Consider the following 144179-nt stretch of genomic DNA (forward strand, 5'->3'; position numbering starts at 1 on the left):
TAGCCGTGTGTTCACTACGTGTTTATTTGCACATAGAGCGGGGAAGTGAGATCGGATCACAAGTGGCCACTCAAGACGCATGTGGAGACGCATTCTAATGACAGGTGTGAACAGACGTACTTAAAGCTGTCCACTTGTGTCCGGATCACTCAGGACGCATTTGAATGGTCTGAACAGGGCTTTTCTTTAGGGTACTCCTGGGAGAATTGGCTGACCTGTCTATTATTTCAGGAATATTTACGTCGAAAAGACTTCCTCAAAGGATACGTCAGTGTTTCCTCGCTCTCAGCTCCTTCAGAAGCCTCCCCTCTCCTCAATCATCTCTTAGTTGCATCTCTGGGTCACGGGAAGAGAGAGGACACGAGGAAGCATGAATTAGAATAATGACAAACATCCTACGTCTACTAGTGTCAGTAGGATGGGTACCAGAGAGGTCTGTCTCACTTTATGTCACGCTTTTCGTAAATGAAACACTAATTTGCGTTTCTTTTTTTGCAACTTTTCAAAAGTTTGTTTGACAATTGAAGGGAGACAAAGCTGTTGATTTCCTGTGGGTGGTTTTAAACTGGTCTGAACCAATGTGGGGAACTCATTTGTTATACAGTTCACTGAGTCACAGTGAGTGGGTTGGAGAGTCGGAGAGAGTTGTCAGCGGCAATTGCACAATTGTAATAAACCTAGATTTGGTTGCTGATACAACACACGTTAACTACATCCGTCCAGTTGAACTGTAAATATGTATTGACTGTCTCATGAAAACATATGAATCCTGCTCTTAAACGCTGCACAAACAGTTCAAAAGAAGACTCTCTCCTCTGAACTATCCGGACAGGTTTTGTGTCCAAAAAGAAGTAGGTCGGCAGCAAACCGGTACGATGATTCACCGCAGTGATCCGACATCGTTAAGCCGCCAAAATCTTGTTCTTTTATTGCATTTATATGGTGAGTATGTGTCTGTCTCCGTCTGCATCTGTATGAATGCAACGACTGACGCTGTGCGTGTTAATGATTGGCCTGATCATGACTGCAGGAGGCTAATAAACCCATTTAAAATAAACGGCAAAGAGAGGTTCATTCAGAGCCAACAAACACACACACATACACACACAGACACACACACACACACACACACACACACACACAATGAGGTTTTTATGACTTTGTTCATGCACTTTATTCTGTAAGATCTTTATTTATTAACCTAGTTTGATCTCAGTGTTCTTTCTGTTTGAACTGCAAATGAACGATCCAACTTTTTGTTTTTGTTAACAGAAGGTCAGGGACTTTTTAAGAGTAATTTACATTTAAAATGAGCTAGTTATTATTATCATTATTAATAATAATAATATTAGTAGTAGTATTACTAGGACCTCTGCTGCCTCTGCCTCTTCACTGGTGGGATTCCTTCAGTCGTCCCCCTCCCTCATCCTCTGTTATAGTGCTCCCTCTTGTGGAGGACATCTTAACTTGCAAGTGTATTGTGTCAGACTACACCAATGGTTCCCAACCTGGGGGTCCCGACACGCACTAGGGGCCGCCAAAGCTTCACGGGGGGGGACGCAAGGCCTTATTGATTTTAAGGGGTGCGAGACAACTTTTCTTAAAAATATACAGTTGGCCTATATCTCAGTATTTCATTTGTTTCTGTGAGGAAAACTAAATGAAATAATTATTTTTAAAGTTTGTATTATTATTTATTATATAAACGGGATAAGGGCACAGGGAAGACCTGAATACAAGTTATATTCACAGAGCCTTCCTTCTCTGTTGAACAGCCTCGTCTTGCATTAGAAAAGTATGCAATTACACTGACTTTTTCAAAAAAGAAGCCTATTAAGTATGTAGGATTGTTATAATTTCAAAAGACAGAGACAGGCAGAGAATTGTATTAATATAATTATTAATTATTATTAATATTCACAGGAAATAATCATCATTCAAATTGCTTGTTTTACACAAACTTCCTGCAGTTATTGCGTTCACTCTCTGGGTTGATTGTACAGTTTATCAGTTGTTCTGTGCTGTTATTGTTATGCATCGAATATAATATGACAAAAACCATAAAATATGTCACTTAGTAAGTTTACTAAATTATAGAAAAGGGGCCCTCAAGGTAAAACACTGACAGTGATCCACTGGGATAACATTCAGCTCAGAACATGGTATTATTAATGCAATAAAGAGTAAAATATTAATGCCGCCATCATATAATGAACAATAATCAACTTTTCTTTTTTAATTCTCGTTAAATTCCTCTTATAATTTCAAAGTTAAAACATATTATCACACATTTTATCACGCATATTCTATCTGCTAGCTCCAGTGCTTCATTAAATATACGTTTATTTCAACAAATCTGTAACTCACTGATATAAAATCCTTCCTGTTTGTTTATTCGTCCGAGAGGAATTAAAATGTCAGAATGTCATCATTTTATCCTGTTAGATATTTGTGTGAAAAACGTGTTTTGTGAGGTCGAAGTGACCTCCGACCACCAAAATCTAATCAGTTCCTCCTCGAGTCCAGGTGGACGTTTGTGCCACATTTGAAGAAATTCCCTCCAGGTGTTCCTGAGATATTGTGTTCACGAGAAAGGAGGTATGAAAACATTAAAAAAAACATATTTCATTCACATTGTAAAATAAATAAATCTGCTTCTATTTATTTTTGCAAGACTCTTGACCTCTTCCAGATAAACCACTGGATTCTGTATATGACAGAGCATCACCATAACATGACAAACAACACAGAGACAGCAGGCATTAAATTGCACCAAAAACATTGTTTTATTCTATAAAAGAAGAAGGGAGGAAGGGGGAAATAATCACAACTGTACAGGGACAAACTGACTTTTAAACACTATGAGTCACAGTATCAAAAAGCTCACGTTTTCCTCACTGATCTTTACACATTTGTTCTGTACAAATACAAAAAAGAACAAAAAGAAAAAAAAAATATTATTAATAATTGTATTATTATAATGATAACTGCATTGCACTGAGTAAATATAGTACTGGCCCATAAGTTACTGCATTCAATAGAAAATACCTAAAATTTCTGATTTTGCAGAGGTGAGTCGAGGCACACAGACGGACACAGTCAGTGACGTCACCCTCAGACGTGAACAAGGTCTCAGTGGGGGTTTCACTGTCTGTACGCAGATGACCAGTTCTGCTTTTACACATGAACAGAATATTTAGAAGAATATCGAGGGAAACCAAGCTTCGCACAAAACGCAAAAAAAAAACAACAGGAAGCAGGAAAAACACGAACACATGCATCAGTCTCCCTGCGACGACGAAAAGACTTCGTCGTCAGCAGAATCTGAGGTGGAATAACTGACACTGGAGGGTTCAGTGTCTCCGTGTAGAAAATACTATCTGCTATAACGATCACCAGAGCTGATCAGTGTGCTTGTAAAGCGATGGGCCATTATCGTTTTTTAGTTCATAATGGCACATACGTGTGCTACGTGGGGTAAATGTTCCTAGAAATAAAAGGATCCATCTAATAAACATTCTCTGTCAAACTTTTACTCCTTCAATTAATGAGCATATTTTAATTGTGGAAACGGGGTTGTTTCCTTTTTTTCTCGTAATAGAACAAGATGTACAACAGGTTGGATATGTTTTATATATCTACTACTTTTGTTACTTTTCAACATAATTAAGCTGCTGTGAGTCTGGAGATGTAAAACCGACAACCGCCGGAAAACATGTTGGCATGTGTTAAATGTAGACGTTTCTGAACCATAAATACGTCTCATATCAGCCTCATATCACGCTTGCAGAAATGCACAATATCACGTGGTTAACGTTGTGAAACGATTGGTTAGGTTTAGGCAACAAAACTACTCGGTTATAGTTAGAAAAAAGATCATGGTTTGTATAACAATAACAACGTAAGTGGCGTAATTAAATACCAACCGCCCTTAGCGGACTTTCTTACGATCATGTCTAGAAGGTAACCCACGAGTTGGGGAACTCTCGAATAGTTAAGTTAAGGGAAGGTCATCAGACAGCAAGTCTCGGGTTACCTTCTAGACACGACCCTTTCTTAAGTAACGTTACACAGCAAGCGTAAAGTCAGCGTTTACTTTTAGTTTCACACGGGACACAAACAGCAGCCTCCTGGGTGTGATACTCGTTATCATACGATTGTGTCTAGAAGGTAACACGGATGATGGTTAAGCCTATATTATGCTTTGAGTGTCTGCGAGTACGTGAGGGCGTACGCCTAGACTCTCTGCGGATGTCAGTGTACCGGAAACTTGTTGTGACCGCACGGACCTGTATGCACAGCCACTGCGCTACAAGTGATGGCCTAGCAATCTACTGCGCATCCGAGCGGACAGTAACAGAACTACTGCGTTGTCCCTGTAAGCGTCCGTTTGGGAGCATAATGAAGGCTTAAGGCATTGACCTCAAATGGTTACGGTTAGGATAGGTCGTCGGACAGCAAGTTTTCGCAATTTGTGGGTTACCTTATAGACACAACCTTATTATACGATGTTACTTTCAATAACGGTAGCTCGATATGCTACGTCACCTGCTGCAAAAACGTCCACATTCAACGTATCCGTGGTTCGCAGAAACCAACAGCGCCAACATTTTTTCCTGGCAACTGAGCTGAAAACCAACAATCAAATCCAAAATAACCACTGTTATGACTGCTTTTAGTGATATTTTAAATGAGGTCCAGTGCAGAAACATCAAGCTCTGTTATGATAATAATAATAATAATAAATGGATCCTTATTTAATAATTTTCAATGTGGGTTTTTTTCCCCCTCAGGTCATCAATGTTGTGGGAAGCCCACAGTCTCACACACACCGACATGCTCACCAACGTCACTATAAGAAAACAAGAAGGCTACTCTCCATGCAACAAGTGTGCACAACACAAGTGGGACCAATTGTTTTTTTTTTTGTTTTTAAGAAACTACGAAACAAATGTCTTATTAGATTTGAAAAGAAAACAACACATGATGAAACACATTTCATCAAACCAACAGAGGAAGAAGAAAAGAAACAAGATTTTTTTCACATTATCTAGTCAGTGTTAAAAATAGAAATTCACCCGTTACATTTACTCTGCACTTTTTGATTATATACAGTTATGTACATGGATTTATCTTAATTATTTGTCATTGTCCTTAATGTCTTTATCAACAGTTTACAAAAGAAAGAAAATTGCAATCAAATGCATATACTCTTCTAGAAAGATGTGCTTAGTAACTATGTTTGTTTTTTCAGTTGAAGCAGAGGGTGGCGGGGGGGTGTGAAGAGAAACGGGAACTTTGCGTTACTCTGCACTGCAAAAAAAGAACAAAATCCCTCCAAACAAGTGCCTGAATTCAAACCAGATTCAGTGACTTTGTGGATATTTTTTTGCAGTGAGAGTAAGAGTTTGTGGCATGCACTCAGCTCACAGGAAGCCTGCTCGTCCATCTCACTTCTGATACTGTGAAAGGTCAGGTGTTTAACATTTAGCTCTCGCTTACTAGCGTTTGAAATGACAACAACAACAGTAACTCCGAGCGGCCGACGAGAACAGCGCCGCAAAAAGCAAAATTAGCTTGTAAAGTATCAGGATCGTGATAAGCGTGTTAGATTGATCACGTACTCGGCCCCTTGATTAAGACGTCACTTCCTCTGAGGTGGCTTTGTTCGGCGATCGACGGCACAGGCTTCTACGCAACCGGAGGTTCTTGTTACGACTACCAGCTACTGCTGAGTTCAGAAGAGCTGCTTTGGAGCGAGGTCTGCGTTATGTTGCATAATAATCAAGTTCAGCCCAGAATAGGAGCTGAAAAACAGCCCACTTTAAGACATGGACACATGTGGAGTTAGAGGGGTTCAATTCTCTTCCAACTGCTGTTAAAGGATGAACAGTTTGATATGAGGGGAGGTGCGTCAGGAAGGTTTAAGACAACAAAACAACTGTTAGACTTTATAGGGAATTAGTTTTTTGAGGCATTAAATCATCTGAAACTCAGTTGAAAGAGAACTGCCCCCCCCTGGTAGAAATGCTAGTGAGGAGAGCGCTTAGTTTCCCCGTGGTTTAAATCGCAGACACTCCGGACCCTGATGGCCCGACACAGTGCCTGGTTTCTCCCAGAACCGCTGACACGCCATGTCGGCTCCTTGTTGTGAGGTCATGAAACCAGCGTTTGACATTGTTGGGGTGTTTCAGGGAGGCGTTCACGATGCTTTCTGCTGTTTTTGTTCAAAATATTTGTGTTTGAAAGGAGACAGTCACTTCAGCGATTTCCATAATCAACTATCCTTAACTTGATTTTTCTCTTCTGCAATCATCAAACTATCTAGAAGCTTTAAATCTGCTCTCTCTGGAGCGCCCTCTTCAGGTTTTGTGCCCAAAAAAAAGGCAATCCAGCAGATTTCCTGCCTGATCACACACCGAGGCACTTCGTCAGCTAAACCATTGTTTTCCTATGGTACGTGTGTTTTTCAGATACGCCTTACAAGTTCGAATATTCTTAACTTTTCAGCGTGGATTTGCATCGCTCGTCAGTATCACACTAGGCCCAGGCAGCCAATCACATCAAGCAAGAGGCGGGCTTTACCACTTCCTTCCTGTTTCCCGGTAGATGCCGTAGGAACACGGCAAATGCAGACGAAAGGTTGATAATAGCTGTATTTAATTACGATGAACTATATAAATAAATCAATAGCACAACAACGGCTGCTTGGATCCATTTTTTTTTTCCCCGATGTTTTGTTCGACGCTTTTGATTTTGAAGCGATCGCGCCTATAGCGACATGCCTCGGTGTGATTGCGTCCTAACTGCTGTTCACAATGTAAAATACTGAGTAGAAGCCTGCAAACACTGTGACAGGCTTCCCCAGTAGCAACAGGCTGTTTACACGGCACTTTTGTCTCCAAATAAAAAATGTGAATTTTAAAGGTCCAACACGTAGCACCTTTAACTGCTTGGTTTGGTTTCAAGTAATGGAACGTCCTCTCCACAGAAAGCAATGCGGATAAACAAGCCAACGCTGCAAAGAACAGGTCCTCATGAACAAACAGAGTCTTAATTAAAGCGGCGTGTCAGCGGTTCTGGTTTCGCCCTTACAGATTGACTTCAGTTATTAAGGCTCAACGGGCAAGAGGTAAAAGAACAACAAGTGCCCGGAACACACACTCGTAAAAATCTTAAATTCTGATTATGTGTTTGTCTCAAAACATGCACACTCACCATCAGACACACACACACACACACACACACACACACACACACACGAACAACGCACGCAAAACACACACACTCAGAAAAGCTCCCCTATTCCCTGCGCGAGAGTTTTACTTGTAATCTCAAACTATTTGTGTCTCCTCGGTCTTTTACAGCCTCAACAACAACAACAACAACAAAAAGAATCTGGATTAGTTTTTTCTTAGAAAGGATGCCATTCTGTTAAGAGTGCCAAACCTGGCGAAGAAGAAGAAGGGAAAAGAAAAGACAGAACTGAAGGCCGTATATCAGAAGACGACAGCAACAACGACGCATTAAAAAGCAAATACTGTTATCGAAGAACAATCAGGGAGGTGTGTGCGGGGGAGAACACGCAAATGACAATAATTTGATTGATACAATGAAAACAAATGTTTATAAAGTTCACAGTCTTGTAGCTCCCTGTACCAGGAGAGGGTGGGGTTGATAGGGGTGGGGACAAATAAATCTACTTTTAGATCCTCAGACAGATGTTTGCCGAAAAGAGGAAACATCTGTTTGACGTCACTTCAGCTGCTGTGTACTGATATGCACACAGAAGGGAAGCCTTTACTTTCAACATCCATTATAGTTTAGTTTGTGATTAAAACTTGATAGAATCAAACTGGTTGTTTTAGACCCTTTTCAAACAAACAGTACCAGGAACTATAAGAACATCTTTTGCACATTTCCACTGCTTCTGGAAAACCCGGCAAAGAAGTCCAATTGCGTATTTGTTTGAGTGATGAAACAAAACCAGAATCATTGTGTTGGTTTTGTTATTTATTACTGCAACACCCCGATAGTTCCTGGGCCATTAGACAAGCAGGGACTTTTTGGGGGGGCTCAGCAACTCTGTGCCAAGGAATTGAATTTTAATACTTTTTTGGTACCAACCGAAATGTGTCCACAGCACCGATCAAATATCAGACTTTTTGTAGTCTTATTTACCTGTTCTTTGATCAGATAGCTCCTGATTTAGATCAATAATTTTGCCATAGTTCCTCAAGTCCAAAATAGAAAGAAAGGTAAAGTTCCTGGAAAAGTTCCCGTGCTGACAAGGGACTGTTTGAGGCATTTTTTGGGAGTCACATAAGCTCCCAACTCTGGATATGTACAGAATGAATATTGTCTGGGCAGCTGAAGTGACATCCCCTTCAAAAACAACACACATATGTCACTCCTCCTCTTCCTCCTCCTCCTCCTCCTCCTCTCCTTTGGATGGATGGATGTGATGAATGGATGGACGTCCCTTCAGTCCATCCTTCTGTCTGAGGAGGAGACGTCTCGTGTGACGGGTGGAGTTAGTTGGAGGATGGTGGGGAGGGGACTGTTTATGAGTTGGATGGACGGTGATGATGGTGATGATGACGAGCCTCCACTGTGCACACACACACACAAATGCACAGACGCATTCCTGATATTCCTGTGATTTCAAGATGAAGAGGAGGAGGAGGAGGAGGAGGAGGAAGGAGGTACAGTGTCTTTTTCTATCAGCTGATTCCAATCCAGATGTGGGGCAGGGAGGGGGCACTGGTACAAGATGTGCTGTGAGGGACTTTGTCAAGGGGTGAGAGGTTGGTTTGTAGGGGAGCTGTGGGGGGGTGTTCGGAGGTCAGAGTTCACATCATGACATGGCGGCGGCGGTGCAGGGAGAGGTGGTCGGACCGGGAGAAGGAGCGGTCGCACTCAGTGCAGCGGAAAGGTTTGATTCCGGTGTGCTTGCGGAAATGTCGAGTCAGCTCGTCGGAGCGGGCGAAGCGCCAGGTGCAGCCCTCCCAGGTGCAGTGGTAGGGCTTCTCTCCTGGAGGAGGCAAGGACACAAGGAGAGGAGTTAGGGGAGAGGAAAGGAAGTTGGGATACTTGAGGAAACAAAAATGCATGAATGATTTAATGATGGAGTGAGCTGCTACTTTGAACCGGGATATGTTTCGTCGTGTTGTTGGTCTCACCTGTGTGTATCCTCCGGTGGGCTTTGAGGTGGGAGCTCTTGGTGTAAACTTTTTTACAGCCTTCATAGTCACACATGTGGATCCGCCTCCTCTTGATGTCTGGCGAATCTGGATCGACGGGCTCTAAGTCCATAACCGACCTGAGAGAGAAGAGAGGAAACGGACTGAGTGATGCTGATCACTGATAAAGACCTTCTCTTTGACCTTTTGGAAACTCACATTTTAATACTTTAATGTAAATGGACAATGAGCGCCACGTCAGATGATAAATAACAACAAATCACAGTACAGGAATTAGTTATAGATGTTATTAATTATTAATAACTACATTGAGAAACTGTACTTTGTACATTATGTACTTTGTGAGTATTGTGAGCATGGACATGTTTTTATTTAAGTTTAACATTTTGATACTGTTATTGGTCTTAAAACTCGGCTCTAGTAAGAATGTAAGTGTAGGGAAAAAGGAAAACATGTTTTCTATCCAAACTGTAATCTTAACTTTATCTTAACTTAAGTTTTTATTTTTTTACCATTTATTAGATTTTCAAGAAGCATAAACGTACATAACTATATCAGTGTACAAATATACACAAGACAAAGAAAAACATTTAATTAAATAATAATTAGTGAAAAAACTAAACAAATAAATTAAAAATTAATTAATTAAAATTAAAATAATGTTTCTAATCTATGTTTAAGTTAATTGTGTTAATATGTAAATAAGATGCCTTTTTGTTTAATTAATTTTACATTGCACTTCTTCATCCATGGGCCATCATTGTGTCATTGTACTCCATACCATGTTAATATGGACTTGATTTTTACTACAACATTCATATATTTGAGGATTGGAATAAACAACAACATAAAATACATGTAACCAGGTGTATTTTTTGGAGCACCTTCACATGACTTTATTGTGCAATGACGTGTTTCATCATTGCACAATAGAACAAACCCGTCTCTCATCATTTGAAAGTGACGTTGGGGCCGCTGGAGGGCGTCAGAGAGTCACGTTCAACACAGCTGCACAACAACAGCTTCCACTTCAGCTTTACTCTAGTCGCTCTCTCTCTCGTTTATTCCTTCATATCTTTCCTTTTTTATTCCCCTCGTTCCTCGTACCAACAGAAGAGAGAATCTAAACTAAATCCATCCTCTCTTTTCTCTTTATTTCATTCACCCTCTTACATACATTTATATTCTGTTGTCTGTTCTGAGATATTCAGATTTTATTATATTTTTTGATATTCATTTCATGATGTAAATAAAGTTGGTTTGACTACAAAGAGAAAAGCCTGTGTGTCTCTCCCTAGCCATTTTACAAGGAGGTGTGACGGCATTACGAAACCATGTTTACACCCGAGTCCTGGGACGGCCCTGCCCAGCAACACACGCACACACACACACACACACACACACACACACACACACACACACAATCTTCCTCACAAAAAACAAATACACACTCGTACACTTTGTTTCTATTAAACATTCTCTCTCTCTTTCTGTGTCACACACACACACAAACACACACACACACATAGAGTAGATTAGAGCACTAAACTAACCGTCGACGTCCACACCCTGAATTTCAGTTACAGTCTGGCGGCCTCGCCTACAAGGTGTGGCAGGAGCTCTGTCCTGATTTACTAATAAACACACCGGACACACACACACACACTCACAGCATTGCGTCCTACAAGCAACAACCTTTAAAATGTCCATACTTTACTAGAGAGGACCGAATGTCCTCAGCACACGCACACACACACACGCTTGTCTCCCTGTGATACAGCCAGGGTGTCTCCAGTGTGCTCTGCAGCTTCAGAGGGTTACATAAGGTTATATAAGAGTCCAGTCATGGCAGCGCTGCAGTAATGTAATTAGACTGCAGGGGAGGGAGGTGATCCTCACAAAGACCGCATTTCCCATAAACCCTGCTGTGCATTAGTGCCTCTCTCTCTCTCTCGCGCGCGCTGGCACAGTTCTAACTTCACGCAGGTTTATGAGCTTTATGTCCTGTCAACAGTTGTACACATGTCTGATTTATAAAGCTAAGTTTGCACTACACGACTTTAATCACAGTACTGTTCACAAAACACAACTTGCTGTCTTGTAATCGGGAGTGTTTAAGTCGTTTTGGTTTCCACACTACACGACTGATCGGCGACAGGAGGTCACACACAATCTTTCACCAGGAGGAATCTACGATGAGATCAACAAACTACGCTTTGTTATGAAAACACACGCGAGAGGTGACACAGGTTCACAACAGTTCACACATAGCGCTCGAGCGCCGATGTGCAATCGCTCAGACAATGTGGATTTGCCTCGGAAAAGCAGGTTTAAAGTCATGTAGCGTGAACTAGGCATAGCGTATCCAAGTTCAACTCTGGTGTTTTCTTACAAACAAACAACGTTGTCTGAATAGCTCAACATGTTTTGGAAACACTTCTTCTCCGCTTTCTTTCCGTGAGTGAGAGGACAAATTTGACACCAGTCTCCATCCTACCATTTGACACCATGTCTGTGCGTTACTCACAGGATGCGGGTAGCTTAGCATAACGCTCACTATTTAACATGTTATAACTGAGACACATTTTACCACAAACAATGGACTCACCCGGCGTCGAGGCTCTGCGCGCTGAGGGAGGCCGATCCAGACTCCGTACCGCTCTCTGCATCGCTGTCGCTCTGATACTCCACCGGAGACGTTGAACCGGGCTTAATGCGAACTGCAGAGAGGACAGGAAAGATAAGACAGATGGGAGATGATGGGATGGAGAGAGATTGAGGAAGGGTGATGGAGAGAAAAGAGATGAATGAAATTAGGAAATGGAAGAAGCAGAAGTGAGAGAATAGAGGAAGAAGAGCATGGGAGGAAACAGAAGAAAACAGCAGGAGGTTAATAAGTTCTAAACACAGAGATGGCTGGATTCCAGCAACTTAGCAAGACAAAACCTCGCTACGAGAGTGTAGTTAGGTGTGGTCTGCAGAACTGATGGCTCACATACTGGAACTCTGCATGTCTCCTCGTTTCGACATCTTTCCCAGAAAGTCTTACCACGTTAAAGTGTTTACTTTAAAAGGTCTGACCAGTCTTTCTTTCTCTCCCATTATTTCAACAACATTTTTTTTTACAATGTCAAAGGAGGAGAAAAACCAGATGTGAACAGATGTTAATGGAAAATATTCTGCTAATTCTAATTAGCAATTAACTGAAAGAGAAATCTCTGGAGGCCTCAGAAGCCTCTGTTTTTAGAAATACTAACACATTCACCGAGGAAGATTAGAAGTTGTCTTTTCAATCATTGAGAGGATTTGCTCCCAAGATATCAGCTAATATGCAGAGGGAACATGGCCTGTTGTCTCCGGAAAAGTCAGTGTGAGGTTACCCCTAGAAGAAGATCACACAACTTGATATTCAAAGCTGCTATAATCAAAAGTTTTATTATAAGAGCAATGGATGGAATGACTGCTATGTGAAAGAGGGACCCGAACCCGGGACCGTCTTGCTGTGAGGCGAAAGCAATAACCGCCCGGTGGCTTATTAAAAACCGAAAAAGTAAAACAGACGTTGTACGACTTGGTGCTATGAGTAGCTGTAGAGACCCTGCTATACATCATATGATGTCGTCATGTACTGTATAATATTGATTATTATATTGTGTCGTTTACATTCCTGACATAGCGTCTGTAATGATCTACATGAAAAGATATGATGGTTATGGTTTTCATTAACAGTTATTGATCAAAGGAAATGATGTGAACATTATCCACATTGATTTATTTAGTTAGATATATTGTGATATGTCTGTAAAGATGATCTACTCTGTGGTCAGATGATCTGTGTCTGGATCAGGACAGCAGCACTAATTAATTTAGTCTGCTGGTACATTACCCCCTCTCTGTCTCTCTCTCTTTCAGTCAGTCTCTCTCCTCCATCACTCACTCTTCTCTTTCCCCTCAATTCACAATTTCACAACTTCACATGCTGCTGCTTATCAGAAACAATATTACCAAAGCTGAACAATTTGTGCATTAAAGAAATGGGCGTGTGATGGTTAATTATTGGGTCTGAAAACACATAATGACATGAAAAAGTAGCCCCCCCGGTCTATGTGCAGGAATGTGGCAGCCATGCTGTTCAAAGTCCATGCAGCCCGGAGAGAGAGAGCGAGGAGGGGTGGGGCGGCTGGAGGGGTGACGCAAGGAATTTGGGTGGAGTAACTGTGTGTGTGTGTGTGTGTGTTGGTATGGAGAGGGTCACACACCAAAAGAAGTGTTCTTTGTCTCTGGAGACAATTAAGTCACCCCCCCCCTCCACCGCTGCAGCCTTCCTTTTTCAAACGCTAAACAGCCCATCTCCTCTCCTCTCGACCCCTGCACCCCCCCTCCTCCTCCTCCTCATCCTTCCTCACCCCTGCAGCATACACTCAACGCACCCCCCACCTCTCCACCTCACCCAGTCTCACTCCCTTCCTCCGTGTGTCTACCTATTCCTTTTCCTCCCACACAGCACCACATGAACAGCGAATGTCAGCCGCCTCCTGCTTGTTCGCTTCGCAGGTGCAGGAGAAGAAACAGAGAACATCACAAGTCCCCCCCCTCCTTTCCTCCTCTCTCACATCTTCACTATTTGTTTCTGTTTGTTCTTTTCGGTGTCGTACAGCGCTCCTTCCGGGCTATGAAATGCACCAACAAAGACGAATTTCAATACCGGAATACGAGAATCCACCTGGCCCTCCCTACTCACAAGATTACATGATATTAGATGACATTAGTTTCAGGGACACTTCAATGAGCCCTCAGAGGAAACTGAGTGAACGATAACCGGTGCTAACTGTTTATTTGTGAGATCATGTTCTTGTCCCATCTGATTGGTTTCTTTTGGCATAAAGCATACAGACTAAATAAAGGATAACTCGTCACTACTTTCTGAGATGTGGGAACGCGGCAACACGAATAAAAAGAAGTCAGACGGGGCGGGAAAATGCTAAATCTTACCAAGTATATTTGTCTAATTACTAGTAAGATGTCAGTGAGATATGGAGACGTGTTTTTAGACAATGCATCTTGAATATCTTAAGTGAAAAAATACACCCTAATTCTGTGAAATGTAGCTCAAAAGTTTTCCCAGATAATTTCAAGATCTCTTGTTATATATTTTTATTTCAAGAAATCTTTCCAAGTGATTTTTTTACTTGTTGTAGAGGCAAACCGTAAAATCATTACTCAAACTGTCCGTTGTAAACATCCATCCCAGTTTACAGACCAACTTCCTGTTTTCTACCAACATTTTATGGGCACTCTTACTTCTAGTTTCACCCCCAAATAAAGTGCTTTTGATATCCTCCATAAACTACTGGCTTGTTTACAACCACTACTTGGCTGTATAGCGACGTTACAAAGTTATGAGATAAAATAAAGCCCCAGCTGTAAACCAGAGTCGACATCTTTAAAGAGCAACACAGCAGTAGTTGAGAATCTTATGTTTTTGTTGACCTCAAGCACTGACGTGTTCCTCCGTCCAGGGTGTGTCTGTGAGCATTGTTGGGTGTGGTTACAGGTGTAACACGGTAAAACAAGCTGCTTTTCAGGCCGGTAATGAGTCACTCTCCAACCAACAGATTACTGCTGCTGACATTTACAGACACTGAAACAAGCAAAGTCTCCAAACACAGCTTTAAAAGTCTCAGTGAAATGGTGTAAATGTACTCTGTTAATGTGATGTAATCTCCTCGGGGAAGAGGAGAGCACTACAGACTGCTCTATACTCTCTCTATGGACGTCTATTGTACAGGAGGACACAATGAAATGAACAGCTGTATAACTTAAAGTAATTCCATACGATAAACCTGGAACAGGCAGCGGCTTTTGTAAGATTTCACAGACCAGCGTCTTGTGCAACTCTACTTTGCACATGATATTTTATCCTCCCACACATCTGGTGGGGAACAACATAATATGCCTTGAACATGCTTTCCGCTTGCGGTTCCATTCATACTACAATTGAGGGTCCACGTTTCTCCATTCCAGTTGGTAGTGGTAATGCACCATAACGCTGTCTGCTAGGAGTGTAACGCCATTTCACTCTTTGTTTTCCTTTAAAGACGAATTATATAAATGTTGTTAACGGCGCATCTCCTCGCACAACCTCTCTTCTTCTTGGCAAACCAGCTAGAGGTGCATACGCCAACGATTGGACCGGAGCAGGCTGGTTTCATACACCATTTCGTAGCTATGCCGATGAAAAGTAAATGCACTGTAATTCGTATACATCCCACACAACCAATATGTGTGTAATTCACGTAATAATCTCGTGTGAAACCAGAAGTCAATGTTGATGTTTTTGTCACCTAACTTCCATTCCAAAGTCAAAAATGTAAATTATAACAACACTGTGAACTCCCAGCATGTACTGAATGCTGATGACAGTGTGAGAGCACCTTCAGGCCAGTTTGCGTACTGGAGACGTTTCCGAGAGTCGCTGCCTCCCTCGTCTACATTCCTGAGTCGAGGCCGTACTGGTTTGGATTAGAAACCAAGGTGAACTAAACCAACTTCACAGACTGGCTTCACCGCAGTTTGTCATTGGGGTGCAGGCCTGTTTTACCAGCTTGCCTGAGCAAATGTGGAGCTTCCACTCATGTTTACCCAGGGATGGATTACACATCCTTTAACCTCTCTTGCTGCTTAACGTGAATCGACTGGATCGGCGTGTTTAAGCGCGCTCCTGATTAACGGCTGACATGATGACACCACTTCTTTCACAAGGGCTCTTCAGTATTGATCAGCTTTTCACACACTGGTTAATCTCAGTGTCAGAGAAGGTCGGGACGTTTTGAGGAGCACATGCTCAGGTACAAGTTAAAAAATGACAGATTATTAGTTACTCAGCAACCCTGTTAGTCTGCTTACTCAGAGAAAGAACACTGTGAGCTCCCGTTTACATTTATGAGACATCTAGAAACTTGGGTGAATCAGCTGTTGACACAGGAACTTTTCCACATTTAGGTTCATCTGGCACATATAAAGAGCTTCCAGGATGACAAAGACAGACGGCGAACATATCACTAACCACACACACCACACACCATCTCCCTGGATAGACGCACTGTACTCCTCTGAGACCGAGAGCTCTCCGCAAATGACAGAGTGGGCAAAAGTGACAGAGCCGTAGAAGAACAAAGGCGGGTGTGGTCTTCCTTTCACCAAGATGCACTCTGTGTACGATGTAAGATGGCTCTGTTATGCACATGTTTTGGTTTCGTTAGGAGGTATCTCTCTTTTGGAAAACGGTGTGCTCCTTTGTGGCAAATGTCTTGTATTATGTAGTGCCGTGCACCCCTACTGTATCGCTCCTGAATGTCCTTTAAATCTATCACAACGTATCTGACTCGTATCTGAGTCCTTCACATACTCTTACAAAATCACAGTGGTTGTCTATTTATTTTGTTGCAAGTATGGCAAGTTCAGTAGCTAGGATGCATGGTGCTAAAGAGAAAACTCTAGGAGACTCTCAGGAGATTTATTTGGGGGTTGCGCGGTGGGAGTCGCCATTTGTTGTTTGTTTATCTATTTATTAATTAATTAATTAATTTTATTATTATTTTTTTATTTTATTTTTTGGGGGGGTTCTATTATTATTATTATTATTATTATTATTATTATGTTGTTGTGTTATTAATATTATTATTTATTCTTTATATCGATTTATTTTTTTTAAATTGAGGTTTTGTTTTAAATTGTGATTTTATTTTGCTAATAATTTCCTATACATATCTTTAAAATCAATACAATTTGATCACAAAAAGAAAATGCCTTCCTTTTCCTAACTGATATTGCTTTGCAAACGCCCTGTGCAATACACCTTCCCAGGTTATTATACTTGTAGTACGAGTAGGATTAATAGTAGCAGCAGAAGCAGCACTAGAAGCAAAACATGTGATGTGCATCTGACACATGAGAGGCACCATTGTGCAGCACGTCGAGGACGTGAGACGCAATATATAACATAAAGTTAGATAACTCCACAGTCTGATCATGTCATATTTCCGTTGTAATAGTACAGTAGAATAAGTTACCACTGTCGTCTGTTATGGTTTCTTAATGGAAGTTACTGGAAGTGACCACTCACCAGATCCTTCTGAGCGCCCGTCGCTGCCTATGAGCGGCACTGTGATGGCTGCCGTGGCGACGCTGTCAGTAGCCATGGTGGTGTAGACGACGGGCAGCGACTGCACCACCACAGGGATGGTCTGGAGCTGGCCCACCTTGCTGGGCATGTTGACCGAGGGGATTGTGTGGATGACGTGGAGGATCTGCTGGCCCCCGGCACCCTGAGTGGCCAGGATGGAGCCTGGAGAGAGGACCTAGAGGGGGCAAGAGGAGGGGCGGACATGAACCCTCTGTGTTCGACAGCTTCAGTGTAACAATGGAGGAGGTGTGGATTAGTAGTTACCATGGAGCCTATCGACTGTAATGCAGAGGGGAGGGTTGTAGCTGTCAAGGTGGTTGTGGTCAAGATTTGGCTGGGTGCCGGGTTGGTTGTGGTGCACGTCGTATACACGGGGAGCGGAGAGGAGCGGGGCTTGTTGAGCGACAGGTCAACGGGTTCCGTCTGGTCCTCGGCAGGGCACGGCTGGGGCGAAGAGGGCTCCGTCTTGCAAACAGGCTCCGTCTTCACCTTCAGGTCTGTCGGCTGTGAGCAGTCGTCACCGACATTTGCCTGCTGGAGTCACACGGAGGAAAATAAGAGAAGTTTAGAAAGCTGATTGTACAGGAAAAGAAAAAATACGATCCTCTGATACTCTAATCAACCAACTGCTTGGTAACTCCACTGAGTCAGCTCATGTCCTCAACTCAATCCGACTCTCTATTGTTAAAGAACAGCATTCGATTGGCAAACGGATGTATTAATTAGACTAATCACAGTTAAGTGAAGCATGCCAAATGCTGACACATGCTGCTTTATTGTTTGAAAAGCCAGCAGGAGCCACACAATCCACCAAAACACCATCCACCAGTGCTGCAAGATTGAGCCGGAGATGCACCGACAAAGGAAAGACGGCAGCAAAGGTTTATAAAAACTCCTGCCTCTGCCTGATACCCTGTCACCAGGCTGTTGCATGGCAGTGGCAACGGACGCACATATATTATATTATTATATTACGGAGGAGTTCCATTCATTTTCTGCACAAACAACTCTCAGTACCATCAGCTATAGGAAATATCTGGTTCTTTAGATAAACGTGCATAAAAACACTCAAGAAGAGAAGTCAACTACAACTCCCAGGATGCATTGTAGCGCTTACACTTCTGCTGCATGTGCTGATAATGACCAGGGGAAACTAAAGATTACACTTTGTCCGATCACACATTTGCTAACAATTACAAAAACAAAGCATTTTGAATTTGCCTCCCTAAACTGGAGTTTTCTCTATATCAACAGCTGCTGATGCTCATGGGTATTGTAGTATTTAGAGCCATGACGACTCAGAAACACAGCAACAATCATATTGTTAAATCATCCATGAGACTCCTGAGTTTCTCAAGCCTGTTCGCACATAAGAAAGGAGTACGCCATGTATCCTGTACTGACTGCAATGTAAACGCATCCATGTATAAATGCTATAAGAGTTAGTGACGTAGTATAAAAACCGAGAAAGGTGGGCGGGTGAGGAGGTGGATCGGTCCAACACACACGGGGCTTTTAACCAGGACACCGGAGTTCGAGACCGTTGTTTTGTTTTGTAAGTTACGTTGGTGACGATTGTCACGTTAATTTATTCACGTTTGTGACGTGTTTTCTGCAGTTGTGTTACGTTGTTTCCATACGGATTTTACTAAGTTTACGTACTTATTTTAAACCCAACCATGATGTTTTCCCTTACCCTAACTGTTTTTTGCTTGAACCTAAGTTAGTGGTAACCTTGCCTAACCTAAACCTAACTTAGGGACATTTGCAAGAAGTACAAATGACACGCAAAAAAGGCTAAAATGCATACTCATGACACAGAATGTCCGTGTAACGTCGTGGCATTTATAAGCCTTCCCATGAGACCAGGTTCCTCTATTGAGAAATATTAAGGATACCATTAAAAGATGAGAATTTCCAGAGAGGAACCGTGCTCCTGAAACCAGCTCAACCTGACACATACTGTATATCTTTGCCCTGAAGCTCTCTGAACTCGTTTTTCTGACTATGTCTGCTTTGAGGAACTGCTTCACTCCGGATCGATGCTTTCATTTAACTTGCATCAGGCTTTTTCATATCACGCCCTAGTTTCGTCAGAGCCCCGCTCGCCTCTACAGCCACCCAGGGCTCAGCTGCTATGTAGCTCCAACGCACTGGGAACAATGGCTGCTGTGTGGGACTCTGGGGGGAGGTGGAGGAGACAGTGAGAGAAAGTGAGAGAGAGAGAGAGAGAGAGAAGGGCTGGACGGGTATAGAGAGAGACTGGTACTGATTAAGAGAGAGAGAGAGAGGAGAAAGGGAGCAGCAGCGAGCCTCCAGTCCAGGAGTTGGCCTCCGTCCAGTTCTCTCTGGGTGAGGAGGAGAAGGGTGGAGGCTCAGCTACGCCCTTTTATCGGGTCACACAGTTCAAAGGTTGGTGAACGCCATCCTGCAGACAGCTATGATTACACATGCAAATAACCACCGTTAAGAGGAGCATAACGGAGGTTTTGCATGTTTTAGTGCGGGTCACTACACCAGTATGTTTTCACAATCATTTTTGGCATTCCAGACGACCGTTGGTGTCTTTGCACATTTTGTTGGAGTGAAGAAAAGAAAGAAACTCGCATGTCAGTGAAAAACTGACCACCTTTTTTTTGTCAAGGTTTCGTTATTCTGGCATGTAATACAGGCACAAGGAGGGATGTTCATTATCTCTATTTGAACAGAACAGAAAACAAACATAGATACAACCTGCACCAAACTTGGTTGGAGGAATTTAAGGAGCTCGATAATCGGGAAAATGGGAAAGCAAAGGAGAGGAGATGAGGGAGGAGAGAGGAAGAAAAAAAGAGGATAAGCAAGCAAAAAGGGAAGCAGCAGCGGCCGTAACGTGATTATAGAGAGAGAGACAGACACGGAAAAAAGAAAACTGAAAAGAAAATGAAGTGTGAAAGAAGTGAGGGAGTGGATGAGGCAGAGAAGAGAGAGAAAAGAGACGAGAGTGGGTGGGAAAGGCCTAGCGTTGCCATGGAAACTGGGTGCTATCAGCTGACTCCATGTTTTCCACTCGTTCCCCACCCACCACCAACTCCCTTCCCTTCCCCTCCCAGTCTGTTCATCTTTCCATCATTTCGCCACCTCTCTCTCTCTCTCTCTCTCTCTCTCATGACCACACCTCTTTTCACCTTTCTCTCTCTCACTCCCCCGCCTTCCCCTCCAGCATCTCTCGCTCTTTACACCAACCACACCCTTGTTTCTTCCCACCTCACCCTCTCATCCCTCATTTCCACCCACTCCCTCCCGTATTTTTCCATTCTGTTCTCTTTCTTTCCTCCCCTCTTTGCTCCTCTTTTCACGGTTGCTCAGATTAAACCCACAACTCTCTGCAAAATCCCCAAAAGAAGAAAAAAACCTCGCTGGACTCCTGCAAACTCTGTGATGTGAGCGGCAGAATGAGAAAGAAAGAAATGATGGAAGACGGAAAGAGAGAAACTTTCTGATCAGCTTTAAAATGAGGATGTATAGCAGCTCATTACCCAGAGGACACTCTGTTGATTAGCTGACAATGTCCCCTCTATATCACCAATAAAGACCACCAATCCTCACCAATCTGGATTTGAATACCAACACAAAGACCCTCTGTCTGTTGTCTCCGTTTCCACACAAAGGCAAGAACTTCACTTGAAAGTACATCGTCACCTTTCACTCGCAATTTCACAGCAAAAATTTGCATTTGAGACAAAAGAGCCATAAAATAACTGTCCCTGAAACAATCACAACGATCTGCCGGGGCACCTTAAAACAATAAACTCAACGTGTCTGGATGTAACATGAAAAACAAAAAACGCTCGCTGAGCTCGACGTGTTGCAGTGGAGCTCACTACAGTGCTCTGTTTCCCCCCCCTGCTCCTCTCAGTTCAACTACTCCGCCATAAAATGGGTCACCCAGTCTTCGCCTTGCAATTAATTCATGTGATCTCTAACTTGAATGGAAGCGGGTAGCAGCTGTGACTGCAGTGGAGAGAAAGATGGATGTGTAATATGTCCAGTGGACTTTAATCGTGCTGTTCTCACACACATAGATAAAAGTGATTTAATACAGCTCTGCTATCAGTAACCTTATGTGGCCCCTTCACATGGTACAGTATCATTATGGAACAATATATCCAGAGCGAATGAAGCTGGAGCGTTTCATCATTTCATCAGAGCTGCTTTTTTTATTTTGTCCTCCCTGTTTTTCTCCCAATTCTGTCGTGTCAGGCTACATCCTCACTTATACATTTTTGTTTTAAAACGCACAGCTTTTGCTACGTTAACAGCTAGCATCCACACTACTACGGCATTCTCAAGCCCCTAAAACAGAGACATTTGAAAATGCTGTTGACGCCGTTTTAAGATGAAAAACTCCAGGGTTGTGTTTTAGTCTGGACGGACAGTCGATGTCTAAAAGGTAACCCGCAAATTGCAAAATCTGATCTGAGATCTGCAAAAACTCTCACGAGACTCGCTGTCCGATGACGTATCCTAACCATAACTATTTGAGATCAATGCCTAACATAATATATTCGATGCAACCAACTGTGCTGCTTCCTGTTTTACACCAGCACGCGCATGCCCAGTGTACATGAACGCTCATTTGATATGCGTTTTCAGACGTGGTAGTATGGACTGAGATGAATTCTGAAATGGCCCTAAAACGCTCATCTGGACGAAGATTGTTTTCGTTTTAAAACGCCGTTTTGCCAGTGCAACGGCAATGCATACTCATGATAGGAAAGAAGTCTATCGCCTATTTTAGTGGGTTTTCACCTGTTTAAAAATCTGCATATACGTGCTAGTTTTGTTGAGAAAAGGGCAGAGAGGTAATGACCTTAACACAGACCATCAGTGAATGTCATAATCACACTTAAAATGTCTCTTTGACAGTTGATACAATAGATTACTTATTACTTTATCTGTACAAACCACAGCAACCAAGTTCAGTCTTAGTTTATGGGCTGTAGTTCTGCTTCCCAATAAGTCCCTCCTCCTGAGGTCGGACTTTCTAATGACCCAGGAACTATCAGGTAGAGTCTGCAGGGTCGAACTTCAACTACTGGTCCAACACAAGCTTTGCTCACTGCTACACATCTACAGCATCATTCAGAAGGCAAAGAAGCACCGCTGTGAGTATCAAGATTAGGAATAAGTCTGAGTAAAGCCGATTCTCTCCACTATTAGTAGCCTCTTTACGTCTCCTTTCTTTTCATTCAAACATCACACAGTCAAAAACATCACCCCTTTAATCCATCAGATACTCCTAATCTTCACGGTTCTTCAGATACCATGAAATGCAAACAGGTGCATGCAAAACTGACTTTTAGTTCCTGAGTATTTGGGCCAAAAGTGAGTCCCCATATGGAGCCAACAGACTTGGTAACACTACCCCAAAGCTGCTGCACCTACACTGGCCTTTGGTGGAGAATACGATCTGAGTAAAAACAGTGAATTCCACCGAAGCCTTAGCCTTAGGCTTTCAGTCCGTGTCACTGTTGTTGTTTATTTCAACAGGAAGAAATCAATAGGTCCCCAGGTGACGCAAACAATACTGTGACTGTACATGTTAAAGGTGAAGGGAGGATGGAAGAAGAGATGAAGAGAGAGGCACCTTTTGGTATTGATTTGCTGGGAGTGTGTGTGTGTCAATGTCATCCGTGATCAACACTATTAATTCAGATTATTTGGGGGGTGTGAACATGTGTGCTGGATTTGAATGTGCATGTACTTTCTGTAACGATATCCTACATGAAGGAGGATATGGAAGATATGATAAAGCAAAAACAACAGCTGGGGGAGATATCAACCGACAGGCACGCAGCCCCGCCCAGCACACACACACACACACACACACGCACACACACAGCTCCACCCCGTTACAGCCTGACCCACCTCAGGAAACCCCGACGGCCCCCATCCTGCAGCCTCCTCCTCCCTATCTGTCTCTCTGGTCCACCCACCTGTTAGCAGGCTGATCCCAGCACAGCTCACTGCGTCCGTTAACCACGCTAACACGTGCTAATGTTACCTAATAGCAGTTGTTGACTCTCCGGGTGCTTAGCAACTCGTTGTCCCCACCCGTCCACACAGGATGGCCTCGATCCAACCTTGAAGCTAACTTGAGTATTAATTACAGCAGCTCAGTGCACATACAAGAACTTCAGCTTACCCCCCAATTAAAAGAGAAATCCACCTTCAGTTGTTCAACATGATATTATTACAGCACTGCGGTTAAGAGGTTAACTAGAACACTCCCAAAAAATAAGACAACCTGTGTAGGAAATAGGGGAACAGATGATTCCTATTAAGGTCTAATTATTCTTCTGTAGCAAACAGCATATTGTCTCTGCACCTTGTAATTAATGCTACCACTGATTTTGAAGTATACAGCAGTAATAAGTATTGAAGAGTTGTATTTGATAAAGCATAACTTAGGAGCAGCATTAGTCCTGTGTACTGGCAAGAATCTGGCAATACGTATCATGATACAGGGGTAACGATTCAATATATTGCGATACTGTAAGCATGGCGATATACATACAGATTTTTTAAATGTAATTTTAGGAAAATCATAGCAAAAAGACCAGAAATATCAGTTTAGAATAGACAAAAATAACACATTTATACTGCATGCAAAAAACTTATGATCATAAAGTGGACATGTCTGTAAAGGGGAGACTCGTGGGTACCCATAGAACCCATTTTCCTCCACACATCTAGAAGTCAGAGGTCAAGGGACCCCCAGTTTTGCCTCGTGAAATTTTGCGTAACTTTAGAGCGTTATTCAGCCTCCTTCTTGAAACTAACTTCCCTCTAGCTTCATCCTCGGTACAACCTCCGAAAGATCAACAACACAACACAACACAACATAATATTGTGATACTCATGCGTATCGATATTTTCTTACACCCCTACAAACACAAACAGAGAAACACGTGGCACATTGTCAGTTAAAAGTGCCTAAGAGTCGTAGTTAAAGCTCATTATGAACAAAATTAAAGTAACTCGTTCCTCTTGCATTTTCTCATGTTAGGCTATGTGCTGTACAATGATCACTTTGCTTAAGGACAAAAGAAAAAGTACCGTATTAGAAACTTCCAATTTTAGGTAAATACTCAACCCAACATCACTTATCAACTTTTATGTCTGTTACCTAGCAACCAACACTACGTTTCTCATCCCGCCAGGCTAAACAACTTTATAACAATTGTTTTTCTCATTGAAATGGAGCAAAATACAACGGCGTGCACTTAACTTCAAGACAGAGGAGTTTGAGGTTTTAGTAAGAGAAATCTAAAGATGTTCTTTTTGGGAAATTTACAACAACGCTAACTTGGGAGATAAAAGAGAGAGAGTGGACTAAAATACCAGACGGTCGTATCCAGCATGCTTTCAGCTCTTATGTCCAAAGAGCAGAAGAAAAGTGGTGGAAAAGTTAAAGTTAGGTTAGTTAGGTTCTCCTAAAGTTAGGAGACTTTATTTCAGATTTGGTGAAGTCAGGATGCTCGTGTAAAAACACTTTTCCTATCTTAACTTAGGATAGGAACATTGACTTATGAACTGTTGATCTGTAGACAGGGGAATGTAGTAGAGCAAGCAGCTCTGCAACAAACACATATGGATGTTATTACTCTTCACCTTTGTTTTCACTTCCAAACAGGTACTTTACAAAGCTGGGCTAAACTGGACTTGTTTAAAACCTGTCTGTTTGTGTTGCAACACCCCATCCACCCATCCACCCATCCTCCCATCCACCCATCCACTAGCAGCGTCTCCACTCCTTGTGACACTACGCTGAAGATGTTATATCACGGAAGTGATAGCAGATACTACAGATACAGGTTGTAAATACAGGACTTTCCTGTAAGTGAAGACGTTGAAACATTTCAAATGCGTTTGATCGGCAGCTTCATAAAGCATGAATCAATTGTGTACTTTAAGAATGATGCCGTTGGCGTACCCAAGAACTTCACGCTTAATTTGTTTTATGATTAATTTCCTTCCTTATAAGAATGTGCCTCTACTTGTTGCATCCAGCTGTGAGATGAAGGTGTAGAACTAGAAAGAGAGCCTCACTTTAGTTCACAGGTCACAAGCTCATTCCTCGTCATGCACGACCTCAGTTGACGCCTCAGGATCACTCGTATATCAACAACGTCTGTAGCAGTTCCTGTAGAACGTGCGTCTCTTTAAAGTCACTTTTCAGCGCCCTCTTTTCAGGTAACAAACCGTTTCCTTTCCTCCCTTTTCAGATGTAATATCACACACTAAATGCAGGCTCTCAGCGCTCTGTGAATAAAACAAAAAAACACATTCAATGTCCCAGAAAATAAGCTTTTCAGTGAGGAAAGCCTTGGGTTGATAACCGAGCTATTCATTGGCACTCTAATAAAGATTACAAATTACAACTGCTCTCCTGAGTTAAATGCCCTGACGAAGATCTACAGTCGAAACATGCTGGCTTTTTTATTTGATTTAGTCAATATAATAAAGGCTTTTTAATATTTCCTTCCTCGATGCCACTTGTTCTAATATTTTGGAGTGCCTGGTTTGCTTTTAATCGCACACAAAATAAAGCCAATAGTGTGTAAAGAAAAGCTTTTAGTTGACTAAGATTTCTTTAGTCGATTAGTCGAAGAAAGTCATGAGCACATCTCTGGTAAACACCAGATTTAAAGTGGTGCTTTGGTGTGATGCTTTGTGGAGAAACTCAAGTTTCACAGATCTGTCGATTAAATCAACTAGTGGACGACAGCCCTACATTTCAGAGTACACTTCGTCAGTCAGTTCTGAATCAAAACACACACACGCACTGCAGGGTTGTGTCTACTTCCTGTCCCAATCAGAGCTGCTTGTTCTACTTCCTGGAAGCTCCACTCTGCAGGAAGTGGGCTGCCAACAATGACATCATCACGATGCACCAGCAGAGGGAGCTGCATCAGTCCAGTATCTGCACTGCATCCGTCTACCCCCCCATCCCCACAACATCTCCCTCTCTCTCTCTCTCTCTCTCTGCATCCCAAAATTGTGAATGTGCTGTCCTCTGAATGGATTGAATGCTCAACACACACGCACACACACACACACACACATACACACTCATGCTAAAGCCCTCCTGGCAAAAGCACAGCAAATAGGCCTCTAACCTCTCATGTCTCATGCTCTCACACACACACTCTCCGTGTGTGTACATGTGTGTGTGTGTACATGTGTGTGACTGTGTATGTGCTGTGGCCTGTCTTTGTGCATGAGTGCTCCTGTTTGCTGGAGGACAACTGGCTTGTTTATGTGCATACATCAGTGACACACACACACACACACACACACACACACACACATGCACAGAGAAATACACAATGAGGCCCTCTGTGCATGTGTGTGTGTGTGTGTGTGTGTGTGTGTTTGTGTGTGTAGAGAGAGAGAGAGAGAGATTACAGGGCTATTCACTGTGTTGTGCTGGCAGGTATTCAGTGTGTGTGTGTGTGTGTGCGTGTGTTCGCCTTTGGCTGAAGCAGCGAGTTAGAAAGAGAGAGAGAGAGAAAGAGAGAGAGAGAGAGAGAGAGAGAGAGGACGGGGGGCAGGGAGAGAGAGAGAGAGAGAGAGAGAGAGAGAGAGAGAGGTTTGGAAAGGTGGAGGAGGAAGAGGAGGAGTGAGGAGGGAGGGGGGAAGAGGAGGGGAGGGGTCAGGCTACACAGTCTTTTCGGCAACTCCCGCCAGAGCCGCGGTTGCCATGGTGACGGGGCGAGCGGAAGCAGAGCCTCCCTCGACATATCCTATTAGGGCGAGAGAGAGAGAGAGAGAGAGAGAGAGGTAGGGAGGAGGAAGAGAGTGTGAAAGAGTTTGAAAGAGAAAGTAGAAGAAGAAGAACGATGGTTGGAGGTAGAGAGATAAAGGTGTGCAAAACAAGAGTAAGAGATATTGAATAAAGACAGGAAGCCATAACGAGGCCGCGAGAATGACCTTTGACCTTGTTGTGACACGGCGACAAACACCAGTCAACTTGTATGAACCATCCACCCCGTTTAATCGTCTCCTCTTTCTTTTCGTCACCACCTGTCCTCTTCTCAACTTACAACCACCAAACTACCAAACTGCTCCGTGCTGCTCAGCGGCCAACGGAGGTATCTTTTAAAATAGTAATCAGATCACCACACATGTCCTCTCCTGAAGTCTCAGCTTCTTTCTCTCTGACGTAGGACTGTCAACCAGCCAAGAGTTCAGCATGGTCTCATGCTGTTGTGCTCTCATGCTGTGTGGGAGTTGTCATTGCCGCTGTATAGCCCCTTTCACACATGCACTGCAGCCCTGAAGTCATCTAGATATCATCTGGAGGAAGAGCTGTATGCGAGAACGCGAATGTCCGAATCATTCGGACCGGACATTAAACACACTTTACAAAATCTAAGTAAAGGCACGACAAACCAGCTCACGGTCGGCCGTCAGACAGTTTGAGCCCGTCGGTGAGCGTCTGTCGACCTACTTTTTGCTGTATATCCTGCACCGTCGGCTCTAGTCTGCCTGTGTCTGAGATTTTTTGGCCGATTCAGCATGTTGAATCAGCGGCAGAGCCCGTCGGTGAGCTACATCACTCTGATTGGCTGTTCAGGTTAAGCGAATCAGTGCACAAGAAGAGAAACAGAAGTGAGGAAAGCAAGCCAACGAGTAAAGTCAAGAGGAAAAACACAGAAGGCTCTTCTCATTTTTCATCTTCATTTTCATCTGATCATTCCAACACACGGATATTTTCACAGCAACATCTGGATTGAAGCTAAGTGGTGAGTGAGAGTGGTGTGTAAATGGTTGGCAAACGCCGCTTTGTTTCATGTAGGTATCATAACAACGGCTTGTATATCCGCCGTCCTCGGTCTTCCTGTTTCCCTTTTTTGAATGACGAATACAGACTACCGCCGCCTGCTGGTGTGGAAAGTTATCACATCTCACGTAGCCGCAAAACATATGTGACAGTCGGCTGTTGGCTGTAGTCTTTGCGGTGTGTTCAAATGCAACTCAATACAAAGACGACGTGAAGCGACGCAACAGTCGGCCTTCATCGCCGCTAATTTTTTGATGTCGGCTTGACCCAATGACCAAATTTCTAACTGTCGGTAAGGACCGACGCCGGAATCATCAGCTAATTCAAGGAACGTCAAGAGACTCGGTTGTTTACGACAAAAATGACTAACCGGCTATGTGACCGCAGTGTTTCGCCTAAACCAAACGGACGCTACGTTCAAAATCACATAAAGTTTCTTTTTACAAAAGGTGCAGCTGCCCTTACAAAGTACGTCCTGTTGCAAACAGTTGGGACGTACTACTTCGTCATAACATTGCACCTTTAACTCTGACCCTCTTGCTCCTACATCCGTTGTGCAGAAGATTGTGGGTCAGAACAGCCAGAACAGCATGCTGGCTTGCATACTGCAAAATGCAACCGGATGTAGTAGGACATCCTGGTATTTTTATCGCATACTGCATTTGACATATTGAGGTATGCTAAATATTTATCTGGCATACGAAATAGTAGTATGGGTCTTTCCAGTAGGTGTGAGGCCCCTCCCCACGTCTTGGTGACTCCTCCTGGCCGACCCCAGCAGGCAGTCAGCTGACATGGGAGGGTCGTTGGCTTGATTAAGCTCACCTGGGTCTTCCAGGCTATAAAAGCTGCTCCATGTGCTCACTGTCTGTCTCTACATTCCTACAGCCACCTCCACCCTGCAGCACCTTCTGTTGGTTCTGCACCTTCAACACTTTTATTTGTTGATCTACACACTTTATTGTTCATTTAAGTTATCCTTAGTTCTGGTTAAACACTCAACAGAAAAATAATCTAACTGAGAAAATAATAGGCGGAGTAATCGATAATGAAAACAACATCAGATGCCTACTGAGTGTCTTTATTTGGAAATGCACGCTTGACCGAGATTGAGGAATGAGACTCTGTTACCAGTCGAACCAGCACACATCTTGATGTTTGTTGTACATATTTCCTTAAGTATCGTCAGTGTTAATGTTTGTTAACAATGATGATGCAAACGATTTGAGTTAACACACCAAAGGTCGCATTAAGTGGGGACGTGAGGCGTTTAAGTGCTCGCCGGTTCCCGGCGGAGCGAATACCAGGAGGACCAGCTTCCTGGAGACTTTATCTTTGGACAGGAAACTCCACTCCCCTCTGTTCGACGCAGCCACAGAGGTGTGGTCAACACACACACACACACACACACACACACACACACCCTCTGCTTAATGATGCCTTACGCAATAGTACTCCACCCAGCCCCCACCCTTCACTAACCCAAACCACACCATGCCACAACACACACACACATATAAGGCTCTGACAAACCCCTCCCCCACCTCCCCCAACCCCTCACCGCCTCATGAGAACACATATATATATATGTTATATATAATATAACGTTTTTAAAATCAGCCAATCAGGAGTTTATTTTCTATCAGCGTTCGTGAGGTTGAATTACAGGTCACCGCTTCCTTCACACCCGATGCTTCAGCTTGATGATACACTTTCTGAACAGTCAGTTCTTCTATTCTGCTAAATACATGGCCAACTGAGACGATCAATAAAAGTGAAGAACTGAATCAATAGAAACCTTCAAAGCAGCATAATAAATCTATTTTTCATGCAATGTTTCTGCAGTGTAGAGACCCCAAATTGTGCATATAAAGTGTTAATATTCAACAACTGGGGTATCAGAGAACAGTGAAAACACATTTTCATTTTGTACTTTTAAAAAAAAAAAAAGACTTCCAAAAACTTGCAGTCAAAAATCAGAAACGAATAAATAACTGTGAGAACTTTAGATTCATATTTTACTAGAAATGTTACAGTTTTCTGTTTTTGTTGTCAGACTAAAACTATGACGAAGGAGTAAAACAAAAATGTTAATCTCTAAGATTAAAGTGATAAATTACAGAAAAAAAACTCACAAAAAACTTGAATATTCTCTGAGATTATAAAATCATAAAATTGTCTGAGACTCTGAACACTTGAGGTGCTATAAAAAGACATTGCATATGTATAAATTGATAAAGTAAAAGGCTTGATTTTTTGTCTGTATGTAGTCAAAGATGACCTCAAATCAAATACAAAAATCCAAGAATAAAGATTTTCCCTCACAATTTAATGGTATTTTCTTTTTCATTTATAAGGGTAACATGATTTATACTTCTTGTGAATATAATCCAATTAATTGTATTTTCATATATGTATATGTATAAAAATATGCATGACATGTCAGTATACTGTATATAGGTGCATTCACATCAGATGATTACAGCTGATACAGTGGCCGTAATATGTCGTCATAGAAAAATGAAAATGCACTTGTGGAGAGAATCTTGTTACTTGCTGACAGATCCAGGTAAAATTGGGCGTCGTCTGCATAATTGGGATTTTAATGTATGACAAATCATACTGGTATGTACAGATGCAAGTTACCGACGAACACAAAGTAGTTCATGTCACACTTGAAACGCTTGATCACTTTCTATAATTGTAAAATAAAAACAGATAAAGTTTGTATTATGTGTACTGAAGTTGTACTGAAACATAAATCCAGCCGTCATAGAGCCAGACGAGACCGATAATCGGTTTCTTAGTAATACTGGCGTCCCTCTTGAGAGCAGATTCATGGAAAGGGTCTGTTGTAAATGATGACTGAGCAGGTATTGCATCATGACCTTTGGAAGTCTGGGCAGGTATGAGGCAACTTTGATAAGTAAAGCTTTAGAAATGTCAAGATGTGGTGAGCACAAAACAAAAACAACAGGAGCATCAGCTGACCAACTGATATATCAATGGAAATGAATGTCAAAAAAGCAGTGAGAGCAAATCAAAATCACAGCTTTGCATCCACCTAGCTGCTGATTGGCTGACAAACAGCAGTCTCTAAATCCCTCTTTTTCCTGGCTCATTTCCTGCTCTGATTTCCTCATCTTTTGTCCAGAATTAGGCCGGTTAAGTGATACCAAAACTAACCAAACTTGACGTGAAAACTCTCAATCCGCTCATGAATATGACACCAACAAAGTGGAACTGAACATGATCCTCCTTTCATCGGCTAAAATGAGTCTTAGCGGGTGAAGTTCATTTAATTTATCAGCCTCTGCAAAGGTGACACGGAGGGCTCATTTCACTGTTACAAACTATTCATTTACAATTCAATTACTTCTTAAGACTCTGCACACATAATATAGCTATGGGCTTAGCCTATAACCTCAACCACCAACACCCAATCTTAATCCAATTTTAACCGAAATGAAGACAAACCACCACAGGGGACACTGGGAACTTGACCTGACCATGTGACCTGCTGGGAGCGCACTGTCTACATGATGTTGCTAAATTCTAACTTAAGAGATGCAAAGCGGAGGACGAAGAACAGCTGGTTTCCTGCCCTGCATGCGACTTCCCTCTTAATGTTACCTCCCAGAGCCAATCCCACATCCTCACACACCATCACAAAGGAAAATAGAAGTCTGGATTGGGGGGATTTCGAGGATTGTGGGTCCAATTTGACATGACGGGGACCCAAAGAGCCAAGAGTTCAAACTTCTGACCAAAACTCGCAGCTTCCAGGGAGGGAAAACTGTCAAAATGTGTCATAGAGGAATCAAAATATTCTCAATTTTTAATCCATAAAGGTTTCCAGTGGCCTCAGGACTTGTGAGGATTAGTTTCTCTGCTGCTCCAGGAGGTGAATGGAAGGAAATGTACTGCTCAAAGTGGATGAATGTACCTGAAGTATTCATCTAAAACAGCTCCAGACTAATTATATATAGTTTTATATTCTATAAAGTCACTTGCAATTTAAAAATCAAAATGTACTTTTGGATAATGTCACTCTACAAAGTGTCTGCTAAAGCGTTAGCAGGGAGCAGAGGAGTAAACAATCTTTTGATTTTGATGTATGTGTTCTCAAAACCTCAAATACTCCTTTGACCTTCTCAATTGATTGCAGCCTGTTTGCAGGAAAAAGCGTATGAATGACACGATAATGCGCAAAGCATCTAGCGTGCAATAAGAACGTCATTCTTGCTTTTGGCGTGTCATGTGTACGCCATTTAGTCTGTACTGAGTCCAATGTAAACGCATCCACGTAAATATGGGAGGTGGATGGGTCCAACAAACACAGGACTTTCAACCAGGAGACCCGTGTTTTGTTGGTGACGTTTTTTCCGTACTTGTGTTATGTTGTCCAACCATGAGGTTTTTCCAAAACCTAACTAAGTAATTTTGTTGCCTAAACCTAACTGCAGCTGTTACCGTAGTTTTGTTGCGCGGCGTACAAATGACACGTGAAAAGCTTAAAATGCGTCCTCATGACACGCAGAATGTAATGTTGTGCTATTTATACGCCTTCCCGTGAGATTGGGTTGCAGCTTGTGTGGTCATAGACAAAAAAAACATCTCTCCACTTGCCTGGCATTTCCACTAAAAAGGCTGTTAGCACTGTTTCCTAATGAAAACCAATGGTGGCAGTTAGCCTCAGTTAGCATCTCCTTTCTGCTAGATGTACAGAGCCAAGTGGGCCGGGGAAAAAAAACGTCGAAAGCAACACAGAGGAAGACAAAATGGATTCCTTATCTGACCGTCCACACCCTCTCCACCTCCTTCTCCACCTTCACATCGATCTCTCCATCTGCACTCTTTCCTCATCTCCTCGCCGCCAAATTGTTTCTTTTTTTCTCTCCCCATCTTCGCCTCCCTCTCGACAGTTTCCTCTCTTCATACCTCACCCATCCATCCTCCACCCCATCCAGCTGACAACACCCTTCCCTTCCTTCCTCAGTACGCAGGCCGGGTTAACGGCCGCCATGGCGTGCCTGTGACACCTTATCATTACCGCTCACGCCCTTTATTCAATACCCTCATGTGTCTCCGATTATAACAGGGTACAGGACCTACCTATAAAGCATGAAAAGGTGTAGCAACATGCCCGCGCTGCCAGGGCGACATGCAAAGTTTTTATTACATGTGATTATATTTAATTAGCATTCAGAAAGTCTAGCCATCAATAATCATTATGTCCTTAATCACAATGAAAACAGCAACCAGCCGGCACAAACAACACTCGTAAAAATGAGTTAGTCTCTTCTAATAGCCATGAAGGCGGCCAGGTAACCATGCATCTTCATCACTAAGTATATTTTTAATATGGCCTTTTGGTAGACAAGAAGTAGACCAAATAATGTCAACGCCTAATGATAGATCATATAAATTCCCAAAGGTATAATCCACATTAAAATGTTGACAAAGGTGTTCAGGACAAAAGGGCCGGAAACTCCCTTCATCCTCACAATCCTCAGAACAACAACTAGTTATGAATAGTTTCTGGTGCCGTTTAGTGTTTGTTTACATCAGTAATTATTCTAAACACTGCAGGAAAAACGCTATGAGCAGTGTGTGTCTGCCAAATAAATGTAATGTAATGTAAAAGACATATGGGAATTTCTGGCTCCAGACATTGCTGAATGATTAGAGTCCAAAATGCAGCTGCAAATGCTGCACATTACTCCTTCAACTCTATCTGGAAAATCATGACTACATGTGCCAAACACAGACTGAAACTATAACCAGTAAAGATACGACGGACATACAGTAGCAAATTACAGTATAGAGGAGGTTGACTGACACTTAAGTGGCACAAAGGAGAATAAGTTCATGTAGAAGTGGGGAGATAACTTCAAAGTCTTTTGCTATGATGTGTTTTATTTTGTCGCTTTGTCTGGCCGTGATTTAAAGGCTTGGACTTTGTCATGTTTATCTCAATGTATCCTCCGTATGATATATGGACGCACGTTTTCCTACAAATGTCCACCAACACATGACGAACATGTCAATTCCCGCTCGTCACATGCTTTACAGTCTTTTGAAAATAAACTTCCGATTATGTGGATTACATGCAAATTGATTTTGTGGCTTATATAAACAAATTACAGTGCATTATCTTATTTACACTACCCAGATCCTCTGAGACATGTAAATCTGAGAGAGTAAAAAGTCATATGTAAAAATAAAAAAGAGAAGTCGACTGAAAGACACGGCATTACAGGAAAAAGATGAATCTCTGCGCTCCAAATTAGCTTCATCTACTACCCGACATTCAGACTGAAGCAGTTTGATCCTGAGAAATAAAACCACTGGGGCATTAAGGCGACATTGTGCCGGGTAACCCTAACAGGAGTTTCTCTTTAAGAGGAGGTTTTCTCCTCAAAATGATTCACACAGTCTCTTGTCAGGGCGCTTTGGTGCTGCTCTGACCTCTGACCCCTTCATTGGAGCTTGCTCGGCCCATACTCTCCCTGAAAGTCACTCAGGATTAAAACAAACTAAAAGGTCAACTTTGCAAATGCAGAACCACAAATGTCAACACGCTGTGAGAGCAATTAAATGTGTTTTATGATTTTCTACATCTTTTCCTCCATCCGTCGGGACGACCTGAGCTCCAGACTCCTGACATCACGTCGACAGAGCAGAAACACTCCTCAACACTCCTCAACATCTTTACACACGCTGTTCCATAGAGTCGATATAGAGGGTTCGACGTTTTGCTCAAAGGCTCTCCAGCAGCATTTACTGAGGACAATGAGGGGGTTCCTCATTCACTTTCCCTTTCCAGAGATTTCCTCCTGGTGTGCTGACCCTGCTGTCAGAGGCCAGCTGCTGACGCTACCATTGTTCAAACATGAAAATCATAAAGGATCAATCATTTATCGAGCATAAATTCCAAACATTCTTTTGTTTTAGCTCCTCAGATCTGTTTCATTTCCTCTCTTGGAAATCGACAGAATAACAAAGCTGTGTTATTCTTACAGATTATATGAACCATTGATTAGTTAATGGGGAAAAACAGCTGACCAATTAACTGAATGCTTTTCTTTCTGATATGAAAACTCAGCAAACAAATCAAGTCAAGAAGTCTTCTTCCTGTTTTTCCTTTTTTGAATGATGAATACAGACACCCGCGGCTTTTTGGCCAAGATGAAAGCGACGTGAGGCGACGCAACAGACGTCCTTCTAGTTCTTTGATGTCGGTTTGGCATGTCTGGGGATGGGCACATTTGTTTTTCTTCCAAATAGGTTTGGCTACTTTGGAGGTTTGTTTACAGTCTGATCGTCTGACCTGTTTATTGCGTTTAGCCTTTGGCGATCTTGTCGTGTTCCCAGATCTCCGCAATTAAGGTGGCGAGTACGCTGTTATTATTACAGAAAGGTATGTCGTTTAATTGTGAGATTGGTGTGAAATTGAGGCCGTGGTTCTGATTTGACTCCCTTAAGTTGGAACACTAAGAGAAGTTAGAGTCGTATCGTTTGACAAATTAATATTCGGTTAATCCCATCGATAGAATGAACTCAACGTGATCAAACACACCTGATAGTGAGCGATGGGAGTCTGCGGCCACACCCGCCTGACTCTCATCCTCATCATCAATCAACAAATCAGCTCCACCCAACCTCCCCCTCCTCACCGTGCACTCCATCTCCTCCGGCTCTGGTTTGATCTGTACAGACGGCATGACTGTCTCCTCCTCTTCCTCCTCCTTCGTCTTCACAGACTGTGTCGCCACTTCCTCTCGCTCCTCCTCGCCTGCTTCCTCCTCCTGCTTCTCCTGCGGCGGCCGAGGCCTGGTCGCCGGCTCCTCCTCCTCCTCCTCCTTCTCCTCCTCTTCCCGGGCTCCCGGCGGCGGTGGCGATGACGACGGCGGCGGCGGTTGCTGCTGCTGCTGCTGCTGGGTCAGGGTGCTCTGTTTTGCCGGGCTCTTCTGCTTCTTCTGGGCGCCGACGGCACTCTTCTTCTGCTTAGGAGTCGACTGGCACTGAGGAGGAAGAGGAGAAGAGACAGAAGGTGAGAGGGATCTATGACAAGCAGAGGAAGAAGGTAGGGAAGGAGAGGAAAGGGGGCTGAGGAGGTGATAGTTGAGGAAGGGGGGGTGGGGAGAAATGGCAGAGAGAAAAACAGGGGAGGGAAGGGAAGGGTGAGAACAATGTAAAAAAAGAAAAAAGGCCAAAACTTCCAGGCCAGGGGGAGAGAGGGTGAAAGGAGGGGATTTGCTAAAGGATTTGAAGAAGGAATGAGGAGTAAAGTGAGAGAGAGAAGGAAGCATGAGAAGAGGAAGGGAAATGTGGAAAAGGGAGGAGAAGAGATAAGAAGGGAGGAAGACAGGTAGGAGAGGAAGTGAGACAGGAAATGGCATGCTAGAGTTTGGAGGAGGAGGAGGAGGGGAAGCATGGCTCCAAGCATTACCTCTGCTCTAAAAGCTGGCTAAAGAAAACCTCTTCTCAAAAATCTGCCAGAAGAGGGGGGTAACAACACACACACATATACACTCACACACACTCTGCTTAAAAAGAGATAGAAAATGAAAGGCAAAGAGAGAGAGAGAGAGAGAGAGAGAGGAGGCAGAGAGACAAAGGCCTAATCCTGAGGCTGCCAGTGAGGGAATGAGAGCGAAAGAGAAATAACAGACAGAGTAGGGAGGAGTAGCCGTGGACTGACCCCTCCCTCCCTTTCAGAGCAGGCAGGCGGACACACCCTTTTCTGGAAGCCGAGCGAGAGACACAGAAACAGAGCGAGAGAGAGAGAGAGAGAGAGAGAGAGAGAGAGAGGTGTGGGGAGTGCCGAGGCAGAGGGACTCGACACACACACACTTCTAGCAATGCACACACCCCTTCTTCTTCTTCTTCTTCTTCTTCTCTGTCTCCATTTTCTCTCCATGTCCACTTCTTCCTTTCTCTGACATCTAAATGTGCTACGACTCTATCTGAGAACAATGTTGAATGTTTCTAAAGATGTAAATCATCTAGAGCCTTCCTGGACTAAAGAAATTCTTCGATTTGTCGACTAACACTCAAGAGTTCCTCCATAAAGCATCGCTTTAGATCTGGTGTTTCAACGTATCCTTATACAAGGTTTCGTATGATATCTTACAAAAAGTTATTCTTCATTTTTCGTGCGTTTTCCTATGAATGTCCAGCATCAATTTCTTCTCCAGTCTTTTCAAAATAAACTTCACACGTCTTCACAGGAAACACCTTCCTTAGGTTTAGGCAACAAAAATACTTGTTTAGGTTTAGGTAAAGATTGTGGTTTGGCTTAAAATAACACCAAAAGTGTTACGTGATAAATAAATCAACATCGACTTCTGGTTTCACACATGGGTGTGTCTGGGTGAAAGTCTGGGTGAAAGTCTGGTGTGTTTTTCTGATCCACCTATCCACCCCGTCCTCCTCCCTACGCGCCATTTGTCACTCTTTCTTGATTAATTTTGTGGGATATATACGACTTATGGTGCATTACTTTTTGTAGGTGTAGCTCTGAACGGTGTATGACAACAGCCTGACCAGATATGTGCTCATAAGTTTCATGGAAATAAGTCATTCAGCATGAAAAACAACTAATCGACTTGTGAAATCTTAGGCAACTAAGACCAAAACGACAAAGAGTGGGTGGCACTAAATCATCTACTTGAGGGTTTCCACTGAATGCCAGCGTGGTTCTGTGCCGATACCAAAACAATACATACATTATGTTGATCTACAAATGCTTTTTTCCATTTAACAAAACAAGTCGAAGTTCCCAAAATGAGAACTGAATCGAAAAATTGCCAGTATTATGATCTAAATCATAGAAGAAGAACACGTAAAGGACAGAATGAATCACAGAGAGCTTTTTGGAGATGATTTAAATGATTAAGCAATTATGGAAATTACGCTAAACCACTCGATTAATTGGCAAATCAAAGTGATTTAAAGCCGCAGAAGTAGTTTCATGTTGTAATTTCAGTCTTCCGACAATATTGTCTTCAAAAAGCAGCAAGACAATTTTAATGTGATATTAAATCAAATCTATATTTTTCTCTGTACACCGACTGAGTCAGCCGACCCGACCCGCCGCCGGGTCGTGTCCCACGGTTTGAACACTGCTGACCTTCACTAGTGGAAGTTGTATAAGAGGATGACTTCCCTTCCGATGTTTCTCTCTTCCTCTTTAAGCTCAGCTGTTGCTGATGTGAATGCGGTTACAGACGCTGTTTCAGAGGAATTCTTTTGTTTTCTGAGTTGTGGTTTTAAAATCTGTGAGATCTACACGTCCACACTTGGCCTTGAATGTGATACATCTTGTCGGGTTGCCCAATTATGTGGCTCTGTTCACACTAAAGTATCGTCCGTCACACTCACCGATCCAGCGTGGCTCGATATTAATCATCGTGTGGAGGCAAGTTTCAGACAGGAAGTGATGGTGAAGTGACTTCACACCTTTCTCACAGAAAGACAGACGCTCAAATACAGAAAGAAGTTCTATACTTCCTGTCTGTATCGACAATCACGGGAAGATAAAAGTTCAGCATTCAGTAATAAAAAGCTTTTAGGCATTACAAGTTGAATTACTGTATTCTAGACTAATTGTACTTACTGTCCTGTAAACTTCACAAATTGGAAAGATTTTCTTTCTTTCTTTATCCTGAATCCAGTGCTGAGACAAATCCAGGTCAGTCTTAAAAAAACAGACAGAATCACTGGACTTTCCTGCAGGGAGGTTTTAATCTGTTCTTTAGTTGAGTTTAGTGTGTTTAGCTGAGCCGGTTACTGCAGGCAGACTGTTGCAGGCCGACATGTGACCCAGCTCCAGTGGATTCCACTGTGAGGTGTGGCCTCAGCCAATCAGTCTGGGTGTGGCTGCGAGCACTACCCCTCCCTCCCACACACACAGAGAGAGAGAGACAGGACACACACACACACACACACACAGAGAGAGAGAGAGAGAGAGAGAGGACACACACTGGTTTCTCAGTCCCATTGTGATGGGACAGAGCCCCCTCTGTGTCTCTAAACAAAGGTAAAGGCCACACCTTCCCCCCCACACACAGCCACGCTCTGAAAGTACACCAAACGGCCTCCATGAAACATTTCAGAGTATCTTAATACTTTACTTTCTATTTCTTTATCCAAAATGTGTCCAAACAGACCCTGTAACACCGCTGAGTTTAACAGCAGATGTATTTTTTTTACATCAGGTTTTGCAGCGCTGCTATTTCAACAATCACAGAAGAAATCCATGTGGTTTCTACACCGACAGCAGCAGGAAATGGACCACAATGCACTGCAGATAAAAGATTTTGGGTGTTTCATCATAAGTGACTTTGGGCTTGTTTTCCGGAAATGTTGCTTACAAATATTGGTAGTCGCAGGTTGCAGTTTTTGGGGGCTTGTTTCTAAAGTGTAGTTTAGTTATCTGGGCTCCTGTCTCTCTCCTCTATACCGGTCTAGATTGTCCTGTTGCAGGATCCATACACAACCCCCGCAACCGCCACCGCCACCACTCAGAGTGTTGTTGTAGTGAGGCAAATCTTCACGGGGTTGATGGAGTTTAGCTAACAATGCCCGGTACTAAGTTGGCGAAATATGGCAAAAAGTACAACAAAGACTGGGAAAAAGAGAGTGGATTTAAAGATTGGATCTGCCCTCATGTGGGGGACGATTCAAAGGCGGTTTGGCGTTTTTGTAAATGGGATATACGAGCACATCAAGCCGATCTAGTTGGGCAAGAAAGAACAAGGAAAATGTAAAGTTACAAGCTAAAAAAAAACATGAAACGTTCAACTTCTTTAAGTTTAGTTCAAAAGAAAAATGTAAAGTTACAAGCTAAAGATGGATGCAAAAAAAGAAATGCAACGTTCAACTTCTTTAAGTTTAATGTATGCAACTAATCAATGCATGCAATCATTGCATCATAAATATGAAGTGATCAAGTGGCTGCTTGTCTCTCTCATATTGTGGTACAGTAGGTAGGTGAGGTCGCTTGTTTTGGGCTTTTTTGGGGGGAGAGTTGCTTCCTTTGGCTGGGCTCCTGGGCTCGTTTCTACGGACCTGGTTGCTTGTTGCTCTCCCCAGATCTGGCAACACTGACTGCAGCTGCTCTTAGCATTCACACACCTCGAACCCGGCTGGAGGAGAAAACACACAATATCTGGAAGCCTCCTAATGTTCTAAGAATGGGTTTCCATCAGGGGTTTCACAGAACATTGCATCGGTCAGCTGTGGTTTTAGCACTGTGTCGTAGTAAAGCAGTGGCAATGCCTCCTGCGAGAAAGCAGTCGCGTTGTTACTGCAGTCAAGTCGTTGTTACTGCAGTCAAGTCGTTGTTACTGCAGTCAAGTCGTTGTTACTGCAGTCAAACAGAGGCTGCGTTCCAAAACACATACTTTTTACTTGTAGTACATCCTGCAGCTGCCCTTACAAAGTACATACTGTACATATAACTGGGACATAGCTTAGTCTTAAACATTGCGCCTTGAACTTTATCCCTCTTGCTCATATATCCGTCGCATCAGGCTGTCATCAGTCTGCGCTTTTTTGGTAGCTCAGTCGATGTGACGTATCTTCTACGACGATTGTGGGTCAGAATACCCAGAAAAGCAAACTGCATAATGCAACAGAAGGTAGTAGGACATCCTGGTATTTTTGGCTTACTGCATTTGACATATTGAGGTATACTAAAATCTTTTTCTGGCATACTTCTGGCATAGGTAATATGGGTATTAGAACACACTGTTTGATTCATTTTTATACTTGTATGTGTTGATTTCCTGTCGTTGTGGGCACTTTATCACTTTGGATAAAAGTGTCAGCTAAACAAATGTAATTGTATACCCAACTTCCTGTGTAGTTGTATATAGAGTTAAGAAGATGAAACGTGCAGGAAACAGGAAGTTATGCAACCCCCTACATGTAAATGATGTCTGCATGAGTGAAAGATGTTCAAGAAGTCTGGATTACGAGAATTAACGTTAATTAAACATCCAGAATCTGAAAGGTCCTCCGATAAATGTGTTCCAACATTGTTACAGTGAATTTACAACTTGTTCTTTCGTCCGTCGTCTTCTTTTTCTGTTCAGTTTTTCGGTGGTTTGTTCCTGCATGATGTTTTCAAACCGTTCCCCTCGGCCGGCCTTGTTATCACTTCTTCTCTTCTGTAACTGACCACTTCTTTCATGTGAAACCTGCCCTCTCTCTTCTGTGGATGTATAACATGAATATAAATGGCTCCCACCTCAACAATCAAACCATCCTGAATGAAATCAGAACGTCCTCGTCACCTTCTTCTAATCCCTCATCAAGTTGTAAATTGACCCGACAGAGAAAATGCAAACTATTGTTGGTCACAGGATGGAAACTCAGGAGCTGCTTCAGCTCACCTCACTGAGCCAAATCACATTCTGTCTTCCGCGTTTTCTCATCGCCAAGATTTTGGGGGGAGAATTTCCGATGATACGAAGCACCTCTTCTAGTTGCGAAAGCATCATTGTTAACATTTTTAGGTGAGTGTCAGACAGTCTTGAGGAGGGAGGATTTGTTTTTGTCTGCTGGAAAGAGCTGAAGGACAGCACAGCTGAAGGGCAGAACTCCAGCAGCGGCTTTAAGGAAACATTTCTACACCGTCACATACAAATGATCTCACATAAATCTTCATATGCAGCGACAATAAAAAACAGAATGTCTGATATTTTCTCTACATCGCAAGGCCTTAAATTCTGCGTATTTATCTTTTATAACTCGTGAGTATCTTATTTACAAAGTCCAAAGTAAATCTGTTGAAAAGGTTTTGGATTGGAGGAGCAGAGTGCTGCAGCCAGACCTGGATCCAATGGGATTTGCAAATAATTCCTTGTTTAAACCTAATGTGGAGCTAAAGCTAGGTGGAGTTCAGACAGAGCCACGTAAGCAGTAAATCACAGAAAAAAATAAAACACACTCAATTTTTTAAGTCGTCTGAACTTTCTGTAGCTGTGCTGCAGCGTAACAAACCACACCCATTCATCCTACCACCCCGAACAGAACCAAGCAAACACTGACAATCTTTGGCAAATCCCACTTGATCCACATCTGCTGGCGGACGAGGCAGTCAAGGGGAAGGACCGTGTGTGTGTGCGTGCGTGTGTGCGTGCGTGCGTGTGTGTGCGTGCGTGAGTATTTGTGTGTGTGTGTGTGTGGAGAAAGCAGCACTAATGAGTAGTGATAGTGGGAGACTGAGTGAGAGTGCATGTTGTATGTGTGTAAATGAGGAGTGACAAGAGTATGTGTGTGTGTTTGTGTGTGTGTGTGTGTGTGTGTGTGAGTGGGGGGGGGGGTCTCACTGTGGAGTTCCAGGAATAAAAAAGGGTGGGGTGGGTGTGACCCTGTCAGCCTCTGATCCCACCACAGGAAGTCAGGGTGGGGGTAGAGGGGGACGAGTAGGACTTGAAGACGGACAGACGGAGAGAGAGAAGACCTCTTCACTGAAACTGTGTCACTGCTGAGTCGACAAAAGAGCGAAACCTTTCTATGACCCCACCCACATTCATTCAAAAGCTGAATTACAACCTGATCAGATGAGGTTAGTTCTCTAGAAGCCACGGTGAACTATTCTTTTGCTTCCAAGTTCCAATAGAGTGTAAACTAGTCGCCTGTTTTGGATGGAAAATATAGCTGAAGCCCTAAAGGTGTGTTACTGCCATTGACTGTATATAAGAAGTGGACGTAGTCACCGTGACGTCACCCGTTGACTCAGAAAGTCAGACGAACCTCACCAACCCCAACCTCGACATCCAAGACGGAGCGCATCAGCAGTAAAGAAGCTGCAGCAAATACTGTTTATTAGCACTTATAGTCTTATTTGTGTCTCGTTAAATCAGTCATATGCACACAGTATACTGTCCGACTTCTATCTGTGGACATGTGTGCTACGGTGTTTGTGTGCACAAAATACCAGCTTGTGAAAACAGCAATAGCTAACCTGGCTGGAGCAAACCCCGTTAAGTGTTCCGACTGGTTGTACCGAAACACGGTCAACTCGGGTGTGATGTCATTCCCAATTCCCACCCCCGATTTCCGAGGTGTCTTCGGCTGCTGGCTGCGGTCGGGAGGCGATAACGTAACTCGTTGAGGAGCCCCACTGCTGAAGCCTGCGCTGAGCAGGAAAAGCCAACACTAGGATCAGCATTGATTCATGGAGAGACCTTTGTCTGGTCAGCTAACATTACTGCCAAGCAGCTGAAATATAGAGTGATATTGTGGTTTTAGCTGACGTCTGTCGTCTCACTGTTTTGAGCGCTGCTCATTCATGTCTATGTAGAGCGAGCAAGCGCAAGCTCGACGCTGACTTTCGTTGATTTCAAGGCCACAGGTGTCGCTGTTAAGCAGCATTTCTGAATCTTACAAATAGTCCCTTTAAACGTCATTTATTAAGCAAAATGACATTAACATTCGTTAGTTCCAGCTTCTGTTATGTGAGGAGTTGCTCCTTTTCTCTCTTTTATAGCATTGTTAATAGAATAAGGTTGGGTTTTGGACTGTTGTGATGATAATTCGTTCACAACTTTTGACATTTAATAATGGAAAGACAAAATATCAGTGAAATTAGTTGCAGACCTAAAAATCCCCATATATGAGGACTAGATGTGTCGTTCTGCTGCCGTCCACTAGAGGATCTGTCTCCGGGCTTCAAACAGGCCAATCTCAACATTTTTAAAAATCTATTTTTAACCGGCGAAGGCTGACTGAGCGTGAACTGAACACTCTGCTTCATCCTCATACGGTCCCACACATTCACACCCGCTCAGAACAACCAGTCTGTTACTGCCGGGCCGTAGGGAGCCGAGCAGAGCGGAGGAGTCGTGTCTTGTCTGGATTTGTCATTCACTTTGGTCTGGGATTCAAACGCTGTCACTGAAACAATGAATGGGATTTAAGACAATACGTTTAATTCATCTACTAGCTAAAGCAGAAACATTTAAATATCTTTTGATTGGTCATTTTTCTGATGTGGGACCGCAAAAGATGGAGACCTGACAGGAGAGGTTCTGGATGCACTTACTGCAAAAAATGACAAAGGAATACACTAATAAAAATAAAGGTGTGATCGTCTCTCCCTCTCACCTGTGGCTATGTGATTTAATGCAGTTTTTACACAGACAGAATGACAACACGTGTATCGTGCGATCAGATGTGTGATCACACAGACAGCTGGAAGCAACACAAAGTTGGATTCTGGCAATTGCTGCTTCATTACAATATAAGACTGTGTTTTCTAATTTTGTCTTATTTGGAGAGCGTTTTATATTCTCAGTAGCACAAGGCCAAAATAGAAAGAACTCCATGTGAGCAGGATGTCGTTTAACTTGATTTGGACCAAAACAAGAACACTGAATTACAAAGTTTTACATTTCATGTAAACATTTGTGACGTGTTCTTAGTGACATTTGTAGCATGTTTTCTGTACTTATGTTACGTTGTTTCTGTATTTTATTTTTTATTTTTAGTCCAACTGTGATGTTTTTTTCTCGAGACCTAACTTAGTGGATTTGTTGCCTAAACCTAACTGCGAACATTTCACATTAACATCGTGGCGTTAAATGGCACGCGAAAAGCCTGAAATGCGTTGTCATGACACACAGAAATTATGTGCTATTTACACGCCTTCCCATGAGATCGGGTTGGGAAGACAGATCGGGATGACGTCTTTTTGCTGCAACTTGGAACATGGGTTTTAAACGTCCCTCATTTACCTTCACCAAATGGGAACTGATCAGCAGACACAGTCCAGTTACTCTGCTAATCTCAGCCCGTTAAACCTCTGTTCTGTCCCTCTCTGTGATCACATATACTGTGTTTTATTAAAGCCAAATTCATCATTTTGTTGTTCTCATTCTCGGAAATGAAACAAGCATCAAATAGTGATTTAATAGCCTCTCATTAATACTAAAATCATTCATTTATGATCACGCCGTTGTCCGACAATATCAAGATACGTAAGTGAGCGCTGTGCTAATTGATCGGCTACACTGACATTTAAAATGAGACGTCAAAAGAAAGTTACAGGTGACTTTAGTGTTTTGCAAAATCTCTTAAAATGTTCCTGAAACACCAAGCCGGGGATTTAAGATGCATCCACTCTGGAGACCATTTTTTAAAAAGTTCAGTTTTTAGGTGACAAAAATGCTGCAGGTTGTTTATTAAACTGGCTTACTGTAGACGTACTTTTTAAGACCGTTACACACCGGAGGCATGACGGAAAAACGACGCGAAAATGCAAAATACTCACCTACGAATATTAAAGGTAAGAACAGAAGGAGTGGATCTGGTCTGCGCTGCTTTTGTCAAGGTTGAAAGGATTAATAAAGTTTGCCGTCTTGGTTCAGACTGCGGAACCTCCGTGTTGTTGTTTCATAAATACAGGCGCAACTCAACCCGTTCCACACAACAACGTGATTGGTTGATAACGTTATAAATTACGCCGCTTCTTCACTGCATAATATTCACCAACCCCCCGGTGTGTAAAGACTTAACATCTGGGATATTGTGATATTTTAATTTAATATTTTCTGACAGACATTTCTAAACATTTACACCAGGACTCTGTGGGGAAATAAAAACTCTTGCTGAGCTTATTTTTTACAGTGCCTGTGAGAGAGAGGGTGGGACAGAGACACTATCTGGGTCAGTGCTGCCTCTCTCCAACACCCCCGGCCCTGTGTGTGTGTGTGTGTGTGTGTGTGTGTGTGTTTTGGGCGGGGGGGAGGGTTGGGTTGCCCCAGTCAGCCACACTCTGTTTATGTCATCACAGGGTCCACACACACATATGTACACGGTTCACGTCTGGTTATGCCCACACCCATGAACGAACACGCAGCACTTTCCCAGAGCAGCTCCAGAAAGACCTATCAAAGGAAAACACACACACATATAAATGTGTTTCTGTCTAAACCCGACTCCTGTTAGACTCAGAGTGTCCTTTAATAGTATCGTTATTTAACTATGCAGCGGCTTCACTTGGGGTTCACTGTCGTTTGATGTAGCTGATGAGCGCACTGACAATCAGCACGAGAAGAGAAATAACAGAAATAATGTCCGCCTGCTCGTACCGCCGAGGGTTCAACCTCAGTTCATAGCGGCGTCTAAAATCCTCCCGACACGCTGTCGATAGCATTCAGATATAAAACGGTAATTTGTCAGGGCGGTGGATGCAAAAGCAGACAAGGCTCCGGTGCAGTCGTAGTGGGAGGTTATGCATCTTTATTGATTTTATGGCATCTTTGGGATTATTTGGACACGTTTCAGTAATAAAGGGACAAAGACGAGGTGCGGCCGGAGTCCCGGGTTGGTTACAGATTGACCAATGATGGGAGCGTTAGCATAAAAAGGTTTCCCAGGCAAGATGTTGACGCTTTGGTGGTGGTGGTGGTCAAAGATGGCACCCCATTAATTCCAAATATAAAGCTCGAGGCTGCAGCGATTTGAGTTTTCAGCACACATGAATGGCACAAAAATAATCCAATGATATGGCTTTTTGTGATTTTTAAAGTGGACATTTTCCTGCTTCTATTGGAAGGAGTGCTGCAGCCGTCAACCTCAGCTGCCGCTGTGTTTACATCGGAGGCAATGGAGGCGGCGGAATCAACTGCTCGCCATTTGAAAGCACCTCTAGATGCACTAAAACATTTCTTGCCGACAAACTCTACTGGAGCTGCCAAAGATATTTGAATATGATATCACAGTGTTTGTGTTTTGGGAAAACAAAAAATACCCCAAACACCTGAGGGCAGTCGTCCATTTACAGACAAGACTAGTTCAAGGGTTCGCATACTAACATACAATTCATACTAGTCATAGTAAGTACGTAAAGTGGACTATGTAGTGCTTTCACACGGCATAGTATGTTAATTTGTGTACGTGAGAAAGGCCTGGATGTTTGCAAGAGTTTCTGAGTATGAGACGTAACCTTGAGACCGGACGTCAATGATGTGAGATTTAAAATGTTTTAATGCGAGAAAGTAACCGTTTACATTCCCATTATGTGGTCAGTTTATCCAAATAACACGTTTGGAAATTTGCTGCGGTCGTTTTCGGAGATGTGACGGAGCCGCTGGCACCGGGGTGCCTTGAGACCGGTCCGGCCGTCAGACTTGTAAGATTTAAGGCCAGGCTAAAAGCTGTTAATATTAAGTATTTATATGCAAGACAGTAACCGTTTAGATTCCCAACATGTGGTCAATTTACAAATAACGCCGCTGCAACGTTTTCAGAGATGTGACGGAGCCGATGGCGGGCTGCTTTGACACCGGCCCGGCCGTTGCTTGATCATACTTTGATCAACACAGCCTGTGACTTGAGTGAGTCCTGTCCGCATCAAACAACGGTGATATTTGTGACACTTCGCCGATTGGTAAAAATGGCCAATGACATTTATTACCTGTGCTCTACCTGAGAGTTTCTGATAGTTTTACCTTTAACTCATTTTATAACTGCAATGAAATACAGGACCGAAGAGAAGAGAGGAGAGGAGAGGAGAAGGAGGAGCAGATAAGTTGGGAGAGGGCAGCGAGGTCAGTTCCCATTGGTTTCCAGTTGAGGGTCCAAACATTGCACAACTCCTGTAACTGGATTCCCTCTCACACACACACACACACATGCCCCTCCCCTCGCAGCCTCGGCCCTGAGAAGCGAGAGGACCCCCTCTCAGGGAAGGACGCTTCGAAGCAAAATGAAGGAAAAGTCAAAGTGTGTGTTCATACATATGCCGTGTGAGCGATCAGGGTCAGAAGCTTTTGGCCTGCACTTCCTTTATATAGACAAATTCACACATGCACGACTACACACACACACACACACCCCTCTCTCTCTCTCTGCCCACCTCCCCTCCGTCTCTCATTTTTCTTTCTCCTCTTGACCTCCCTTACTTTCTGTTGCTCTGTGTGTGTGTGTGTGTGATATGTGGAAGGGTGTGGCTTGGTTAATAAGTCACAGAGATGAGACGGGCAGTTGCGTGCTAAAGGGCCATGCCACCAAAAACCTGCTGTGTAACAGGACTTCCTGTGATTACTATCTTGGCTGTTTTATATCACTTGAGATGCAAAAAGCAACAGATGGAGTCTTGACTTGTTGGACATTCAGACGGAAAACATTACAAATATGCAAAGGCTGCGTTGGTGCATTCAGGCATGGATGGATTACTGAGTAAGCCTTCCAGGAACAGGACCCAGGGGCCCAAAGTGTCAGGGGCCTCCCATCATTTTCACCTACAAACTGTCACTCAAAGAGACAGGTAGTCTACCAACCAGGGAGAGACTCATAAAGACTACAAAGAGATGCAAAACAGCTGAAAAGAGACTCTTAACAATTATGAAAAGGGGCAAAACAACCACAGAGAGACAAAATGACAACTACAAAAAGACACAAAGCAACTACAAAGAGACACAAAATGACCACAAAGAGACACAAAGCAACTAGAAAGAGACAAAATGACCACAAAGACACACAAAAAGACACAAAGCAACTGCAAATAGACACAAAATGACTACACTAAGACACAAAGCAACTACAAAGAGACACAAAATGAGCACAAAGAGACACAAAGCAACTAGAAAGAGACAAAATGACCACAAAGACACACAAAAAGACACAAAGCAACTACAAATAGACACAAAATGACTACACTAAGACACAAAGCAACTACAAAGAGACACAAAATGAGCACAAAGAGACACAAAGCAACTAGAAAGAGACAAAATGACCACAAAGACACACAAAATGACTGCAAAAAGACACAAAGCAACTACAAATACACAAAATGACTACACTAAGACACAAAGCAACTACAAAGAGACACAAAATGAGCACAAAGAGACACAAAGCAGCTACAAAGAGACACAAAATGACCATAAAGAGACACAAAATGAGCACAAAGAGACACAAAGCAGCTACAAAGAGACACAAAATGACCATAAAGAGACACAAAGCAACTACAAAGAGACAAAATGACCACAAAGAGACACAAAATGACTGCAAAAAGACACAAAGCAACTACAAATAGACACAAAATGACTACACTAAGACACAAAGCAACCACAAAGAGACACAAAACAAGAAAAACGAGGCTAAACAACCATAGAGTCTGCGTGTCTTGCTCGTGTAGGAGAGGTGGTGTGGTCTTTTGCATGTCTGTGCCCATGGGCTCATTGTCTCCATGCATTCAGGTACCGGTGAGACAATTATATGGTTATACTTTCTTAAATCAGCACTATTCTTAACGGATCACCAAAGTTATTACAATTCATCCTGAGGGGGGACGTGAATGAGTGTACAACATTTCATGAAAAGGCTGATGTTAGCTGTCTGAACACTGCCTCAGAAATACTTATTCAGAAAATGTTCTTGCTCAACAGATGTGTGCGGACGATAAGATATTCCTCCCATAACACTGTGATTTTCATTCATTCATTCTCAGCATTGAATGCCTCTCTCTTCATATGTGCATGTTGCATGTTAACCGGCCGCTATGTTGCTGTGGCCTGAGGACTCGCCGTGCCAAGCAGTGCCATCTCTATATTGTCCTGGAAGGAGGAGAGGGGACGGTGAGACAGGAAGAGGAGGAAGACTACGATGACATCGAGTCAGGAAACACAGTTAAAAGGAGCAAGGAGGGGAGGAATACAGAAAACAGATGAAAGAGGGGTGGGACGAGGTGAAGAGGAGAAAACTAAAAAAACAGTCAGATGAAAAACAAAACTGAGAGGGAAGAGGAGTAAAAAAACGTGTCTCACCCTCTCTCACACAGCTGTGACCTTAGAAGCATATGTCTCCTTCCTCCCCCTCCTTCTTTAACTCTCTCTCCTCTTCATAACCCTCTCACAATCCCTCACTGCCCTCTCTCAGTCGGGTCTTTATCACCACATTCATTTCTAATACATTCAGGACAATACTAAATATCTAAAGTAAACATGGTAGCCGTGACGCTGTAATGTTACATCATCACATGCTGACACAGTAAACACTGAAAACTACACGTCTACTTCTTCTTTGCACCGTGACAGAGAAGACAAACTTATCTCCCGTCGCCGACCACTCCCTGACCGTTTCACCCCCTCCACCCTCCGTCAGCTGAGGACGGACCACCGCCTCTTAAAGGGACAAGGTCCCTCTAAAAAGACAAGTTCACACTGCAACACTTTCAAAGTCATCCGATCTCTGCACTGTTCACACTACGCACAACTCGCTGTTTTGTAATCTAGAGTCTTGAAGTGGTTGTGGTTTTCACACTACATGAATGACCGGCGACAGGACATCACACGCTGCAAGATCTTTCACAGGAATCCCTGATAAGGTCACGAAAACACACGCAAGAAGTGACACGGAGGCGTAGTCAAGCTCCTTGATGTTGTCGTTGGCACAGCAGATCACGTAATAGCCTGTTTCCACACCTCTTTAGTATTCATAGCCTGTTTTCTTTATGTGCAACAACAACTTTATTCGCAACACAGTAAAGTTCCTATTAGGGATGTTACGATACCGGAAATTTAGTAGTCAATACCAATATCACTGAAATTCCACTTAGAAGTAGTGTTAGGAAGTTAAACAGGTCATAATTCCCTCTCTAATATCTATTTTATATTGCTGTGAAAACAGCTCCTTCAAACAACTGGATTTATTCATGTTTCTTTCCAAAAACAACATTTTTATGTTTTGAATTTACCTTCACCCAGTACTCATTTTTACTGAATAGAGCTTGAAAGCATCATAATGAAACTCAATGCAACCTCCGTTAACATGCCACTGAACATGTTGATAGTGAGTTTTGGGATTTTAGATGCCTCGAGCCCTGACGGTGCCTGTGGTACTTTAGAAAGAGTACTGTCACGTTTTAACAATTTTGGCATTGACTTTGGACGGTTCAGCACTTGAGCGCAAATATGCGAGCGCTTGGTTTTTGTCCGAGAGCTCCAAAAACTGTCGGCGAGCATAAAATCAGGGCTAAAGTCGGCATAAGAGGAGCCGAGGCAGGAGGTTTCTGCAGGAAGTTCAGGGCTGGAGCTGCTCTGACGCTCGTTGGAGAGTCAAGAGATGTGAATCCTTTGAGTCCCACACACGCTGAAAGATAAGATGTGCTGAGCGTCCGTGAGCCCTGGACACCACGGACATCATCATGGTGAGATCAGGAGGACACTTACAGTAACAAGAGCTGAGTCACTCTGATGTTTTCCTCTTGCAATATACAAAATAATTAAAGTCATGTTAAAAACAATTTACCGTATTTCACCATTATGATTTACGTGATCCCAAAAACTTCATGAGTAAAACTAAACTCTAACAGCTAATTTTTTGTTTTGTTTAAATTGCATCTTTCTCTGAATCCTACTTTGGATAACAGACATGTTGCCTGCAACTGTCTCAGTATGAACACCAACCAACCCCATTATTTGCATGACCAATGCATGTTCATTAAGCATTTAAATATACACAATATCACATCTGATATCTTCGAAGGGGATAAACACAAGTTTCATCATTTGCATTGTTTGGAAAAGGAACAGAAAGATTAAAACTGTTTTCCAGAACAAAAAGATTGTTTTTCTAAGAAGAGGAGGGCGTCTTTCTACTCAACTGAAATATAAATCACCAAACCTGCTGTTACAAGCATGAAAACACCAACATGGGTTGAACCTCCACCATCAATGTCACAAATGTTTCACAAATGTCCTGAAATTCAAGGATTTCTGTAGTAAATAACCCCTAGTTTCTTTTATTTGTTTCACTTCCTTTCCTCATCCCTGATTGGCTCTTGTTTTCCACCCTCTGTCACTCCTCATTAACCTGATTAAGTTCACCTGATCACTCCCTATTTAAAGGCTGCACTCCCTTTTCACTCACTATTTGTCACCCTCACATGCGGCCGCAGCTCTGATACACCAGATGATATGTGTCCTGTGCTCTCTTTAAGTTCATGAATGCAACTATTTGAGTTTTGGAGAAAATAAACATTGTTCAGATGATTGTAGATTCCTGTATTTCTCCTACAGTCTGCATTCTGCTAACTAACAACCACATTGACCCGGCTCTCTCTCACACACACCTTATCTAACCTCAGAGTTGGATCGAAGTGCAAAGAAAGTCAAAACAACAGCTGACGGCTGCCTGTCGGAGGCACGAGTCAACAATGACCAACTCGAGACGTTTAATGTTCACGGGGTCAAAGGTCACTGCCGTTGCACAATATTTTCTGTCTACGCAGAGAACATGAATAAATGACGTGTAGAGAGAGAAAAGAGAAGTTAGAGAAGTTGGAGTAGCGAGATGCAGAGAGAGCTTTGTGTGTAAATATAAGTGGTGTGAAATTAAATTTCTTTCATTCATGTTGCCAAGAACAAAAACAGGCTGAGGAACATTACGATGATTCATTTTGACAACATTTTCTGTTAATTTGTGTTTTCTTTTTCCTCCATTTCATTTTGTAAGGCCCCTTGAACGCAAATGCTTTTAGCACTCCCCTGCTGTTGTTCTCTTTGACTGTTTTTTTCGGTGTCGTCGTGCCTAATTGTTGCACATTTTCTGGATGCAAAATCGGCACGGTACATTTTTTTATAAAGATAAACATAATATTTAAGGATGCACTAATTTGCCGGCATTGGTATCTTTTCAGTTAACAAAATCAGCCAAAACTCTCATATCACAACAAAAAGTTAATCCTCATTTTTCATGAGTTTTCCTACGAATGTCCAGCAACACCTGTCAATTTACGCTTGTTACAGGCAGACAGTCTTTTCATAACAAACTTCACAGGAAACTACTTAGTTAGATTTAGGAAAAGATCGCAGTTTGGGTTTAAATAACTACAGAAGTGATGTTACTTCTGGTTTCACACGAGACACAAACGGCGGTCTCCTTGGTGAAAGTCCAAAGTTTGTTGACCCAACCGTTTTTGCTATTTATATTTCCTGGTTCATGATTACGTGGATTAAATACAAATAGATTTTGTGGGATATACACAAATTACAGTGCTACTTTTCATAAGTATAGCTACGAACGATGTGTGGGAACAGCCTGATAATCAACCTTTAATGTCGTCTTAACAGGAAGAATTTTGTCCAAATAAAATTAAGTGCGAAACTAACTATTATTAGTAAATCAAGCAATATTAGATCAAAATCCACGGAATTACTTTGATTAAATTTATTATTGCTGTTTATTTTTTTATTTTTTTTTATTTTTTTTAAATATATTTTAATAAAATAAAAAATAATGTTTTTTTTGATTTATTATTATTATTGTTTGTTTGGGAGGCAGCAGCAAAGCAGCAAAGCAGCAAAGCAGCAAAGCAGCAAAGCAGCAGCCACCCGAACAAACCATTATAGGATAACCATCAGAGAGCTGCGTAACCTATCACCCGGCAGCACCTGGCGACGCTCATGCAATTCCTCTCTGAACGCTGCAGGGAGTTTCCTCTGACTGAGGAGAACCTGACTGAGACAAGGTGGGAATCACTGAGGAATCCTGTAACACTGGTTCACGGTCAGGTTCATATTTACCATTAAAATAACACACACGGCTCCACACACGGGTCATTTAAGGTGCTTAACTCCCTGTATGTGACCTACATGTTTTGGCCTTATTTACCCTTTTAATAATAACCTTTTGTTATTGTGTTTATCCTTTTGAAACTTCTGATTGTTTAATTTTTATATTATTGTTAATGTGAAGCACTTTGAGTTGCATTTAACGCCTGATTTATTTCATTATTATCATTATTTTGTTTTTAATTGTTTGTTTGAAACTTTTTGGCTTTATTTACTTAAATGTTTTCTTTGTGATTTTATGTAAAACACTGTGAGCTATATTTTCTGTGTGAAAGATGCTGTACTAATAATGTATTAGTTTCATTATTAACACTTAATTGAACACCTATAACTACCTGTGACTACTGCAGAGTCATCTGTGCCGGGAATGAATGCCGATTGTAACCTTTCCACTGAAGACAAAAGCCAGATGTTTGTGGTTTTTAGTGGGTATTTTGTCCTGTGGGAAAGGTGCTGGAGTGACCCCTATCATATAAAAGTAAAGTTTATCAATGCATGTTTCTTATTTGTTGTTTAGTTTCAGCTTGTGACCACTGCTGCTCTTTGTTCATGCAGTTTGCCAGATGTTACCGTGATTTTCCAGACTGTTTCCACGTTGACACACTGGATCTTTTTTTGCTGTTTAGGCTTGGATTATTTGTGGGGCTCCGTTAGTTGACTCATGTCGTTGCTGATTGGCTCTTCCATGGCCGACAGATGCTGCTTGTTGGCAACCAGCCAGATATGACCCATCTCTGTAGTGGTCTCTGGAGTGTTTCTAACTGCACTTTTAGTCATTTCAGACCTCTTCTATGATGTGTTTGCATTATTTTGTCTACTTCAATGCAAGTTCAAAAGCAGTGCCACACTAGCGTCTTGTGATCGTTGGTCAAAAACCAACGACAACAACACCGCCTGTAGTGTTCCTATGCAGAGAAGAACTGGGTGTGTCTCCATCTGGCTGGCAGAGAGAGAGAGAGAGAGAGAGAGAGGCAGCCTGGCTGTTATCAACACCACACCCTGCTGACGCAAAGACGGCCTCTACTTCCCTACACACCCTCTTATCCACACAAACACACACACTAGTCAAAGTTAGTGCACTCTGCAGTTAAATACATATTACGCCCACATACACGTACTGTACATGCACAAACACACACACACACGTGCCCAAACCGCAACATTGTGGTCGGAGCACTTCTCTAAAGCTGAATTCAAAGCACTTGAATTAACCTCAAACATGAGTAACATTTACTTTATCGTCTGTCAGGCGGTCTGAGCAGACATTAGCAAAAAGAAATGGTTAATCCATCTCCATCAAATGACCCCTTCTGCACAACACAAGTGAGATATAATACATCTAATTATTAATGCCTTTCTTGCGACAGCAGGAAGTGACAAGATGCTAACACAGGAGAGAAACAGGAACAACAAACAACATGGTTTGAGTCCCAGATCACTGGACTATACCAGGGGTCACAGTAAAGGTCTTCACAGGCCCCGGGCTGCGGTCGAAAAGGTTTTTTTTGCTTAGGAAGGTTCCTAACAGAGTGAAATGACCCGGAAATCTCTGATTGGTAGTCATGATAAGAGCTGTTCCAATCCTCTAAATGCTGAGGAAATGTGCCTCAATGCTTCCTTCCTTTATTATCTCCTTCAGCGTAGGATACACTGGACCGTCCTTTACCAAAGGAAAGGAGATAATAACATCCCACAATTCCTTTATGCACCAAATATCTGGAACAAGCTCCCAGAAACCTGCAGGACCGCTCCAACTCTCACTTCTTTTAAAACAAAGCTTAAAACTTTCCTGTTTGCGGGTGCCTTTCATTCTGACACTGCACTATAACTTTTACTCTTTTGAGTTTTATGCAATTTTAGCTTCTATCCTAGCTTTTATTTTTAGCTTGTTTTTATTTTCTAATCTTTAATGTTTTAATGTTTTTATGTTTTTATAACTGTTTTAATTATTTCTTAATGTTCTTTTGCATTTTGTCGCAATGTTCTTGAATGTTTCTGTAAAGCACTTTGAATTGCCCTGTTGTTGAAATGTGCTATACAAATAAAGCTGCCTTGCCTTGCCTTGCCTTGCCTTGCCTTGCGGCCGCAACATTTAAAGAGACGCACCATTCTGCTGTTCATGAAAACAAACAATACGCTTATCATGCATATTATTTTCATATACTAATTGGGATTCAAGTTGATAAATATGAGTGGGCAGTGACAACCATTTCATTTCACTTTGTATCTATTATTTTTGAACATGTAACAAATACCTAAGTAAAAAAAAATAAAAAATAAAAAATAAAAACAACAGTTAACATATAGTAAACTATCAATTATCAAATAATCAACATAAATAATATTACACGTCCGAAAAGGAGGTAAAGAGTTAACTCAATATTTATCATATATTCTTTTTTTTTATTTCAATTTCTCCACGTTTAAGGTCAGATAATTTCATATTGTTGGTGTAAAGTGTTCCAGCAGCAGGAGGACCTGTGGTATCTCTCTTTCGCACACCGCCGGTGAAGCAGCCTGTCACTGAAGGAGCTATTTAAAAACGTACGGTGAAGCGAGCATGCGCCTTTTGTAGTTCATCTTCAGAACATTGTAGTTTCACCACGGCAGAACCACGTCAATGACACATCTTAATTACGGAGCCTATAGTGAAAGCGCAGTCGGATTCTCTTAACACCACGATTGTCTTCTCCTAAGTCCCTCCCAGAAATCATTGGTACTAACAAAATAAGAACAAATCGTGGACACGAACAAAAACAAGAGGACATTTGTTCTTCTATCGCTTCCTGCACGAGGCCCAATGTGGCAAACATATTAGATCATCACTCACACGTTACATAGTGACTCCAACATACAAAATCATCCAGATATTTCCAGATGATGTATTTAGTTTTTAGTAAAAAAACTGGACCTCACATTTATAAATTCGCTTTTGTTTTTTGCTTGTGCCGTTATTCTGTCCCCGTATAAATAATCTGAATCTGAATAAAGTGGACAGGAACCTGCTGCGGTCGTGTGATGTTGATTTGTTGACCTCCATCACCTTTGACCCTGTTTCCACTTCCGGTTCAAAACCGGCTTCAGTGGTGTGAAAATAAATACTAGTATATATATTGAATTCATTTTCCCAAGAAATGCTGTGTGTGTGTGCGTGCGTGCGTGCATGTGTGTGTGTGCATCATAGAAACCCTGACCTGATTATCTGATCATCTCCTCCCGATCATCATCTCCGTCTCTCTATCAATCCCCTAACCTCTATCTGTCACACACATCATTTCCGACACACCCTCCGCACCTCAACCACCACCCAACCCCTCCGCCTTCCTCCTCCTCCTCCTCTTCCTCCTCCTTCAATCCCTCACTCCCTCCCTCCCCTCCTCCTCTCCTCTTTTCCCCCTCCCACGTCCCCTTTTCTTTTCATTGTGGCCGTTTTGGCAGCGCGGCCGCCGTTGCCATGGCGACGGGATTCTTTCCCCCTCCGTTAATGACTGTGGCGTGGTTGGTAGGGGGTCACCCTCCACCACCACCACCACCACCGCCGCATCAGGGCCTAATCTGAGGTGACACGTCCAATATCCTCGCACAACTCACACACACACCAACACGGGCATGCACACTGGCATGCAGCAAGCATTCACAGAAGAATGTACAATTGCATGCACACACACACACACACAAACGCTCGCCTCGACAAGCCCCACCCCTCGCCACACACACTCATTCACATAATTCACAGTCACACATTGAGCTACACTCAGCCCTCCAATAATGAACACTTCCTCTCCCTCGATCCCCCAGCACCGAGGCTTCTCCTCTCTTTTCCCCTTCGCTACCAAAGACCTCCAGTTCTGAGCTCTAAATCGATTCTATATGTCCAACTTTTCAAGGGTCTGGTCCAAAAAACTTAAAGCAACACAAATGAGCTCAAAGTTAAAAGTGGCATAACGTAATAAAATGTCTGCGTTATTGGTTGACGAAGCTGCGGCTGTGTGTGTGATGGTGATGTTGTTGTACATGTGGGTTTTCATGTGAACCGTCGTTCTTTGCAGCATGTCCTAACAGCTGGAGCAATTAGCTTCAGGTAATTAAAGTCATCTTACGAGGCGCTCAGACCGAAAACCACACTAAGTTAAAAAAAAAAGAAGAAGAACGACAGCTTGAGTCGTTTCAGCGAGTTCCCCAAAACGAGATATGTTTAAGTTCAAGTGACAAAGCCCTCTAGCAGCCGTTGTAATAATGACTTAACCTGACGCGCCAGATGGTTTGTTACACAGAACCATCTGAGAGGCCGTCACAGGAAACTGTTTGGAAAAGGGAAAAAAAATACTCGGCAGGTGATTGGATGAACCATCTGTCAATCAAACTCTTGCCGAAGCCAGTCGGGAGAAGAGCAGACACATCTTTTCGATCGAGAAAAGCCTTCAGTGGCGTTCTTTGCTCTTCTTTCAATTAAGAAATACTCTCTAGTTCTTATAGAACTGATGTTATTGCAGCATCTACGCTAACCTCTTCAGGAGCCGCTATTGTTGTTCAGAACAAACAGTTGCCTCTCCGTGTCGTCGCCTTACACATGCCTAAACCACGCCCAACGCTGCCAGTAGTTCTGCACAGGACGCTGACTGTTCTGGACACAAACGCATAACTTGACAGCCTGACAAGATGGATTCTGTTGTGATTTTGTGACATCACAAGACTAGCTGCTGTGCAAGGTAAATAATGACTGGAGCAAAGGAGGAAGCTGGTGTCGTTATAGAGCGACAAAGTCCACGTATGGAGGAGGTGGGGATGGATGGATGAGTCACCAAAACATCCGACTTTAACTCGGGAGATTGCTGTTCGCTGTTGACTCAACTGTTCTATTTTCTCATTCTAAACATTCTCAATAATTAGTTGTCAACAATCTCCTACAATCTCCACTGGGGGAAAATGTACAACCAAAAGCTCTCAGTGCATTGTTTGGGGTCTTCACTCTCTACATCCCAAAAAAGATGTGCTTGCTTTTGTCACCCTACTGGCTAGAAAACTAATATTGAACAATTAGAAATCAACAGTTTGACACACTGGATAAGAGACATCCTTATTTTCTTAGATTGGAAAAAAATCAGACTTTCATTAAGTGGCTCCTCCAATAAATCAGGGAAAATATGGGGTCCGTTCTTCCAATTCGTTAAGAGTATGAACTTCCCACTCATTGAAGCAACTTTTGTGGTTTGGAGGGGTATGAATGTTGTGTTAATCAACACTTTTTTCGAACATTTGTCACACATGTTGTGGGGTGGGTGATATGCTGCTATGTTACTATTAGTGTCTATTACGGACAAGGTTTACTATTAGCTGACTGATTTGTTTTTGCTGTTGATTTTTTTTTAATCTGTTTATGATTGCGTACACAATCCTAGTTCCACAGAATGATGTCAAAGTTGTGCGGTAACCTGTCACCTGTCAGGTTTCTTTGGAAGTACTGTATGCTGGCAGGAGAGTTAGCGTGCTTTCAAACTACCACAGAGGAATTCACACATTCCTGCTCTGAATGATTTACAAAGCTTGTAAGCACATCCACCGACGGGGTTGAGGTTTCTTTCCTTGTTCTGGTTCAACGGGCAAAGTTACCACGGCGAGCAGCTCAGTGTTTTGGGCACAGTGGCCGTCAACATGTTGTAAAGGTACCGTCCAAAAAGGATGTTAACTCGCAGACATGCTTGGCTCGGAGCTCCTAAACAGGGCTGGACAGCTTACACATATCTGGTGTAGCAGAGAAACCCATCATCAACACATGACTGAAATGTGTATTTATCTCATAGTGTGAACGAGCAGAGGACCGATGAAGGATAAACTGAGGAGGAGAAGCCGGGTCTCAGAAAGAGAAGAGACATGAGCTATTATAAACCTCAGTCCTATAACAAAGCTGTGCTTTCTGAAGCAGCAGCTCACATGACAAAACTCCCAGCAGCTTTATGACCTTCAGATAAACTCTGTTCCTACTGTTAAGAGCTGCCATTGTTTAATCCAGAAGACTGGGCGTCAGCTCCAGAAACAGCAGCCACGCCGGGCTCCATTAGCAGTCCTGACTCAGGCCACCACCCTTTAAAACCAGCTAGCCAACATCATGAGAAACACTTCAGCCCGTCAGCGAGCAAACATCCAAATTCAGACACCAGTTTGACATATTGTTACGTACACATCACTGCTAAACCACAAAGTATCGTACCAGAGGCTGGAAATTATCGGATTTTGAGGAAAATGATCATATGTGAGTCATAACCACGAGAACAAATAAGCTTAAATGTGTAATTTTACATTCAAACGACTTTTCGACACGCCTACAAATCTACCCACATTGTAAGCCTGTTCATGTTCTGCTTGAGAACATTTAAGGCCATAAGCTAATTAAATAAATAACTGGGCTTACTGGTGCATTCAAAGCTATCTCTCCTGCAAACTCTCTTCAAATGACCAAATGGGAAGGTCATTAGTCATGCAGATATTTCATCATGAACGACTAATTATAATTTTGACCTGATGGTGCAAGATAAAAATGAAAAGTTATTACAATGAATGTGTGTAAAAAATGTCCCGGCACAAACTCCACCTCCGTCGTATTGAGGTCAGAAATCTAAAAGACAGAAATCTCAAAACCTCCGCAGCTAAAAATAGAAAGAAAATCCGTCTTCAGTGTAAAGTCACAACAACAGTTGTGGGCCGCGAGCCTTTTGTGTGACTGTCAACAGTCTATTATGACGGGTCAAACATGCTGACTATGTGCTCCTGATCCTTCGTCATCTTGTCATTCAGGGACTGTCTGCGTAATAGTGTGAAACTTTCACACACAGTCAGCCAGTAAACTATTTACTCCGTCACATACTGGACTAGTTAACAAGCCAACGAGCGGGCTGATGTTCATTTAACACGTCTGCTGATCAAACAGGTCAACAAGACAGTCAGTAAATGGTCAGATAACTAATCAATGAATCAATTCAATCTAATCTCTCACTCCATGAAGAGACAGTCAGCCAGTTAGGTGATGCTACCGACATGTTTCTGTTCTCCTGCACTACATCAGGCCAATAAAGAAAAGTTGAAATCTGTAATATTTCAAAATGAATAAACTGTTCGTCATGTGTGGTTAAGTTTGTGTAGGTTAATGGCAACAACATCTGCAGAAAAAAATAAGTCTGGCTGCCTAAATGACCACCTGAAATACAAAAAAACATTTTTCTAAATGTAGTTAACCCATCCAGATTATGATTTATAAGATTTTGGAATTTATCACAGATGTATATACATTTCGGGGAATTCTTCAATGTTTTTATGGTCAGTTGGGTTCTTCTTTTAATTAATTTTATTTATTTATTTTAATGTATCTATTTATTATTTTAAATGTATTTATTTAGATTTATATAATTTAATTTATTTCAAATATATGTATTTTATTATTATTATTATTATTATTATTATTATTATTATCATTATTATTATTATTATTATTATTATTATTATTATTATTATTATTATATCATGTCATAAAATTCCTTGGTGTTGTGTACCTTTCCACTATTGATTGTGTTGCCCATTTTGCATTATGCATACATCAATAAAGCTGTTAATGTAAAATGTACTTCCTGTAGCATTTTCACATTAAACGCTTTGAGTCAAAGAACTTTTACTGTGAAGCTCAGTTTAAATTGGTCACAAATTGTTCCAAATCTATATCAAGGAATCTTTCATCCCTTTTTGTTTTGACAAATTGTTTGATTTAATTAGTTTTCTATTTGCACCTTTTAAATATTTTTGAAATTTTAAATTTATTAATACTCATTTTGCAACTTTAACTCCCAAATTTGTGCGTATTTACACCGGTATAATAGTGTATATGGAGAAAATGACGATGAATTCTACTTTGAACCTTAAACCCCTCCCCGTCTGGTCGCTACTGCAGGAAATGATGCGTTTCAGGTTCCCAGTTTGTCTGGAATAAACAGATAGACATCCAAGGAGCTAAAGTGTTGCCAGAAATCTGGAAACCTACAAGGATGACAGATTAGCACATTAAGACAGTCGGAGTTAAACTGTCACTTCAATGTATAGTCAACACAGATGGCTACTGGGCCGGCCAAGCTGTTCCAACGAACTCACTGTGTTTGGATGTGTGTGTGAGCGTAAACAAGAGTGTGTTGTTTCACTCCCATCACCACCTTCCTCACTCGCTCTTCTCCATCTCCATATATCCACCAACCTTCTGCTTCTCTTGTCATGTTGGTGATTGACAGGCCGGTTAAAGACGGACAGAGGAGGAGACACACAGACAGTCTGGGTGGGTATTATTCACAAACAGCTACCAATTACGTTATATGTCTGTTTTATTATAGCTTATATCCAACCAAGCCACATCTTCAGTTTTTCAACAGTGTCATGTGGTAACCTTCCCAGACTTCACCCATCTCAGACTTATTCAATGAATCAAATAGGTCTGGTAGCTGAAGCTATTTGTCCATTAACCTATCAACAGCAAAACGTCAACTATTTTATTTGTCAAGCTCAAATTCCAAACATTCGCTGGTTCCAGCTTTTAAAATGTGAGGATTTGCTGCCCTTATATCATTGTAAATTGAATATCTTTGTGTTATGGGCTGTTAGTCTGACAGAAATTGTAATTTGAATGCATCACCTTGGACTCTGGTGAAATTATGATGCACTATTTTTCAACATTTTATAGTCTAGCTTTCCCCCTTAGTTTACTTTTCACTCAATTCCTGGATGCTTATAGTATCATGATTATGTTATTTGATCCCATAGACACGCAGGTATACAGAGTATACACACCTCTTTTTCTGGTGGTTTACAGTATGCACACCTATCAGCCAGAAAAACATTGGAATATAAAAGGAGAGTATACTCACTTCCTCCTCAGTAACCTAATATCCATCTACCTAGTAGTGCCTCCACCTCATCAACGACCACTGTTTGACCTAACTTCAGACTACGTCAAATACATAAAAAGATCCGTCCTAAGGCATTTATTAGTTTCTGACTGGGAAAACCGTAAAATTTCCCCAAAACTACTGTATCACAGTTACAGTAAAGTCTTTTCAACAACGGTGTTCTAGAGGCAGAAATGTTGTTAATGTCAGTGTCACCTCCAGATGGTGTAAACGGTAGACTGTAGTAGTGGAAAATAAGTAGGAGGAGACGTGTAATAGAAGGAGCTGCAGTCTGCCTCTTATAACAGAGTCAGATAGTCCATCACGACTTGAACTGGATCCCAGTTCCACCAGAGCTGGTTGACAAAACTAGCGCCAGCAGTCGAACAGGGAACTATTTTGTTTACAGATCTCACAAATACCGAACCACTCCGGTCCTGAGTATTTATCTGATAACATAACTGTAAAATGAGTCAAACTAGTCCAGCAGATTTGAAAAGGAACCCACATCTCCATCTGATGCTGGCTATGTGATTTGTTTGTGGTCCTCCGTCACCTCCTCTGCTTTCACTACTGATGCACCCTGGTGACAAGATGACGCAATGTATTTCTATTTTCTTTGAGCAAACACACTTCAGTCCAGGTCTGAATCCCTTTTGAGACTCTTTGTGGAGAAGTCGAGCTCAGTATAAACACCATGTGGGGACTGTGTTATGATATTTGTAGTGGCTTCAAATGTTTGGATATTGAACTTGGTGTCCAGGGTAGACTTTTGGTGTTGTGACAAGAGAATCGGCCGGCTCTGCTCTACTCTGCCTTCACCATATAAACGGTGCTGTGTCTCTATAAATAGCCCTAAAGCCCTGGGGCAGGCCAGCCTGAGCAAGGCCGCCCAGCAAACACAGGAGAAAAAAAAAAGACACCGTGACACCACCAACAACTCGGCTTCCCCCCCAACCCCTACTGCACCACTCTGCTGAATCCAGGGCAACAAAGTCTGTTAACCCTCCTCCAGACACTGATAGTGCAGCAACAAGTTGTCTTACCTGAATAATGCAGACGACATGGCGACCAATCAGAATTAAGATGCATCACCCCCCCAGATTTTAGCAAAATCAGACCAGCCCTTAAAGGACCGGTGTGTATTTCAGGGAATCTATAAGCAGAATTTTAATATAATATTCATAACTATGTTTTCATTTGTGTATAATCACCTGAAACTAAGAATTGTGTTTTAGTTAACTTAGAGTGAGCCTTTCATATCTACATAGGGAGCGAGTCCTCTTCACAGAGTCCACCATGTTGCTCCGCAATGTTTCTACAGTAGCCCAGAATGGACAAACCAAACTCTGGCTCTAGAGAGAGACTTTCATATTTTTATGTTACCTGAAGGCCACCGTAGTTCTCTGATACGCTTGTTGTGAAACTGCGGAAACGTGAGCCGCAGAGTGCAAAAGCGAAAGGGAGGAGTGAGAGGAGGTAACCTCTGCGCACCACGCCACTAGATGTCGCCAAATCCTACACACTGTACTTTTAATGCAACATATTATTTGTTTTTTCTTGTTTCCCCCCCCAAGACTTCAGCCACAAGAGCATCAGCGAGTTCCAATACTGATGTTTGGCGATAAGGTCCTGCTCCCAGTCGGTTCCACTTCATCCCCAATGTGTTGGATGTGGTTGAGGTCAGGGCTCTGTGCAGGCCAGTTAAGTTCTTGCCCACCAAACTGGGAAAATCATTTCTTTACCGAGCTGGCTTTGTGTACGGAGGCATCATGTAGAAAGGGTTTCCTTTACATGCTGTTTCTTCCTTAGATTTATTTTTAATATATTGCTAGATAGTTTTATATATTACGACTTGGAATATTAACAATGTGTAAACTCTATTTTTATTTCATTGTGTCTGTAAATTACATTTCTATGCAGCTCTGTTTGGCTCTATAGTGGAATGCAGACTAATGAAAAGCACAGATCTAACATTTACCTCCAGACTTCCTGCTACCCATTAATTCTCAGTGATTCATCTGACTGAATGACCCGACCACAACGCCACCCACCAGTGGCGACCCTTGCCCTAACGTACTCAGTCCATTCCTCACACCGTGCCTTCATACCTCGCTCTCTTATTTATCTCCTCTGTGACGAACTAACCGAGCAGTCACCCACTGAGCTGGGCTAGTTCACCACCTGATACACAAACACATACACTCAGTTATTGTTGATACGAGCTTCTGCCAGGTAACATGAAAGCTCTCCGTCTCATCTGAAACATTTCTGTTATCCAACCCTTTGCACTCGTCCCTGCCTTTCGCCTTTAATGTTGGTGATCAAGGAGCTGAAGCTTATTGTACTGCTGCACACGCACGTAAATTACTCTGAATGAGACGAGCATCACATAAAATGGAAAATGGAAAAGTGCAGTGAGCCGGTTAGCTCTGCCGCTGCCGCCGCCGCCACCTGGAAAACACTTACAGTACGCTTATTAGAGCGCCCTTAGCTCAGCCAGTGAAGCATGAGACTCCTGATCTCCAGGTCACAAGTGCCTCTAAATTACAAACGCACCCCTGGATATACTTAATATCATTACTGAGAATCAATTTATAACATCCAACGCATGCCAAGTTCTTCTGGTGCACCTACTTCTGCTTCAGTTCTATGTTTCCCTAAATCCTGTCACACGCTATTATGGAAAGAAAGATCAACCAGAGACACGTCGCAAACCGATGCAAAACATGTTCACAGTGAGCGTGCCCCCTGCTGTGAACTAGTTTCATTCAGAAGTGGAATATAATATAATAAATATGTGTGTATGTGTGTGTGTGTGGGTGGACAGAACAACAGCAATACAGGAATCATTTTTCCAGTGAAGAAGCGGTGACAGTTGCGTGCAACAAAACCCCAACCTGTTTTACAGACGCATTGTATTCTGGTCTATATTTGACTACTGTGGGTTTAGAAATGTGTTTGTGTCTCGTCTGTGACAGATTGCTTGCTTTATTTCTTTTCTTTTTCTAAAGAAAAAGTTTGAGAAAGACACCCCTGATTCTACGTTATACTGACACTACACATGCTTTGATATTTAAGGGCACTGTCACCAGCCATAGTCCGTTTGATTCTATACTATTTCTAATTGTGGTTCGTTTTCTATTTAGTCTGGTTCAGTTTCACAGTGCATAAATGAAAGTGGCCCAAATAAAACAATTACGTTGCTGAGGGGCGTGCACAAAGTCGGAGACTTTGAAATATTGTTGTCAAAGTTTTTTCACTTTGACACTGATCTACTGTGAGCACGAATCCCTTCTCCTCCAGGTTATCTCCCATAACTTTATAAACGTCACTATTTTTGTGGATTTTATTCAGCGTATTCTGTATGTTCTCATCGGCCCAGATGTCAAGCAAACATCGGACTTCTGCAGAAGTCCAGGTCCGTCCTCTCCCACTCATGTTAACCTGTTGTTTACCTGTGTCCATCCAGCCCGTTCGCACAAAACGGTGCATAAATGCCACGATAATGCACAATTTAGCGTGCAATAAGTATGCCTTTCTTGATTTCCACGTCATTTGTACGCCATGTATCCTGTACTGACTGCAATGTAAACGCATACGCATGTAAATGCTACGTTAAGAGCTAGTGACGTAGAATAAAAAGCAAGAAAGACCACTTATGGTGGGCGGGTGGGGAGGTTGATGGGTCCAACAAACACCACACTTTTAACCAGGAGACCCGTGTTGAACAGTGTTTTGTTTTGTAAGTGACGTTAGTGACGTTTGTCACGTCATAAACGTCATGTTTTTTTTTGTTGACATTTGTGACGTGTTTTCCGTAGTTGTTCCTGTACATGTTTTACTTAGTTTACTTACCTATTTTAAGCCCAACCATGATGTTTTCCCTTACCCTAACTTATTGCTTTTCTTGCCTAAAACTAACTGCAGACGTTTTGACACGCAAAAATGCGTACTCATGACATGTGTAATGTCCGTGTAATGTCGTGGTATTTATACGCCTTCCTGTGAGACCGGCTCGGTCCATCTCAACAAAAGCCAATTAATCGATTATCAAAATAGTTGAATTTAATAGTTGACAACTAATCGATCAATCGTCACAGCTCTAGATTTGACGACATGTAGTCATATCGCCCAGCCGTACCTCCACCCATCCATGTCGTGAGATGTGCATGTGTGTGTGTTCATATACTGTATGTGTGTAGTCAGTGTGGAGAGGAAACACCTCTACACCACATCCACTATCTCAGTAGTTTGATCAAACTTTGTTCGGCGCAGTTAATCATTGCCTACTGAGAGGCATCAGCTCTCTCTCTCACACACACACAGACACACACACACACACAAACACCTCTACACACACCTACACACAGGCAGACTTTGTATTCATGAAGGGCCCTTCCTGCTGATGCCCTGCCCAGGAATGTACAGCTGACCCTGCTCTCACGTCTACAGCCAGCTGATCCTGGACACACACACTCACACCACGGAGCATGCTCAGTTGTGTCTCTGTGATGAAGAAACAGTTCACTGCTATCAGTTAACTACACTTCCAAAAATGCACAGCCTTAAGTGTGACTGGAGGAAATTGATTTCCGCTCCCAGAGCATCAAAAAACAGTTATCTGGGTCAAAGGTAAAAGTAAAATCAGAAAGTAAGAAAGAATGAGAGCTTCAGCTCGAGCGAGCAATGAGAAAACAATTAAACACTGTTACTGTGTGGTCCATTATATCCGTCTCACCTGCTGCTATTTGTACACTGATTGATTGTGTCTGCTGCACCACATAATTCAAAGTAATAACCCATCATATTTAGAATGTGTAAATAAATGTCTGGTCTGCCACTATAGACTGACTGATGTAACATTAAAGTGCATTTCTCATTATAGTTCATAAAGCGCTTAGAGTCACTGTTATGAGGGACAATTTCTCCGCCGCCACACAGGAAGTGATGCGTTTCATGTTTCTGGTTTGTTTGGAATAAACAGGTGGAAAAATATGGAGACTCTTTCAACTTAAAAGAAGACGTGGCGGTAGAAGTCTGGGGATAAACCTGAGGATAATTAGACCCAAATAGAAAGAGAGAGAGAACGCCGACACAAACACGATCAAAAAGAGCAACAATACATTTTTCCTGCACTTCACAGTTCACTCGCCGTCTGCCCCAAAAACTACTTTTTTTCTGCAATATTTACACCACATCACACGATCAAAGCTGATAATGAGTCAGCTCGGATCCACTCTGGTTTTATAACACACAGATCCAAGACCCGAGCAATAAAAGGGGACGCTACCCACCCCGATAACAGGAACCAACAGAACCAGTGAAGACCTCATGATGGTGCAGTGCAGAAACTCCATGTGTCCAATGACCTCATAGCATGCATGCAGACACAACATGTGGACATAATGCACTCTAAACAAGGGCAAAGCTTTAACGGACTTATTTGAATTTAACAAGTGCTGTTTGTTTTAACTCTGTTGTCTCTTTTATGTAATCTGAATGGGATTTATCCTAAGTGAAGTCAATGCTCAAGTGCCTTAAACATGCATTCTTTCTAACAGCCAGCAGGGGGCGACTCCTCTGGTTGCAAAAAGAAGTCTGATTGTATAGAAGTCTATGAGAAAATGAGCCTACAAACATTGTAAACATGAGTTTATGGTCTCAATCGCTAGTTTCAAGTCTTCTTCAATACAGCATGATGTTCATTTAGTAAATTATGGTCCCATTTAGAGTCACATAGACCATAAAGCAGGGGATGCTTTAGGGCGGGGCTACCTTGTGATTGACGGGTCGCTACCACGGCGTTGTCCGATCCTTTCACAGTGTGTTATCAGTTCATGAAAGTTAATTGTAACATTTTGGTCGCCTAAAAATGTCTTATTCAGCTCCGCCCTTGTGTGTCACTTCTGCCAAACTCAAGTCTTCAAAACCGTCGTCCGCAATCTAATGGGTGACATCATGGTGACTACGTCCACTTCGTATATACAGTCTATGTTTAACTGATTTATGTGAATGCAACACTTGCTGTTTGTTTTAAGTCTGTTGTCTCTTTCATGTGAAATGTTTTCATGTTGTTTAAACTGTTTGCTGTTTTGTTTTTATTATTTCTGTTTTATGTGGTGCTTTTATGAAACTTTTAAGCTGCCATATTGGTCAAGACCTACTTGCAAAATCATCATTCATAATCTCATAATCTCAATAATCCTGGTTAAATAAAGGTTAAATAAAATAATAAATAAATAAACAGACATACAACTTTGACCTGCGAGGCTCAGCCTCAAGTTAAATATATTTTTTTGCCAATCCTGCTGCTTTGACTTTTAGTCTTAAATGTGTTTCAGCCTCACGTGGCATTATAAGCAAAGACAGACATGGGAAAATGTGCCATCATGGAGCAATTACAATTATGCCAGCACCCTTTTCACTGTGTTCGAGAGCGGAGGATAAAGTGTTGCCGTTCCAGTCCAATGATGGCTGAAAATTCCTCCAGATTGACTGTATTTGGCTAATAGAGTCTTTGTGACTCAGATACTGTTCTTCGTGGGTTACTGACATGCCTCATAAGTCATATAAATGTCCCTTTTCTATATCTAATGGATTCAATGGGGCTAATTATAACTGTTCTGGGGGTGTCATGACAACACCTCACTAAGTTTATTGCAGGCTAAAAGCTACTTACTGCGGTTACTACTGTTAAAATGTCAGTCTTCAGTCACAAGGCTCCGGGCGGATCTATTGGTTTCCACTTTTAGTTAAAAGCCCTCCATTGAGCAGAGCAGTCACATGTTTGCCCTGGAGCCCAAAGTGCTTTGACCCTTCATAGAGATTTTAACACAAGAGACACTCAAAAACAGGGTACAAGCTAATTCACTAGCTTTGCTCTTCGACCTTTACCTGGAGACGGAGCTGCTCTACTACAGACTTTGGGATTTTCCCAGTTGAAATTCCCAACTTCCGACCTCTAAGCGTTCCAGATGCACGCCGCCAAACGTGAACAAAAACCATGGCTGACCGCAGCAAACTGATGTTTCTTTGGCAAGTGTAAAAATTGCGAAATGGCTCCATCCATAATATATTTGGGAAGCCATTTATGGAGTCATAGGAGTGCCATAATAAAACTAAATCTATAATAGAATAAGAAAATTAATGTGCAAACATAAAGAGGAATAAATCAAAAAATATATAGGTAAATAAATAAATGTGGAAATGTAATGAGGAATAAATAAAACAATATATTAGTAAATAAAAAATGTAGAAGTATAAAGAGATAAAATAAGTCAATAGAAAATGTAGAAATATAAAGAGAAAAAATAAAAGAATTAATAAATGTGGAAATATAAAGATAAATAATTAAAAAGACTAATATCAAAAATATATTTTCACATTTATTTGTTCATTTATTTCTGTATATATTAATTTATGTACTGTATTATATATATATATGTATATATATATATATGTATAAAGATGTATAAATAAAATAATATATGGGTATATCAATAAATGTGGAAATATAATGAGGAATAAAATAAAGACTAAGGAAGTAAATAAAAAATGTGGAAATATAAAGAGAAGAAAAGAAAAGAAAAAATAAATGTTTAACTATAAACACAAATAATAACAAAATATAAAAGAATAATGTGCATTTTCATATATTTTCACATTTATTTCTGTATATATTGATTTCTGTATTTTTTTAAATATTTATTTATTTATTTACTCCTATGATGCCATACTATAGAGTCATAGGAGTCATATAATAAAGAATAAATCTGTAAAAGAATAAGAAAATAAATGTGGAAATATAAAGAGAGCTCCATAGTCGCCCAAGTATTTTATAAATCAATATATTTGTTGTGTCCACACAGCTAAAACAGCAGGTCAGGACCATACAGAAAGGCCTCAACTGGCTGTCATGCCTCGGCGTGCACAGGCTGGCTAAACATACATACCTTCATCTCTTCCAAATACATCATCACCTGAAACTTGTCAACAATGTCATACAAATGGTTGCAGGCTACAAAGCTTGAATTTGCTTCAGTGGAGTGGATTTAATACTTTCGTCTGTGTCAATCAATTCAACTACCCATAGAACCCATTTTCATTCACATATCTGGAGGTCAGAGGTCAACGGACACCCTTTGAAAATGGCCTCGTAAAATTGACCGTAAGTTTGGAGCATTATTTAACCTCCTTTGCGACAAGATAGAATGACATGTGTTGGTAAAGCTGAGCCCGCTACAACCTCCGAAAGATTGATTAATGCGTGAAAGAAATTAGTGGCGAAAAATCTAAATTTGCGTCATAATCGCTTTGACAGTCCTAATAAAACTAAATAAAAAAAACAACAGAGCAATATTTGCTGCAGCGTGTGGTCTGGTAGTGTGCACCGCTAAAATCGATCAAATAATCCATGCTCAAACAGGATACACATGAACTGGTCAGCAGTGCAAATATGCAGGTCGAAGTTCACTTCTTTTATTGCAGAACTTGAAATTTGTGCACCAAACTGTAACAAACTGTCTCCATCAAGCATCTTCCCTATACACAACCATCAAATAATCACATCTGACATACCGGTCTGTGATTTGAGTTTTTGAGTACACTGCCAGTCTCTATGCCTGACACATAGAGTGTGTTCCAATCCACGTACTTCCTGAAGTACACTTCAATGTAGTGCACTGTGTGCACTCTGTACTAACTTGAGTAGTGCGTGAATTTCAACGGGGTAGGGTCGTCTCAAATTTCCCCACGGCTCGCTACCCGCCAAAATATCTGCCTGCTTTGTTGAAGAAAAAAATGAAAGCTGAGTGGAAATTACGTTTCCAACGTCGTCGCCTACGCCTAGAGATGTGTTATCTACATATGTTTGAATAGTGGTCGCTACGTAGCCAAGATGGCAACAATTGAGTGTGAAAAGCGTCCAGCGTTCCACACTCAACGATCTGACCGTTTTGAGTACAACATCCGGGTACTTTGAGTGCACTGCATTTTGCCGTACTTCCCAGTGTGAACGCACTTATGCACTCAAAATAGTGAGTGTAAGTACGGAAGTCCGCGGATTGGAACACACTCCAAATGTTGAAGCATTTAAAGGCACAAGCAGCCGTGCACGGCCTGTGCAGTGTGTAGCTGGAGGCTGTGCACCTGGCTGCTTCCCAGGCTTGTGTGTGTGTGTGTGTGTTTGTGTGTGTATTTTAGAGGAAGGCTGCTGGCCCTTTAAAAGCTAAGATGGTGTCCTACAAGCTGCAGTTTCTGCCTTCCGTTTCCTTCCTGCCTCTCAGAGATCACAGAGCATTTCAAATTGAACCTCGCACACACACAGACACAGACACAGACAGAGACAGAGGAGATATATAGAGAGGTTTCTGCATTAACAGTGGGAATGACAGTGCTCTAAACATGATGTTCTTATAATGCAATGAGGTTGCTGTTACAAAACTCCTCCACTAATTGCAAAATAAACCACCACCAGTGACACACTTGTAATTAACTGTTATTATAGATGCATATATGACATTCTCATATTTTTGCACATGTGGATCTGACTTGCTTGTGTTGCAGGAGGCAGATCATCCACATAGGTAGATGTTTTTTTTTTTTTTTTTTTTGCAATTGACCAGGGCAAAGTCAATAAGGTGCATGCACTTACTTTCTTGTTACGGGTCTCCGTGTGCATCTCGGTTGCAGGAGCAGCAGGAGCAGAAGGAGCAGGAGGGGGTCGGTCGGGGGCTTTTTTTTTGGGTGTAGCTCTATATCTCAATAAGGGTGGAGAGTAGAGAGAGAGGAGGGCTTTTAGGGGGGTTAGTTCTCCACCTTTACAGTAGATTTTCGGGATATAGGAACACGATCCCCTGCCTCTTCCAGTGTTTCTTTCTCAGTTCATATCCGCAGCGTCGAAGGCTCCTTTTGCTGCCCCCAAAACAAGAAGCAGCAGCCAGTGTGTCTCTGTGTCTGTGAGTCTCTCTGCCTCTCTCTCTGGCTCTCTGACGGCGTGTTGTTGCCGTGCATTGAAGGGCTGGGCTCTCTCTCTCTGCCTTTTCCTCCTCCGCCTCTCCCTGCTTGTGACCCCACCCTGCGTCCCCACCCCTCATCTCTCTGTCAGTCAGGAGAAGCTGCGCAGCCCTGCAGCCCTGCAGCCCTGCAGAGAGGAGCCGAGCCGAGCCGAGCGAAGCTGCTGCTCCTGCCCGGCTGCAGAGCCAGGCAGGCGGGCAGGAGGAGAGGAGCATGCAGCTGCAGAACCACACACTAAATATGCAATATGGGGAAATCATTTAATTGCATGCAAACCAGCTATCCTCGCATGCATATACAGCCTAACCATCTATTATAAAGCCCCATGTTGCAGTAGCTGCTGCTTATTGCTCAGAGATGGAGGCACCCATGTCACCTTCCTGACGTCAGCCAGCAGGCTAATTGAGGACACTCCAGCTGGGTGGAGGGGGCTGGGGAGAGGTTTAGAGTATATATCCAGTAAGGCTTTGCAGCATTACATTTCATATGACACCGTGCACACAGCTCAGCTAGATGAAGGGAGTTGCACAGCCAAGTGGGATGATAGATAGAGAGATAGTGGTGGGGCTGTAACCACACCCTTTCTAATAAAACAGGGTGTGGTGCATGGAAAGGTCTTTAGAAGATGTTGCATAACATGGAGAATTCATGCAGCATAGGTGTGATGTGGATTTCCATAGCAAGAGAGAGCAATATTCAGCCAGACAGCTGAAAAAAACACATATGCACATTAAAAAAGCACATATTACCATATGCACTTTTATTTTAATTGTTATATTTTTATTTTGATTGTTATATTCTCAGCACTTACATGAAGAATGCATGCAACATAGGTCTGATGTGGATTTCCAAATAGCAACAGTCAGCCAAACAGCTGAGAAAAAAAGATAATTTGTTTACCATATGCACTTTTTATTTTAATTGTTATATTTTTTATTTTAATTGTTATATTCTCAGCACTTACATGAAGAATGCATGCAACATAGGTCTGATGTGGATTTCCAAATAGCAACAGTCAGCCAAACAGCTGAGAAAAAAAGATAATTTGTTTACCATATGCACTTTTTATTTTAATTGTTATATTTTTTATTTTAATTGTTATATTCTCAGCACATACTACAAAAAACGTGGCTCTATTTTCAACTCCCAAAAACGCATAAAAATATAAGCTGTGGCATTATTTCCCCCAAGTGCAACCATGAGACTGTTCATTATTGTTCATGTGGGGATTTTACTACATTTCCCATGATTCCACATTGCCGGAAGTGGAAGTACATAGCCGGAAGCATGCGAAGGTAAACAAACCTTTCAGTTTATCAGGATCACATGTGAATAGTTTGATAAGAATTATGGCATTTTAATCAAAAGTAATTAGTTAAAGACTTAGCGTTACAGGAAAATAGCAGTTTAAAGCTGCTATACGTAGCTTTTACGTCGATTATTCTGTCTACATCACGCATCGCTGTTGTCATGGAGATAACGTTAGCTACAGCCAAGCTAGCTTTAGCTAGCTACTCTATGTTTTGTTATTTGATATTTCATTTTATTAACCTATACTGGTTATATAACAATATATATATATATAGATAGATAAATAAATATGTTAGCTCTCATCTTTCTCTCTCAAAAGCCAGTCAAGGTGGCTTATAAACCTCCACTGAGGAAGGCAGAGTCAATATTATGGCAGTACAGAAGAAAAGAAAATATATCTAAACATATCAAAAGATAATTAGACATCATTAACTGTTTCTTTTGTATGTATTTCATTGTTTTTATTGGATTGTTTTGGTTAGGTTTTTCTGCACATTTTGTGTACTTTTTGTTGTTGTTTAACTTTTGTTGTATTCTTACATTTATGTTAGTTTAGATCTTTCTTTCTTGTTATTGTTATAGCCTGTGAGCTTCTTGACCTCTCCTGACACATTTCCTTGTTATGTTTTTTTCATTGACTGGATTTTGTGCAGTTTTATATATGTGCAAATAAAAATAAATAATATATCAGAGTAACTTTACCTGGAAAAACACCTGTAACGTTAGCTATAACTTAGTTTAAGCTGTATTTTTGTATGCATTTCCACTGACCACCTTTTTATTATACACCTTTTCTTAATTCATTCCATTCAGAACTAGGGATGCACCATATGGATATAATTGTACATTACTTAGCATGTCCTTTAGGATATGTAGGGCTTTAATGTTATTAAGTCAATTATCAGAATCAGAAATACTTTATTGAACCCCTTGAGGAAATTGAGAAGTTACAGTTGGTCTTATGAAAGGTACAGTATAAATTCATTAATAATGACAGAGTATTGCACTGTTGGATTATTGTACAATTTATTGTACAGTTTAATTGCCTTCATATTACTGTAAATTCAAATCCTGCTTGATTTAAACAATTGCTTAAACGATCAGTCTCAGCAGAAAATCAACCAGCTACGATTTTGATATTTGTTAACTGTGTAAATTATTTTTTAGACCAAAAATGCCTCATAATCATTAGTTTCAGCTTCTGAAATGTGATGATAAGCTGTTTTTCTTTTTTTATGTGATTGTAAACTAAATATCTTTGGGTTTTGGACTGTTAGTCGGACAACACAAGCAATCTGAAGACGGTACAGAGGGCTTCGTGAATTGGGGATGGGCATTTTTCACTATTTTTTCTATTTTATAAACCAAACAATTAATCGATTAATCGAGAAAATAATCGTCAGATTGATCAATAATGAAAATAATGAGTTGCAGCCCTGATTCTACTGTCAGTCCTTAGACAAAAGTTATGTTTTCACTGCTAATCACTTCTACAAAAATCCTTTCTCTCATGTGTTATATGTTTGTGAGTTAAGGCGCATTAACTGTTTAGTTGTGGTAGTGTAAGTGTCCACCTAATGACAGAATACTGTCGTATTGTTATCTGACAGTAGCACTTTGTTGATGATGGTGGATGTGTCCTTTTCCTCCTGTTGTATCCGCTGAGAGTGAACTGACGTGTCTGTGTTGTGTTGGTCAGAGTCAGCCGGCGACCCTGTGAGGATGGCCCGCTGCTGGAGGAGCAGGAGACGGAGGGCCAGCGGCAGCTGCACAGCCTCCTGCTGCAGCAGCTCCACACTGACGTCGACATCGACCGGTCAGAAACTCTCTGTTTGCATCATAAATATATGGCATTATAATGTGAGGAGAAAGTTCAATCCAAACCTAAATCAGACATGGAAACATTTTGTTTCCATGTCTGATTTACAGTTACAATATAGCATCATATTATGTCTTTAGGCCACCACTTCCAGCCAACTAGATTGTTCTTACAGTGCTGCAGGTACTCACTGGGCTTGGGACAAATTGTAGATACAAAAATATACCACAATACCTAATGGTATCAGTACATTGGCACCAATGTCAAAATATCTTCTCCTCTCTATCAATGATGTATCACTTCCTTGTTTTGGACCAATAGGCTTGCACATTAATAGAGAGCCACTCTATGAATTAGTGTAATGCAATATAGGTGTAAAAGCTACGGTCGGTTGCAACGCGTTGGTCATTTTAAATACATATTGCCATGTAAAATACAGGTGTTTTAATTTTGCACAAACCCTACAGTGTCCTTGGATTATTTTTGAAGGTGACTTGCATTTTATATTTTTTTGAGACCATATTCCACCCATGCAATGAGCCCTTCATAAGATGGAATAAGCACGGTACACCTGAAAAGAGTACCTGTATGTGATCACCACAAAGACGCAGCAGCACGACTACTCCATTGTCTTCATGCAAAATATTTTGTAGTGAAATTTGCAGGTTTAAAGCTAAAAATCTGACAAAAGTCTCTTGACAGTTGAAATTATGGCTAACCTCTCACCAGATGAATTTACTGTCACAGAGTGACAGTAAAAAAACAATAAGCTGTGTTAATAAAACCTGTCTGTGTAGCTCAGTGGTGAAAGTAAGCAGAGTCTGCAGCTTTATTCCCACCGGAGCTCTCTGCGCTATATAAAAAGAAATCCCACTCTTGTTACCGTGAGGTGCTTTAGATGAAAGCGTCCATCAGATGCTTTGTTATGTTGCCTTTACAGAGTCCCACAGAGCAGCCTGGAGGATTTTCTTTTACACAAACCCCGGGGCTACGTATTCTCACTCTGCCATGTTTTTATCAGTAAATTCTGATTGTAAAACATCAGAACTTTGAAAGTGTCTGCAGCTGCTTTTGGTCGAGCACAAAAAGTCTTTGTGTTGATCTCACTTTGTCTCCAACAGATGTGTAGCCAAGAGGCAGTGCTTTGCCCCGGCGGCGCTCTATCGGCCGTTTGGGGAGCAGGCAGCTGGAGTGAGAAGCCTCTCCCAGTTCCAGGCCCTGCAGGACGGGGAGCAGGAGCTGGCCAGCTTGCGGGAGCTGGGCCTGACCGACACAGAGATCCTGCAGTGGCGGAGCAGAGACGTATCGGAGGCAGCAGAGAAGGTAAAACATGCAGGAGAGACAGTAGGAGCTGGGTTCAATACTCGGCCCTGCATGTTAGGAGTTGACATCTCCTCATATTTCCTCTGGTCTTCTTAATCCAGACACATTCTGGTCTAAATGCCTTTCTTTCGATCCTTATGACCTCTATATTTAGTCTTTATTCCATTCACAGCTGGTGAAAATGTACACAACATATATACAAATATAGGGGAAAAGTGACAGCTGTGTACACGTGGGCCAAATCTAACTTCTTAATCTCTGAGGAAACACTGATATACATACTATACTATATATAAACCTCATCCCACAAACTGTAACGTCTGACCCCTGACTTTGTGCCCACACAGTCTCACGGTGTGTATGCAGCTCCAGGTGCGAAGCAGCAGCGTCTGCAGGTGATCAGAGACAAGATTGAAGCCAGGGCAGAGCTCCTGTCCCGGCCACAGCGTTTCGCCGCCAGCCAGCCGCTGTCACGCAGGGAGATGGAGATCGAACGAGCGCTCTTCCAGGGAACAGACCGCCTGGGTTTCCTCACTGCACTTTACCATAGAGGTACGGAGCGCCGTCGGTATGAGGGACATGCTGAACTTATGTTTGTAATGACGAAACAGAGAGGTGAAATGATAAAAGACCCATCAGAAAGAGTGTTGTAGGTTAATCCCAAGAAATGTTCAAAAATATCAGTGAGGAAATTAGCACGTTGCCGTTGGTCTATATTTTGATTAATAACATTGCTTTCATTTTCAAACTCTTTAGATGATGTTATTGAACTGATTTTTCAACAAATATGTTGTATAATGTCTCAAATCCAAGTCAAGTCATGGAGAAATCAATCCTGTGATCTTGGTTTTATGTTTTTCAAATTAAATCAGATTGAGTAAAGTAGGAAAATATGAAAACAGGAGGATGAATAAAACTGTTTAAAACAACAACACAGAGAGAAATACAGTAAAACAGTCACTGTCAGACGACCTCACCTGTGTCGTTGTTTTATTTTTCCTCCCAGATGAAGATAACCAGGAGGGCCAGGAGAGGGCGCCGTCCTCTGATCCAATGGACTCTCTCTACAGGGACGTCCTCAGCAAGGACAGAAAACAAGCTTCAGACACAACCGGAGCATCACACCTGTCTACACACAGAGTTATATCTGACCAATCACCGGACTCACAGAAATCACAAGAAGCCTCTGAACATCTACCAGAACTGCAGGGTGAAAACTTGTCAATACAGTCAAGTTCAGACCCCACAGAGCAGCAGCTCGCTCAGGACAGACCGGGCCATCCGCCACCAGCCGCTCCAACACAGATAAATATAAGCCAGCCAATCGGCAGTCTGTGTGGAGCGGCGAAGGCGAGGTCAGGGAGACCGCTGACCGTCAGAGGGGAGATTGAGACAATCTCAGATGAAGAAATCCTGAAGAACCGTGAATCTGAAGACGGGATCCAGAGCAACCCGAGGTTCCGAAACTACCAGCCAGGAAAACCCTCCAAGGTATCAACAGCTGCATCTACAGCGCTGATGGTTTCCAAACACTTGTTTCACTCTGTCAAAAGAAAAGGATGATGATTATTGACAACTTTAATGATATTTTCGTACGCCACATCAAAGAGCTGCAGCTTTAAACAGAACACTACACCCTGCTACCATAGAACATCACATTATTATATGTTGCTGTGTATCTGATATACAAATAGCTGTGAAGATGCAGCGACTACACAGACACATGACCAACTCCACTGAGCATCTGCAGATTGTTGATGATTTTAGTTTTTGTGCGTCTCTCTGTAGGTGCTGTACGTAAAGAACCTGAGTGCACAGGCCTCGGTGGCCCAGTTGGTGGCGCTGTTCTCCAGGTTCGAGCAGGAGAACAAGCCGCCGGTACTCTACCGCCTGCTGACTGGAAGGATGAAGGGTCAGGCCTTCATCACGCTGCCAGGTGAGAACAGTTTCTCTCATACAGGATGTACGCTGCCTCTGTAACAATCCATTTCACTCTGGACCAAAGTGACACATTTCCATTAGATCTGTCATCGGGTGTGTTTGTTTTCCTTTGGCAGACGCTGAAACGGCCCAGAAAGCCTTGCAGTTGGTCCATGGATACCGGTTGCTAGGGAAACCTTTGGTGGTTGAGTTTGGCCGTGAGCGACAGGAAGCAGAGAAACAGAAGGAGAAGAAATAAAAAAACAGCAACACTGATCCTCCAGAGTTGTGAATAACAGGCTCAGATGGAGCTGATTGTATATTATTTATTTATTCTGGATAAAAAGTGGTCGTCTTTGGATTTTAATAAAAGTCTGTTTTCCACCAAACTGCAGTTTGTCATGTCAGTAACCTTTTTTCTCATTTTGATAATACAGTATTTATGATTGTAAGCAAGCAGACTTAAAAATGACACATCATAAAAACACAAATTACATTAAGAAAACTAACAAATGCAGACAAACTAAAGAGGATAAATAAACTACAATAATATAAATGCACTTTCTGGGACATGCTATTTCTAGCTTTTAAATAAGTTCAACTTTATAGGCAGGATTTTTTTACCGCTTTGTCTCCAACATTTTTGAAGACAATAACAAAGTTTTCCATTTTAATACTGACTGAGCAGGCAGTTCAGACAAACACTGAACCCTCTGACCTCACTGTAATCAATAAATGCAGGCATGTATATCTACCACTGCAGTGTCACATGAAATACTCTTGAGGCAACTCCTTTTTAAACTCAGTGTTGTTCTTGTTTTGGACACTAGATGGAGCCATTCAGTCATTACAGGTTAGTCTGCTTTTAAAAGAAACAGAGAAGTTAAATATAATGTGTTTACAAAGACAACAACATGCATAATCCCTGTAATGTCTCTCATCTTGTTTCCTATCCTCACACTGATATTACTGATGTACTGCAGCACTGAGTGTTGCATTCTTAATTGTCCTTTCTGTTTCTCATGCATTGAAAAGTTTTACTTTTGAAGACCAAAACAGTTTGTTCTTGAGGAACTTTTTTTTTTCAGACTTTTTTTGTCCGACATTTTTCAGATCTTTTTTTCAGACTTCTTTTGTCCGACATTTTTCAGATCTTATTTTTCAGACTTTTTTTCGGGCATTTTTTCAGATGTTTTTCAGATCTTTTTTTTCAGACTTTTTTTTCCATAAATTTTTCAGATCTTTTTTTCAGACATTTTTCAGATCTTTTTTTCAGACATTTTTCAGATCTTTTTTTTCAGACTTCTTTTGTCCGACATTTTTCAGATCTTATTTTTCAGACTTTTTTTCGGGCATTTTTTCAGATGTTTTTCAGATCTTTTTTTTCAGACTTTTTTTTCCATAAATTTTTCAGATCTTTTTTTCAGACATTTTTCAGATCTTTTTTTTCAGACTTCTTTTGTCCGACATTTTTCAGATCTTTTTTTTCAGAGTTTTTTTCGGGCATTTTTTCGGATATTTTTCAGATATTTTTTTTCAGACTTTTTTCAGAATGGATGTTTTTTTCGAACATTTTTTCACACTTTTTTTTCAGACATTTTTCTGACTTTTTTTTTCTGACTTTTTTTTCTGACATTTTTTCACACTTTTTTTTCAGACATTTTTCAGATATTTTTTTCAGACTTCTTTTGTCCGACATTTTTCAGATCTTATTTTTCAGACTTTTTTTCGGGCATTTTTTCAGATGTTTTTCAGATCTTTTTTTTCAGACTTTTTTTTCCATAAATTTTTCAGATCTTTTTTTCAGACATTTTTCAGATCTTTTTTTCAGACATTTTTCAGATCTTTTTTTTCAGACTTCTTTTGTCCGACATTTTTCAGATCTTATTTTTCAGACTTTTTTTCGGGCATTTTTTCAGATGTTTTTCAGATCTTTTTTTTCAGACTTTTTTTTCCATAAATTTTTCAGATCTTTTTTTCAGACATTTTTCAGATCTTTTTTTTCAGACTTCTTTTGTCCGACATTTTTCAGATCTTTTTTTTCAGAGTTTTTTTCGGGCATTTTTTCGGATATTTTTCAGATATTTTTTTTCAGACTTTTTTCAGAATGGATGTTTTTTTCGAACATTTTTTCACACTTTTTTTTCAGACATTTTTCTGACTTTTTTTTTCTGACTTTTTTTTCTGACATTTTTTCACACTTTTTTTTCAGACATTTTTCAGATATTTTTTTTCAGACATTTTTTTCAGACTTCTTTTGTCCGACATTTTTCAGATATTTTTTTCGGACATTTTTTTCAGACTTTTTTTGTCCGACATTTTTCAGATATTTTTTTCAGACATTTTTCAGATATTTTTTTTCAGACTTTTTTGTCCGACATTTTTCAGATATTTTTTTTCATACTTTTTTTTCAGACATTTTTCAGATATTTTTTTTCAGACTTTTTTTTCCATAAATTTTTCAGATATTTTTTTTCGGACATTTTTTTCAGACTTCTTTTGTCCGACATTTTTCAGATATTTTTTTGTCTGACTTTTTTTGTCCGACATTTTTCAGATATTTTTTTCAGACTTTTTTTTCAGACATTTTTCAGATATTTCTTTTCGCACATTTTTTCACACTTTTTTTTCAGACATTTTTCACATATTTTTTTTCACACTTTTTTTTCAGATATTTTTTTTCGGACATTTTTTTCAGACATTTTTTCAGACGTTAACGAACCACCACAAAAGTTTATTTCTCTTTAGTTACACTGTTGAAAGTCAAAGAGTTAATTACCAGAGTTCATTTACAGACGGCAAATGCTGAAAACTGATATTCAACCTAATATCATGATCAATTTATTGCAGAGTTGCAATCTTGTCATTTGGTGTTTACCTTATTTGTATATCCCATATAAATTTTGTTGGTTGCACAGACCGTCTCTGTAACTAAAGGTGCTCAGGATCATCTACTGTATGTTTTTGGGATTGTGTTTGTCTTTCCCACAGTCTCAATGTGTGTGTGTGTGTCCCTATACTAGTCCACTTATCTCTGGTGTTCTCTCGGTCAAATGAGTGTTGGTTGAACCAGTTCAGTTCCTGACCGGGTTCGACCATCAGGGATAGTGGTCTGTAGTATTTTATGTTTGAATTGAGCTCGTATCTATCCCCCCACCGGAGGCTTGTTCAATGAGAGGAATACTGTATATACGGAGACTTCAACCGTCCCAACAGTAATTAAATAAATGTGGTGCCTCTAATTCATCATCAGCTCACACAGACTGCATTGCATTTGCAGTTGGGGAAATCACACATTGAAAATAAACTGTTAGTTATGAAAGAAATGTAAGTAAATACCACATAAAGACTACACAGATATGTATATAGAGGCCTATATGGAGTCCTGCAATGCTAAACTCTGATATGGTGAAGCCTAAAGACGATGCATAATCTGCTGCTCATGTCATTAGACTGGTCTCTCTCTGTCCTTTCAGACCCAGTAAAAGGTTTGCATAGACCCAAGACCTGCAGTAGAAGAAGTGGTTTCAAGTGGAACCTGTGCCGCAGATAGCTAGTTGAAAGATAAATAATGTACTTTTTGAGAACAACCTTTCAAGCCACAAATCTCAAACGTGTTATCACCATAACGCTTTACATTAAGGTCCTTGTAATAGGTGTTAGTTAATAGATAATCAGGCCCTTATTTGTCCTTTTAAGATGCTTATTAACATTATTATGGGTCAATAAGACTTGAAGTGTGTTTTAGTACTTCACCGCTTAAACATTTTATTTATATGTAATTCTTTATTCACATTTTATCAACCATGACAACATGTGGTGTTCATTCCAGATGGGGAATCTGCGAAAAGCATATAACTGTTAAGAAGTGCACAATAAAGGATTTATTAACCCTAACAAAGCATTGTTCTCGCTTTAGATCAAGTAGCTGCAAAAAGCATAATTTACTGTTAATAAGTGCATAGTTAACCGCAAAATAAAGTATGTATTAATCTTAATGAAGCATCAAAAAAGCATAGAAAAGGTTTAACAATGACATAATAGGTAGGTTATTGAGTTAAACTCAATAAATGTGTTTGTAATGCTATTATAAATAATTATAAGAAACTCATAAAGGTTTTATAAACGTTCCTAAGCAGTCTATAAACTGTTAACAAGTTTCCTGTAAGTGATTATAAATGTCTTATAACCCAACAATAAACATGTTTATGATGCTATTATTAACACTTATATAGACTCATTAACACATAATGTTAAAAAGCATCTTATAAGGGCCGTATTACCTATTAAGTAACTTAAATAACTACGGTTTGGTGGCTGTAAACTGACCCAGTAAACATGTACGTGTCGGTCTCACGATCCACCTGTAAGTCAAACTGAAACTGCTTATTGATCGAACTAAACTAGTTTCTCTGTTTGTTTAGGTTTGTTTGTGTCAATCTTGTGTTTGCCTTCAGTTCAGGGCTGTGATCTTTTACCCATTCCACACTGTAAAAAAACACAAGCAGAAACTCACCTCCAACACCAACACGCTTTATTTATCATATATCAGCTGCTCTATAGAAGAGCCCTCATGTGCCAGTTACTGTATGTTGAGGACAATCATTTTATATATTATACACACCTAAATGTCCTTTTATACCTGCAGTTATGTCACCAACATCTGCAATGTAAATACATGTTTGTGAGCAGTTTCTCTGCTGCTTTTCTATCTTGCATTTTAATCTTTTTTAGTATGAATGGTGTGCCGTATAAAATGGTGTTTTGGGGGAAAGAATTTCAACAAATGACAATAAGAAAAGTTAGCATTTATTTCCAAATAAAAAATAAACTAGAAACAGTTTTGTTTTTGTGTGAATCAGTTGACAAAAGGTTGTTTTATGTTCTGTAAATACATCCCTGATAATCAGCAGAAAACATCAGCCATGATGAGCTATCAACGGAGGGAGAATGACACAAAGAGAGAGATCGTAGCTGGCTTCACCTTGTTCGTCCTTCTGATAAAGAGTTGTAAATGTCACATTGCAAGCATGATGTATTCAATAGAGTGAAACACATTTTGCACCACGACTCCATCTGACCGTGTTTGCAGGTGCATAGATCCTCACACTGGTAAAAAAAAAAAAAAAAGTGAAACAAGTGATCTTCACACTACTGATAATATGTTTAAATATACGTCCAAGATGTGTCCCACTGCTGCCAACATACAGCAAACATTACTCAGATATCAGCCTGCAAATACCAAACTGTATGTCAACCAAAATACACATAACATTGTGATAATAGTGATAATAAGGCACAATATTAATATGAAAACAGCATTGAAAACATTTGTTTCTGGATTGTAATCAGGAAGACAATTTGATTTCGTTACACTTCCAGTATCAATGAATAGACTGCAATGTGTCAATAAAAATTTCAGGTGATACAGTACTAAATATACAGTATATAGGCTAGAAATATCAGGGTTCGGTTCAGGTTTCAGTCACTAAAAATCAACTGAAAGTGAAAATGTTTCCTGGATATTACTGACAAAACAATACAAGAATCCAAGAGACCGAATCAATTCATGATTTTACACATACCACGCCATTAAATTGGACTTTTTCTTTTAATAAAATAGTCAATGTCTGCATGGATCATGTAGCAAAAACAATCAATGCATTACTTGGCTTTATATATCGAAAGAACACGGCAGCTGAGGTTCATATTATAGCAAACTTCTGCAAAGTAACACGGATCTTTGGAAATGCATTTGTGATATGTAAAAGTGTGTAACTGTATCCCTCCAATTAAAACATGCTGTCGATAGACACCGTGTGGCACCAAACCATTAAACCAACATTTTAGATAATATCAGCGGGAGGATGTTTACTGCAGCAGTGATGCAGTGAACACCCTTTACAGTTATGCACAAACACAAACCTCCTGCTCAGGCAGAGCCAGCCATGCTGCATGAAAATGATAAACAACTCCATGAAAGGGTCCTTTAATCTTTTCAACACATCTGTGTGTGTGTGTGTGTGTGTGTGTGTATGCGTGTGCGTGTGCGTGTGTGTGTGCGTGTGTGTGCGTGCAGTTTGCATATTTATGTGATTTCTCTACATAACAGATGAGTTGTTGTCAGAGTAGAAGATCAAACATGTACAGAGAAAAGACTGTAAAATAGTTGCAGACAGAAAGGAGCGTGTTTTAGCTGCCTGGGTTTTTGTAATTATTTTCAATGAGAGTGAAGCGTGTTGCGCGCTGCTTTTGCGTTGCTGAGCGCCTCGCACTTTTCCGCTCTATGTAACCTGCGTTTTTGCAGGCCGTGTCTAGAAGGTAACCGACAAGTTGCGAAACTCCCGCGAGATGGTAGGTTAGGCATAGACCTCAAATAGTTAAAGGTGCTAAATTCGATATTCAGAGCATTTTAATATGTCAACTATTGTCTATGTAAAGGTATAGAGGAGTAATGTCTACCTGAGCAGAGAAGGAAGTCTCTCTCCCTCTGTGTGTAATCAGAGCTTCTCTTCGTTGACATTGGGCCGGCACCACATGCATGTGAGTGCATATGAGCGTGCCCCACTGCTAGCTCACGGCCGCTGCTCTGCACTGCTCTGCACTGCTCTGCACTGCTCTCATACGGCGGTTACAGCTGAGAGCGCTGTCCCGACCGACAGCGTCGTCGCGGAAGCGTAGCACCCACCGTCAGGTTAACACTGTTAGCTCTGTCAGGACTTTTGCTGTTGTTTGCACTGTTTAGCACCGTTTGCACTGAGCCACAGATCGCCGTCGCTTTGTTGAGACCCGTTGAGAGACATTAGAAATGCTCCCAATCCTGTATTTAGCACCTTTAAGGTTAGGCATTGACCTCGAATGGTTACGGTTAGGATAGGTCGCCAGGCAGCGAGTCTTGCAAGAGTTTGCAACTTGTGGGTAACCTTCTAGACACACGCAAGAGCACCCTGAAAAAAATTCAACTAAGAGCAGAAAAGCACCCGACGTCATTAGAATTTTTTTCTCACCCGGATCTATATGGATTTACCCACCGTAGTTACCAGGATCTGAACAGAAAACAGCAGGAGGCAAATTAGTGCGGTAGCTGCTTGGGATTTCAGTTAAGTTGTTTTCATTGACTTAAAATATACTATTAACTATTAGGTAGCAGTTTGTGTTAAGATAATGTTAGCACTCATCGGTGGTTGCCTAGCAACAATGTTTTTAAAAAAGACGCAGCAAACTGCAAAAGACGCTCCGTCTGATCTAGCGTCTTCAACAACAACAAAAAAAGGTAGTGTGGTGTGTCCGGCTTTTTCAACTTACAAAACCCCTCTCTGTCTGATCAGAGCCTAGTTTGTCATCGTTACACTTTAAACTGTCCTCCACTGAAATGCCACAATTCCATTTTATTTAACAAACTTTTGAAAAAGCTTTAAAAAGAAGCCAGCCCAGGTTGCAGAAAGGCCATCGAACACACTGTGACAAGTTGACTCGTTTGTATGTCGTGTATTTAATTTGTCCTGTTGCTCCGTCAAGCATATAGTGACAACATTCGATTAAATACACAACATAGATACATGTAGTTGAAGGTGAGTTGTCAGGGGACCACGTTTAAAGGTGGGAAGGAGTGACAGTAACCTCAGACGTATCCTGTGATGTCATATCCTGCCGCCCGGGGATTCTTGGCTCCCTGGACTCCATGTGCGCTGCACTGGGAGCTTTGACTGGTAGTGCGGAGCAACGTCTGCCCCCTGCTGGCTGCGTTGACGCCCCCCGCCTGCAGGGTGGGGTTGTGGTAGGTCTGTGTGGTAGCCCGTAGCCCTGTGCCCGGCATGCCACCTCCTACCGGATATGGGTACCCTCCGCCGGGCCGTCTCCCGCGCCCGCCGTCCTGTACCTCGCAGCACGACGCACACAGCATCCCCCCTCCCAGCATGGAGATGAGCGCAGAGGCCAGACCGACGTAAAGACACTCCCCCAGCTCAAACTTCAGGCTGGACGGTACGTTGGGTCGATAGAAGGTCTGGACCACCTCGTGTGTGGTCCACGCCACCGGTATAAGTGACAGGAAGCCCGAAGCGAGGAATAAGCACCCGCTGGCGCCTGCCACACGACTCTTAACTGCGCCTGAGCCATCCAAGCAGAGAGTACACTGCATCCCCAAGGGCGCCATGGCGATGGCGAGTACAGACAGCACAAGGGAGATGACCATGAGGGCGCGAGAGGCCTGCAGGTCGGAGGACAGGGCCAGCATGGAGTTGTAGGTCTCGCACTGGAAGGCCCCCGTGCTCTGGTAGACGCACTCCATCCACAGGCCCCTCATGTTGGCCACCGCCGTGACGATGTTGGAGCCGATGTGGGCGGAAATCTGCCAGTATGGAAGCACCGTGGCGACCATGGTGCCCAGCATCCCCAGCAGGCCCAGGAAGAAACCCATCAGCTCCAGAGCTGCTGACGCCATGGCAACAACTGGGTTGGAGGAGAACCAAAATTGTAATTTGGAGTTTATATAACAGTTTCTGACCTCTAAATGGCATCAACATCCACGTCATGATTACGACTAGAAGAAAGCAAACAAATATGGACGCCTCATGTCGGCTCATTGAAGGTAATTAAACCCAACCGAAACACCACCAACTCTGCAACCATATTGTCTTGAACATGATGATGATTTGAACACTTGGATGTTATACAAATCATCTCTTCTCATGTTGTAGTTCTGCTGGTTAAGAGAGTCTTGAGTGGTTGGCCCTTTTCTGTGTGATCATGGACACGCCTCCAACACAACTGTGGACTATCATGCAATCATAAGCTATATTTAAGCACGGTGACATCTTAAGATTGTTGGTATGTCTTGAAAAAGGTTCTTGCGATCAAAGAGTCAACTCTTTTTAATACGTCAATGCAGAGGTGATAAGTGGTTGTGGGAATTGCCTCTTTTCTAAATCATTTCTACCATCCATCGAGCGTGAACATGGCATTAGTAAATGACTCCAAGATCATGTCAGGTGAGTTGTCAGCCACTTAAAGAGATACTAAAAGGCTTTTCAGTAGTCTTGACTGGTTCCAGTCTTGCCGGATTGGGCTGGTTAACGCCCAATTGGGCTCCTTTTGATTAAGCTAAGCTGGGAAAATAGCATTGGGCTGGTAGATGAAATTTGGGCTGCTTTGGTCAACATTTGGCGGGGATTTGAAAACAAAAAAAACACGAAACGACAACATTGTGAAAACAATATTACAAAAAAAGCTGTCAAACAAGCATTTTATGGTCAAAAACACAGATATAAACTTCATTTAACTTTGTTGTGTCCACTCACTCAATATTGACTCATTCAATTTGATAAACATTTGACTGAAATGAGTTGTATTCAATCGTCGTTCGGCAAAACAGAGGACCTACAAACCTTAACGTCATTATCATTTATATGGGAAGTTGTGTATTTGGTTGTCTGACTGCACTCTTTGTGGGTTGCGATAGCCTATTTATCTAACATCTTTGGTTATTTCATGCAGATATGAAGCTTTGTATGATGTGTTTTCTATTGTGCATGTAATGGTTTTACACAGGTTTCTGGTTAGGTTATGATTTGGGCTGGTTTTAATTGGATTGGGTGAGTTTTAAGTTGTGATTGGGCTGGAAACTGCCAATCTGATCTGGCAACACTGACCGGTTCTATTGCCCAACCACTGGCAATGTGACTATGTGCAGCACTAAGGTCTAAATATCGAACAACCACACATGCACAATAAACACACGCGTGCACGAACGTGCGCATGCATGAATGTGTGGTACACTAAAGAGTCCCGGTTTGGGGGTTTGAAAATATGGTCACCCTACATTAGGTCCAGGTCTCAAGTAAGTTTTTCTTGGGCAAGTCAAGTCAAGTCGAGTCCTCAGTTAAGTGACAAGTCAAGTCACTTTTTTCCCCCCTACTAATTTAGTAAAACAGTTGCTGCCATAAATGAAAAACAAGCACCCCCCTAAACGCTAACTTCAACTGGATACTGTACGTTAGACGTGTTTACAAGATACATACAAGCTAGTTATCTTGCTGACAGAAGTCGTAGGTTGGTGTCAGCTAACCTGAACTACATACTTGATTTCATGTTATGTTGTTTAAGTTAGTTTGTAGGCTACTTTTGGTACATTTTACTGATGACTGTAGAGGTTTGTTAACAAGTGAAACCTCATATAAAGGCTATAACATGACCGTATTAGTGTGGATATGAAATGTGTAACTGGCAGTGAAGGTGACTTTCAGCCATTTTGCCTCTGGTTTGTAATTCTTGAGGGCGATATTGCAGCTGTCAGGAATTCCCGTTATCTCTCACTCAAAATTATTATTTACAACTAGGAGGCTGACGTGAAAGGTCTTTACTCGTCTGCTCGTAATTACAGTCTGTGAGATATGACATTAAGTTGGCTTTACCTGTGTCTGGAAACTGTGTTGATCTAGGCTATGTGGCAAAGTCCAGACATCTACTGACCCAGTTAACAAACAGAGACATACAATATGTTCCAATTCAAACCAGACAAAGAAGAAACTAATTCACTACAGGTTGCATGTCAATACTGTATATGTTCTTATTTGGTGCACTTTGTATTTGGCGTAAAATGTCATTATTTTCCAGATTGTTCCCCAAATGATAAATAGTTTTTGACCAGTTTATCTGCAGCCGATGAATTCATTCATCTCATGTTGATTTGAAAACTCAAGTGCTGATTGCCAGACATCCTTTAAATGCTGATACATCCTTTTTCTAATAGTATAACTGCATTAATTCAAAGTTCCTTGCGTCCACTGCTTATACATTGAAAACAGCTTGAATACAGTAATAATATATACCACACACACACACAGCCCACTTCCATGCATTACCTGAGACTGCCGCAGATTGGTGAAGAGCCAGACGTTGGACTAGTTGATGATCTGATTATGTTGGTTTGCTGCAGGAGCTGAAGTTGCAGCTGGAGCAGAGGATGAGGAGGTGGACGAAGATGAAGAAGAAGACACAGCAGCCTGTACAGATTGTATTCAGCACTGTTGAACCTGCTCCTGCTTCTCTCGGACTGCTCCCTCAGACCTTGACATAGTCGCAGCTGTTGTGCCGCCGCTGCTGTACTTTTAATGAGCACTTTACTCTGGTGGCTGCATTGGACCCAGGCAGCCAAAAAACACTTTTGTAGAAGAATCACAATCCTTTTGAGTTTGATATGCTGCCTGGTGCAAAAGATGTTCCACTTAAAACACCAATAATGCAGGACAATAGACACCGTTACAGTGTGTGCTCCTGCTCAGATGCTCTTGTTGAAGTGTGTCCCTCATCCAGACCTTCACCTCCTGTCATGTACACACACACTGACAATGACACACACACATGCATCATCATTGCCAGCCAGGTTAATCATTCCCTCATCGGTCATCTCTCCAAAACAAACGGCTCGGTCCAAAATCTAAAGCACACCCCTGTAAGAGTATGAATATTTCAGGATATTAGTTCTCTGTGTAGTTGAGTGAAAAATGTTTAGTTCAGCAAAGTGACTTTAATAAAAGTTATATAATAATTTATCCTTTCATGTTACGGAGAAAGTGTCTCAGTTCAGTCTGCAGAAGTCTCAAAAATTGCTTGTGAGCATTTTTTTGTGGTATTTTTAATTAAAATCAGCAAATGGAATAAACCAGCCCGAAGCAAGAAAAATGAGGAACGATTATAATGCTTTTCAAATGTTTTTATCCTAATTTAATTTAATTTAATCTTGTTTTATTTGACATCTTTTACTTTGTGTTTCTCTATGAAAGACAGTAAAGGTAAATTATTTGTTGTTCCCTTCCTTGCTTCCCCCTTCCTTCCTATATTGCTCCTTTCTCTCTTATTCCTTTATTCGTTCAGTCAGTAATTTCATGACTTTGCACACAGATTCAGTGCATTTTCATTCGTTCATTATTGTTCTATTTCAAATGTTAAAGTGAAGCCAAAGAACGTACATCGGCAAGAAAGTGAAAGTCAATAGTTCGTTCCATTGCAGCATCAGCAGAGCTACGCTTCCACCATTTTGGACTGAAAACGACAACCGGACGCCGGTAAAACGTCCGTCTACAAAGTGACGTACAAAAGTAAAACTAAATAATTTCTATTTTATTGTCATATTCTACCGAAATGGCCTGTGTTGAACAAAAAAAAATTATAAATATAATAAACGTTTTCAGTCCAAAATGACGAACGAAAACACAACGATTCTTATTTTCAGGTGATTATACTCTAAAGAAAATATACTTATTAATATTGTATTCCATTTTCTGCCAATAGATACCCCTAAATGCTACAAACTGGTCCTTTAAAGACAAAATAAGGAATTATTATTATTATTATTATTTGACTTTTAGTATACTGATGCATCATTTAAATGAAAACTTATTTCACCAGTTACTATCTTTTTTAAAATCTTTTTTTTTACCGTAATTTATTATAATATAACACCGTAAAAGTCTACATTTATTTTGAAGGCACCTTCCAGACTCCATACAGAAACCTGCCATAACGTACTGTGAATTTATGGCTCATTAAAGCTGACACCAAACTTGGCTGCCTGCTGAACGCCACCATCCATCAAACTGTTAGCTGGGTTGTCCGTTTGAGGACTGCTGATGCTGAGAGCCACAAATCATAACAACTAATAATACATACCATATCAGAGTACCTCCAGATATGCCCTCCCTTGACGGCCGGAGGCGGTGTCATCTAAACTGTTTACCTTTAGAGTCTGTATCAGTGTCACTAGTTACAGTCACACAGTTGCTGCTGATCCCAGTCCTGGAACTCGAGCCTTTGGTTTCTAATCCCTCCAACCGGCCCTCTCACTGCAGCAGCATCATAATGGGATTAGCGTGTAATCCAGTCACTTCCCCTACGAAGCAGAATGAGAGGGCAACGTCCACACACTCAGAAACACTGAGCCATTATTATAAATCACAGAGGGGCATTATCTGGACACACTGCATACTAATGAGGCAGCTCAGGTCGGCCTGTGACCCTTTAGTCACACTGTTGTGACTGGCTGCTGGTCAGTTACTGGGAATATAATGCTAATTGAACTTCACAACCACTGAAATCAGACACTCTTTTAGTGGTGTAACTTTGTAAAATACTCCAAAACAAACAAATACATGGACATCTGAACATGAATGTAGTTGTTAAACATTGATATGCAGCTTTAACATCCTCCACTCTTCTGGGAAGGCTTGTTGGAATCTGGCTGCAGAGATTTGCTCCCATTCAGAGCATTAGTGAAGTCATGCATTGATGTTGGGTGATAAGGTCTGGCTTGCAGACTGTGCAGGCCAGTTGTTGTTGCCACGATGTTGAAATGTCTAAAACATAATTGTATCGTTGCTGCCACCATCTGGCTCTGTGTCCGGATGCCCCCGGACTTTTTGTGGGTCGTCACTTTTGACTCATCACTCTCGTTTGAAAAACACATCAATGACATCACAAAGATAGCTTTTCTTCCATTCAGTCCTCACTTCACTGGCTCAGTTTCATTCAGGCTGGACGAAACACTGCTGCTTATTACTTTAAAAACTCTTTGAGGACTATAGCACTATCCTGGATTGTAACCGTTGGAATAATTCGCCACATTCGATCAGAGAGACAAACACTATCGAGACCTTTAAATCCAGACTGAAAATCTATTTTCACATGCTTGAATGATTTAACCTTGACTGTTAAACCTGTACCGTCCTAAAGCGTCGGTTTATGCTCTGTTCTGAGTTTCCTGTATTTTGTTTTTATGCGCTACAATCTATTTATTTGTACTGAGACACTTGGGATTTTCACTCAACTCAAGTGAACTTTATTTATAGAACATCTTTCATACAATCATGCAGAAGTGCTTCACAGAGCAATATTAAAACATAGACAACAATAAATAGAATTTTGCAAGACTACAAAAGTAGCAGCAATAAACAATAAAATGTTGAAATAATAAAAGTCACTAGAATAAAAAAGTTACTAGAATAAAGCGATAGAAGTAGCATGCAAGAAAGTTTTTGCCCAAACCATTAAAAACAACTCCAGACCTTAAATCCCCCAAAGTATGTGAGCAGTATCATCAACACACTTAATGCCACCAGAGGGCGCCAAACTTACATATTAGTAATGATTTTTCATGTGAATAGCTTCTATCTTCAATATGTTAACTTTTTGAGAAGTTAGAAAATCTGTATTTATATCTGTAAATGTATTTCCTTACTTTTTGATCATGATTATTATTATTATTTCAATGAATTTCAATTTATTTACTACTCTCTTATTTTATTATTATTATTATTATTATTATTATTTTATTATTATTATTATTATTATTATTATTATTATTATTATTGTTATTATTATTATTATTATTATTATATTATTATTATTATTATCATCATCATCATTATTATTATGGTTATTTTGTCTTTTTTTGTCTGTTTTTATTTATTTTATTTATTTTCCCCTCACATAAAAATACTGCTTTGGGATTTACATGTGATGATCACGTAATGGTATGTTCTTTGTCTTATTCGTGAGTTTGTATCTTGGAGAACAAAGTGCATGTATGGATTAATTGAGTCAATAAATAAAAAGAGAGAAAAGAAAATCCTATTACTACTGTTGTTATCCAAAGGCATTTGAGAGGGGTTAAAGAAATAAATCAAACAAAGAGAATATAACCACCAAGTGTGAATATGTTTAAGAAAATAATGTTCAAGAGGGATGAATATGAAAGGAAAACAATGGGATTAATGAATTAGAAATATGTGGGCTTAGAAAAAAAAAGATCTTGAGGAGTTTGAACAGCTCTGAGGAGGAGGAGGATGTAGTTTGTGTCTCAGGCCACTAGATGGAGACAATGAGCCAGTTAGCCAGTCCTTCCTTTGTGGCAGAAAGATACATAAATAACATACAGAAGTAGAAGAGTAGAGACCTCTAGTGGCCAATAGCAGAACTGCAACATGTCAGCTGCATGTCATGTAGATAACCTCCATACCATACATCTGGTTTCACTCTCATCCACCTTCTCACACATCTGCTCCTTTATTTATCCAGAAGTGTTTTGTGTCAAAGATTGCAGCTGTTGTCATCGCTGCTACATTTCAGAGTGGAGTATAACGTTTACTGTCACCACCTGAGATCAATATATGAACCACACTCCTATCTGTAATCACATTTTAGATATCCATAATGACATTTCTCCTTTTGTAGCTATCAGAAATTGCATTTTTACTATTCATAATGCCAATTATGGGTATCCGTAATAATATTTTTACGCGTCGTGTAAAAATTACATTTTGGATATCTGGAATTGAAATTATGAGTAGTAAGAGTTGGATTGTAGATATCTGAAATGTGAGTTTTTTCCTAGTCAGAGTTATATTGCAGATATCCAGAAAGTTCATTGTGGATATAAAAAATGCAATTGTGTTTCGCTGAAATTGAAAACCCAATACTTACACATGAATGGCAAATGTGAAGTTGATATTTAAACATGACAATTGTGGATAGGAAGAATGTAGGGCTGCACAATTTTGTAAAAAAACCCATCTAATTGTGATTATTTTTACTGATATAGCAATTGCGATATGATTTGCGATATTAGAGAGAATGATAATTTTTACATCATTATTCAAATTTTTTTGAAAAACATATTAAAATGATTAAGTTGTGATTTTTGCAGGGATCAGCAAGCAAAAGTCTGCAGAATATAATGTGTAGGCCAGCGCATCTCTGCAGCACGTCAATATTTAATTTGAAATTATATTTTGACACACATTTCACTTTTAACAAATACTGCGATTTGAAAATTGCAATCGACCATAACGTGATTTTGATAAAATTTTGATTAATTGTGCAGCCCTAGAAGAATTTCATTATGGATATTTGAAATGTTCATTTTTAACTAGGAAGAATTGAATGACATGCAATACATATACATTGTAGTTATTAAATGTTAAAGTGTCTTGCCATACTTTATGGGCATAACCAGTCATCTAAGTCAGCCAGGTTTGTGTTGATGACCACAACAAAATGTACTGCACCAGCTATAAAATGCACTTCACTGTGTGCATGCTTTAAAATAAGTTACTGGATATCTGCTACATAACTGACTGGTTGATTATCATAATAATCACAACAAAGCTTGTGCTTTAGGACCTCTATTAGGCATGGAGCAACAGTAGCATTCATGTGGACAGGTAGCATAAAGTACAGTGGAGTTATCAGAGCTTTCTCACTGAAAACAGCAGCCTCATGTGGCTGGAAATGGATCTGATGAGAGCAGTGAGACTGATAAAACTTCTATGAGAAAGATGCTTAAATGCTTATAGAGCTGAGGGGAACTGCAGAGTTTGATGATAATTCTCTGCATGGGCTCGCCTTTATTAATTCATTAATTTAATTTAATTTATTATAAATAATTTATTTGTCTTTATTTTTTTACATTGTAAGAGTAGTTGTTATTGCCCCATTCTTGATTTATAATATTAATGTTATTGATTAAAATGTAATTAAAAAAGGTGAAAACAAATATATTTATTATTGATATTATTATTTATATTATTATCATTTTTATTTGTTTATTTATTTATTCATACAAAGTGCAGCAGTAGAGGTCTCTATTTCGCGGTCCAGCTGTCAAACTGGGACACTCCCAGTAGCAGACAAGCTGACCAATCCCAGTGCTTATAATCGAGTTGACCCCACCCACACTACCAGAGAAATATGAGGATGAATCACCCATCCGTTTAAATGGCTCCACGTGTTCCCCGTGACCATTAAAATGATAAAATAGCTTTATTATTCTTCCCTATGTACCAGATATCTCCAATCTGCCTCTGTTCGCCTGTTTTCAGTCTCAAAAGAGAAGCCGCACCAGACTCCTACCAGAATTTTTGCTATTTAACGTTTTCTTACTTATTGGTGAAAGTAAAAGACTATTTTTTTGTGATTTAAGATATTATTATGAAACATTAATAACCCTTTATCAATTCGGCATACTTATTATGTTTTAAAAAGCACTGCATCGGTGTAAAATTGAGACTTTTATATCTGGCACGACAGATGAAGATGCACTGTCGAAGGCGTGTGAACACAGGGCGCCGTGTCATAAACATGGCATGCTATTGCAAACAAAATGTTTTTTTGGAAGATTTTATACATGCCGAATTAAAATATGAGTAAGAATGAGTGGATTTAGCATTGAATCATGCATTGTGAGTCACGTCTTTTACCCGATAAACACAGTCACACTTTAAATCCCCCTTTTTTTAAACGGAGTACGTCACACGCTAGACTGTTCTCTCTCATCTTTTCCCCCAGGAGGCTCTAGCTTCAATCCCAGCCCCCTTTGTTCAAGTCTAGCCTGGTGGGTTGAGTCAGAGGGAGGCTGTACTAACCACCCAACTAAACCTACACCACGAAGAGTGAGAAGAGGCCGAAAAAACACAGATATCCTGGAGACTGAGAGGGTTTTATGCACAGAAAAGTTGCTTTTTTGGAGTGTTGCTGATGCTGCGTTTCGTTTCCTCTCCACCGCCTGTGTTGCAGCAGTGTTTCGGCTACTAAAACAGCAATGCATGTTGATTTATCTTCGCTCTTTCTTCCTGAAAAGATGCAGGCTATCTGCTAAGCCATCATTTGGTGTATTGCTGCAGACACTGTGTGCACAGTTGTTGCCATCATCATCATCATCCTGCTGCTGCTGCTCCACTCCTTCCAGTCTCTCTGTGCTCAGCATCCATATTTGCATCCCAGGGAGTGGCAACCACTAATCCCATCTTTTCCTGGCAAGAAAATTGAAAGTTGTGCACCCCACCTTGGATGCTTTAATACCACACAGAAAGGTGAGTCTTTTCCTTTATTTAATATGTGTTTTTTATTGCTAGGAGGTGACTCAAAGTGAAGGACAGTCTGGATATGGACCACGTTGCCGCAGTAGCTACAACAATGGATCAAACTGCTGTTGTGTTACATTTTTGGTTGAGGTTGAGGTGCGCATTATCATCATCCCCAATGCTTTTTCTTATTGTTTTCACTCAAATAAATCCAGGCCTATGTGAGGAATAGCTCAGGTTGCATGAAAATCAATAGGCCTTATTTTTTTTCACTTCAGTTTTATTATAGCAAAACCATCATTCTAGACAGGATTGATTGATCTAAAGAAATGCCTCATTATCTGGATGAAAGGTGCATATTAAGGAAAATGATTAACTATCTGAAATCTGCTTTTTTTCCCTTCCTAATACCCAGTGTGTGTGGTTTAAAGCCTCTCAGCCCAGATGTGTGTTGTTTATTGTAAGCTATAACAGCATTAGATCTTCTTAATGGGCTTTTGGGCCATGATTTGTAGGCCATGCTCCACTTGGGCACAGGCCTACATTGACTCTCATGTCATATTATTATTATTAAAATTGACAAGTTGTGCCATGAAGCAATGATAATTTACTGTGACAAATGTAATGATAATTGCAATAATAACATACTTTTAAATGTTCCAGTTGGATTGCCAGGTGTTGAATAGTTAACCCCGGATAAAACTTAAAGGACCAGTGTGTAACATTTAGAGGGATTTATTGGCAGAAATGGAATATAATATTAATAAGTATGTTTTTGTTAATGTATTATCACTTGATATTGAAAATTATTGCGTTTTTGTTACCTTAGAATGAGCCTTTTATATCTACACAAGCCGCCATGTTGCTACCAACCCGGTCTCACGGGAAGGCGTATAAATAGCACGACATTACACTGATATTTCGCGCGTCATGAGGACGCATTTTAACATTTTCACATGCCATTTGTACACCACGCAACAAAACTGCGGTAACGTCCGCAGTTAGGAAACCGACGCACCGAGGCGTCCTTTAGTGACAGTATGCGACGAACCGGGTTTTCACCTCAGTCCAATGTAAACCCACCCGTGGCGTTATTCAACGGTCGGAGCAAGTGACGTAGTATTAATAGTGTCAGAGTCCGTTCATGAGGTGGGTGGGTCAAACAAACACAAGACTTTCAAGTAGCACACCGGTGTGAATCCTGTGAGTCGCTAGTCAGTGAAGTTAACGTCGACCACGACCGTTTCCTAACCCTAACTAAGTGGTTGTGTTGCCTAAACCTAACTTCCTGTGAAAACGGTGGTTTATTTTGAAAGGACACTATGGATGTACGAATGTATATTGACACGCCGTCCCTGGTCCGTCCAAAAGTAACGCAAGAGGGGTAACCCGTGCGCCGGCCTTCAATGCCGAGGGGCACTGACCAAGCGGTGGTATTTGACGAGTTGGGAGTGAGAATGTGTTGCTTAGTTAGGTTTAGGAAAAACGTCATGGTTGGGCTTAAAATAAGTACGTAAATTAGGTAAAATACATCCGGAAACAACACACGGCTTTTATTACACGGCTTTGTTGAATACTTGATTCTGATTGGTCAATCACGGCGTTCTACGGTCTGTTATTTCTTGACAGTAGACTGTTGCTATGGACACAGTTCTGATGTCGGACTGTGGCACACCGTTGTTGTTCTTAAGTAAGTAGCCGTGTTATAAGCGGGATAATGTACAGCTAGTGGTCATTGTTGTGAAATAAATGCGGCACTTACATCGCCCTGAAGGGGTTTATTTCACAACAATGACCGGCTCGCTGTACATTAACCCTTACTTATTCTACGTCACTAGCTCTGATCGTAGCATATTTATGCGAATAGACTCAGTACAGACTACATGGCGTACAAATGACACATCAAAAGCCGGACAGGTGTTCATATTGCACGCTTAATGCCTTGTGCATTATCGTGGCATACATACGCCTTTTTGTGCGGGCTGGTTGCTACAGTAGCCCAGAAAGGACGAACCAAACACTGGCTCTAGAGAGAGCAACTCACGTTTTTGCATTTACCACCATAGTTCTCCAACACGCTTGCCACCAAATCCCACACACTGCACCTTTAAACAAAAACTGTCAAAAATAGACATAACAGATGTAAATAAAAAAAGACACAACTGAGCTTAACATGTCAGCTTTGGTCTGTAGGTGTTTCTCTGTGCTAGTACAGTGTTTGGTTGTTCATTAATGAGATGCGACAGCAGTAGTGTTGTAGTGCTATATTTTGGAACAACACCTACATCTCATTAAATTACTACTTTTTGCTGTAATGAGCAGCCAACAACACAAATGGAAAACTTTCATAGCCAGAAATAAGCCCCAGGTGCTTGGATATTTTTCTGTCACTGTTACAACAAACCAGTTTCTTTAGGTTTAGGCAACAAAAACACTTAAAGTTTAGGGGAAAAAATTGTGTTTTGGTGTAAAACAACTACGTTTGAAAAGTGAAAGTGAAACTTAGGAATGTATTCATCGCCCCCGACATCCACCCCGCCTTATTACTACGGTCGTTAGAGGTCGCTGTCATCTTCTTTTATTCCTTCTTTCCATGTTATAGCCCATGTGAATCGATTGATAAAACCTACTAGTGGGTGTAGCAGGCCCCTACTCACCCACATCTGTGAGGCTTATCACTGATAACGCCCATTCACTGAGCTGATAAAAGAAAGAAACACCAAGTATTTCACAAGAAAAAAAAGGAAAAATTGAATATAAGTCAGAAAAAAATACATTTTATCTTTCTTTATTATCCGTTATGACCCCTCAGATTTATCTAGTGACTCCTCCGTAAATCACTAGATTGTATGCACACAATCGTCAAGTCATGATAAGATTGGAAGTTGCACAAATGTTTGAAAGCCTTTGGAAAAAATACAGTTGCATTGTTCTGCTGCTGTACAAACAGCTCCACATTGTGTGCATCTCATGTGATGTTGTTTCTGTGAAAACCAGTTGGTCTGGTCCATTCATACAAGTCTGGGGACTGGGTGACACGTGAGCATGCACTTGAAGCATGCACCCCTCAGTCTGCTTGTTTACCTCTTATTTCTCCTAACCGTTCCTGTATTTATGACTGCCTCAACCCAACAGATAAACATGGAGAGCGAGAGCCACCACTCCGACGTCTAGTGCCTGATCCAGTAGCCTTCATCGCCCAGGGAGGAGCTCTCAGGTCCTGGCCCGTCTCCCTGCTTCTGTAGAATGAATATGCTCAAGTCCAGTGGACTGAAAATCCCTGGCCGGGGGCCCAAGCATTCCAGCCCAGTGGGAAGGACCTCAGGGGGAGGATCCAGCCCCGTCGTCCCTAAAGACAGTAAGTCACTTCCTGCTTCTGACCCCGTGGAAAATATAAGGAATGCCATTCTTCCAGCTATTTTTCTTCTCGTCACCGGAAGTGGCTTAGACCATTTATTTTTCTTAATGACTCAGTAGAGCACAGCTGCATTAGATTACACGCACACAGAAGCTGGGAAGTGTTTTCTTTAACTTCATCTTCCAGTATATTTATAGAAAGATCTAAATGCAACTTTTTTCTTTTTAGCTTTCAGCAGTTTGAATGGGTGCCACACCCTCTCCATTTAAAATAATGTGTACTACTACTACTACTTCTTTCAATGGCAATTGTTAATTTAGTGTTTTCTCTTCTGTAGTGATTTTTTAAAAGCTGTACTAATCCAGGCCTGGCGCCTAAAGGTTACATTCCCATACAGCTTAACTGCATTGAGAATTACGTTTTGAACGTATTTCGTTGCGGATTATGTTTGTTTTTGACGTATCACATATACATTTGTAAAGTCATCTGTGGAAGTCCGCGTAGGGAGGAGGTTGTGTTGGTGGATGGTTCAAGCAAACACAGGACTTTCCCCCAGGAGGACGCTGTCTTTGTCCTGTGTGAAACCAAAAGTCACTTATTTTAATTTACGTCCGTAGCTTAATAACGTAACAATCATAGTCATTTTATGCCAAACTATGATGTTTTTTTTTACTAAATATAAATAACCAAGTAGTTTTGTTTTTTGTTTATTTTGTTTCAATTTACAACGTTAACCACATGTTTAAAACGATTTAAAATTGCGACCATAATCCAGGAGAAAAAAAACATTTTCAAAAATTGTTGTCACAAAAACATGGGAGAATGGGGTCCAGGTTGAAAAATACCAAAGTTGCCCTTTATTGGTATTACTTGACAATAACAAAAATACACTGCCAGCTGTGTCCTTAATCTGAAATGAAAAGATGAAACGTGGACTGACGACTTCTGCACAGCTTTGACCTTAAACAGCTACTTAAAAAAACGGACTGCTAACCAAAATTAGACTTCTCTGAAAAACACAACCCCTGCCTGCAAAAAAGTAATCACAGATGTTCTCACTCTGAAACGCAGCCGCACTGTTTATCCTCTCTGGTTTTAGCCCACATGACAGCGCCGTCCCACCGGCTCCACACGCACACGTCAGTCCTGTTTCTGCTAAATTACAGCTTCACTCCCCAGCTCAGCAGAAGAATAGCCGCCCTTCTCTGGCTGATACTACGCTGGTTTCTCATTAGCATCGGTGTGTAGGGGAGGCCTTTTATCAGTGAGTCATGCTTCATGGTGACTGTGGAGTTTCATGAGAAAGCAAACAAAGCTGTTGCTGTTTAAGTTGTTCCAGCACAGGAAGTGTTTAATTTACTGAAACTCATGCTGTTTATAATTACTATAATTAATCCGTCATGTTATTCAATATTATGTTAATGTGGTATGTATGTTTTAGAGTCAAAATGCTATTTTCCCTTCAAGCTTTTCTAAAACCTTGTTCCCTCGTGCCTTAATGTAAGTTTCTGCATGATGACACTGCTACATGTACAGTATATATATACATCCTTAAAGTCAGTGTATTAACGTTACATACAGTAACTTAGATGGCGGTCGGCGTGCTCCCAGTTTGGAGAAGCAGATGCTAGGAATGTACTGCTGTGGACGCCACGTTTGTTCAGTTCAGAAAGTCACACATTAACCCAAACTAACTAACCGATCGATGCAGTGGTAGACCAGCAACTCGTATTCTGAGAGGTAACATTACTGATTTTGTGAATGGAGTCTGGTCTGATGGCTTTGAAGAGTTCCACATCAGAAAGGGTTGTATGACGGCGAGGTAAAGCGGTGAAAATATTCTAAATATAGCTTACACTTAAAACTGATTTTACCTCGCCATCAGACAGCCCTTTCTGACGGCGAACTGAAGCGGTTATATCGCTCTATTCAAAGCCACCAGACTCCATTCATAAAAACATTAATTTTACCTCGCGGAAAACAGGAGTATACGAACAACCCCACGTCAAAAAATCCAGACTAACACTTTCAGTTACTTCCAATCTTAGCACAGCTAACGTTGACTCAGCTAGTTCTAGCGTTCACATTATTCATAATCTTATTGATTAGATTCATTTGGTAACGTTACTGCTTTTTGCGAATGTCTGAGTGGGCGTTTCCTTTTGAGAAAACAAACAAACAGAACAGAACGCAGATGGACCCGCCCTTTAAAGAAAGTGAGAAAACTGTTTCTGCCTCCCAGAAATTGCTGTATTATTACTTTGACAATTGAAAATGTTTAGATGTAGTAATAGCCTAATAATAAGATATGATATATTAGTGTTTGTAAATCTGAGAGAGCCGTTTGAATGTAATCTAAAACACATCTCTCAACATATTATTTTCCTTGGTTTGTTAAAGCCATTTATTAGCATTTCTAAAGCGAGTAAACTAAACTTGCTTTCATTTATCCATCCCAGTTTGTGTTGGACCTGGATGTTATTTTAGTTTCTCTCTGTGTGGAAGTCAGAAATCATCCTGAACTCGTCCATTAGCAGCTCAAACAGCTAATCCCTTAATGTTGCATCAGGGCCCGTCAGCTGTTAGCTATCTGTCCTAATGTGACTGCTGCTCATATAAACTCCTGCCTGTTTGTTTTCTACCACACATGAAGTCATTAGTCTGCTCACATCCTGTTTATCCACAAAAGAAAATACACAATCATCATGATGCATGGCGCTTTTCTTTTCCCAGCGTCGTGCTTTCTGCATGTGATTTCAACTTTTAAGATCTCTACAATGATTTCATGGACATCGTCACGTCGTTTTATCATTTATGAGATTCACATTGCAGATGTCAGAGTGTGTTTGTAGATATATAATGCAAGGAAAGTTTATTTATATAGCATATTTCAGTGCTTTACATAAAACATCAAAAGCATCCAGACAAAGTGCAAAAGAAACGCACCGCAAAAGGACATTTACATACAATAAAAACAGTTATTAAAGAGCCAAGAGAATAGAAAACAAGCTAAATTAGAATATGACAGGTATAAAATAAGAGTGACAGTGGAGTGTAAGAAATTAATAATTATTTGATTTAATAAAAGGCAGCAGCAAACAGAAGTTTGTTCTAGATATATGGAGCATAGAAACTGAACGCTGCTTCTCCATGTTTAGTTTTGACTCTGGAGACAGAAATAAAATGTAAGTATGGATAGCTCAAAACCTTTATATTTGTTTAAGGATATCCAAAATGTCTTTGTAGATATCTTTAAAAAACAATTATTAACTTCAATATTAAGATTAAATTCAAGATATGTCCAGTGTAGTCATCAGATATCTCCGAGAAGTCCGACAATATGAATGAAGATCTTGAATTACAGTTTTGACTACTTCTGATTTAAATGTAAATATCTGGAAATCACATTTCAGAGAGTCAAAACTAAATTGTAGGTTCGTTGTTACTAGTCACAATATAATTGTATCTTAAAGGAATAGTATAAGATCTGCTTATTTGCTTTCTTGCTGAGGATTAGATAATAACATTGGTATCACTCTCATGTATGCATGGCTAGCAGCCGCTTCGTTACCTTAGCGTAAAGACTGGAAAGAGAGGGAAACTGCAAGCCTGGCTTTGTACAAAGGTAAAAATCCTCCCACTTCTACCTCTAAAGCTCATTTAATTAACATGTTATTCCTTTAATTTAAAGGTTTGACTAGTTATGAATGCTTTGCAGATAAAGTTACTACGAGGAACTTTAATTTTATGTTGATTTTGGCGGTCCCTGTGGACAAAAGTGGTAGTGTTTCCGAGCACCAGACTCCCTTTAATAAACCTCTAATTTTACCGCAGCAGGGTCTGACAGTCTGCCCCGCTCAGTCCTGGTTCTGGTTCTCCCGTGCCTCCCTTCCCTCCAGCGGGTCCAGAAATACGGCCTGGGCCTCCAGCAGCGTGGCGTCGGTGTTGGCTCCCAGCGGAGCAGCAAAGCGAAGGGAATCAGACTGAACGAGGAGCTTTAAGACTGTTTCATGCAGTTAAAAGTTCCTCACAGTAACTTCAAAGTAAATCATGTTAATCTTTAATAATAAATTATTAAAGTTTGTGGCAATCCATCAATCTGCACTTCAGAAATCATGTAGCTGAGAACTCTTCTACCTCAAGTTGGCTATAAAACACTTATGATATATCGTTGGGACAACACTGATGGAGGGATTAGTTTCCTGCCCCAGATAGTCCTCTTAACACTGACCTGGCCTCAGACTCTCAACCCCCCGTTTGTTGGTTTTAGCTTGGTAGATTGTGAGAAGGGGCCACTGTGTCGGGGACTTTGGCAGAGTTTATTTTGCTGGATTTATTTTCACCCTCTAGAAGAAACTGTTGTCAGAGAGCATCTGAGCCAGTTCCTTCTCGCTGCGTTTGATGTGAAAATAACAGAGCTGTGCCACCGCTCGTGATGCCGCCACGTCTCCGGTGACCTTGGAAAGAGAGTTTCTCAACAGAAATATCTCAGTCACAGTCGATGGCTGTTGCCTTTTTTGGAGACATGCAGCTTCCACTTCACAGTCCTCCTCATACAGTATACAAAATACCACTTTCTGTAATTCCACTAGTTTGTAAACCTGCATTCAAGCTGTAAGCACGTCATTGGCTTATTAACACCTAATGGAGAAGATTTTTCTGGAAAAAATGGAAATAGAGTTGTGTTTTTATTTTATTTTTTTCTTATTGTTTTGTATTAGTTTAATAACAATAATATATATTTTTTTAAATAAACTAAAAAATAAAAATAAATAAATATTAATGATAATAACAGCAATAATGACAAAGTAAACAGCAATAGTAATATTACTCATAACATTAGTGAAAATAGCCGTAATGACTAAAAGGACATGTTATAGTAGCTGAAGTGGTGACACGAGGCCAATAAATAAATAAATAAATAATAATAAATGATGGTATTATAGTGACGTGTTGTTGTTGTTCCTGTTTAACGTAAATTAGCTGATAAATCTGATACAGTGATATCGGATCAGTGCATAGACTAGCATACTCGCCAATACCCGGTCAAGCATTTTAGGCTGTATTGTTTCAGATACTGGTGGCAGTATAGGAACAACTCAGTTTTGTTTTGATCCCTCTTGCTCGCTCTACCACTCATCTGCAAACCATCATTGATAAGATCTCTTAGTTTCCTTCATCACTGTCCTGTAGGCAAACTATGAAACCATGTGAGTCCACGTGAAGCTCTAGACCTCCTGTAACCTGGCAGCAAGACACTAAATGAACCAAATACAAAGACCACAAATACAGAAAAATACAGAAGGTTAGACCTTAAGAATACGCTGGTCATTTGAAGACATAATAGCACCACTAAAAACCTGTTTGTGCTCATAGAAAACACCTGAAATGTGTGCTCTCAAATGTAGAACATGACACTTCGGTTGTGGATTTCCTTTATGTGTAAAAGGAAACATTTGAAGCTCAACCCCGTCCAGCTGTTAGCGTCTGTGCCGCTCGGCCTCACACAGCTGCCGAAGACAACAACAACACACTATCAGCCCTCGATAAGCCCAATTTAAAACAAAAAGAACAAGATGATTGCCACTGTGGATCCTAAATAGGGCGAGTTAAAGAGGCCAGAGAAAGAGGTGAGTGTGTAACAGAAGTAGAGAGAGATGGGGGGGATAATTGGGGGGAGGAAGAGGAGGAGGAGGAGGGCCGGGAGGAAGCTGTGGAGGTTTCATTGTGCAGAGCTAATGAATAGTGGGATTCAGATGGTGGTGGGAGGTGGCCAAGCACAATAGTGAAAGTAAGGGCTGTGTTTCCAGTCTTCCTTCTGCCGAGGATCCTTTTGCCCTCTCTCTCCTGTTGCCTCGGCAACCCAAAATCATGGGTTGGCTCAGGTTTGGGTCCGCTGGCCAGGATCACATGATGCACTGGCTGATCCTGTGTTTCCCTTACAAAAAAAAACATAAGTGTATGTTTTTATGTCTGTCACTGTTGCATTTAGGTGCACAGCTGTTGCAATATCAGATTTTCACTACAGGATTACTGGCCAAACGAATCAATATAAAATAACAATATTATCGTGATATCTAGAGAACATTTTTACATTTTGTCTCTCTTTTGGCAAATTAATTACACTCAAAATAGTTGGTAGTAAAGTGTAGGGAGGTGGAGAGATGGTCTGTAACCATAACTGTATATATAAAATAATTTAAAAGGCGCTGGATTATTTAGCCGATATTATGATGTGTGTATTATTAACATGATATCAATATTTCACTTTTTAAATATCACGGTTACCGTCAATACCGGTATATCGCGACACCCCTAGTCATGGCTGAATATTTAGATGATTTCAACAGTGTGGATGAGACGCGAGATTTCAGAACAAGAGTACAGAGCAGACCGGATCAAGCAACCAATGTGACCGTCGTTGCGAGAAATCATGTGTCTTTTTATTTGAGTACCTTCTAGGTTTCAGAAAACATCAAAAAGACACATTTAGGAAAAGATGTGCGCTGCTGAAAGGCTTGTAGTTTTTATTTAAACAGTTATTTGCATTATAAAAACCCTCTGTGGTCGGTCAGACCGCGTTGGAGGTGCTAGTGTTAAAGGTAATTTTAATAAATATTAAACTGAATTTGGACCAGGACCTTTGAAGGTTTCTTAGGTACCTTTCCCAACCACGTCTGGTGCTTTGGCTGATGTGATTCCAGCTGCAGATATGGGTCAAACCCGCAGTGACTTATGGCTGATGGTGATGCTGTTTGTCAGTTTGCTCTGGGCGACATTCATTTAACACAGATTACAGATCAATGAGGGACCGGAGTACTCTCATTTTCTAATTGTCAATATCTTTCAGTCAGTCGATATATGTGATGTTTAACAGCAAAGAACAAACATTTACCGGATTTTAGACAAAAGCAAACTCATTTTAAAATGTTTCTCTCCTAAAGTCTGCAGAAAAAAACAACCAGTTCCCCCCAAATAAACATCCACTGGAAGCAGCACATTCCTCAAAACTTCCAAACTGTATCATCAAGTTAGAAACCCCTTTGAAGTTGTGCCCGTTTGTGCCGAATGCGTCTCACATCACAACATATGGGAGCAATTGAGGCGTAAAGCACAAGCACAAGCGCTGAGGCCCACAGAGCCCCGGGCCCTCCGTCAGCCAGTCAGGGTGTCGGTGAGACAGCCCCGGCACCAACCATCCTTACAGATAAACACAGACTTTACTGGCAGCGCCATGCACTAGACCGCGCACTAGACCGCGCACTAATGGTGCCCTGCTCAGTTTACAGACTGTTGCGGACAAAAACAACAACAACGGAGCTCATCTACGTGTGAAACAGGGCGATATCAGAGGGCAGCATGGCAGGGTTAATCACCGGCACATCACTGATACCGTCTCTCTGACCCACTTTTCAGGAGGCATTAGAGGAACTCTGTTGTGCTGGATGCTGCCACACAAGCAGTTTTTTTTTTTTTTTTTGCCAGCATGACACAATCAAACGGGATGAGTAATGTGACAGCGATTCTGCTGGACTGTATGATCTCACAATGCATGCACTGTTCACAGCTTGACCCTCCATTGAAGAGCTCAGAGAATGTGATCACAATAAGAAGTACTGATGCACGTTTCATTAGTAACGTTCATGTTACCTGCTTGTGTTTCTGTTATATGAACATGTTTCCTGCTCTATAATAAATAATGTTTGTCTTCTTCTCCAGATGCTCCTCTCAAGCCCACCACACCAACTAAAATCTCTGAAGAGGGCGACGAAGTGTTGGGGGATTACACAGTGGGCGAACAGGTCTGGGTCAATGGCGTCAAACTGGGATCTATCGCCTACCTAGGGGAGACCCAGTTCGCCCCGGGACAGTGGGCAGGCGTGATACTGAATGACCTAGTTGGCAAAAACGACGGGTCAGTGGGCGGCGTGCGCTACTTCGAGTGCCAGCCCCTCCAGGGCATCTTCACGCGACCCTCGAAGCTCACCCGACAGCCGGTCGGAGAGGGAAGCGACAGCCTCTCCTGTGAGTCGCTCTCTGCCCTGAATCTGTCTCATCAGAGCGGCAATGGCGCCGCCCCTGGCCAGCGGGTGGTGATGCCGCTGAGAGAGGGCCTGCTCAACAGCACTGTGAAGACGGGCAATGAGTCGGGGTCCAACATGTCCGACAGCGGCTCGGTGAAGAAAGGAGGGGATAAGGATCTTCGAGTTGGAGATCGAGTTTTGGTGAGTAATTTTGGTGTTGGATGACGAGTGGTTTGTAAGACAGAGTTCCCTCTCGGGACGGGCTTTTATAGAGTCTGGCCCTGATCAGACAGAGTGCGTTTTACACGTGGAAAACCTGAGGTGCACCGCACTGTTGCCCGATCAGACAGAGCGTTTCTTGCTGTTTGCTGCATCTTTTTGTTTTATATGTCGCTAGACAAAGACCCAATGAGTGATAACGTTACCTTATAACAAACCATGAACTGTACACAACCCAAATAGTTCATAGTAAAGTTTAAAGTGGCAGTATATTTTTGGCATCATTGGTAAAAAAAATCCATAATAACCTTTCAGCGTATTGTAATTCAAGTGTTCTGAGAGATAAGACTTCTGCACCTCTTCATGGCTCTGTTTTCAGGCTTTAAAAAACTTTGGCCACTCTGAAATCACAGGTCATTTCAGAGTGACAGTGTTCCTGTTGAGCGTTCCTCTTGGCTTTGCTCCAGCTGGTGGGCGGTGCTTGGTATTTCCTCAATATATGAAGGACAACACTGGGCTGAAGGAGCCTTTTAGGTCCTTGAAAAGTAGTCCCGGGACCAAAACTACCAGGAACTTCTTGGTGCAAACCCGGCTTATATGTGCTTATCGTAGGCCGGTTTGCAAAGGGCCAGGCTAGCTGTTTCCCCCTGTTTCCAGTCTTTATGCTAAGCTAAGATAACATCTTCTAGCTGTAGTCTTATACTTAACAGACACTAGAGTGGTATTGATCTTCTCGTTGAGTCTCCGCCAGAAAGCAAATGATTGACTACATAATTTCACTAGCTATGCCAATCTGCCAATTACAATTTAACATGTTTAAATTTTCTGTAAATATTATATTAATAACATAATCCATAGGAGCTGAAAGTAATTAGATGAGACAGTTTTATAAAGCCTTTCTGCAGTGTAATGTGATGCATGGTTGATACCCCTCAGGAGAATTCTGCTTATCACTAGCATTCATCCATCGGACCTTTATTAGTCCACCATTCCCCAATAAAAGATGGTCAACATGTCGATTAAATAGCATGTCAAAGTAAACCTTACATTCTGCGTATTTCCTTATTGACCTCTGTTGGTGTATATGATGTTCACTGCATGGAATTATTGGCCCCGGGTCACATTGCTTTCCATTTACTGATGGGCACAGGGGATAGTTACATCAGTTTGAACCGGGGAGCCGGAGAAGCCTTCCTCCTGGTCAATATTGTAAATCACTCCGGATTACTTTCAGCACTTAAGAGAGGAGAGACCAGTGCTGACACATTGATCAGTGAGGCCATCTATCTCCTAAGCCTCTCCCTGTAATCTATCTTACTGTGAGGGCTCGGACGTGTCACGCCATCCTCGATCTGACCTGCAGCTGGAAATAAAACACTGCTTCAAAAATTTGCGTGAAACTCAGATTACACATCGTGGACATAAAGCAAAGATTATTTTCCTCCACTTGGTGTTGAATAATGTGATAGTAGCGAGGACACATTGATTACGTTTATATTCACACTGAATATTCTGCTGTTATTCGGAAAATTTGAAAAGTTTTTTTACAGCAGTTTGTGACACACGACCTCTTGCCTGTTTACGTCCAGCTGTGTGCATTGAACACAAACCAACTAGCCGACAGTTTGCAGAGATGCATGCCCAAAAGAAAAGAAGGAGAAACACACCTACTATTAAACATGATGAAAGACTTGGTGGATATCAACAGGTTTTTGGATATGAACAAATATCACAACGTCGACCTTTTCAAGAAGTTGGTTGAAGGAATGAAAGAAGGAGGCTGTGTTTGCACGGTCCAACATGTCTGGAAAAAATTAACATTTTGTGCATGTAAATGTAATCACTGACTACTTTAACATGCACAACATATTATATTTAACATATTCCACTAATATTCCTTTTAACATGCAGCCGTGTATACTCTGATTAACGTAACTGGCGGCGAACTCAGCCTCCCTCTTTCATTCCTTCGGCGTTGCAATATTTGTGCACATCCAAAAATGTCTTGATATCCAAGTCTTTCATAATGTTTGAAGGAGACAGTGTGTAGGATCTGGCGGCATCTAGTGGTGTGGTTGCAGATTGCAACCAACTGAGTACCCCTCCGCTCACTCCTCCTTTTACAAGACTGCGGTAACGTGAGCCACAGAGTGCAAAACCGTGGTAACGCCGTTCACCTCACTCAGAGGCCATCCTTACCATAATAACACTACTTTAGGAGCAACAGAGGTCAGACGCCGGCTGGTGGTACCACAGTTTTGCACTCTGCGTGTCGGAGAACTACAAAAATGTGTTTGGTATGTCTGTTCTGGGCTACTGTAGACACATAGTGGAGCAACAAGACGGACGATGAAGGGCTCATTCTAAGCTAACAAAAACACAATTCTTATTTTCAGGTGATTTTACACTAATGAAAACATAGTTATGAATATTATATTACATTTCTGCTAATAGATCCCCAGAAATGCTGCACACTGTTCCTTTAATAGTAGGTGTGTTTCTCCTTCTATTCTTTTGGGCATGCATCTCTGAAAACTGTCGTCTAGTTGGTTTGTGTACGACGCACAGAGCTGGACGTAAACAGACGAGAAGCCGTGTGATGCAAACCTCAACTGAGACTCATATAGTGAATGTGCTGTATACACGTCCAAAGAATGCTCCTAAAACCTGAATAATATCAGCATATCACACATGTCTTGATCTGAAAATGCTCCAATTCAGAATAATTCAGAATACATGAAACCTAATTCAGAATATCCAAACAGAATATGTTGTTTACGTGACCCGTATCAAATTTCCGAATAACAGTGGAATATTCAACAAGCGTAGTCGGTGCTTTCTCACACATTCAGTTGAACTGGAGGCATCTGTGCATGGTCCAGCTCTCTGGCAGAGGAGTAATCTTGAACTAAGGTCAAACTTTGCCGCTGTTTGTGTAAATAGCAGCCATCTAGAGATTGCCTAAAGAGGATGTTACTCAGAATATTTAAAAAAGAAAAGAACTGCAGAAATGTTTCCCAACAGAGAGACAACCTCAGAGGCTAAACACATGATGACTGTGTCCATTTGCCTTGGCACAGACATGTTTCTCCTCTGCTGGTTTTAGTGTTTAACCAGAGGCCGTCTCTGCTGCTGGAGAGTTTGGTAAAGGTTAAATGGGTTGTTCTCTTTCAGCGATGCGATGTGGCTGCTGTTTATTTGGATAGTTTGATAGGCACTCACACGGCCGCTAGACGATGAAATCGTACCTTAACACAAACATAACATGGAAAACTTTATTAAACAGGATAAAAGAATAAATGTTCCTTTTCCAAATTGAAATCCATGTGGTATGAGCCGTGTAAAGAACAACCAACCAAGATTTTACTGGCTGATACTGTTTCATTACATGCACATTCACTTATGGGGCTTTTCCATCGGCACTTTTGGCCACACCGAGTCAAACCATGTCGCGCTGATTTGCGTTTCCATTACCAGTTTAAATGTGCCGAGTTGTGCAGAGCCACGACCGAGATGGACCATCTCCGGAGGCTTTGCCGCTTCATAATAAAAGCTTTTAAATAACAAAATAAAGGGAGACTTTTAGTGTGAAGAATGACTGAATGTCTGTAGCCGCCTGGTCTGTACCAATTATTTTACAGATCCATCAAGTAGATGTTGAGACGCTTCATAGGACCATGACTGTGTGCAACATTTCATAGCAATCCATCCAATAGATATTTCAGTCTGGACCAAAGTGTTGGACCGACCGACCAACAGACCGATAACCCTAAAGCCACGCCGCTAGCGTGGCTACAAACACACCATCACAATATGAAGTATTCATGCAAAGTTTCCATTTGGGGTGAACCAAGGATTACGTCTAAGGAGTTTATATTCGGTAGAGATATTCACAGCCAAAGATACCCTGAAGATTAGACGCTTGAGGTGGGGATTTAGCTCTCGTCTCGTCGCACCACTTCTTGAGTACAGCTTTTTACATGAGACTGGCAATAACTGGAGCCAAGATGTGGCTTGTGCTGACTGGCTGTCTTTGCACTGCTGGCAATTTGACACTGAGTCACTGAGACATCACACAGTCATGCTGACAGAAAAACCATCCCAGTTTAATGTCTTGTGACACCACGGTGATTCTTGCCACGTTTTTTCTCCTTCTGTTTTCCTCAGTGGTTTATAGGAGATGGACAGAGTCAGAGGGGTGGAATATTAATTTGACAATAGAGAGACGAAGAGTGACTTGCCACGCCTTTTTTTGTTTGTCTTTGTGTTCAGTTCCATCAGCTACTAAACCCAGTAGTGAGTAGTATGTATTTATATATGGGATCTTTTTTTGGAAGGTCATGTTTCCTTAATGTTAAAGGAATACTTCACCCACAAAATTACCATTTTGTACATCAATTACTCACCCTGTGTTACCTTGAATTCTTGAAGAAAACTCTGTTTTTCTCTCATGTCTACACGGCAAAACGGCCGCATTTAACAACTGCAAAACTATATCAAAACATCTGTTTACAAACTATCACACAACTGGTGCAGTATAATCCAAGCCTCATTTATCACATGCAAGTGTTTTAAATAGTAAGGTTTTAGTGAAGATGCATGTGTTTGGGAAGTAGTGAGCATCCGACTCGATAAATGAGACTTGGATTATACTGAAGCCGTTATAGCGCTGTGTTCAAAGCCACCAGACTCCATTCACAAAAACAGTCATTTTACCTCACAGAACACGGGAGTATACATACAACTCCACTTCAAATAATCCAAACTAACACTTTCTGTCATTTCCAAAAGCGTTCACATTATTCATAACCTTATTGATTAGCTTACTTTACTAACCTACATCCTAACGGCTGAGTGGATGTTTCCATTTGGAAAAAGAACGCAGATGGACCCGCCCTTTAATGATGACATATTAAGGTTTATAAGGACAAGTAGTCATGATTACAAGCTGTGATTATTCCTCCACAACCACGTTAACTGTCTTTACCTCTGCATGTAGTTTTCATGATAGAAAGTGTAACAGACGGACTTCTCTTCTGTTGTAGGTGGGAGGCTCTAAGATGGGAGTCATACGCTACATGGGAGAGACGGACTTCGCCAAGGGTGAATGGTGTGGGGTCGAGCTGGATGAGCCCCTGGGGAAGAATGATGGTGCTGTGGCTGGTACAAGGTATACACACACATCCACACATTATGTCTGCTTCAAGCTCCCCAAATTCCTCTGCTTTTTCCCCTGAAGGGAAACTGAGGGGAAGACTGTGGCTCCATCTGTTCATCTGATTGTTCTTTGTTCTTTTGTCCATTAAATTACACTAACTGACCCACTAGCACAGAGCAGGTCGGCACCGCTGGTTGCTTTTAGGGTAGCCTTGAGTCATGTCCAGTCCAGATCCAGAAGCACACATTTGTTTACAATTAAGATTTACTCTAAGATTTAGCCTTATTTGTAACCTCTTATTCCAGTATAATTCCCAAATAGTTTTGATTTGCAGAGGCCTTATTCATGACCTCTTAACTACGTTCAGAATATCAAAGATAGATGTAGAAAACGAAATGAAAAAACAGATGTAAAACTTCACACATGTTCTGTTAAAAGAAAAAGAAAAAACTGTAGTTAAAGTTAAAAAAGAAAACACAAAAATCAGTTTAAGTACCTGATAATAAACTTATTTGAATCCCCAAACTAAACACAAAGGGACACACTATAAAAAGTGATTTTGTGTTGGTAAAATCCCCAACCTCTTGCCTCTCTCCCTGCAGATACTTTCAGTGTCTTCACAAGTTCGGCCTGTTCGCTCCGATCCACAAGGTGATCCGCATCGGCTTCCCCTCCACCAGCCCGGCCAAGGCCAAGAAGAGCAAGCGGATGGCCATGGGGGTTTCCTCTCTGGTCCACAGCCCCAGCAGCTCCTCCATCAGTTCAGTCAGCTCGGTGGCCTCCTCCGTGGGCGGACGACCGAGCCGAACTGGACTGGTAAGACGACGGCAGTGAGCCTCAGATACAAACTGAATTGTTTGACAGTTTGGGAAAAACGCTTACTAGCTTTCTTGCAGCGAGTTGGATGAGAAGATTGTCATGGCGGTCAGATAAATATGAGCCACTTCATACCCTTTGACATGAGGCCAGGAGGATCGAACCGCCAACCTTGTGATTAGTAGACGACCCGCTCAGCCTGAGCCGCCCAAATATTTACTCTACAGACACGAGAATGGTATCAATCTGCTCATCTAACTCTCGACATGAAAGCAGATAAGCATACTGTTATTTCCCAAAATGATTCCTTTTAAGTAAACTTTCTAAAGTGCCATTCAGATCCAGTTACAAGGTGCAATACCATAAAATACAGCAATCATTTCAGGGAATGGAAAAACAAAATACATCCGTAACTTGAAATGACAAATGAGGCATGATAAAATATAATAAATATAGTAAGAAAAATCTTTATAACCTTGAATATATTTTTTATATTATTAGTTTATTTTATGTATTTTCTTAATATTATTTATTTTCAAAAAAAAATCTTGAGCAGAATTAATAATAAATACTTTTCAATTTATTATGATTTTCCTTTATCAAGTAAAGTAAAAGAATAATGTAAAAGCCTTTCAATTTCCAATCCTTTGAATACCAACAATGCTCACTAATCTCTTTTACAATAATAATAATAATAATAATAATAATAATACAAGAAATGCAGCTCAAATTGCATTTTAATAATTAATAATAATAAATTAAATAATGTAATAATCATAAAAACATATTAAAACATTGAGATGGAAAATAATACAAGAAAAAAAAGTTAAAATAGAATAAATATGATATATAATATATAATGGAAGATAAAATCCATTGAATAATAATACATTAGAATAAAAACTGAATTCATAGAATGCATTAATCAAATAAAATACATACAAAGTGCAAAAAATGAAAATCAGGCCTGAGCTAGTAACAATTATTATTATTGTTATAATGTTATTGCTATAAAACATCCATCACAGTGTCGGATTACAGTTAAATGTCGTGAAATATTCCGTCTGCAGATTCAAACATCGGGATGATGAGAGGGTTCATTGTTTCTGCTGAGCAGTTAATAATTAGCATGTTGTTGCTGTGCAGTGTGAAACTCACAGTCACTGACTTTGCGTTTTTGTTGCAGCCTCTGAAAGAGAGCTCGCTCCGCCACGCTGTGTCTTTAAGACCAGTAACCTCAGGAATGTTTGGCAGTAAAACTGAAATGAATGGGACATCATGGTATCTCACATTGATTTTTTAGCTGCTGGTCTCAGGCCAGATCCTGGATGGAGAACCTGCCCTTTACTTTCCTTAATTGTTGGCAGCAGGATCAGACAGCGCTGAGAGCAGACGCTCTCAATTAGCTGCACAGAAAATGTTCTGACTCACCGTCATTCCTAAAGATCTTTGGTGTACCACAGTTCATGATGTTAAATGGTAGGAAAGAACACTCTTAGAATTAAAGGTGCTAACGAGAACCATTGTCGTGCGGAGGCAATAAAAATGCTCCCAATCTGGCATTTAGCACCTTTAAGTACTCATATCGGTACTCCGTATCGGCACGTACCCAAAGTACTTGTACTTGGTCGTCATGCTTTCAACAATCCTTGAAAAAACCTTTTCTTCAAAAAAGGGTTCTTCCGAAGCAAACGGTTCTGGGTAGAACCTCAACCCTTCAGGAAGAACCCCTTTGCAGCTCTTATTTCTAAGAGTGTCGGCTCTATCCCTAATTTATAGGTACACAAAATGAGGTTTGGATAAGAATCTTATGCCTCATATTTAGTCAGTAACTGCATTAATAGCAGTGAAATATTAATAATGTTCATCAGAGTATGAATTACTTCCCTGCAGTCCTTCAGTACATAACAGAGGTGCAACATTCAGTATGTATCTGACATTATGTTGAAGCATTTCAGCTGTTTATTCAAAGTTTCTGTATCAGAAATGCTGCAGACAAATATAAATCAGTACAACAATAATGTACAGTATAACTAACAAGTACTTTGGCTTTCAACCAGCACGTCCGTGTTGAAGAAAAGAACATTATCAGTATTATTCTGTTAATATAAGATAAAGTCTACTGTAATGATCTCATAGGTCAGGCAGGAATCCTTTCAAAGAGCTCCCTCTAGTGGTCAAAAGAAATGTTGCATCATTTAACACTTATGCTTATAAATATATAAATATTCCCTCAGTGGATGACCAATGCTTTTTAAAGGCTGAAACATATTTATTGTTGAAGCCTCTACGGTTCATTTCAGTGTTTATCTAAGACCTCTTGTCATGGGAAAGCTACTCATACAGAAGTTTTTTGTATCTCATGACAGTGAATTAAGTCTTCATCCATTCCTTTCGCTCACGTTTTTATGTCCTTTCTCTTTCTCAGCTGACGGAGACGTCGTCGCGCTACGCCCGTAAGATCTCGGGCACCACGGCGCTCCAGGAAGCCCTGAAGGAGAAGCAGCAGCACATCGAGCAGCTGCTGGCCGAGAGGGACCTGGAGCGAGCCGACATGGCCAGGGCCAACAGCCGCATCTGTGAGGTGGAGAAGGAGCTGAACGTCCTCAAGGTGCAGCACGTGCAGGTACCAACACATGTTATAAATAAATGACATTTCTGTTGTTCAGCTTAAAACAATCCTAACAACTCCATGCTTTCTTCTTTCTATCCACAGTACGTAACAGAGAATGAGAACAACCTCCAGCAAGTCAAAACCCTGTTGGCCAGCACACAGAAAGATAAACTGGAACTGGCCAATCAGCTTGAAGAAGAGAAAAGGTAATCACAGAGTTTCACTCTCATGTAACAGTGCTGCAACCTAAATATTAGATTTGGGCCTTCACAAACAAATATATATGTTTGTATAAGCATCAGGTAAAGACATTGTAGTCCTGTGCTGCTCTACAAGGAGTCAAGTCTTAGTTTATGATCATTCTTAGTGATTTGAATACTGCGCAGCTGCAAGTCCACATCTGTAGGACATTTCCATGCTGCGTGCCACGTCTCAAACACCTTTTTTTTTTACAGGAAAGTGGAGGACCTCCAGTTCAGAGTAGAGGAGGAATCCATCACCAAAGGAGACCTGGAGGTATTTATCTGCATTATTAATACCTATAGACTCTATCAATAATAGAATATACAGTATGTGCTTCCACATGCTAAAATCCAGTTTATCCTTTAATTTCATAGAAGACAGATTTATGAGGGGTTTATTTATACATGCAGAGAAGATCATAATGTCTTGGATGCACTAAAGCAAATGTGTGCACCTCAACTTTTTCACATGCAAACATATTAAATCGGTTTATAATGAGCGGATGATGTGGATTTGAACCCCTCTCAACGTTTGATCGACAGCTCCCCCCCAGTCACTAAACGCCGCCTGCTGCGTACCCCAGCTATACAGACACTAGACAAAATGCGAGGATTTAAAAACTATGAACTTCAGTGAAGACTTGCACCTCTTTTTTAAAGCCATGCAGAAAAGTCTTAAATCCATTAGATAAGGTACACTGCCTGTCCTCTCTCCTGAAAGAAGCTGAATGGAAGGTAAATACAATTTGTTCACTTTTGAATATGCTCTTGGCTGTCCCTGCATTTAGCCTCTGAATGTAAACACCAAGAGATACAGTCTGTAATATGGTGACTGAAGTATTCTAAGAAATGTTTAGCCCCTTAGACAAAAGGCTCAAGACTTACAGAATACAGATTTTTTTAAACTTTAACACTACAACTGCAATTACCTTCTTTATAATCGAGCATAATTGCAGAAGCAGAACTGAGAAATGATATGATTGACTTTGAGTTGATCAACAGTGACTGAAATGTCTCCAGCAGAGTCGTCCCGTAAACTGCAAAACGAACTTCACCTCCGAGCCTGAAGTTTCCCTGACCTAAATCTCCTCGACTCTCCTCCTCATATGATCGACTCGTACCAGAGTCTGCCCCTCTGTTGTTCTGATCTCTATCATTCCCCCCTTGGATCTGTATTTCTTCTTCTTTTCTATCAGTCTGTTGTTCCTCCCTGTCTTTCTCTTTGTCTCTCTCTCTCTGTAGACTCAGAGGAAATTGGAGCGCGCCCACATTCGTCAGCTCGAGCAGAGTCTGCTCCTCGAAAAGTCGAGAGCAGAGGTGCTTCAGAAAGACTTAGAGAAGAGGAGGGTAAAACGCACGAGCCCTCTGCCTGTAGCCTGTTATCGGCGTGCTTCTGCAACCTGTTTGCTCATTTGTTGACAGAAACATAGAAGATTTATGAATGATCCTTTATGAATGATCATTTAAAATCAATACACATATATTATGTGTATATTGGTCAATCTGAGCAGTAATCTCAGTCTGAAGTTCTTAAAAGAGCGTTAGTTTAGTTTTGGTCCTTTTTTACTTGGGATTTGTTGAAATAAGAAAAATATACAATACTTCCAGCTGTATCTTTTAAAACATATATCATGTAAAGCATTTGTATGCTCCATGCACTGTTCTTTAACAAAATCATTAAACAAAATAGAAGGGCACTTGTAGAGCGCAGACCTCCGCCAAGGCCGCTTCGAGAAGTGAAAAATAATGTGTGTATCCGCCCTGTGATTCAGATCCGCTCCCAAACTTAAAGGGATAGTCCGGGTGTTTCTCAGTGGGGTTGTATGAGGTACTTCTCCATAGTCAGTGTATAATCTACAGTATAAGGCAGTCGGCCCGCTCCCAGTTTGGAGAAACAGACAGGAGTACCCCTGACCTTGCCGTCAGACAGCTATGCAGTCCATGTTTCCGTCTACACTGACAATGGAGAAGTACCTCATACATCCACACTACAAAACACCCGACCTCTCCCTTTTAATAGTAGTTTTACCGTAATCCCTCTGACAAACTAACCAACAAGCCGAACCGTCCTTGGCGGAGGTAAAAAGCCTGAATGTCAGTAATCAATCCAGATATCCAGCAGAGAATGATGCAAAAACCACATAAACAAATACGCAGACTGACTTCATCTGCTCCGTCCTCTCCTTCATCCCCTTCATCTCCTTCATCCCCTTCATCACATCATGAATCACAGTGATAACGTTCCTCCCTGTTGACCCAGAGCTTCCCTCCTGAGACATCCATCAGCTGCTTCAGCTCCACACGTGTCTTCTGTTGCAGTCGCTGCTGTTCATCGTTTAAATCATGAGTTATCTTTTTTTTTATTTAAAGGTTGCTCCTTTTGGATCAGTTGCCAGCTGCGTTAATATCATCTTTCCGGAGAACGTGGAGTGGATGAATCTCCCTGAGCTCCATGCTAATGTTTTGAGCAGTTATGTAATTAGTAACACATGAGAAATTGTTAAATTGTTAATGGGATTCATCAGCGGTTCTTAGATGAACGTTTCAAGACAAATCACGGCGCTGATGCCCATTTACCGAGTGTAGCAAAGGATGTCCTTTACACCGCTTTGACATAGCGAGAAAGCCCTCTTCAATAATAGACAACGGTATCACAACCGTACAAGCTTGTTCTTTCGATTTCCAGGCATCAAAAGATAACAAAACACTTTGAAACGCTGGATTCCTACATTATATGCAGTAAGGTCTGCTTCTGCCAACAGGGGAGATGCTCTCATGGTGCCGTATCCTTGAGGTTGGGTAAGAGATCCAAGGTGAAAAAAACTGATTTGATCTTGTTTTGGCTTTGATCCGCTGCTGAGCTATCTCAATTCTTGACTTCAAATCGACTTCAGATGCTGACATCGACTTCAGATGCTGTCAAGGACATTAATCTTGCATAGACTCTTTTTTTACTCCTGTGTGTTGTGCCATAATCTGAATGCTATTCAGGCAACTTCTTTGATATGAGTCAACTAGTAACTCTGAGGTCTGGTAGATTGTTTTTTTTTTTTCCCAAGAGGGTTGAAATTAACATCTGTGCACTGTGCAGCAGGTCCTCTTTCTTAATCTCCTTTTTTTCTTTAATTTTAAGTGTTTGCAGTTGTGTGTGTGCAGAGTCACTTTGTTGTTGGCTTTATTATTATATTTGCTTGGCTGCTTCTAGATGATCAGAGAATGGCTGCGCTCTCCTCTCATCTTCCACTTCTCTGAGCTGCACAAATATTTGGACAGTGACACATTGACCCCTTGGCTCCTTAGTTTTTATGTCTCTGGATGAAAATGATACAATGAATGACGGGCCGCCAACTTTAATATGAGGACGGCGGCGTCATGAAACGAGTGTAATGGTTTTGTTTTGACATCTGTTTGTGAAATGCAAACCCCCAGTGGTGTCAGTGATTTGATGGTACACTATAGTTTGGACCTGCTTGTATGCAACAGCAAGGTTTGAATTTAATAATTCAGAGGAAGAAGCCCAACTAAGTAATATTTTTATATTTTATATTTTCCGCCCAACAAACTAAGTCCTAAAAAATCTGGTTTCCAACAGAAGCAGGCAGCTGATTTTAGAGAAAAGGCTTTGATGAACCTACTGTTCATACCTTCTCAGCACCAGACAGCAGACAGACTCAGTTAGACACTATCTGGGGAAAATAGTGGAGCATTTAGCAGCTAAAGAGACAGATATTTCCCTCAGAAATTGGTGGTGGAGACCAAAAACCAAGCAAAAAAAGTTGAATATTGGACTTACATTCATCAGGTGTCCAGAAACACAACTCCAAATGGATGCTATTGTTGTTGCGTGTCTGCTGCGTCAATATTACTGCTGCGAGGGATATCACGAGAATTGATACTTCAGTACCAAGTCGATGTCAAGATTCTGAAAACGTGACAGTACTCGTTTTTCTACGGTACCGTAAATACTGATGTGCACTCTGAAATCTGGATACCAAGAACAACTGTCTGTTAGTCTTTGTATCATCTTGTATCTGAGGAGTCCAGCAGGGAGCCAACATGTTCCACAGTGTGTCACTGTCCACATGTTCAATGTCATTTATTTGTTCTGTATATTCACTGGAATGCACTCGACCGTCTCCAATCCTTACGAGGATCTTCAGAGTTTCCCTCTGATTTCTGCTCTTTCAGTGTCACCTTTTCTTTGGAATGACGTCATTCAGTTGCAGGGTCTTCAACCCTGTTAACAATGTCATTCTTTTGAAAGGCTGACATCTTTCTGCTGTGGTAATAGACTTTTAGAAAAACGTTCAGCAGCATTGATGGATGTTGTTTCTTTCTCGCTAGCAAACCACGGTTGAGGAGCAGAGTCGTATCGTGCAGCTGGAGGAGGAGCTCAACCTCAGGAGGGCTGAGATGGACAACCTGCAGGCTAAAATCACAAGCTCTCATCAAGCCGTCGACGACAACGACACCGCCGCCCCGGGCGACGACACCCAGCCGGAGACCGTCGTCCTGCGAGCACGGCTGGTGTCGGCGGGCCGTGAGCACTTCAAGGAGAGCAGCGAGCTGAAAGAGAAGTACGACAAGGCATTAGCAACGAGCCAGCAGGAGATCGACCAGCTGAAGGCGGCGGTGGATAGTAAGAGCCAGGACGTCAGTGAGATGAAGCAGAAAGTCCAACTGGCCACCAAGGAAAACATGGAGATGATGGACACCTGGAAGGTAACCCTCAGAGACCCACGTAGACCTGCTTTTGTCTTATTTAGGGGACAGGGGGTCTTTAGGGGGAAATAGAAGGTCAACAGTATAATCTAATAATCCTCCTCTCTTCCGTCTGCAGGTTAGATTTGACACTTTAATGATTGACCACCAGCGTTCTTTGGAGGACCTGAAGGCCTCGTTGAGTAGCAACCATCCTGCTCCAGAAGGCCAGGAGCAGGACGCCCAGGAGCTGAGAGCCAATCTGGAGAGCCTGAAGACGGAGCACCATCTGGAGATGGAGAACCTCAAGACCAAACACAAGATCGAAGCCGCCATTCTGAGCAAGGAGCGCGAAGACTTCTGCTCTCGTCTCCAGGAGGCCAAAGACCAGCTGGCCGAGGGCAACCAGACGTGGAGGACCGAGCTGCAGTCCAAAAGCGCCGAGCAGGCCCTGGGGGAGGCCACCGATAAGCTGCAGAAGGCGGAGCAGAGGCTGGCGGAGATGGAGAAGCTTCAGATGGAGCAGGACAGAAGCACAGAGGGGCTGAAGGAGAGGCTGGAGCTGTCGGAGAAGAAGATGACGGACTATCAGGCTCTGCAGAAGGCCCAGGCAGAGAGCCAGGAGGAGATCCAGAGACTGGAGGAGAAGCTGAGGGTGACGGCCAACCAGCTCCAGGCCAACCAGGCGGACCGCTACACATCCCATGATGCAAATGTGCGTGGTGCTGAGGAGACGTGATGAGTAACACATCCAGCACCGAGATATAATGCTGTCATCGCTTTGATTCAAGCTCACCTCTCTCAACACTTTGTCCTTTTTCAGGTGATAGAAGATAATGAAATTTCAGATGAGAAGATGAAGCTAAAACAGAACATCGAAGGTATCAACGTCCATTTATTTTAACCATTCATATACTCTATTTTCCTTATATGACTATATATTCTGCTCCATGTTATTACTTCCCAAATTGAAAAAATATTAATAATTGCTGCTATTATTTTTGTTGAAGAATTATTGGTAACACTATAACATATATATTATGTAATAATATCATATATAAAAAATCCGAACTATGCCTTCAATCTCTATTCCATAATTCAAACACAATGTTTATTGGTCTCATGGCTCTAATCACCAAAAAAATCCCAATCTCTTCACCCAAAAGGAAATCTGTCCACCGAATATCATGTTGACATAAGATTTTACGATATCCTACCGTAACATTAGGAGGTGATATGTAACTTTAAACCTGCAGCCAGCCCCCTTACGGACTTTATTAGATTTGCCCAGGCGCCTGCATCAGTGCACTTGAACACATAACTTAACTGCTGTTTTGTTTTCCTTCAGAAACAATGGAGAAGCTGTTGAAAAGGGAAAAGGAGGTCTCGACTCTCACCTCCCAGGTTGAAGCCCTCAAAACACAGATGGGAGGTAAATGTCATTTATTTTCTAGAGCGTGTCCGAGAGCAGTCAGACGCCTTTTTCCAGACGTTCATGTCACGACAGGAAACCTGTAAATATTTTAATCTCTGTAGACAGCTCATGTCTTTTCATACACAATAACGCCGCTAATAAAAACTGCCTGTAGGGGAATTGTAGTGTTTTAGCAGCTCATGTTTGTTATTGGCTCTTCAGCCAATTTGGGTTTTGTTCTGACACATTTCTCACTACATAAACTCATTAACTACATCATATTTATGACCTTCATTAGTGTCATTCTCTTATTGTTGCTCTGTGCAGTGCTGTGTATGTTCAGCGACTGCAGGCTTCACTTCGTTTTCCACCAGTCACGCTGAGTTCACTGTGCGGTGGCGTTGGCGTTGGCGGCAGCGGCGGCTCTTGTTCATCTTCACCGTTACATTCTTTGATCATCGCTGTGAAATCTGTCGACGGGCTGTCTTTTGAAAACTTAAAGTTCCCTTCACATCAAAAGGACCCAAAACACACGTCATGTAGCTCAGATAATCACATTGACACACTTTGAAGACGAGATTGTGAATAATTTATAAAAGGGGGGAAAAAAAACAAGATGAGACACAAAGTGAAGAATACTGTAGTTTCATTATTCTGATCTGTAAACTGGTTCAAGTTGGGGATCCCTTCCTAATGTGGGGCACAAAGTCCACAGTTCAGAGTAAAAGTTAATTTTGTATGAAGTTCCTTATTTGTGTTCCCGTTGATAGTGATTGTTTGCTGATTAAAATCGTATGATTAAATCAAATGAAGCGAATGACGCGTCACGAACACACGAAATTCGCGTCATTCGCGTAATCGATGGAGTTGAAATATTTCAACTCCATAACATTTTGTTGAGTGTTGATGGCGCAGTTACAATATAAGCACAGCCTGGCTCTGATTGATCCAAACTCCATTCAGAAAACAAGCATTTTAAAAGTCGTTTGCTTGTCGTCTTGCAGTCAGACCCGACGAAGCATGAATTCAGGCTTTTTAGAAATCGGCATCATTATGTTGTTATTTCTGCATCCTTTTGATCCGTTTATTGCAATTAAATCACAGCACAATCTGTTTATTTTGGGTTTGTACCGCAGTAGCGACGTGTGGCTTGCTAGATACAGTCAGTGCAATGGCACCGTATGTGAATACAGCTCGCCGCCGGGTGACGTTATGAACCAAGACGCGATGGCGCTTTAATATATTTGTGTATTTCAACTGGTGTATAAACATCTGCTGTTTATACACCAGTTATTAATGCTTCATAGGAGGAGTTATAGATGTTGAAAGACACATAAACAAAATAATAAATAAATAAAAAATAATAAAAAATAAAATAAAAAAATTAAAATAATAAAATTAAAATAAATAAATAAATAAATAAATTGTTATCGACAAATCAAATTCACAGCAAAGACTTGTTATTATTTCTCTTCCGCCAGCGATGGAGGGCAAAGTTCGCTCAGGGGAAAAGAAAGCCGAAGCACAGGCAAAGGAGAAGATGCGCTTGGAGGCGGAGCTGGAGACCATGACCAAGAAGTCCCATGATGCCTCTGGGCAGCTGGTCAATATCAGCCAGGAGTTGCTGAAGAAAGAGAGGTACGGAGACGAGGCTATATTGATTTTACAATCTACCTCGGCACTTACTGGGAGGCTGGAGTGAAAAATTATATCTCTGTACGTGCACACGAGATACTCTGAGCCCAGAGGCGATGCATTGATTTTATTGTATGTATTGTCATCTTTAATAATATTATTACTGAATTTTGTAATCTTGATAAAAACCCATGTTGGTCTTCACTGTATTAAAAGCTGTATTAAAATGATTTATTGATTTTAGTTCAGCTTTTAAAACAATGAAGACACATATTCTCTGGATCAATAGGGGTGAATGGTGGTCTAATTTTTAAACAAGGTACCATTCTATCACCTTTATTATTTTCTGTGTATACCAATGAATTCAGAATCCAAGATTCAGATTTTAGCTGATTTAAAGGTCCCATATGATAAAAAAAGTGAGATTTTCATGTTTGTTTTATTATAAAGCAGGCTTAAGTCCTATATAAATACTGTGAAAGTATCGAAACGCTCTATCCACAGGGAAATACACACAGCCAGTATTCAGAAACTCTGCATTTGAAACAAGCCGTCAGGTTAACTCAAGTTTGAGTTAAAGGATGAGCCTCTTGTCTTTTAACATGGCAGCGTGGTACTACGGACACTTGAATGTCAAATATAAAGAGAAACTGTCAACAATGGTTAACACTGCCAGTAAAAATTATAGGGAAAACCACAGATGCAACGAAGCAGCAGCAGGCGTGGACTGAATAACAAAATGAAAGCTCTTCCGTCCCGTCCATTGTACCCACAATTTGAATTGTTTCCCTCAGGAAGGTACTTTTGCCAAGAGCCACAAAAAATGTCTACAAAACAAATTATTTGTCCCGAGCACAGAAGAGACGAACAGGCAACAAAAACACAGTTTTTCATGCACTGGTCAATTTTGAGCTTTTGGGCTATTTAGTCTTCTTTCAGACTAGTGGAAATATCTATTTTACTACTTTGTCTGTTTGTGTCTGTAGATTTCTCCTAAATTCATCAAAAGGTACCATTAGATAATGCCTCATTTGCATAGTTAAACATAACATTTCAGAGAACTTGTAATACAAAAAAGAATTGTCAACTGGGGAAGTTTCAAGGTGATATCTATTAGTTAAAAATGTTACCCTATTCACCTGGAGTGTGTTTACGATCCTTATCTTTAAAGGGTGTTTTCTCTAAATGAGTTTTCTCTGATACTCTGAGTCAGAAATCTCCACTTAAGTAGCTCTTACATCCACCAAACTTTCCAGTTTCATTCCTCTCTATATTCTGAAGGTAATTACAGAGGGGTTTGTTCATATATCATTCATAGCCTGATTTATACAACATTTTATTCCTAAAACATGGCGAAAATAGATTATTTTTTTTATAGCTGTTAACAGTATTTTCTGATTTATGGAGGGATAAAAAAAGATATCTAAAATCCCCTCTGTAAAAACATTTAACTCCAATATTTCAACAAAATGAAACAAGAATTTTGAACCTGGCTTTATCCAATGTTCACATTTCTGTCCTGGAAATGTATGAGAATTAGTGCATATTTCATAAGGTAATGCTTTATTTGCATATTTAAACATAAACTTTCAGAAAACTTGTAATACAAAACATAATTGTCTTAATGTCAGTAACCAACAGGGGAAGTTTTATGGTGATATCTATTAGTTAAATGTTTTACCCTATTCACCTGTAGTGTCTCTTCTAAATTGTTAAATGCATAGTTAATCGTACAGGGCCACCCCTCGCTGAATTTGCACATTATACTTTTTATAATAGGCATACTTTAACTCCAAACTTGCTTACTACTGTCTTATTTGTAATTCATGTTGATTGTAGTGAAGCCAAAGACAATTTTCCACATTTTGCGGATAATAAAGTTTGTAAAGTAAAGTGGAGTTATTAGCTCAGCAGGAGCTGCATTAGGTTTTTATTTTCCTTTCCACCGCTGCCAACGGTGCAGTGAATAACAACGCACTGCGGTGCAATCAGGACACGTTTTGTTGTGCTGTTCTTTTGAGAGTTGTTCTCCTATTTATACAAGTATCAGCATTTGTTGCATTCATATGTGAGCAAGGTTAAATACAATTCCACTGTCCAGCACAGGTAGTAATGAGGATGCAGGGAGTATCGAGTTACTTAAAACTTTTCATTTAAAACTTTAAAACTCAAGGGAGATGTGTTCTGTATACAGGCTTTGCAGTAAAAAAAAAACACATAATAAAACTTATTGTAAAAGAGTTATACAAAGCAATTAACTTTATAAACATATTCAGCAAGATTCAATGAGCTCTGCAGCGGTGAAGACCTCCAGTTTCACAACCAGAACCTCGTTATGAATATTCTGCCTACGCTGTTGTTCATATGTGATTATTTATTAATAGCACCTGTAGGGGGCCTCAATAGCCCTATAATATAATATTATACTAAAATCATATGAGGAAAAACATCTTAAATATGCTACACTGATCAATTAAAACTATAAATCAAGAAATACAATACCACTACTGCTACTGATATCTTAGAAATAAAAGTTACTTTAGGAGTACATTTTATCAAAGTTCAAAGTTGTGTCTAGAATTATTGTGTGATTTGTTAAAAAATACTAGTTCTATAGCGTTATTTTGTGTTCATTTTTTATTTGAAATTGGCATAATAAAACAAAATAAAATAAATAAAAAGGCTAGCCCGAGTCTATCAATTTTATTTATGTAACAGGCAGTATTTTTTATTTTTTGTACAACTCAAATATTATTCTTGAAGTCACAGAATTGAGAAATACTAAAAACCTTTTAGTAAAAACTGTTTATTTTTGCAGGTTTAGCATGAGTCTTAGGTTTGCCTTTGTGTGTTTAGATTATTGCAATCAGTTGTTATAATTTATGATCATTTATGACTTTATGATGTCACAAATTTGTGAGTTTTTCTCATAAATTTGCCACTTTAATCTCAGAGAATATCTGAATTTTTTTATCGTAAATGTATGACTTTATAATCTCGCAAATTTGTGAGTTTTTTCTCGTAAATTTGCCACTTTAATTTAAAAAAATATCCAAGTTTTTTCTCAGAATGTTACCCCCTCCCAACGACTCTGTAATAATTATTTTTTTTACCTACAATGGCCCCAATACGCCGTCATATTTTACTCTGCTTTCATGCCATAATTTGCCACACCACTTTTATTAGCATACAGCGGACTAGAGTAGATCCTGAAATTAGCACCCACCCCTATGTACTGAATCATTGAGAATCTATTTTAAATCCAAAAGATTCACGCCCGTACTAATAGGTGCATTATATTGGACACATTTCATCATATTTCAAAGCAGTATTCATGTTTTTTTCTGCCATTGAGTAAACTGACTAAGTGACATATTTTATGTATATTTCATATTATATTCAATGCAGAACAATAGCAGTACAGAGCAACTAATAATCTGCACAAGAGCAGGGTGAATACCTGAATACAAGTTATATCTTCACTGCTTAACAGCCTTGTCCTGCATTAGAAAAGTACGCAGTTAAAACTACCAAAGAGCTGATAGAACAATGGTCAAAGTGAGAAGAAAATACTGAATTTGTCAAAAAAGAAGCCTAAAAACATATTACAGACAAATAATTGTATTAAAAGTTCCTAAAAATAACAGGAAATCACTCATTTTACAAAAACTTCCTGCAGTTACTGCGTTCACTCTTTGGGTTAATTGTACTGTTTATCAGTTGTTCTGTACCGTTATTGAAATGCATTGAATATAATATGAAATATCCATGTCCCTTAGTCGGGTCCTCTAAGGAAATAGATTAGGAACCACTGCACTAGAGGTTTCTCTTGCGTTCAGCCAGCAGATGGAAACAAACTAAGAGCTGCCAGACGTCCACCTCTCACAGATTGCATTCAGTTCTTTCTGGCACACTTTTCACCGACAACCTCCCAAAGCCCATGTTTGTTGCTTAAGCTCTGCGCTGACAAGTCTGGCTACGTTCTGATAATTCAGGTCATTATTTAACCACCGGAGTGGAAAGAGAAAGTTGTCACAATATCATAGCAGACGTGCGAGGCTTTATTAACTTCACTCACATTCACATTCATACAATGCATTTTTCAGTAAAGCTGAAGGAACTCTACAGATTGTGTTACATTATTGGATCCCTTACATCATGCACTTCTTACATTATTGATGGTTATTATGACGTTAGTAAATGCTACAAGGCACTAAAAATAAGTGCTTCTGGCTATAGCAGGATATTTCCTTGTGCATCATCACTGCAGCAATTATGCTGTATGCAATAAAAATATATACCATCCCTTGAAAAATTCAGTGGGTGGGCCCTTGAGTTAGTGTTAGTATTAGTGTTAGTGTTAGTGTTAGTGTTAGTGGACGGTGGTTTCATTAGCGTCCTTAATGTTCCCGCTGCTATTTCAGTCCGTGACATCCTTTTTAAGAAAACAAACTAGTACACTGCCTCGAGACAGTCAACTTTGAACGCCGTTACACTTTTCTATCTTTGGAAGTTGACAAGATAATTCAAGAAAGACAATTACGGGCAAGTGGTGTGGTACAAGAAATAATGATTCTTAGAAGCAAACAATAACACAGTCCAATATAACTATGCATGTTACTGAAACAATCAATGTTAGGTGAGCACAGCCCTGTTATGGCATGAACACACAGGTTGTGGTGACTAAAGCCAGTTTCCCACTGGACTAAAACCCGCTAACATCTGGCTTTTGTCTTTAGTGGGAAAGGTTACAATCTGCATTGTAATCTCCGGTGCGATGCTATGTGACGCACGTTGACGTGAATACATAATCAATAAAATCAACAGGTATTTGGACAATTATTACAATTTAATAACATACAAAACATACGATTAATATGCTTTCCTCAAAGCCACCAGACTCCATTGACAGAAACACACATTTTTTGCCCAATGATGTAAAAAATAAACTGCTTACTGCCACTTTAACTTATTCTTACATCCACTTGGGGGCAGCAGAAACAAGCTGTGAACATATTATCACCTTATAAACTTGACATCCTATGTATGGCTGTCTGACATGCATTGTGAAAGGAAAGATTTTGAAAGATCTGGCCCAGAGGATTTCTTATAAAAACCAAAAATGTGGCAGATGTTAAAGTAGCTCACCCCTTTGGGTAACCTGTCGTGCTCTGATCACAGAATACTGTTGTCCAGCGTGTATGCGGTTCACTGATATTAGTATGCGAGCAAACAGCCAAATATGCACAGACTGTTTGACTATGGGAATGCCAGTCTGACATGTACAGAGATGAGGCCGCCTCCACAATCCCCACTGGCCAGACTGGCTAATGTTTTATTCACATCCTGGGTTGGTACGCTCTTAAATGATAATGACCTTTGTGCAAGGTCTGAGCAGCATGTACGACTGCCTCTCTATCATTATTGCTCTTCGGAGCGGTCAAGTTCACAACAATGCTTGTGGAAAAATTGGTTCTATTTTTCTGAGTATTACCAAACAGAGTGGTGTATTTGTTTCTTATGTTATTACTCTGTTTTATTCCAGGAGTCTGAATGAACTGAGGGTGTTACTGCTGGAATCACATCGCCATTCGCGGGACATGGAGAAAGACCTGAACCGAGAAGTGCACAAGGCCGAGTGGAGGGTCAAGGAGCAGAAACTTCAGGACGACATCAAGACCCTGCGTGATAAACTGCTTCTACTGGTGAGAAGGAACGACTGGGTGATGCTAAGATAACGCTACTTCTGGGCTGAATCAACCCTCAACACTCAACAGATGTTTTTTTTCCCCATTCTAGAGATGTTGTTGTTGCTATTTCTCAATATCTATGTTTATACAGAGTCCTAAAAGGGAGCTGTGTTTTTATGATCCCTGAGAGGACATTTAGTATGTTTGAATATGAAAATGTGCTCTTTAAATAATGTGAATAGTGAATCACACATAACGGTAGCATGACGGTTTAACAGCGTACATTGGCTGTCATCTTCCTGCTCTGTCTCTGTTTGTTTTAGGGTCGGGAGCGGTCTTCACCTGACCAACGGCGGTACTCCATGATGGACCCATCTGTCCTGGACTCGGAGGTGAGCCGCCTCCGCCAGCGGCTGCTCAGCACCGAGGACGCCCTGAGGAACGCCATGGAACACAACCAGGAGGTCGACCAGCTGGTCCTGGCCATGCGCAGGCATCCGGACAAAAGCCCGGTAAAACCTCACTTTCACACATTCAACTGGCAGGGAAATGATGGCAGCTTGGGAAGAAGTATATATCAGAAGGGATGCTTGTTGATATGGAAAAACTAAGATTCAGGGGTTTTAAATCCATTTTAAAGGGCCAGTGTGTAGCATTTCGGGGGGATCTATAAGCAGAACATGGAGACAACACACGAGTATTGCACTGTAATGGCCACGGGAGATCGTTCTTACGTTAACGAAACGCCTTTGCACACGATTTGCTTATAAAAATGAGCATATTTCAAAAACTAAAAAATGTGTATAGTTCAAATAAATTATGGAGTGTTAAGAAATATTTTGAGCGTCTTTCTTTAGTTCAATTTTATTTAAATAAAAACAACTTTTTTATATATATTTTTTTTAATTTATGACACAATTTCAAATACTTTTGTCAATTCTTATGGTTTATTAACTTAACACAACTTTTTAGCTTAAGTTGTACAGATTTTAGGGATATGAGATACTCCAAGAAATGACATCACAATAAGCAAAAATACCAATGTAGGCACTGGTGGACTATTTCTATTGCAGAGGGTTAATTTCACTTACAACACAGCTAACTCCTGTCCAGATTACATTGACAATCGCTGACTGTGTTTTTCAGGTGCACGGTGCAAATTCAGCCAATGGAATCCATCATCAGGAGTCAGGCAGTCCTCGAGATGTTGGTATTATCTCATTCTATTTAAAACAATTAAATATGGATATGGTGGTGATATCATTAATACCTTTCAGTGCTAAGACATCTTGTTTTCTTTTTGTGGCTTTTCAGGAGCAACACTGATATGAGCAGAAGAGATCAGAAGACTGAACTGGGACACGCAGAGGTTTCTCCTGATCCTGCGACAGGGAGGATTTGAAGAAGATTTCAGTTTACAGTTAATACCAAAACGGCGAATCTCTATCTCGAGTGAATTTACGTTGCAGAAAGCACCTATTAGCCAATCACGAAGACCGCTTAAAGTACTATAAAATATAAACGGGAAATGGACATGAAGAGATATTATCGGTACAACTCCTGAGAACGTACAGTATGGCAACTTTTGATGCTTTACAGTAGTTAGAAAATTTCAATCTACAAGTTGCCGGGAACTCTGTGACAATTCTTAATTTTGAACCAGAAGGCCAAAACGGCTGATGGACAACGATGTGAAGAACTGAAGAACTGGGTCTTTGTTTTGTTTTATTTATTACGTTTACTTTGCTCCTCAGCTTTGTTATAATCCTCTGTGGGCGAGCTGTCTTGGCCAGTGATACTCAGAGCAACTCTTCAAGGATGACTGACGATTCTTTTTAGGGAGTTTGGCTCATTTGTCACTTAACCTGATGAGAGAATTGGTACTGGACTTTAGTGTACAATATAATAAGTCATTGTGGGAAGTATTAAAAAGAACCTTTAAAGTAATACCAAACCCTAAAATCTGTTTTTTGATTATAAAACACAAACACAGTAGGCTTGCAAAATAGCTGTAAAAAAGGGTTTTGTTTCATCCCTCTCGGTTGTGATCAAGTTGAATCCATAATGGATTCCAATGGTGACCATTTTTTTTTGGTTGGAAATTTTGTTTTTAAACCGTCCACAAAACTTTCTAAACCACCTCCCACAACGTAATCCACTTCTCCAGCCTTGTGCCGAGACACAATTTTTTTCCACCAGGAAACAGCAAAATAGTCTGCTTCTGTCTCAAACCTTTCATTCATTTCATACTTTTTTAAAGCAGTCCAAATTAGGGATGTCACAAGAACCAACACTTCGTTACCAAGTCGATGCCAAAATTCTGAAAACGTGACGGTACTCATTTTTCTACAGTACCACAGTTACCGTAGATACCGGGGGACAAGAGCTCAAGAGTAACGCCGTACTATTGTTCGAGAGGCGATAGAAAGTTTCCCTGATGGGGCGCCACCCTGTAGTTCACCTGGAAAAGCGGGCGCCCCAAGTCCTGGCTGCAGAGGCCCGGGGTTCGAATCCGACCCCTCGCCCTTTGCTGCATGACATCCCCTCTTTTATCTCCCTTTTTGTGAAAGCCGCTAGTTAACGTTAGCTGTTAGTTAGCAGCTGATGGGCAGCACAGTCCTGCTCGGCTAAATAACGGAGCTAACAACTAACGGACAGGAGGTTGCATTAAGTTACAATATGATGCGTTCAAGCTCTATTCAAGAAAAATGAGCATTGGGCGAAAGGTAAATTACAACTGACGTGTTCAAATGTAATCTTGTAAAAATGTAGTTTCTGGTGAGAATCTAGAGGCAGATCATCGGGGATTAGTAATAAATTCGCAAAAATCAGTATGTAATAGTGGAATGTATGTTGAAGTACATGAGATTTTATTTATTTATTTTATTAACATCTAGGCGACAAACAAATACCACAAAATGCTTTTTTTTTTTTTTTTTTACTGTGGCATTGAATTGGGTATCGAGAATCATGGAATTTCACTGGTATCGACTACTAAATTTACGGTTTTGTGATAGTCCAAATAATTTTTTGTCAGTTACAAAACGTGAAAAGAATGTAATCGGGGATGTGTATCGGCTCAAATCTGGCGATACAATACATATGATACAGGGGTTACAATTCAAACCATGAACTATGTTTGAGGTGTTGAAACACAACAAATCACAAATGACTGCTTATTATAAAATCACCCATGTGCACACTAGGAGAGAGTTATGATGATCTCAACCACCAATCCTCTCTTTGGGTATCAGGTACGGTGGCTATTGGGCCAATCTTCCCTAAAAATGTAGTACTTTTTAGCCATTGCACATCAGTGGACTTCCTGCTACCTGTAAGGCCTCCTGATTTCAGCTCTGAGTTATGTTACAGTATATTATTTATAGAATGAATATAGTGAATTATTCCAGATTTTTTTGCGTTACCAATACACCTCTTATCAGTAATTACTTTATTTACTGTGGACTATGTATCAGTACAGACTCCATCCATCCATACACTGGTATTAATTATACGGTACAACATAATGCAGAAGCTGTATCTAAATGTCCCTGGATTACTTGTGTTAAATAGGGGGCTACTGAAGGGCTGTCACAGGAGCTAAAAAACCCAAACAATGGATGTCAAATGTTACGCTCATCCTTCCACAGGTTGACAACATCTGGATTTCACTTGCAAAAATGTGTATCATTTATACTGTAAGTCTTCCAAATATTGTTTTATCCATAACTAAACAACTGTTTGTAGTTGGTGATACAGGAGACGTTACACAGAGGTGAGTGGTGTGGGAAGTTTTGCAAAACATGTAGGGTAAGACATGTAGGGCAGGCGCTGGTCAGCTAAGATAAAAACCTAAATTTTTCCATTGGATATTGTACATGGCCTTTTCAGCTGGAGGGTTCATACCCTTTGGATTATTGCTGCAATGGTTTCGGAGATTGAGTCATTAAATATTAACAATGTGGGCAAGGGCTGGTGGTGTTTTATTTCACACTCTTTAATACTGTCACTTCTGTATGTTTGTTTTTGAGGGCAAAGCGTAGATATTTCTACAGAGTTGAGTCAGATTTCATACCACTAAGAGGTCGGTGGTTAGGGAAATTCTGCCAGCAACCATTTCTCCAATTTCTCAGCCACACAAGGTAAAATAAATCCTGTTTTAAATCTCTCATCTCAGGCAAATATTTGGTATTGAAATGACTTCACGAGAAGAGGAGGCAATAAATCATTTTATTTTTGTGGTGAAGCTCCTGGCACCCAGACCCTGCATGTTTGTTTACAATCATCGGATTTCTAACCTCCGCACACACATATCACTTTTCCTTGGCAAATGTCAGGTCTTATCCACACATCAACGTCAACGTTTTTTTTTTTTTTGCTAGAGGGCAGATTGGTTATGGTGGTGACATTTGAATAAATAAATGATTACTTATTTGCGAAGCAAACAAAAGTAGAAGCACAGGCACAAATCAAAGTTTTACGCTTGGTAGTCATAGTGTAACTTCATATTTCATAGTGGTTTAGGGGTGTTATTTATTATAAGATAACTATATCCTTTCCCCTAGGATATGAACTTTACCCTATATTAAACTGCTATTTTAGGCAATCACAAGAGCTGTATGGCATAGCTGTCATGGCTATAAAATCCATATATACATACAGGATTAGACGGAGGGAAACTATGAACAGATTATTATTATGCATACAGATCATTTTTAGGATTATTATTATTATTATGTTTATTATTATGTATACAGATTATTTTTAGGATTCTTATTATTATGTTTATTACTATTATGTTTTATTATTATGATTATTATGTATACAGATTATTTTTAGGATTTTTATTATTATTATGTGTATTATTATGATTATTATTATGTATACAGATTATTTTTAGGATTATTATTATTATTAATATTATCTATATTATTATTATGTTTATTATTATTATTATTATTATGTTTTGTTATTATGATTGTTATTATGTATACAGATTATTTTTAGGATTATTATTATGTGTATTATTATTATGATTATTATTATGTATACGGATTATCTTTAGGATTATTATTATTATTATGTGTATTATTATTATGATTATTATTATGTTTTATTATGATTATTATTATGTATACAGATTATTTTTAGGATTATTATTATTATTATGTTTATTATTATTATTATGTTTAATATTATTATTATTATTATGTATACAGATTATTTTTAGGATTATTATTATTATTATGTTTATTAGTATTATGTTTTATTATTATTATGATTATTATGTATACAGATTATTTTTAGGATATTATTATTATGTTTTATTATTATTACGATTAGTATTATGCATACGGATTATTTTTATGATTATTATTATTATGTTTATCATTATTATTATGTATGCAGATTATTTTAAGGGTTATTATTATTATTATGTTTTATTATTATTATGATTATTATTATGTATACAAATTATTATTATTATGTTTATTATTATGTTTATTATTATATTTATTATTATATTTATTATTATTAGTAGTAGTAGTAGTATTATAATTATTATAATGATTATTATTATGTATACAGATTATATCCATTTTGGATAAATCCTAAAAATAATCTGTATCCTATACATTAAAACCACCCTCATGCAGTCTATGAGGGATTTCTTAAAGCAAAACTGACAGTGTGAAGTTGCAGCCAGTGATTTAAAACAGTCACACTCCTAATAATAAAATAAGAATATAATATTTCCATGTAAATTATAATATTCCCTGAGGGTATTTTCCAGAGGTTCTCCTCTCCGTTAATCCTGTATGTAAATCACAGCCAATAGATGCTGTTGTTGAGTTGGGCTGGGATTAGCAGGAGGCGAATGAGTTTCAATTTTACTGGATTACAGAACAAAGAAAGGGGGAAAGGGACACCCTAGCTCTGTTAAAGGGAAAAAAAGAAATAAACTAAAGCAAAAAAATACACAAATAATACACTGTTGATCGAAATCAACACTGTGATGATCTGGATTATGTTTTGTTAGCAGGACGACACACAGCTCCAGTGTGGATGAGCTGTTTTCTGATGGATTAAAACAGGGGGAATATAAAACCTATTCCGGGATTGACAGCAAGCAACAAGGCTATTTAATCGCTAATTAAGGTGAGATTTTCTCTATTTATTATAATATTCATGAGCAGATATGTCGTTTTTCTTCCACATAACGCGTTGTTGTGTGTGATTGCACATTTAGAAATTACAGATTATAACCTGGAGGATTGGTGGGAGGAGATGAAAGGAAAGCTAAACTAAGCTAACTAGCTACTGTAGGAGCTAACAAGGACTAATGAAGAAGGCTCAGACACACTGCGCATGCGCAGTAGAGTCTGACAGCAGCTTCAGTTACACTGCGCATGCGCAATACCCCACACTCTACTCATCCTTCTTTTTATAAACCTTGAGTGTAAGCTAGCTAGTTAGCTTAGCCAGTTAGCTCCAGCGTTAATATTATGATAACCGTTAGCTAATTAGCTAGTTAGACATAACGTTAACGGTGAGTAGAGAAGATTGTTGTTAGTTAGCAGTTATTAATCAGTTTATATATATATAGAGAGAGGTAATTAATCTCTGTAACCTTTGCTTTGTGCTATTTATTAGATTATATCCTCCATTGAGTGCTTTCACTGATAAGAGCTTGTACAACAAAGCAAAGCTAGCTAACAGAGCTGTTAAAGCAGAAAGACAAAAACAGGTTTAATATAGAAACTAAACAGCCTTTATTGAGTTAATTAGATTAAGATGCAGTCATAAAACCCCCACTAGATAATGACAGGTTTAGATGAAGTAAAGTGAAAGTGTTTTGGTGTTTTATTCTGAGTGTTTTCCTTCTTTATTTTTGCTCTCAGCTGTCTGGTTGTAGAAGAGTCAAAGTTTTATAAACTGGGATAAAAACTTTTGTCAACTGTCTGTGCGGATTTGTGCACACACGCTCCTTTCCTTCAAGAGCAGACCTTGACTTTATTTATTGCACCCTGGTTTCATATCCTGAGCTCTTTTTCCTCCTCCTGGGGTCCAGCTTTTCAGAGTGATCCCTCTCCTCTCCTCTCTCATGTGAACTCAATAGTAGTAGTAGTAGTAGTAGTAGTAGTATTCCAGCACAAGAAGCTCACCACTACTCCTATGTGCCTTAAAATATCTATTATGAATACAGCATCATACCAACTCCAGTCTAAACCTGTTACCCTGTTTGTAGTTGTACACAACAGCTACAATAAGTCATGATATCTAATGATCTCTGAGTATTTCTTACTCTGATGAATGACTTAACATGCTCAAGTTATAAAGCTATAATAACCTGTCATAAACCTACTGAATTGTTTGTACGATATAACACAAATACTCTTAAAAAAAATTGTTTTGTAAAGTATTGTCTGGAGCAACACACTCCCGAAAGTCATGAAATTTTTGATTCATATACATAGACACAAATTTCCCTTTTTTTCCGTGATGCTCCGTCAAATTGACACGTGTGTGAAGCAACACGTGTCAATTTCTGCTCCAGTCTTTTCAGAATAATAACTACTAATAACTACTTAGTATAATAACTACTTAGTTACATCGACTTGGTTAGGTTTAGGCAACCAACTACTTGGTTAGGTTTAGGAAAAGATGGTGGTTTGGGTTTAAATAACACCGGAAGTGCTGTAACTTAAAGGTCCCATATTATGCTCATTTTCAGGTTCATACTTGTATTTTGTATATGCGTATGAGTATAAATCACCCGGGACACCGACCCGGGTGATTTATAAATGTAAGAAGTTACAAACAGTCCCTTTAAAGGTCCCATATCGTGCTCATTTCCAGGTTCATACTTGTATTTTGTGTTTCTACTAAAACATGTTTACATGCTTTAATGTTCAAAAAAAACTTTTATTTCCTCGTACTGTCTGCTTGAATATACCTGTATTTATCCTCTGTCTGAAACGCTCCGTTTTAGCGCATTTCAACGGAATTGCAATGGGATTGTGTTGCTAGGCAACAGTTTAGATCCATGTTTACTTCCTGTCAGTTGATGTTATTTACATACACTGCAACAGGAAATAAACTGGGACAGATTTAGAATGTTTACGTTTAAAACTGTGTAATGGTCTAAATATTGTATATTTGTGACATCACAAATGGACAGAAATCCTAAAACGCACAATTTCTGAATACGAACTTTGTGTATTTCTCTGTATATTGAGCGTTTTGATAGTTTAACAGTTTTTATATAGTACTTAAACCTGCTTTATAATATAAAAGACATGAAAATTCCAAAATATATAACTACTAATTAGTATAATAACTACTTAGTTAGGTTAAGGAATAGATCGACGTGGTTAGGCTTAGGCAACAAACTACTTAGTTAGGTTTAGGAATAGATGGTGGTTTGGTTTAAAATAACACCAGAAGTGCTGTACCTTAAGTACTTAAAGTTACGTGACAAAAACTACTTAGTTAGCTTCAGGAAAAGATTGCGGTTTGGGTTGAAATAACACAGGAAGTGACACAACTTAAGTACAGAAGTGACGTGACAAATAAATCAACGTTGACTTCTGGTTTCTCACGGGACACGAACACCGGTCTCCTTGGCGAAAGTCCTGTGTTTTTTGTTCGGCGCTCTTTATACTTCCCGGTTCACAATTACGTGGATTACATACGAATTGATTTCGTGCTGACCATTACGAAAAAATGTGAAATTCGTGTCTATGTACACAAATCAATACATTGAATTTTGTGACCATTTCAGGGGAAAGAAAAGGAAATGTGTAAAAGTGTTCCTATGATTATGAACTATTTTTTACTGTATGGCTATTTTCAATGATAACATAATAACCAAGCAGGGCTATTAGGATAACTCGTGGTTTATCCTACTAACTATACAATATTGTTGACAAATATTATGCTTACATTTTTGTCAAATCTAAGCCTGTGCAGGAGGATTGAATGTTTTATTCCTAATATGTGAAGTCCTTTATTACTATTGAATCTTGCTTGGCATCGCAGCAGTTAAAAATCATAACATCAGTGATGACATTCCCAAAATGCCACAGCCTCAGGCACAGGGTGTAAACAAAGGGATTATGTTATTGTTTGCTGTAATCATAAATTACACAGTAGTTGTCAAACCACACCCTGACTTACTGTAATTTACACTGTAGGTGTGTCACAATTGCAGTTGTACTTTTTCTTTCTTCAAGAAATTAACCACTGCCCATTATTCAATTAGTAAAAGGCCAGATGTAAGCCACAGAGCTCTAAAAGGTGAGCAGGGTTTTTGTACAAAACCTTTGTTTTAGGACCCTTCATACCTGTGGAGCTCCCACACATAATCCCACCTTGTTAGACCTCCTCTGAGGACTGTGTGGGCATGTACAGACTACACATGACAGACATCGCTCCGACCCTCCTGTTAGTCTTCTTGCACCTGTTAGTCTCACTCTTATCCTCGCTACATCACCCGACCGGCACAGTGACAGTTTAAGCCAGTTGGGCGAGTTGGGCGTAGTTTCCTGTCCATTTCAGAAAGGGCATGCTGACCTGAATCTATAAACAAAATAACAACCAACAACACGGACAAATAAACACATACTGTACTTGGTTGTCGTGGCTGAATCCAAATGTACGATACGGCCTCTGCCAACACTTATAAAAAGATGAAATGACCCTGTGGAGTTATCTTGTCTGTGCTACTCTTGGTAAAGGGATTGTGTGTATCCTTGAGGTCTAACAAAAGGTGTTGAATGCATGTCATGAAAGCAGCGCTTGCCGTCTTACAGCCACCTGTAGATCAGAGGAACAGGGTGAAACCGTTGGCAGTGTGTCGTGCATGTGTGTCTTCATTCATAAAAGCCTTAGAGTTTTCTAAACATCCTCAATGGTACCTTTAAAGCTTGCCACAGCATCTCCACTACCTGTTTCTAATTCGCCAGACTAATGGAAAACACCTGTGTAGGTGTGCAGTAGGGAAACTTACGATTATTTTCATTGTGGATTAATCTGTCGATTATTTTCTCGATTAATTGATTAGTTATTTGGTCTATAAAATGGTGAAAAATGTCGATCAGTGTTTCCCAAAGCCCTAGATGACACCCTCAAATGTCTTGTTTTGTCCACAACTCAAAGATATTCAGTTTACTGTCATAGAGGAGTAAAGAAACTATTAACTAATAACACACATTTACGAAGCTGGAATCAGAAAATTTAGACTTTAAAAAAAAACAAAAACATTTGCTCAAACTGATTATCAAAATAGCTGGCAATTATTTTAATAGTTTTTTCATGTAAGCATAAAACTTCATTGGTCACCTTCACTGACTCATGTCGACATTATTTGCATTTGTAGCCAAAGTACCTCTCTGTCAGTAAACGGCTTCATCGCATTACAAACCTTTTTGGGTCCACTTAGACAGGTTTTATGCCGTGTTTGAGCCAATTCACTTAGAGGTTAGCTCCAAATGGCACGCCGGCACTTTGCCCAGGATTTTAAGATGCAGGGAAAACCCTGCAAGATGCATACATCGTAATGGGACATCAGTAGAAACATATTCAATTCTTAAAACATACCTCAGTGGGTTTTACACTCATAAAATCCATTCAAATATTTTTTTTTTACCAATCAGATTGGGTCTTTATATGACACTGAACAGTTCCTGAAAGACAAACAAGTTACAAAACCTGTAGTTCCCAGTAAAAAAGATTGTTGGCTGGTTTTGTGGGCTCAGAGAATAAGTGAGCTTTTCATGGTTTGGATGAAATCACAGTGAATAATAGCGTTGGCATGTCCACAAAGTTTGCGTCATCCACTATCAAGAGAGCAACTGCAGGATTTGCATCTCAGAATCTTTTTTATTTTTAGCTTCATAGTAGACTCGTGGCTTTATTTATTAACGTCGCTCCACACTGAACTGCTCAATATCCGCATAACAGGACTGTGACATTGTGCTTCCTCTTGCAAAGCAATTGACATGGCATTGTCGTGAGCCTCTGCTTATCCCCACCTTTCTCCTCCTCGGTACTTTCCTCTGCCTTTTAAATATGTGAGGGAAAGAGGCCATCTATTTCGAGGCCGTAATAATTTGGGAGGGAGCTAATGTTTGCTGTGGCCTCAGGGGAGGCAGATTTAGATGGCCAATAGACTTGGCATGCTCAGACTGGTGCAGCTGAACCCCACCGCACACCACACCACACCCACCCTCCTCTTCCTCTCCCTGCCTCTCTATATCTCTCTCTACCTCTCTGTCCTCTCTCTATTGAGTCAGTGGTTTGGGCTTGCCAGAGGCTAGTATAATGGTTCCCAGTGTCTGGAGAGATTAAAGGCCAGAGCTGCATTGTTCAAATGCCCCGAGATTAGTTTCCAAGGAGACGGGTTTCAGTTGCCATGAGAACATAGTGCCTGGCTTTAGCCGAGCCGTTTTTTTTCTTTAACAATTCCTGTCCGTTCGCCTCTTTACTTTAATTTACATTGTCTATCTTGTTATTTGGAGTGTAGGGGATTTTGTCGTTTCAGTTCAGATGTATTGTTGCAGTTACACCGCGGTGGTGCTCTGCATGCAGGCAGTGGTTGTCGAAACTCGAGGGCTTATCTTGGTCATCTTATCTCTTTTTTTCCCCCCGCGCCATCTGTCAAAGAGAGAAAATACAGTATAAACGGGCTCATGTGACATCATGTGAGTGCTCTGATTAGCCCCAAATGACAAACGTAAGATCACAAAACCATAAGTTGCTGAATTCAGATGGATTTGTCTTTTAACTACGCCAGCTGTGTGGCTCTAGGGATGGTGGTGGATCGACAACTTTGGTCCAGACTTGAATAGCTCAACAACTATTGGAAGGATTACTTTTGGTGATCCCCTGACTTTTACTCTCAAGGGTTAACATTTGTGGTTTTGAGTGAAATGTCACAACAGCTATGGATGGATGGATTGCCAAATGTTCACATTGTCAGCACCTCTTGTGTGCGTTTCTCCTCTCTCTCAACATTGTCATTGTGAGCATGTCAACATGATGTTGTTAGCATTTAGCTTGGCGGTAGAATCTGTCTTGTTAGTATATGAAATATGCATCATTCATCTCCCAGCCTCCAGTATCAGATCGATGCTCGGAATGCACGCTAATACTTTCTTAAAGTCAAACCAAATGATGTCAGCAGAGACTGCTTTGAATGCAGGTCACTGCTGCTGCATGTGTTACGTGAATGCGTGCTCCATGTTACACTGTGGCTTCCTGCCTGAACTGTTTTCATCTGGTCCCCGCAGCAGAGGCATGGCTCAGATGAGGAAGCTGGCATGTGATGGCATCAGGACAAACTCCCGGGGCGACCCACAGGCTCCGCTGGTGTCAGCCAGACAGGAGATCCTCACCAGCCTGGTGTCTGCCCTCGACTCAGTGGTACGTGCCAGATCAATGTCATTTCATTTTGGGAGATCTTATTCTGTGGTGTCAAGATTATTGACAGCTGTTAGCAAATTATTGAAACTTGTTAATAAACAGCTACATTGCATTTATGAACCAGTTTCATTCTGAATATTTCTTGTTTAAGTGAATATGCATTGAACACAGTAAATTGATGATATGCACAACAGTGTGAGAGGACCTGAGGGTCGAATTAAGTATTTTTCCATCCCACGAGCATCAGAATGCAGCTCTTCTTCAGCTCCATCTGCGTTCTGGTCCCTATTTTTCAAATGGAAATACCCACTCAGACATTGCAAAAAGCAGTAACGTTAGCAGTGACGTTAAGCTATTCGAAGCAAATCAATAAGGTTATGAATAATGTGAACGCTAGCACTAGCTGAGTTAACGTTAGCTGTGCTAAGTTTGGAAATAACTGAAAGGGTTAGTTCAGATTTATTGGAAGTGGGGTTGTATGTATACTCCTGCGTTTTACGAGGTAAAGTAACTGTTTTTGTGAATGGAGTCTGGTGGCTTTGAAGAGAGCAATATTGACTTACTGATCTGAACTAACGTGGCGTCCACAGCAGTACATTGCTTAGCTTCCATGTCTGCTTTTCCAAACTGGGAGCATGCTGACCGCTAAGCTGTATGTAACGTTAATACACTGACTATAAGGATGTATATATACTGTACATGTAGCAGCGTCATCATGCAGAAACCTACGTCAGCTCACGTGGGGAAACGTTTTTAGAAGGACTTGAAGGGAAAATAGCATTTTGACGCTAAAACATACGTATTTTGACCAAAATTTGAATGTTCCGATTTGAATACATAAGAAACACCACTGAACTTTAATGAACTCTTGAGTTGTCTACCTCAGAGTTTATGGTAATGAGTTA

The 144179-nt window shown here is 40.8% G+C and overlaps 5 protein-coding genes across 12 annotated transcripts in view; 3 read left to right on the forward strand and 2 right to left on the reverse strand.

Moving 5' to 3' along the window:
* Nucleotides 1–7191: 7191 nt before the first annotated feature.
* On the reverse strand, nucleotides 7192–72737 carry klf8 (Kruppel-like factor 8). 2 transcript variants are annotated; one of them, XM_037749696.1, is made up of 7 exons: nucleotides 72388–72737; nucleotides 35899–36246; nucleotides 17653–17919; nucleotides 17329–17563; nucleotides 11812–11923; nucleotides 9183–9322; nucleotides 7192–9034 (listed from the first exon to the last, which is right to left on the reverse strand). In XM_037749696.1, exons 1-7 carry the CDS (start codon nucleotides 72412–72414, stop codon nucleotides 8853–8855), a joined length of 1311 nt encoding a protein of 436 aa, XP_037605624.1. In that variant the 5' UTR covers nucleotides 72415–72737; the 3' UTR covers nucleotides 7192–8852. The 2 variants fall into 2 exon arrangements, with proteins under 2 accessions (XP_037605624.1, XP_037605623.1); XM_037749695.1 differs by having other exon boundaries at nucleotides 17653–17922; nucleotides 72388–72733.
* A 1269-nt stretch (nucleotides 72738–74006) lies between these two features.
* rbm41 (RNA binding motif protein 41) lies at nucleotides 74007–79511 on the forward strand. The gene is made up of 7 exons (XM_037749694.1): nucleotides 74007–74044; nucleotides 75760–75876; nucleotides 77001–77202; nucleotides 77550–77754; nucleotides 78209–78693; nucleotides 78991–79138; nucleotides 79260–79511. The coding sequence occupies exons 1-7, from the start codon at nucleotides 74037–74039 to the stop codon at nucleotides 79379–79381; spliced, it is 1287 nt and encodes a 428-aa protein (XP_037605622.1). The 5' UTR covers nucleotides 74007–74036; the 3' UTR covers nucleotides 79382–79511.
* Nucleotides 79512–85173: 5662 nt separating this feature from the next.
* cldn2 (claudin 2) lies at nucleotides 85174–91945 on the reverse strand. Its single transcript, XM_037749721.1, has 3 exons — nucleotides 91792–91945; nucleotides 89985–90572; nucleotides 85174–87573 (listed from the first exon to the last, which is right to left on the reverse strand). Exon 3 carries the CDS (start codon nucleotides 87563–87565, stop codon nucleotides 86744–86746), a length of 822 nt encoding a protein of 273 aa, XP_037605649.1. The 5' UTR covers nucleotides 87566–87573; nucleotides 89985–90572; nucleotides 91792–91945; the 3' UTR covers nucleotides 85174–86743.
* A 3941-nt stretch (nucleotides 91946–95886) lies between these two features.
* Nucleotides 95887–134817, forward strand: clip2 (CAP-GLY domain containing linker protein 2). Of its 6 annotated transcripts, none has more exons than XM_037747992.1 (18): nucleotides 95887–96986; nucleotides 100113–100335; nucleotides 108055–108560; nucleotides 113624–113748; nucleotides 114339–114552; nucleotides 116981–117163; nucleotides 117269–117372; nucleotides 117622–117682; nucleotides 118651–118755; nucleotides 121753–122130; nucleotides 122249–122824; nucleotides 122933–122990; nucleotides 123458–123541; nucleotides 125005–125161; nucleotides 130704–130863; nucleotides 131172–131360; nucleotides 131995–132058; nucleotides 132163–134817. In XM_037747992.1, the coding sequence occupies exons 2-18, from the start codon at nucleotides 100224–100226 to the stop codon at nucleotides 132177–132179; spliced, it is 3093 nt and encodes a 1030-aa protein (XP_037603920.1). In that variant the 5' UTR covers nucleotides 95887–96986; nucleotides 100113–100223; the 3' UTR covers nucleotides 132180–134817. The 6 variants fall into 6 exon arrangements, with proteins under 6 accessions (XP_037603920.1, XP_037603918.1, XP_037603921.1 ...); XM_037747990.1 differs by having other exon boundaries at nucleotides 95888–96986; nucleotides 116981–117178; XM_037747993.1 differs by having other exon boundaries at nucleotides 95888–96986; nucleotides 116981–117178; nucleotides 118651–118725.
* Nucleotides 134818–136710: 1893 nt separating this feature from the next.
* The window catches only part of gtf2ird1 (GTF2I repeat domain containing 1), a 29816-nt gene continuing 22347 nt past the window's right edge, over nucleotides 136711–144179 (forward strand). Inside the window, exons 1-2 of one of the 2 annotated variants that reach the window (XM_037747997.1) lie at nucleotides 136711–137007; nucleotides 143142–143274. In XM_037747997.1, the coding sequence (XP_037603925.1) occupies nucleotides 143149–143274 (126 nt within the window). In that variant the 5' untranslated portion in view covers nucleotides 136711–137007; nucleotides 143142–143148. The remainder of the gene's footprint in view (nucleotides 137008–143141; nucleotides 143275–144179) is intronic. The other variant, XM_037747996.1, reaches the window with a different exon arrangement.

Source organism: Sebastes umbrosus, chromosome 17 (genome assembly GCF_015220745.1).
Source record: "Sebastes umbrosus isolate fSebUmb1 chromosome 17, fSebUmb1.pri, whole genome shotgun sequence".
Classification (NCBI taxonomy): domain Eukaryota; kingdom Metazoa; phylum Chordata; class Actinopteri; order Perciformes; family Sebastidae; genus Sebastes; species Sebastes umbrosus.

Bases quoted from the DNA above. Each gene is read 5' to 3' on its own strand.
- klf8 (XM_037749695.1), bottom strand. From the start codon at position 72,414: ATGCACACGGAGACCCGTAACAAGAAA. The intron at 9,323-11,811 runs GTGAGTCCATTG...CTTCTCTCTCAG, and splicing joins GCGCAGAGCCTCGACGCCGG to GTCGGTTATGGACTTAGAGC. The intron at 9,035-9,182 runs GTGAGACCAACA...TGCCTCCTCCAG, and splicing joins CCACCGGAGGATACACACAG to GAGAGAAGCCCTACCACTGC.
- rbm41 (XM_037749694.1), top strand. The intron at 77,755-78,208 runs GTACGGAGCGCC...TTTTCCTCCCAG, and splicing joins CACTGCACTTTACCATAGAG to ATGAAGATAACCAGGAGGGC. The intron at 79,139-79,259 runs GTGAGAACAGTT...TTCCTTTGGCAG, and splicing joins GGCCTTCATCACGCTGCCAG to ACGCTGAAACGGCCCAGAAA.
- cldn2 (XM_037749721.1), bottom strand. From the start codon at position 87,565: ATGGCGTCAGCAGCTCTGGAGCTGATGGGTTTCTTCCTGGGCCTGCTG.
- clip2 (XM_037747990.1), top strand. From the start codon at position 100,224: ATGAATATGCTCAAGTCCAGTGGACTGAAAATCCCTGGCCGGGGGCCC. The intron at 117,179-117,268 runs GTACCAACACAT...TTCTATCCACAG, and splicing joins TCAAGGTGCAGCACGTGCAG to TACGTAACAGAGAATGAGAA. The intron at 131,361-131,994 runs GTAAAACCTCAC...TGTGTTTTTCAG, and splicing joins GGCATCCGGACAAAAGCCCG to GTGCACGGTGCAAATTCAGC.